The sequence below is a fragment of the Mesoplodon mirus genome (assembly GCF_964341445.2).
Source record: "Mesoplodon mirus genome assembly, chromosome: 18".
In the NCBI taxonomy this organism is placed as follows: domain Eukaryota; kingdom Metazoa; phylum Chordata; class Mammalia; order Artiodactyla; family Ziphiidae; genus Mesoplodon; species Mesoplodon mirus.
This window is the reverse complement of record NC_138994.1, coordinates 15328192-15450087: the sequence shown is the minus strand read 5'-3', so window position 1 is coordinate 15450087 and position 121896 is coordinate 15328192. Positions and strand designations below refer to the sequence as shown.

General features: G+C 56.5%; 5 protein-coding genes across 22 annotated transcripts; 2 read left to right on the top strand and 3 right to left on the bottom strand.

Annotated features, from left to right (window-relative positions):
* Nucleotides 1–214: 214 nt before the first annotated feature.
* On the bottom strand, nucleotides 215–11178 carry LGALS3BP (galectin 3 binding protein). Its single transcript, XM_082603099.1, has 6 exons — nucleotides 11023–11178; nucleotides 9041–9116; nucleotides 7766–7957; nucleotides 7162–7293; nucleotides 4638–4890; nucleotides 215–1865 (listed from the first exon to the last, which is right to left on the bottom strand). The coding sequence occupies exons 2-6, from the start codon at nucleotides 9090–9092 to the stop codon at nucleotides 833–835; spliced, it is 1662 nt and encodes a 553-aa protein (XP_082459225.1). The 5' UTR covers nucleotides 9093–9116; nucleotides 11023–11178; the 3' UTR covers nucleotides 215–832.
* Nucleotides 11179–17081: 5903 nt separating this feature from the next.
* CANT1 (calcium activated nucleotidase 1) lies at nucleotides 17082–30885 on the bottom strand. Of its 3 annotated transcripts, none has more exons than XM_082605508.1 (4): nucleotides 30791–30885; nucleotides 22247–22899; nucleotides 20208–20411; nucleotides 17082–19354 (listed from the first exon to the last, which is right to left on the bottom strand). In XM_082605508.1, exons 2-4 carry the CDS (start codon nucleotides 22875–22877, stop codon nucleotides 18984–18986), a joined length of 1206 nt encoding a protein of 401 aa, XP_082461634.1. In that variant the 5' UTR covers nucleotides 22878–22899; nucleotides 30791–30885; the 3' UTR covers nucleotides 17082–18983. The 3 variants fall into 3 exon arrangements, with proteins under 3 accessions (XP_082461634.1, XP_082461632.1, XP_082461633.1); XM_082605506.1 differs by lacking the exon at nucleotides 30791–30885 and adding an exon at nucleotides 30583–30661; XM_082605507.1 differs by lacking the exon at nucleotides 30791–30885 and adding an exon at nucleotides 29777–29854.
* Nucleotides 30886–37770: 6885 nt separating this feature from the next.
* On the top strand, nucleotides 37771–60620 carry C1QTNF1 (C1q and TNF related 1). 3 transcript variants are annotated; one of them, XM_082602919.1, is made up of 4 exons: nucleotides 38052–38169; nucleotides 55225–55390; nucleotides 57694–57833; nucleotides 58414–60620. In XM_082602919.1, the coding sequence occupies exons 2-4, from the start codon at nucleotides 55242–55244 to the stop codon at nucleotides 58962–58964; spliced, it is 840 nt and encodes a 279-aa protein (XP_082459045.1). In that variant the 5' UTR covers nucleotides 38052–38169; nucleotides 55225–55241; the 3' UTR covers nucleotides 58965–60620. The 3 variants fall into 3 exon arrangements, with proteins under 3 accessions (XP_082459044.1, XP_082459045.1, XP_082459046.1); XM_082602920.1 differs by having other exon boundaries at nucleotides 38062–38169; nucleotides 55228–55390; XM_082602918.1 differs by lacking the exon at nucleotides 55225–55390 and having other exon boundaries at nucleotides 37771–38169.
* Nucleotides 60621–72191: 11571 nt separating this feature from the next.
* On the top strand, nucleotides 72192–83152 carry ENGASE (endo-beta-N-acetylglucosaminidase). 11 transcript variants are annotated; one of them, XM_082604001.1, is made up of 16 exons: nucleotides 72192–72611; nucleotides 73291–73358; nucleotides 73504–73705; nucleotides 74678–74826; nucleotides 75626–75783; nucleotides 76326–76474; nucleotides 76757–76922; nucleotides 77015–77120; nucleotides 77859–77962; nucleotides 78294–78402; nucleotides 78583–78773; nucleotides 79156–79324; nucleotides 79744–79852; nucleotides 80125–80239; nucleotides 80437–80499; nucleotides 80649–83152. In XM_082604001.1, exons 1-16 carry the CDS (start codon nucleotides 72211–72213, stop codon nucleotides 80811–80813), a joined length of 2424 nt encoding a protein of 807 aa, XP_082460127.1. In that variant the 5' UTR covers nucleotides 72192–72210; the 3' UTR covers nucleotides 80814–83152. The 11 variants fall into 11 exon arrangements, 8 of the variants coding, with proteins under 8 accessions (XP_082460127.1, XP_082460122.1, XP_082460121.1 ...); XR_014291923.1 differs by lacking the exon at nucleotides 80649–83152 and having other exon boundaries at nucleotides 79140–79288; nucleotides 79747–79852; XR_014291924.1 differs by lacking the exon at nucleotides 80649–83152 and having other exon boundaries at nucleotides 79140–79288.
* Nucleotides 83153–86527: 3375 nt separating this feature from the next.
* Nucleotides 86528–106724, bottom strand: RBFOX3 (RNA binding fox-1 homolog 3; the record flags this gene model as incomplete). Of its 4 annotated transcripts, none has more annotated exons than XM_082605511.1 (11): nucleotides 86528–87003; nucleotides 88860–88938; nucleotides 89880–89941; nucleotides 90855–91035; nucleotides 91506–91638; nucleotides 91883–91936; nucleotides 95174–95234; nucleotides 96894–96986; nucleotides 97803–97856; nucleotides 99854–99991; nucleotides 106488–106724. In XM_082605511.1, the coding sequence occupies 11 exons, from the start codon at nucleotides 106707–106709 to the stop codon at nucleotides 86959–86961; spliced, it is 1122 nt and encodes a 373-aa protein (XP_082461637.1). In that variant the 3' UTR covers nucleotides 86528–86958. The 4 variants fall into 4 exon arrangements, with proteins under 4 accessions (XP_082461637.1, XP_082461639.1, XP_082461638.1 ...); XM_082605513.1 differs by having other exon boundaries at nucleotides 90855–90894; XM_082605512.1 differs by having other exon boundaries at nucleotides 99854–99988.
* Nucleotides 106725–121896: the final 15172 nt, after the last annotated feature.

Below are 121896 nucleotides of genomic sequence, written 5' to 3'. Positions count from 1 at the left end.
TCTGGTTTCCATCACCCGTTACTCCAGCTTGTATTTACCCCAAGTGTTTTACTTGTGATCGCCTGTCTCACCCACAAGACTGCAGCTTCACACGGAAAGGACTGGGTCTGCTCATTCACTGGACCCCAGGGCCCAGCACACCCAATATCCGAACACCCAGTGGACTCAACAACTCTTTCTGCATGAACAAGAGAACTTAGGAACCACAGTGCAATTTTTTTTCTTTTTTAATAAATTTATTTATTTATTTTTGGCCGTGTTGGGTCTTTGTTGCTGTGTGCAGGCTTTCTCCAGTTGCGGCAAGCGGGGGCTACTCTTTGTTGCGGTGCGCGGGCTTCTCGTCGTGGTGGCTTCTCTTGTTGCGGAGCACAGGCTCTAGGCACGCAGGCTCAGTAGTTGTGGCTCACGTGCTTAGTTGCTCCGTGGCATGTGGGATCCTCCCAGACCAGGGCTTGAACCTGTGTCCCCTGCATTAGCAGGCAGATTCTCAACCACTGCACCACCAGGGAAGCCGTCACAGTGCAATTTTAATGATCTCAGATAAGGGACAGCAGAGGGCGGAGTGAAAGGCAGGGTAGGAGACCCGACAACTCCTCGTTCACATCTTGTTGCTTCCTGACAAACCAGCTGGGCAGTGGGAAGTGGGAGTTCTCGGTTTGTGGACTGCACTAGTTGAAACCTTCCAGTAATTTCTTTAAGTTCGGAGAGATCAACGGAAGCAGGGGGGCCATCTGGTGGCCGGTGGCTGGAGATGGTTGCAGAGAGGAGGTGAAGGATGGGAGGTGCCCAGCCTCCAGGCGCTCCTGCCACCCTGGCTCCCCCAGCCTCGGGTCTAGTCCACACCCGTGGAGTTGGTCAGGTAGAAGGGACGGATGGCGACTTGGAAGCTGCTGAAGGACCCTGCCGGACAGGGGAAGAAGGAAGCCCTCCTGGAGCTGTTGGTGCCCAGGGCGCTGGGGATCAGGGCCTTCCAGCCCTCGAAGTTGGAGACGTCCGCCACGAAGTTCCTCCCACAGAGCATCAGGGCCTTGTTTTCATAACCGATAGTGGGATTGGAGTAGCTAGACTTGGAGAGGGCCAGGACGGGGGGGTCGTCAGAGGAGCACGAGAACCCGTAGTTCCAGCAGCTCTGGATGGTGGGGAGGTAGACTAAAGACCAGGAGACTGAGCTGCCCTGGAAGAGGAAGCTGGGGTGCTGGGGCGTCTGGAAGGACCTGGAGGGGTTGTAAGTGGAACCCCTCACGGAGGCGCTCCAGGTGGGCGAGGTGTAAAGCCGGGGCTGGTAGGTGTCCTCAGTGAGGTTCAGGCCCATGTACTGAGCCAGCAGCTCGAAGGGCACGGTGTGGAACTCCAGGGCCTGCAGCATCTTCTTCTGGAAGAGCGCCTCGTGACTCTGGTACAGGGACAGGTTAAACTGCAGCGTGAAGAGGTCCCTGGGCGGTATCATGGGGAACCGCACCCTCTCCACCAAGCTCTCCACCTCCCCGTGGGAGATGCGCCTCTCCTGGCTCCATTCATCCAAGGCCAGCAGCACGGCCAGCTCGCTGGGAGTGACCAGCTCAGTCCTGGAGAGCAGGTCTCGGAGCAGGGCCGTGGGGACACTCGGCCAGGCCTCGGCCTGCATCAGGGCCCCGAAGTTCCAGGCCATGTACCGCATGCAGATCTCCTCCAGCACAGGGTCCCGGGTGGCCAGGGCATAGGCATAGAGGTCCAGGGGCGTCCGGAAAGAGGGGTCCTGGGGGACGAGGATGGCAAAGAGGTGCCCGCAGTAGCTCTGCAGCTGCTTGGCCCCGAAGGCAGAGGCGAGCTTGTGCAAGCACTTCACTGACGCCAGAGAGACGTCGATCCTCCGGGAGTAGAGGTACCTGCGGGGAGACAAGGGCTGATGCCTGGTGATACTCCTTCCCCGCAGGACAACAGGTGTGACCTGGTGCACGTGTGCTATTGACCGCTGACACCCGCGGTGCTAGCTATTTCAAGGGGCATTCAGAGCCCCCTGATTTATCTCCTGGGTCAACCCACATTCCAAGCTCCCGTTTGCTTAGAGCCAGGTGTGGGCGGATCCCAGGCTCCTTGAGGATGTTGCTTCATCCTCATCTGTGAGAGAGGTGGTCGCACCACCTCCACCACCATCACCATCGTCCTCACGGGCCGGACCCTGGGCGCCAGGGCCTGCCGGCCATCCTGGGCATCAGCATTGCCCTGCCCCTCCCTTCCCACCGTCACGCACCTGGCCAGAACGCTTCGGGCCCCCACTGGGTGCCCGTGGGCGCCCCTCTGACACCAGCACCTGTCTGGTGTTCCCGTGACATGGGCATCGCCGCTGGCCACCTCCTATCTGCCTTCCCCACCAGCCGTGAGCCCCGCGGGCAGCACCCAGTCTGTGCCATCTGCCATGTAACTCGGTGAGCCACCAGGAAGCCCTTTGCTGTGTGAAGACGTGTGCAGAGGGAGCCTGCTGGGAAGGGAAACGATAGGCTGTGGCTGCTGTCTCCTGGGACACGGGGAGTGGGGTCCTGCTTTGGGAAGAGCCAAACTCTCCCCATGGTTTCTCTCGAACGCTGAGCCTTCCAGGGAGCAGCGGACCTGTTGGCTACCCTGTCACCTGTACATGGAGCTGGGGGCGCCCAGAGCAGAGCTGGGGCCCCGCAGTGTCCAGTGCCGGTGGCAGAGGTGGGCCCGCCCTCCTCCCACCCTCTCTGCCCTCGTGCACTCAACACATCACTTGATCCTGCTGATGACCGTGAACTCTGGGGTAAAAAAGGGCATCTGCACCCTCTGGCCCATCTCCCATAGCTGGGTATCTGCCTGGTGGTGGCCTGAGCCCAGGAACCTCCGCCCTGGGCAGCACCCGGACAGCGGACGGGGCACTGCCTCTCTCATAGGCAAGGGGTGCCACCGAGGGCCCCGCAGATGGCCATTGACAAAGGGAGCGAGGAAACCGCAGAATGTTTCTGTCACCACCTCTTAATCCCGCTTTGGGGCCAGAGAGGGATGGTTCCCAGCCACTGGGAGCTGTGCAGCTCCCACCCGGTGACGCCCCAGCCCGGCTGGCTCTCCCCAGTCTGGGCACACTGGCCACCCTCAGCTTCAGGCGGGCACCCGAGTGGCTGGGGACAGGGGGTCGCAATCAGCCCTTCGGCCTTGCCCCACCATCAGGGAAGAAAACATCCTGAAAGGTAGAAAAAAGACCAAAGGCCCTGGGGTGTTAGTGACCCCCAGAGACCCCAGAAACTGGTGAGAAGCTGGATTACTGATAGAAGGCTCTGAACAGCAGGTGCCGCGTGGGGACCACTGGGCAGAGGGAAGGGGAGCGTGCGGGGCAGCCGCAGTGAGCAGGGGTCTTCTGAGGCCTTCGGGGGCCTGGACGGGGCTCACTGCAGCCTCTCTGCCTTAGGGGAGGGAGAGACACAGGGGCAGAGAGAAAGGAAGAGAGAGAGAGGGAGGGAGAGACAGAGACAGAGAGAGACACAGGGAGACAGAGAGACAGAAAGAGACAGGGAGAGACAGGGAGAGAGAGCCGGAGCACATGGCCAGACAGTCCAGAAAATCACTGAACTCTGACCAAGGGCGGTGACTGCAGCTGGGGCCGGGAAGCTGGGGACAGGCTCAAACGCATTACAGATATCAGTCCCGCTAGGAGGGGCACAGGATGGCTGCCAAGTTCTTATATTGTCCTTGGCTGAAAAGAAACCACTTAAGGGCTTCCCTGGTGGCTCAGTGGTTGAGAGTCCACCTGCCGATGCAGGGGACATGGGTTCGTGCCCCGGTCCGGGAAGATCCCACATGCTGTGGAGCGGCTGGGCCCGTGAGCCATGGCCACTGAGCCTGTGCGTCCGGAGCCTGTGCTCCGCCACGGGAGAGGCCACAACAGTGAGAGGCCCGCATACCCCCAACACCCCCCCCCCAAAAAAAAAAGAAACCACTTTAATCTGTTTTAACCGCCATTTGTTGTTTTCTCTTAAACGTCACTTTCAGCTACCTACAGCTTTGGGTCACGAGAGAGAACAGCTTTCATAGACGTGGTTCTTTTTTCAAATCGATGCTCTCAGAACACCAGCCCCCGGGAGGCCCCTCGGGTGGGGACAGAGTGGCCCCCAGCACAGCGGTCTGGGGGGAAGGGGCCGCCCCTCGGGGCCCACTCTCCTCATCTGGGAGACGGGCTCCTGAGCGTGGCCGGCCCGCTGGTTAGACCCGAGGCCTGGGCGGCCCCACCTGAGGGCTTCCCCCCACTTTTCTCCGGCAACAGATTTGGATTCAGGTTTTTAAAAAAATTTTTCGAGTGAGCAGATCAGTCAGGTGAGAAGAGGGAGACCCTTTAATAGTTGTTTTTTGGATACTTACGACACCTGAGAGACAGGGGTGTGCATGTGTGTGTGCGTGTGCGTGTGTGTGTGTGTGTGTGTGTGCCGCCCCATCTCTCACAGCCCCTGCCGAAAGAATGCATAAGAATGTGCGTGTGAATGTGAGGATGCATGGCTGTGAAGGCAAATGTATGAATGTGTGTGTGTGCGCACAAGTGTGAACAAGTGTGTTCACCCAAGCATGGCTGTCGTCGGTGCCATATCCCTTGTCCCTGCGGTTTGCCTGGAGGGGATGCTGCCCAGTCCCCAGCCCCCCGCCCCGAGGACACTCACTTGATAAAGTCTCTGACGACAGGCACACACTCGGTGTCCACCTCCATGGTGATTCTGCTGCTTGGCTCCTTCCACAGGCCGTGTGCCTCGGGGTTGGTGGACAGGATCAGCTTGTGGGCACACATGCCCAGCTCGTCCTCCTCCTTCATCTTCACCCTGATGAACAGGTCACAGCCCTTTTGGCTCTCAAAGATCTGCTCTAGAGCTGCGGGGAGCTCGCTGGACAGGTCCAAGGTGTGGATGTCTCTGGTTTCTAAGAGGTAGAAGGGAACGTGCCGTGTTAGGAGGGGCCCTGGCACTTGCTTCCTTTGTGACCTGAAAACACTTTTGCTCCCTGGAGTCAGTTTCTTCCTTTAAATTGTGGCCCTGGTCCTGCCTTATCTACTCAGAAAGGCTCCTGGGGAGGAAAGGAAAGAACAACCCTGGAAGACAGGGTGCTGTTGCCCTCCGTGGCCCAGAGCCCCCGGTCTGTCAAACACCCCTACTTAGCTCATCTGCCTCCCCCAGATTCAGACAGCACATCCAGGTGGGTGTTTTGGAGGCGCTGACTTCCAGAGCCTGGGGCCCCACCCCAATCAATCACTCAACCAGATATGACCTTCTAAAACCCAAACCTCCTGCCTGGTTTGGTCTGAAGAGGGAGGGTCTCATGGCAACCCTATTTAGAGTTTTGAGGTTCTCAGCAGCCTCCTTCAGGGGACCGAGGCCTAGAGAAGCTACTTGAAGCCCCCAGGGTGGTTTGGGAGTGATGCACCGCCTCTCCTGGCCCCTCCCAAAGCTTAGCAGGGAATTAAATTCCATCTGTTTTTTCTTTGCCACAAACAGGTTTGAATCAATTCTGACAATTAAACCAGGTGGGTTCAGCCCCCCCCCATTCCTCCCTGCACCCCAGACTCTCCTTTACTCTCACCCCGGGGCTCTCCACCAAGCCAGGGATGCTTCCTGACTTGCACCCCAGCCCCACAGCCCAGGTGTGTCTCCTGCACGTGCCCCCACACTCCCTGTGTGAGCCCAGGGAGAAGGACAAGTGGTCACAAGAGACGAGATAAAACTGGGACCCGAGGACTCAAAACTGCGGGGCAGCCTCGGTCCATTTAGAAAGTCTGATGGCGTTGAGGAGAGGACAGGGCTGGGGCTGTTTGCAATCAGGCCTTTCTGCCCCCAAGAAATGTCTAAAGCACGTTCAGCATGCTGTCTAAGCCCGGGTTCGGGGGGTGTGCTGTAATATGTTTTGGAATGAGAACTAGCAGAAGCAAAATGCTGGCGTTTCGAGAGATAAGCCTGCAGTGTGTAGACACGGGGTGCACAGGCACCTCGTTTTAATGTGCTTCACAGATGCCGCGTTTCTCTGAAACTGAAAGTTGTGGCAACTGTGCCTTGAGCTACACCATTTTTTTTTTCCCAACGGCATTTGCTCACTTTGCGTCTCTGTGTCACATTTTGGTAATTCTCAGTCCCCTTTGATGTTACTATTGGAGAAAGATTATGACTTGCTGAAGGCTCAGATGGTGGTTAGCATTTTTTTTAGCAATAAAGTATTGTTTAATTAAGGTATGTACATTATTCTTTTAAAAATTAAGGTGTGTAGAGTGTTTTTTTTTTCATCGATAGCTTTTCTGGTTCACTGATTTTACGCCATCGATCCATTATATTTAGAACTGGCTAGTCTTTAAACTTGTTCTCTACAAAAAAAAAAGAGAGAAAATATGCATATTTATTTTATCTGAAACTCTTCAGCTTCAATCCTCTCTTAATGCGACAAGGTCTTGCCCGTGTACAGCTGAGCACGGGTGTCAGCCTCCCTGCACCTCCCCCCCATCACAGGGAGCTGGGTCAGGAGCCTGCACCCGGTGACAGCTGCTTTCTCTCTTGCAGGAGTGACCTAGAACTCTGGACTAGGATCAGAAAATCTTTATTCCAGTTCTAGCTCTGCTTCCAACTAAGTGTGCTTGCTTATTTATTTAATTGAAGTATAGTTGGTTTACAATATATTAATTTCAGGTGTACAACATAGTGATTCAATATTTTAGTATGTACATTGTTTCTTTAGACATAATACTATTGCACACTCAGTAGACTACGGTATAGTGTAAACATAACTTTTACAGGCACTGGGAAACTCAAAAATTCCTGTGACTCGCTTTACTGTGATACTCGCTTTCAGTGGTTTGGAACCGAACCTGAGATATCTCCGAGGTGTGCCTGTATTTGGAATGTGGCTCATTGCCCGAGAATCGGGTTAAATGGAGCATTTCTGAGCGGTTCCGGTCGGGGGGGTGGTAAGGAAGTGGGGATCTGTTGCTGTGAGGTGGTGGGAACTGGGCCTTTCCTGCCCCTCCTGGAAAGCAGGCACCACCTGCGAACCTTTGCACGGGGAGGTGTGTGATCCGCGTGGAGGGGTGGGGAGCCGGCGTGACCACCGTCCCTGGGATCCAGGGCTCGGGCCTCCATGGCAGCTCTTGGGCGGGGGGACAGGGAGGGCCCTGGGGCTCAGGATGGGGCACGCCCCCCCGCCCCCACTCACCGTTGGTGCAGATCACACCGGCGTCCTCGTCATGTCTACAGTTGCTCTTCATCCAGCCCAGGGATGTGCAGTTGGCCAGCGAGGGCTCTGTCCCTGTGCACTCCACCTCGTCCAGCATGATAGGGCCCCTTCCTGGTGGCACAGCAAGGATGACAGAGCCTGGAGGGGGAGCTGGGGCTCTCGGGGCCCTTGTAACGTCATACCATGAACTAGCCTTGTTCTCACAAGGTCTGTCTTCCTCGTAGATATCAAATTATTATACTGTAATTTATGCGTCTACCCCTGTCTCTGAATATTTGGACGATTTCCCTTTTTTTGTATCACAGGCACTGCACACAGACTTTTCTTTTGGGGGGAAACTGTTTCAAGAAGGTAAATTCCCCTGAGTGGAGCCACTGGGCTGGAGGACATGGCCACCGGCCAAGCCTGAGTGTGCGCCGGGCTGCCTGCACTCAGCCAGCACGGGGGCTTCGGCGTCTTTGAAACCTCTGCCAGCACTGAGCTGGCGGGAATGCCATTTGCCTGCCTTAGGTACGATCCCTTCCTGGGCCTGGTTACTTAGCAGCATGTCCAGCTTTGGAGGACCTGGGGACCCGTAGGTTACCTGGCCCGAAGGTGGCTCTGCCCAGAGCCTCGGTGGCATTCTTGAAGCCCAGGGCTCGGCAGACAACGCTGGCATCTGTCAGGTCCCACAGGTTGTCACACACAGTCCCCCACTGGCCTCTGTAGTAGATCTCCACGCGGCCCTCGTTGGCGGCGTCCCCGTTGGCCAGCCGCATGTCACCGTCTTTCACACCTGCAAGCTCCCGAGGGAGAGCAGGGGTCAGCAAGGTTGAAGGCCGGGTGCTGGGCCTCCATCCCAGGGCAGCAGCATGGCCGCCCCACCCTCCTTGGGGGTCATGTGCTTTCATGGGGGCAGTAAAGTTCTCCCCAGTAGGGGGTGACCCCTGGATCGTTAGCTTTGAAGACCCCATCCATCCTCGAGGGGATCACGCCCCGGGGAGGAGTGGAGAGTACACATAGACCACCCCCCACACACACAGTGAGGGGAGACTCCACCTTTCTTGTCTCTGAGGTCTGAACCCTTCATTGGTAGAGGAGGGGCAGAGGGGGTACCCGGTGCCACCTGAGAGTAGGGTGGCAGGACCCCAAGGAAAGAATGGGGGATGGGGCGGAGGCCCACACTGACTCCACTGAGGGTGTCTGGGGCTTGGGGTGGGGCTTGGGGTGCAGCCCGGGCACCACAGCGAGGACTGCTGGAAGGGCCGTGCGGGAACTCCAGGGGCAAGCAGGCCCAGGGCGCCCCAGGACTCAGGCAGAGCATGCCAGGCAAGGAGAGGAAGCAGGGTCCTGGCCCTACACCTGTTCTTCTGGGACTCAGCCTGCTGACCTCCCCTGCCCAGCCCCACCTCAGCCCACGCTGCAGCCGACAGGGGCAGGCAGGAACTGGGCGCCGTGTCAAAGGGCACTTCTCAGATGCGGGGCAACAGGCCTCTGTGGGGTCACCAGGATGAGGAAAGGCCTCGAAGTGTGAAGGGTGAGGACAGCCGTCCAGGACTCTGGAAGTCTGACTGTGTCCAAAGGGCACTGGCCTCATGTCCCCAGGGTTTGGCCAATCTGTGGGCCCCTCCTGCCGGCTCCCTCTGGTTCCCATCGGATGAAATGGTGACTCCCTTGGCATCCCCCCACCGAAACATACAAGCCATGACTTGGGACGCCCAGGGCTTCAAGCAGGAGAGAAGACCCGGGCTGACTCCCGTCACCCAGGCACCGGGCAGAACATTGCCTTGATTTTCTGCAAAGAGGGGGCTGACCCCACAGGGCAAGGGAGCAGCAGCTTCACAGACGCTGCTTTCCAAATCTCCGGGGCCCCACTCACCTTGAATCCCCACGACCAGCAGCCACATCCACAGGAGCCGCAAGGGGGCCATGGTCTTGCCTGGGAGCCCCTTGTCCTGCAGCGAAAGGAGGCAGCCGAGTGAGACGGTGGAGCTGGACAGCCCTCGGCACCAGGGCCGGTGTGTCCACCCAGCCTTCGGACCCTGCTCACGGAGGGCGGCCAGCGGGTGCAGGGTCTGCACCCTCAGAGCCGGGAGCCTGGGGAGCGCCCGGTGCTCCGGGTGCCTCGGCGGGGGCCCCTTACCTCATCTGAAGGTGGTCCTCCGAGGACGAGGAAGACCTGCCCAGAGGAAGGGGGGTCTCTGGGCAGCGAGGACAGTGGGAACAGGAGCCCATCTCAGAAAGCTAGGCCCTGGGCGTGGCTGCGGGGGGATGGGTGGGGAGGGTGGGGAGGGAGAAGACAGGGGGTGTGGGGCCCAGATTGGGAGGGCCTGGGGAGCCTTGCTCAGGATGGGGCTTTATCTTCAGTCAATGGAGCCCTGAGGGGGTGCCCTGAGGTCTGCGGCAGACGAAGAACATTCTGTGGGTTCTGGACCAAGTGAGCCCAGGAAGGGAGGGGGCGGCAAGAGCAGGGCCGGGGGACGCATCAGGAGGAGGCCCCAGGAATCCGGGCAGGAGTGACAGAGGGACAGCCAGCAGTGAGAGAGCTTGGGCTGGGCGCATCGGGAGGGGAGGACAGGGGTCGGGGCTGAGGCCCAGGCCTCTGACTGTGCAGCCGGGTGTGGGTGGGGAGAGGCTGGGGGGAGGGGCACCGGATGCGAGGACCTCTGAGGTCAGTGTCCCCAAGGAGCAGAGGCTCGAAGAGGCGGGGGACCACCAAGGCCACACAGCCAGCCCTGGGCAGGCAGGCAGGGGGGACCCAGGTCTCCCCACTTTTGCCTGGACTTCGTGGTTCCGTGTAATTGTCACTGCTCACTTTTCCCCTCACCCCCATCCTGCCCCTCACTTGCCTCCCTCCCCTCCTGTCCGCACAAGGGGGTGGTCACTGCAACACCCACACTCACCCCTGGGGCCCAGCGAGCAGGGATGTGGCCTCTCTTGCGGCTGCCCCTCAAGTCAGGGCCTGGTGACCTTGGGGCGGCGCCCCAGGCCTGCGTTAACCAGACCCCCGGGGAATCCCAGGCACGAAGCCCTGTTTACCATCATTGAACGGCATCCCTGGGCCAGCACCGCTCACGCCACCGGCTCGTGGGATCCTGACCACGAGCCTGAGCAGTGCTCCATTGACCCCACCTTACAAGTGAAGGGCTGAAGCCCAGAGGGGTAGCCGGCTGGGCTCACACAGCTGGGGAGCCGTGGGTGGTGTGTGTGTGTGTGGGGGGTGCCCTCTCTTCATTACACTGACCTCAGCAGATGGCCAAGGGGCTAGCATGACCAACCGCCCAGTGCATTGGGGCCTGTCCCGGCTTTAGCATGGGAACTCCTGTGTCCTGGGACATGCCCTCGGTCCCAGGCACACGGGGATGGCTGGTCACCCTCTGCACTCCCCAGACAGTGGCAGCCACCAGCTTTGCTCATCCTGAAACAGGAACTCAAGGCCCCAGACAAATGGCCATTTAGGCACTTGGCACGTTGTATGAAAATGTCACAGTACTTCAGGTGGCCGTGACCACCCGTTTTGGCCTGACTCATTTGGAAAGTGGGACAGAGCTTATGCAGACTGGAAAAAGGTGCTCTTCCTTTGGGCAGGTTTAGCCTGGGCTGAAAAGCACTGATCAGAGAGAGCACCTTGGCTGAATTCCGAGCCTGCTTGCCCCTCGGGCTGGTGTCCTTGTGTGCCAGTGAGCAACCTGCCCAACTGTACACAGAGACCCTTTGGACACGGGAGCAGCAGTGATGGTCCCTGGATTCAGGAGAAGCACCAGATCCCCATCTGGGTACAAGCAGGGAGACTTGGCCCCCATGAGATTACATGGTATAGAGAGAGGGACACCCACCTGAGAGCAAGAGGCACAAGCTTACCTGCCTGAGACAACTGCTGATGGCTGTCCTAAAGCCTCCCACCTGCAGGATCCCTCTGCAGACCAATCTTCAACCCAGAAAACCCTTCCAGTACAGAGCGTGGTCAGGCTGGTCTCAGGAAATGCTTCAGAAAGCTCAGTCTAGTTTCGATTTCTAGAAACCACCTGACACTGTTTTCTTCTGGGGTTGGCTGCCGCCAAGGCTTTCTGCACCACCCCGATCCCCCTCGGTGCTGACTGGGGCGGTGGGGGTGGCAGCGGCCCATGGCGGCAGTGTCTGGCTGATTTTGTAACCAGAGCAAGGCGGCTGACAGCCACATTTGAATTTCAATACTCTTCCGAGCTGGACCAGTGCCAGGCCCCGGCGCTGGGGGAGGGGAAGGAGGAGCAGCAGCGGACAGTGGTCAGATAGAGCAGAGGGTGGGCATGGACAGGCAGGGTGTGCATCCGGGGACTGTGGGCTCTTTCACCGCACACCCTGAACCATTTCCTGGGTCTCACACACTGCCAGCAGAGGCGACACCGCCCAGGGGGCTGCTCACTCTGCTCTAAGCACTTGACAAGCCTGACCTGAATGTTGCACCCTGCTGGGGCGGGGGCGGAACCTCTGGAGTGGACATAAATTGTCCTGCCCGCCTCACGCCCACTCCCTTGCCTTTCCTCTGACAGAGAGCCAGCATCTCGATTTTCCCCTGGGGAGGCACCCCCATCTCACCCTCAGGTTGTGTGACTCCTCTGGGGCTGACCTGGGCCTGGCGGGTGGGAGACAGATGGTGTCAGGGAGGCACCGTGATCCCAGCCGGCCCAGGGAGTCAGCTTCAGGCTCCTGGAACGGGACCCTGCAGGGAGCAGGCGGCCTGGAGATGCTGATGTCCGTGGTGCCCCAGACTGTGCCTTGAGGGAAGCCCAGCTGAGGATGCAGGTGAGGGAAGAGCTGAGAGATGGAGGAACCTCGGTCCTGATGCTACGGCTTGAGCACCTGCGTCCAGCTGGCCTGAAGTCAAGGCCAAGCCCTGGCTTCAAGGTTAAATGAGGCAATCGATCTCTTCTATTTCTGTCACTTGCATCCCAGGTTCTGGACAAGAGTTGTCCCCTTGGAATGTCCCCAGGTCTCTCTAACCCAGTGGCTGTCAACCTGGTCGGCACATGAGAATCACCCAGGAGTTTCACAAACTCCCAAGGCCCAGACCCATTAAATCACAATCTCTGGGGTGGGGACAGGCATTGGCATTAAAGCCTTGCAGGTGGTTCCCATGTGCAGCTGGTGTTGAGAACTACTGGGGGAGACAGAGTTTCCCTGGCAGACCTGCGTCCAAGAGAGTGAGCCCCCAGGTCAACCATTCAATGACTATTTGCCCTAGACGTGAGGTCTGAGGGGGCTACCGGCTCATCTAATCCCCTCCAAAGGAACCGTAAAGATCAGTGGGGAGAGCAGTAGAAACGTAAGTGGCAGAAGAGACAGGGGAGTTTTAACATGCCATCCAGCTGAAGGAGCCTCAGTGCTGGCTGACACAGAAACCCCAGCACTGTCACTTCTAGCGTCCATCGGTACTTGCAGCAATAAGTGGCCAGTCTAGGTCAGGAGTGCATAGGAAGTCCTTTGGGAGGTACTGGTGGCAACGTCGAAAAACCCAAGTTGCCGAATCTTTATTCCCTGAGTCCTTTCCTGCTGGAAAGTCCTTTGTGTGCAGGTGGTAAAATGTCAGACTGAGGCCCAGACGTGGAATCAAAGCACGGGTGTCTGTTCCCCTCCGGCTCTCAGGGTCTCTCCAGCCTTAGGACCACAAAGGGAACGAGAACGGGAACTGAGACCATCTGCTCCAGAGAGGAGTGGCTCAGCTCTGATAAGGAGACCAGCTGAAAGCCCCGACACTGTGGACAATCGGGCCAGTGGTGAGAGTGTTGTAAGCAGGAAGCAGGAAGCCACAGCCGAGACGTGGTGGCGAGAGTGCTGGGGGCTGTCAGAGACCAGAACCCTTACAACGCCTGTAAGACACTCTTTGTGCCTCCTCTCCCGCCCCCCACCGAACACGGAACGCTGCCTGTAACGCTAACCTCGAGGAAGCCGGCACTGCTGTCAGCTTTTGACAGGACCCATTCAATACTCCCAACCTCCACGGGAAGTAGCTGCTCTTATTAACTCTTTAATAGATGAGAAAACGGAAGTGCACAGAGGGGAAACCCAACCACTTACACAGCTGGGAGCGGGAGAGCTGGGATTCCAACCCACACTTTTCTTTCTTTTTTAAAAAACTGGCTTGAGGGACTTCCCTGTGGGTGCAGTGGTTGGGAGTCCCCCTGCCAACACAGGCAACACGGGTTCATTTGGTCCCTGGTCCGGGAGGATCCTCCATGCCGCGGAGCGGCGGGGCCCATGCGCCACAGCTACTGGGCCTGCACTCTGGAGCCCGTGAGCCACAACTACTGAGCCTGCGTGCTGTGGCTGCTGAAGCCCGCGCGCCTGGAGCCTGTGCTTCGCGGCGAGAGGGGCCGTCGCAATTAGAGGCCCGTGCACCGCAGCGAGGAGTAGCCCCCGCTCGCCGCAACTAGAGAAGCCCGCACGCAGCAACGAAGACCCAACGCAGCCAGAAATAAATAAATAAATTTATAGGAAAAAAAATTGGCTTGAGATCTAATAATTTACACACAATAAAGTGCATCGATTTAATGAGTTTTGCCAAATGTATACAGATGGTAACCATGACAATCATAATATAGAAAACATTCTCATCACCCCCAAATGTTCTCTTATGCCTTTGCTGACAATCCCCTCTGCCAGCCCCCAACCCTGGCAACCGGGGATCTGCTTACTGTCACTGCAGCTCTGCATGTTCTAGAATTTCATATAAATGGAAATACACAATATATAACCTTTAACTTAGCACATGCTTTTGAGATGTCACTGAGAATATCAGTAATTGGTTCTTTTCTCACGAGTAGTAGCCCACTGTGTGGACAGACCTCAACCTGTTTCTGCACTTATGCATTGATGGACATTTGGGTCACTCCCAGTCTTGGACTACACTCACCGCCCCCCCCACACCCCCTTATCCGAGGCTTTGCTTTCTGCAGTTTCAGTTATCCGTGGTAAATACAGTCCAAAAATATTACATGGAAAATTCCAGAAATGAACAATTCGTGAGTTTTAAATTGTGCACTGTTCTGAGTAGCGTGATGAACTCTTGCGCCATCCCACCTGGGACGTGCATCATTCCTTCATCCAGCGTACCCCACCTGTTAGTTAGTAGCCGTTGCCGTTATCAGATCGACCGTCCAGATATCACAGTGCTTGTGTTCAAGCAACTCTTATTTTACTTAATAATGGTCCCAAAGCACAAGAGTAGTATGCTGGCAGCTCGGATATTCTCTTACTGTGCCTAATTTATAAATTAAACTTCATCATAGGTAGGTATGTATAGGAAAAGACAGTATATATGGGGTTTGATACTACCCACAGTTTCAGGCATCCACTGGGATGTCGGAGAGTATCCCCTGTGGATAAAGGCGGGACTCCTGTATTACAAATAAAACTGTTAGGAACATTTGGAGACAAGTCCTTGTGTGAACATAAGTTTTTATTTCTTTTGTGTAGGGATAAGATTACTGGGTCGTATGGTAGGTGTGTGTTTAACTTTTTCAGAAACTGTCAAACTGTTTTCCAATGTGGCTGAACCATTTTGCAACCCTACTGGCAATTTCTATGATGGTTCCAGTAGCTTTAAATCCTCACCACTACTTGGTATTGCCAGTCTTTTCAGTTTTATCCATTCTGGTGGGTGTGTAGTGGAATCTTTCTGTAGTTTGAATGACTCATGATGTGGAGCATCTTTTCACATGCTTATTTGTCAGTTATGCCTCCTCTTTGGTGAGGTGAAGTGTCTATTTAAATCTTAAACACATTTTAAATTGGGTTGTCTTATCACTGAGTCGTATAAATTCTTTATATATTCTGCCTACAAGTCCTTTAGCAGATACACGACTTGCAAATTGTTTGGAATGAAAAATTTGCCTTTTCATTTCCTTAACAGTATCTTCTGAAAAGCAAAGGTTTTGAGTTTGGAAAAAGCTCCATTTTCCATACTTTTGGTGTCACATCTAAGAAATCTTTGCTTAACCTAAACTCACAAAGATTTTCTACTGCATAGAAATGTATAGAATTTTGTAGTTTTAGCTCTTATATTTAGGTCTATTATCTAATGTGAGTTAATTTTGTGTATGGCAGGTTTCAGTCATTTATTTCCATATCGAATAGAGTTGTCCCACCACTACTTATGGAAAGACAATCTTTTTCTCACTGAATTACCCTGGCACCTTTGTCAAAAATCAATTGACCACACACATATGGGTTTATTTCTGGACTCTCTTCTGTCCTCCTGACTTTATATATCTGTTCTTCTTATGGCACTAGTACATTTTGATGACTTACAGCCTTACATTAAGGCTCGAAGTCAGATGGTATCAGTCCTTCAACTTTGTTTCCCTTCCTCAAAATTTGAGTCTTTCCACCCATGAAGACAGCATATTCTTTGATTTATTTGGGTCTTCTTTGATATCTTTCATCAGTGTTTTATAGTTTCAGCATATAGATCTTGCACATATTTTTTTAGATTTATATCTAACTATTTCATGTTTTCCGGTGCTATTATAAATGATGCTGTTTTAAAATTTTTCCATTTCCAACTGTTCACTGCAGCTGCACAGAAACAAAATCAATTTCTGTATTTGAACTGTGTATCCTTCAGCTCTGCTATACTCAGCTGTTAGTTCTTTTTTGAAGAGTCCTTAGGGTTTTCCTATCTAGTTGATCTTGTCCTTGGTGAATAAAGCCTGTTTTACTCTTTCTTTTCCAATCTAAAGACTTTTCTTTTTCTTGCCTAATTGCACTGTCTGGGACCTTGCATAGGACAGCGGGTGAATGAAAGTAATGAGTGCAATGCCAGTTCCCTGGTTTGATCACTGAGCTGTGGTTATGTGAGAGGCTGTCACTGGACAAAACTACATGAAGGGAACACAGCAACACTATTCTAGTTTGGCAACTTCTTTGTGGTTTAAAATGACTTTAAAATAAAAAGTGGTGGGGGAAAAAAGTGGTGAAAGCTGACTTTCTTGCCTTGTTCCCAGCCTTCGACGGAAAGTCTCTCACCATGAAGTATGATGTTAGCTGCAGGTTTTTCACAGATGACATTTACCAGCTTAAAGAAGTTCATTTCTAGTTTGCTAAGGGTTTCTTTGCTTATTTGTGTGTGTTTATGTGTGTGTGTGTGTGTTTGCGGTACGCGGGCCTCTCACTGTTGTGGCCTCTCCCGTTGCGGAGCACAGGCTCCGGACGCGCAGGCTCCGGACGCGCAGGCTCAGTGGCCATGGCTCACGGGCCCAGTCGCTCCACGGCATGTGGGATCTTCCGGGACCGGGGCACGAACCCGTGTCCCCTACATCGGCGGGTGGACTCTCAACCACTGCACCACCAGGGAAGCCCTATATATTGTTTCTTTAGGTAAGAAGTGGATTTATTCAGAAACACACTCCACAGAGTGTGGGCCATTTCAGAAGGCGAGAGTAGGCTCAGAGCCTATATTCTTTTTTTTTTTTTTAGTATTTATTTATTCATTTCTTTGGCTGTGATGGGTCTTAGTTGTGGCACGCGGCATCTTTGTTGCTGCGTGCAGGATCTTAGTTGCATTATGTGGGATCTAGTTCCCTGACCAGGGATCGAACCTGGGCCCCCTGCATTGGGAGCGTAAAGTCTTAAGCACTGGACCACCGGGGAAGTCCCGGAGCCTATATTCCTAACCACTCTGACCAAAAGAGCATATTCAGACTTGGGGAAAAGTTGGACTGGATGATTCAGTTTCCAAAGTCTCCTCGTCTGCAAAGGTCCATGGGTCCCTATCCTGTGAACTCCCACAGCACATCAGCCGTCCTGTGTCAAGAAGGCTTCTGGCTTGTTCCTTGCCAGGAACCCCTCTTCACCCCCACAGGGAGCGCACCCTTCACTGAGCCCCTGTGTGAATCAGCTCTCATATCCCCTGGGGCAGCGCCAAAAGACAACACAGACCAGGAGACAAAGAGAATACATTTTATTGTTTGCAAAACAATGGCTCCAGTAGGAAGGAACACAATCATTATGCTTACAGCAGCAAATACAGGGGGGAAAGGCTAGCTTTAAAATATTTGAAAATCACTGTGTGAAAATGGTGCTTCTGGGCACCTGAGTCTTGGATCTCAACTCAGTGACTGTCTCCAGTCCTCTAATTCCATCTTTGTATTTTTAATATCACACAGCCCTGATGTCATTCATGGATGTTTATCAAGGAGGTGTGTCAGGGAGCCCAGCTAGGCAAAGTCAGAAAAGACTTGGGCCTTCAGACTGTGTCCAGTGGGAGCTGAGTTCCAGAGAAACAAGTCACGTTCAAAGGTTTGTTTTCTGTTCTTTTGGTGTTTGTTTTACAGTGGAAGAAACAGACAACCAGCACAAGAATGAGGGATCCTTCCTGGGTCCCCTCCAAGCATCTGTGTTAAAGTTTCAAAGCGGGAAAAGTCTGTGAGACAGGGGGTCCACACAGTAACAGCCAGAGCCTAAAACACGGCCCTTCCCGGCCATCACGAACCCTACATTCTCCTGAGGGGTGAGGTAGCTTCTGGGCGAGGGGGCACCGTGGGCTGATGGCAACGGCCCTTCTAGGCTCTGGTTCTGGCTGACCTCTGTCCCAAATCCTCCGCCTTTACCCTGGAGCGTGGAGAAGAGGCCACAGGTACTGAGACACACCAAGGTTTCTGTGAAGAGTTTCCAGGAAGAGGAGGCTGAGGAGAAATAAAAGGCTAGGACAGAAACCACAGGGCCAGGCAGGCCTCGTCCACAGCCTCCAGGGTAAGGGAGCCCCAGTGCCTGGGGCAGGGTGTAGGCTCACCAGAACCCAGGGCCCCACTTGACTCAGGAAATACAAATTCAAGTCATTCATGGAAGTCTTTAAAGGAATGGCAATTTCTGATAATTGCTAGAAACAGCAATGTATCCTTATCCTTATCTTTGTATCCTTTGACCAAGGACTTAGAAACGGTTGAAAACTTGACCAACTGTAATTGCTTAATTACCATTTCCTTCACTGCTGGGAATGAATTTGTTAACTACAAGACTTTGTTCTGATAAGATTTGCCAATTCCATTTTATAAGAAAGGAAATTACTTTAATTAATATAAGTTAATAATGAAAACTTCAAAGTGCTACACCGCTGCAGAATTTTCCTGAAGGCAGAAAACGGGGTCGGTCACTTGAATGGAGAAGTTTGATGACGGGGCAGACGGTGGGCCTGCGTCCCCTCTTGCAGCACTTTGGGCACCTGCAGCGTTCCCGGCGGCCTGCCCTCGCTCTCACAGCCCTGTGATGTCCTGTATCGTAACCAGGTTCTTTTCCAGGGGTCTGGAGGGGTGGGTTTAATGCCCGAGGCTCACGAGGAAGGAAAAGGGGATGGCCCAGGAGCACCTAACTGGCAGGCCTGCTTCAGACTCACTGCTGTGTTCCCAGAGGGGGCACAGTGCTTGACACACAGTAGGAGCTCAAGAAATATTTATTGAACAAAAGAAGAAATGGAGAGAAAAGAAAGGTAGGTCAGATGGAAGAAAGGGCTGAATCAGAGGATGGGCCCCAAATTAAGATGCCTGCAATGACTAGCTTACACCACCAGATGGCAGTGCAGGGAAACGTCTGGCCTGCAGTCCCAGGACCCCCAACCCTTCCCCTCTGAGAAGCCACTTCTCAGGCTGGGACTGAGCTCCCAATTCTGGAAATCTCTAAACCAGGCATACACCTCAGAGTTCCGAGGAAAAAAGAAAAAAAAAAAAAAAAAAGCAAAACTAAACATCACAATAAAAGTGCAGTCCTTGGGTTTTTATAAAATTTGAGTCCTGACGTAGCTTAAAACCGTCCACCCCCCAGCCTTGCTCATCATCTTGATTTTTCCCAGTTTAAATGAACTCTATGCCCTCATACTTCACACTCCCGATCTTGGTCTCAGGCAGGAGGAAACGTCCGTCGAGCGTGAAGGCCATGATATAGGTGGCGATCTGGCCGCTGTCCTCCTCGGACTTGAGGGCCACGATGATCTGGTCATCGGTGTTGGGGATGAACTTGAAGGAGGAGAAGCCGTGCGTGGGGACCACCTCCCCCACGTGCCGGACGGAGATGTCGCCGAAGTCCTGGGCGGCACTCAGCAGTAGGTTGGTGCCCCTGCGCTCGTCATCCTTCTCGCTGTAGCGCTCGTGGCTGGCGCGGCGCGGCAGGAAGAACCAGCGCTGCAGCGTGTCGCTCCAGCAGGCAGACTCGTGGATGAGGTAGCCTGGGGACACAGACCGGTCAGCGCCCGCCCTCCCCAGAGCCAGGGCGGCCTCGCCCCTGCACGCAGACCCGCGAGAGGCCCGGCGCCGGAGCAGCATCACCGTCATCTTTTCTTTAGGTTTCCATGTGCTTTTGTCCCCACTTGTCCAGAGTGACTGAGCCCGGGACAGCAGCACGGAGCCCACAGGGCTGCGCTGAGTCTCTGCTGCGCCACTCTCTGCCACCCTTCCTCGCCAGCTTCCCCAGCGCTGCCAAGTAGCCGTGGCTGCGAGGTCTGTCTGTATTTCGCCTCCTTGGTGCTACTCAAGTGGCACAAAGGAGAGCGCCAGGGGAAGAGGCATGAGGAACACGCAGGTCCGATCTGTGAAGATGGATCAGGGCGGGTGGGGAGAGGCTGCCTCGAAGCAGAAAAGTATGGGAAGTGAGCCTATCTGGGCGTGAAGCCATGTCCTCAGTCACATGCCCCAGGCCTAGGGGTGACCAGGCTGCTCTAAGCACCACCATTCCCCACTACAAACCGTTAACTCTTGAAAATGGGGGCAAAGAAGCAAAGCTCTGTGCACCTGCTCCCACCACGTCACATGCGAGGCCTGACCCCAGGGTGGTGGCTGGGAGGACGCTGTAGACGGGGCTGCTGTCTGAGCCTGCCGGGCCGTCTGTCTGGGTGAGTTGGGGTGAGAGAAGAAATGTCTCATTAGCCCCTGAACCCAGTGGCCTGGTGGGAGCAACTGTCAGAGACAGCCGAGTCGTCAAACAAGCAAGAAGCGAAGCCCATGCTCGGCAAGCAACACGTGGAGCCCGCATGCTCGCAGCCACCCATCTGCGCAGCGCCCGCCTGCGGGCCTGGCTCTCACCTGGCGGCCGGATCCCAGCAGCAGCCCGCAGGGCGTTGTAGCTGGACACCCAGTTCTCGTGGTCCACGCTGCCCCTGCAGCCCACCACCTTCACCCACTCCGGGTTCTCGTTCAGCACCTCCCCCGTGGCGGTGGTCCATTCCTTGCCCAGGCCGCCCACATACAGATGCTCGTCCTTCACAGCCAGCCACTCGGCTTTGAAGCCTGGGGACAGGGAGACAGGGGGCGGGCCTGAGGCGACGGCCAGCCTTCTGCTGGCCTGGCTCCGTGTGTCTGGTCAGGCAAGAGCAGAGAGCCCTCTGGGTCCGCAGCCTTGGGTGTCAGAGGTCCCTCGGGGCGGCGACAAGAGAGCAGAGGCCAGGCCAGCCTGCTGGGAGCTCCACCCCAGAGGGCAGGCGGTTGGGATCCTCTCCTTAGCGCTGACCCCACGGCGTCCACGGGGCGCAGACAGGCGCCACCTCTGCCTGCTGCCTCCCCCTTCTCTCTCCTGGCCCTCTGGAGCCCCCGCATCTTCCTCCCAAACTCACCCCAGAAACCCCGCTGGGACCACCCGCCTCACAATGCACGGGAACCCTCCTGCGCCGTGCACAGCCAGAAAGGCCCACCCTCCACTCACAAATCTCCGCGGACCCCAAGCTCCCTGTTTCTCGAGCTGTCAGCCCCGACTCAGACTACGCCCGATCCTAGGAAAGTGTAGGGAAGTCTCAGTCACACGTGCCTCAGAACGTGCCTGCAGTCCTTGAGGCCACACCTGACATATCCCTGAGTCAACTATGTGCCAGTGTCCAGAGCTAAGTGGGGCTTGGCGTGGGGGCTCACGGTAGCCACGCCAAACAGTGTGTGTTTTCTTAGACAGATTTACTTACTATGAGCTTAGTTTTGAAGGCTGTGTGGGTGCTTTGTTCTTCTAGCATATTCTCACCTGTTCCTACACCGTGCTCTAAATTGTGCTTGCTTCCCAAATGTTTTGCAAATTTCCTGCCAGCCCGAGGAGCTGGGGCTGCAACCCTCTCCGCAAGATGCTTCTCTGCAGGTGGCTCTGGATGACGGACCACAGGGCAACCCTGAGCTCCCTTTATCCTGTTTTCCTCCCGATCCAAGAGGCAAACAGAACTACTGGATGGTGCCCTACACGCCCTGACAGCCTGAGGCAGGAAGCGGACAACCAATGTTTTCAATAAAACGGTGGCTGAGATAGTCCTGCCAACCTGCCCAGCCTTGGGCAAACTCGGGAGAGATTTTTATCACCAGGAGAGGGGGAGGAAGAGGGGCAGGGGGAGGGCCTGGCAGCGGGCCCAGTGAGTTAATACGATTCCTCCTTTGACCTCAGGCGCCTGCCGTGGAGTTTGGCTTTCTAGAAGGTGCGGACCCACCCGAGGGCACAGGCACGCGCAGAAGTTGGTGTCAACTCTCCTGCTGCCCTGTCCGAAGGCTCTGGGCATGCAGGCTCCCTCTCACAGCTCTCCTATCCACCTGCTGGCAAACAGCAGAGCAGTGGGGCACAGCCCATGCCAGAGGTCAGATTCCACTCAAGGGGTGGGGGGCGGCCACTGCTGCTCACACAGACCTTCCTTCTGCTGGGTTTTCAGAAAGGAGACGTTTGCTTTTTAATAAAGTCTTGGTTCAAAATGAGAAAATCTGATGCCCCGGCTTTAAAGGTGAGGCATGTGGAGGGTGCAGTCCCAGCGTGCTCTCAAGATGCCGTTTAGGACACAGAAAGGGGCTGGTTGCTGGGGGCCGTGAGAGCAGCAGCGGCGGAGCCCAGCCCTCCTCCTGGAGAGGCCCCGCCTCCCCCGCAGGCCCCCAGCAGAAGCTCGCACTCCTGGACACAGCTTTGGTCTGAGGTCTCGGAGGCTTCTGCTCACGCTCTGGGGGCTGCAGGTCAGAGGCAGGGAGGAGACTCGATCTCCCTGACGTCCCCTCCCTCTGGACCCATGACTGCTTCACCGCACAGGTGTGCAAACCAAGCCAGCTGAGGGTGACCCAGGACCTGTCCTCTAGCACCACAACGAGCCCAGGGGACAGACGGCCCGACTGACCTTTCCCCACGGTTCCGTCGCCGTCGGGCAGGATCACCCAGGGCACCGCCTTGGAGCCTTCGATCTGGTAGACGACGCCTGTCCGGTCATCCACGGAGTAGAGCTTCCCATTGAAGACAATCAGATCCGACAGCTCCATGCCCCGCCCCTTTTCCGCCAGGTGGGACTCCAGGACCTCACGGCCTTGGTCCCACTCCACGGCCACCCTGTCCCCACTGTCTGACAGGGTCAGATAGCCCTTCTTCAGGTAACTGACCCAGGTGTTCTCCTCTTGGGCCCTTGACTCCGTGTCCAGGTCGGCGATGACAGCGATTCTGTACCGAGTCCCGCCCGGTGTCCTCTGGGGGGCTGATAGCGGGTAGGTGTCATTGTACCGGTCAGCGGATGCCTGGCTGAGCCTCCAGTTGTGGGCATTGGGCACGGGGGGCCGGCCAGGAGGAGGGCGGTGGGCGTAGAGCAGCCAGAGGACGGCGGCACCCACGAAGGACGGCAGGATCACCTTCCAGCGGGGGCGGAAGCGGGGGTCTGCGGCCTTGGTCATGGACGCCAGCACGGGAAGGCCCCCCACACTGATCCGGAGGGAGTGCATAGACTCATTCCATTCCAGGGGGTCGGAGGGCTGGACGGGCATCAGACTGAAGGGCAGGCGGGACCTGCAACCCAGGGGGAAAGGAGAGAGGTCAGCGACCTGCCAGGCACAGCGCTTCCCACTTATGTGAGGGCACACGGTCTGAGGCCGCCTCAACCAGGGTAAACAGCACTGCCGCGACTCTGTGCCATTACTACTTCCTTGGCTTAAGTAAACCCCGACTTTTGCAGTATCTGTGTTTACTCTTATTCAGCAAGAAGAAAAGTCTTCCTAAAGCAATGTTATTCCATCTCCTCTATCCCAGCTGGCAAGACAGAAAGCTAGGTGAGAGAAGGTTCCGGTAGAAGGTTCTGTGCTTTGCAATCTTGCGGGAGGGGCAGCACGTGCTGGGGGGTGGGGTGGGAGTCAGTCAGGACAGGGGAACAGAGAGAGTACAGGTCTGTATTTTAATCCAAGGTCACCTCAGCCGAGAAGCCCTCCCTGACGGCTCTGCTCCCGGCGGCACCCTCCATCCCCTTCCTTGGCATCTGTCACCACCTGACATCATGTTATAGTTACCAGTTTGTTCACCTGTGTCTCCAACTCCTAGAACAGTGCACAGTGCAGACGCGCGCTCACTGAGTGAGTGAGCTTTTACTTCCTCCTGGGTTAGGTTTCTGTAATATTCAAATGTAAGTATAAAACACATTCAATCCAAACAAAAATAGTTCTGGTTTTGGCAACCTCCGTCCCCTGGCGTCTTTCTGTCATGCAAATGGCTGAGAGACCAGAGCCTGATGGGCCCTCACCACCTGGAGCCCAGCGTGTCAGCTCCAAGGACAGCGTGGCTCGCCACGGCCCATTCCCTGGGCGCAGCTCGAGGCACAGCTCGAGAGCTGATTGTAGCGGCCAGAACAGCAGCTCTTGTCCCCAGCACAGACCACGCAGCTCAGCGAGGCCACAGTGGCACCAGGCCGGCGCTGTCTCCAGGGCAGAATCAGCCGAACGCCAGCCCTCGGCCGCTCTCAGTCTCGGCCTCCAGCTGTAACTCAGTAGGTCTCAGCCTGAGAAACTTCCCTCGGGCCATGGAACATTTCTGCCTTGGCCCCCAAAACAACCAACGGTGTGACTTTCCGTGCAGATGCTCCTCCCTCCACCAGGCGGCAGCTGGGAAGGGTGTGGGGACTCACGGGGATCTGGAGGCTCTGTGCCACCCCCCACCCTTTGCCCCCCAAATGCAGAGCATGCGGCCCCGCTCCTAGGATGGAAAATCACGGCCACGGGTCCACATGGAAACCAGGCCTTCCCCTTCCCTTGCTTTCTGGACATTCTTAGGTTTCAGCCACAGGGTCAAGTGCAGAAAAGTGACCTCTAAGGAGGAAGCAAGACGCGTGGGGCCCTGCAGAACGGCCTCAGAGCCTTCCTCTCCTTCCCTGGGCACTGGCTCCCAGCTCCCTTCCTGGAAGAGGGCTCCCTCCTCCCCCAGGAAGCAGCCCCCCAAGTTGCCATGGAGCCGCAAGCTGGTTGCTGAGGACTCCGCGGGAGAAACAGGAGTCCCAGCCCCTCCTCTGGTCTCGCCAAACCGAGGCTTCAAAAACACAGCCAGGCCAAAGCTGCCCTGTGTCCACGTCCAGCCCAGTGTCACCACTGAGCTCTCAATTCCTGCACCTCACCTCCTAGTCAGAATTCTGCCTGGATTTCTAACATGCATTCGCTCACAAATCCTCCCCCCAAGGAATAGAGGTGGTGATGGAGGACGGCCATAATTGCAGTTGCCCTGGTCAAAACTTTCATCGAAACCTTGGGAGATGGAACTTTCCACCTGAACGTACTTCAACAGTAAGTTATGAACCACCGCCACCTCGAAAAGCCTAGGCACAGCCTTGGTTCCCCTCCTCCGCAGCACCTGCTCCGCCAGCAGGCCCTAGCAATCCGGCCACCCGTCTCCTCCCCATCTGCTCTCATGGCCCCTTCTCACCGCAACCACACAGGCCGCCCTCCAGCCCCTGCTGCCACTGCCCTCCCTGACAGCCACTGGTGCCCTGCAGCCAGCGACATCTGCTATTCAAGCCAGTCCCTCTGGCCACGTCATTCCCTGCTTCGTGAGCAAACCCTCGCTACTTACACGACCCCTGCCAGCCTTCAACCCTCCCCAGTGACAGGCCACGCCAGCCTCCCTTCTGTCCCGACATCCCAGCCGGCCCTCGTCCCCCCGACAGGGCTTGCCGTCCTCCCGCCCCGGCTCCTGGATCCTCGCTGTCTCGCTTTCACCTCCTCAGAAGGACTTCCCTGCCCACCCTGTGCCCGCCCACCCTCTACCCCACAGCATCCAGTGCTGAAGGAGTGAAAAATACACCCACTTCCTGAGCAGCCCCTCAGCGTCTTGCCCCTGAGCCCCACCTTAGTTACACCCAAGCCCACGGCCCTGATCAGTCCCTGATGGTCGAGCTGCCCCCTGGTCACAGAGCTGCAGGTGCAGTGCACAGTGTCTGCCAGTGAAGATGCGTCACAAGACTGTGATGTGGCGTCCTCACTGCCTCCGGTCAACTCTCTCCCCATTCCTGAGTCACTATCCTATCACCAGTGATCTTGTCCCATCTCCTGCCCGCTCGCTCCCAGCAGAGAATCTGAGGCCACCATCAGCAGCCAGGGGCCAGTGGAGCCCGCCGGCCACCCAGCCCTGGTCCGGGCAGAGCGCTTCCTGCTGCTGCTCAGGCTCAGTTCAGCCACGCCTGCTCTTCGGGTTCCTTCCCGCTGTCTGTACTTGTCCAAATCTCCTATCCGAGTCACTGCTCCATCTCCAGATTACACTCAGGTACACTGAAAGCGCTCAGTATGTTAATGGATGAACGGTGAATCCATGAATCTACAAATGAATGGAGAGCCCGCCCCGACCCTGTGACACCTCTGTTCCTCCCCACCTCACCATTCTGGAACAGCATTCACTCTCCCGTCCATGCCAGGGTCTGCCCCCTGCCCCCGCAGATGACCCACCGACAGGCCTGCTCTTGGGGGCCGGGCTGACCCTTATCCCCCTGCCCACGCGCCTCCAAACACTAAGCAGTTTAAATGTCAGCTTTAGTGTAACAAGAAGTTTGTCAGTCCCACCACATGCAGCATAATGGGCTGATTTTATATAACCCGGGAAACTGGAACCAAGTTGCTGCAGTAAAAAGTCACAGGCTCTTTGACCAGCCAGGCTCGCCTGTTCAGGGGCCCTGCAGCCAAGTCCTCTCCTGCTCAGAAACCCCAGGGCACTGCACCCCTGCTGGCTTCCTTCTCCATTGCCAGCCCCACTGCAACATCCACAGAAAGAAGTCGCTGGTTGTCAAGGGGCAACAACCATCCAGGAGGCTCGAGTCCGAATTTCCTTCCCGGTCCCCTCTCTTTAGGGTGGGTATCAAGAACGGCTCACTGACACTCATGCTTTTCCGGTTTCTGTCGAACCAAACCTTCTTTAGAAAACAGGCCTGAAACAGCCAGGTGTGGCATTGGGGTGTGTCCACTTGCCAGTGGGTTCCCAGGCCCAAGGAAGGCGGTACGACCTCTTCCTGCATGTCTGTCCAGGGTGACGCCATCTCCCCACCCCAGAAGCAGGAGCCCCTCCGAGGTCTGGTTACGGTTAAGAGTGAGGACAGGCTCCGACACCCCTACCTCCACGGGCCATCCTCGGGCCTTTCGCCACTGGACTTAGCAGGGCTTAGACAAAAGCAGGCGGCAACTCTGGACACAGCTGAGGGCCTCTTTCTGTAGCTTCCTTTAGGAACACGGGTGTGACAGGTGGCACGGCAAACAGGTTTAACACAGCTGCCAGGGCAAAACTCCTCCTCTTCAGGATCTAGGGAGGCAGGAAGCGACAGGAGGCCCCTCCCAGCTCCCTGTCGCCCAGAGTGGCGGCCACTCTCCTCCCAGCCTCTCACTCCTGCAGAGCAGCTGCCTTCCCTCCCCTGCCTCGGTCTCTGATCTGAATGGTCCCCGAGAGTGAGAGCGCAGCGGCATCCAGACAGCAGACGGGCCTCAGAGTTCCCGCTCTGCTCACTGCCCAAGGGCACTTCCTGGTTAGAAAGTCAAGAGCTAATCCCGTCGACATCACTGACTTCAGGGCTGCAAAGACAGAGGCCAAGGGCTTCAAAGCTGCAGGGAGACAGCATCTCAAAGGATGCGGATGATGTGTCTCAGCTCCTTGAGAATGTGACCTGATTCATGGCATTCTTCTGTTCTGGACTCGCCAAGGCTTACTATTTTGTACTTGAAAAGTCCATTTCAAATTTGGACAGGGTGGGCAGCAGAAGGAAACCAGGGAGGAAGGAAAAGGTCCCAGTAGTCCAATATGTCCTTTAGGGACTCCTGAGGTCAGGGCTGACTCTGGGTGCTACCTAACTCTGCACTTTCCCTGACTCCTTTCTCTGCAAACAGGCATTCACAACTGCTTACTGAATCCAGTTAAATACACTTTGAGATAACTTAGTTTTCAGCCCTCTGTCTTGTTTTGAAGTCGCTACCCAAGAGGAGTGAATTCGTTTTCTGCTGCTGCTGTAACAAATCACCGCAGACTCAGCAGCTTCAACACCACAAATTATTTTACAGTCTCGCAGGACAGAAGTCTGACGTGGGTCTCACTAAAATCAAGGGCTGTGTCCCTGCCTGAGGGGCTGGTGGAGAAATCTGCTTCCTGGCCTTTTCCAGCTTCTCATGGCCCCTCCTCCACCTTCAAAGCTGGCAGTATTGCATCTCTCTAGCCTTCCTGCCATCATTTCCCTCTGAAGTTCTCCTGTCTCCCTCTTCCACTTTTAAAGACCTTGTGATTACACTGGGACCACCTGAATAATCCAGGATGATTTCCCTATTTAAAGGTTGCCGGTTAACAAGCTTAATTCTATCTGCTACCTTAATCTCCCTTCGTCACGTGATATATTTGTAGATTCTGGGGGGTCAGGATGTGGACACCTTGGGGGGGCATTATTCTGCCAACCACAAGGAGGGAGACAGGGAAAGAACCTCCAGCTTCTCCCAAGGGGCAGGGCCATTCACACACGGCTCTGTCTCTGGGGCAGGCGGCACAGTGTCAGGATCATCCACAGTTTGCAGTTATCCCATCACAGTAGGGATCACAGTAGCGTGAGCTTCAGTTGTATCGTTAATGTTATACTTGGAGGATTTTTAGCTAAAAGTTATCTGCCCAGTTGGAAGTGAGGTCCCAAACAAAACCACACATCACTGGGGTTGCTTCCCAGAGAGCCCACAAATATGGGGACACCATCACCCCACGATCGACCTGAATCAGGGCTTGCTCCCACAGTGGAGGTGCACCTGCAAGAACCCATCTTCTCCCCCACTTTTCTCAGTGGCCAGCATCACTGGGACTCATTCAACCCTTGGGACCCCCTGGAGCCCTTCTGGGTGGGCTCCAACCTCACCCTCACTCTCACACCGCCAGTAACCGTAGCTGTATCTGGTCTGGCCCCGTCTGCACACTGCCGTCTGGAGCCCTACTCCGGCCTCATTCCCCATGACCCATTCTGCCGGCTGAGCACGAATGGAAGTTGGGCTCTGCTTCAGAACCTGGAGCTGTGAGTTCCACTTAATGACTGGACTTACTACCGAGAAACAAGTAGGATTCAAAAAAAAAAAAAGTGTAGAAAAAGAGAAAACCAAACATCTTCCCAGATTTCTCTATTATCAGGATTATTTTTTCCTAATGATCACCTTGGTCTAATGAAAAGGGAAATCAACAAAAAAGTCCTTAAAGATCAACATGAAAGTTTTAGATTCCCCTAATGTTGGCATTTAATAAGATCTTTCCAGGAATCTCCACAGTCCAGAGTGTGACTGGAGGGAAAAGAATAATCACTGTCTTTTTTTTTTTTTTTTTTCAGTGTCCTAGGTACCATTCCACAAACATCTGAACAATAGAGAAATAACTTCCTTATCATAGTGCAGAGCCATTTCAGGACTCTGGACCACATTCCCAGAGCTGAGATACTCTTGTTTTTGAAGGAGAAAACACTAGGGCATTTATCCACCTACCCCCCACACAGCTGCCATGAGGATGGCCACATTGCTGCCTGGGAAGTCCTGAGACTCAGATGAAAGGGGAGTGTGTCTGCGGCAGCCTGCAAGTGCTCACCTCAAAGGCCACATTCAGGGAGTGGGGTGGACACAGCCACTCCTCCTGCACCGATTTCCTCCTCCCTGCCTCTGTGGCTCGGGAATGCCTGGCACACGCACAGGGTGCCGTCAGACTGGCATGTAAAAAATTCCTCAAGTACCAACGGCTTAAAGTCTATGACGCTGCGGTGGGCTATGAAAAAAAGGTGTGAACTACATTCGGTGAACATCTTTAGGGGGAAGATAGGAGACTTTCAGCTAACAGAAGGTATCAAACGATCAGATCATATGGTGGCACAAAGTATACTTGAACACACGGGATTTCCTCCACCACCCTGTGACGTCACAGTGCCTTCAGTGAGCAGATGAGAAATTTGGATGAGAAAAAGAGTGAGAAGACAGAGAATCCTATCCCCAGACCACTACAGTGGCCTCGTGACAGCTCCTGAACAAATCTACACTTCTGAGTCCTCTCCCGAAGACACTCTCAGGACGCAGCCCCTACCAAGTGCAGAGGGAGGGGCTGGCCAGTCAGTGTGCCTTCAGGCCGAACAGAGGGCTCATTGAGGCCGGCAGGGAGGGGTCCCCTGGGGAGGCGGCTGGTTGCTCTGGGAGGTGCCCCACCATGCCCACAGGCTCAGGCTGGGCTGTTCCACTGAGAGGCCTGTGGGGTGGGGCTGGGGGCTGGAGGAGGGCCCACAGCCTAATCCAGGAAGATCTTTCTCAATCAAGCTCCTCAAAGGGAGAGGAGGGAGAGGCTGCAGAGACCCCCTGGCTCCTGAAGGACTGCAGCACTGACTTCCTTTTCATGGACCCCCTGTGACCCCACGCTTTTGTCAAGTTTTGGTCCTTACACTGAAGAGCCAGCAAGATTCAGTCGACACCAGGAGATGCGCGCTCCCAAACCTACAATCTGTTGAGAACGTGGTAGGAAAAGATGTCAAGCACATACCCCGAGACAGGCAGGCAAAATGCAGCAAGAGTGCTAAGGGACACTGGTCTCCTGGGGGACACTCAGGTGCCTGGGAAAAGATGTGCCTGGCAGACAGATGGGTGAGCGCAGGTATAGGTGCCTGCCAAGCCTAGGGACATGAGGGCAAGGGAAAGGCACCGAGCGACAAGGATGGGCAAGAGGTGCCTGTCCCAGGGATGATGCCCATCCAGGCCAGATGGAGGCTGGGAGGAGGGGAGAGGGAGGATGCACAGTTTGTGTGCAAAAGGAAGAAAAGTGCTGAAGGGAAGGAGAGGAAGGCCTGCTGGGGTGGGGAAGGCTGGCCTGCTGCAGGTATGACAAAGTGCCAGTCAGAGAGCGGAGGGCTCCCTAACTGGTTAGGAGAGGCCCTGCATAGGTCAGAGGAGCAGCCATGAAATCACAGGGGGCAGGAGAGGGTTGTTCTCAAGGATAGTTAAGCGTCAGAAAGGGAATGCATCCTTCAGGGTCAGAGGGGGTGATGTCCCACCCTAGTCAGAGCGGGGAGGTGTCCACAAGTCGGGGGTTGGGGCGGGGGGGAGTCTTGCAAGTCTGAGAGGAAGGAGTCCTGCAGTCAGAGAGAGCAGGAGTCCCCCAGGTGAGAAGGGGTTGGAATGCCGCCGTCAGACGGGGTAGGTATCTCATAAGTCAGAGAGGTGTCCCGCAAGTCAGAGGAAGTAAGAGTCTTACAAGTCAGAGGGAGGAGGTGTCCGCCACAAGTCGGGAGAAGAGGACAGTTTCTCAGAGTCAGAGGGAGGCGTCCCACCCCAGTCGGCGAGTCAGGGGGCAGGGGCCCCGCTCAGTCAGATGGGGAGGGAGCCTGCGGGGCCGGGGTCGGGACGCGGCGGGGTCGGAGGCGGCGGCAGGCGCCGGCGGCCGCGGGCAGGCCGTCACTCACCCGGTGCGGGCTGGCTCCGGGGCCCGCGGGCGGCGGGGCCTCGCTGCGGGCAGTGCTGGGACCTGGCGAGCGGCCGACTTCCGCCCGGCGTGCTCGCCCCGCCTCCGGGCAACACGCTCCCGGCAGCCTCTGCTCTGCGGCTGCGCGCCGGGCGCCGAACTGGCTGCTGGGAGTTGTAGTTTTTGCTGCTCAGCGAGCGGGTCCTGGAGGAGGAGCCGACGGCCAGGGGATAGACCGGAGGGAGGGGCGCTGGGCGCTACCCACCCGCAGGCCATCTCCGCCACGTTATTCCGGAACGTTGGCCAAGGCAAAATGGGACGGGGCTAGACTGAAGGCTATGAGGAAGGGGTTAGCATTCCTCGAGCTGAGATTATAGGACCCCTCGCCTGGAGGCAGAGAAGCGTGGGCCCCTTTCTGCCACCCTCATTCTCAGAGAGCCCCTCTCCTTGGCTTTTCTAATCGGCCACATCGGAATGTTGATCCGTTTCCAAAGCAAAGATCAGATCTACAGGCTGTACTGTCCTGGGAGGTGGAGGGTCCTGGGGATGGGGTGGAGGTTTCGCTGCCACTGGTTGGCAATCAACGAATCCTTTCCCAAATCAGGGTCTCTGATTCATCTCGTTTTGCCAGTCTCCTCCCCAGCCCCCGAGCTGTTTTAATGGACGTGTGTTAAAAGGTATCCTGGCCCTTCACCCCACAAGTCCTGCAGTGTGCCTATTTCAGAAATCCTGAAAAAACCTGGTAGCAGTGGCGCGTCACCCAAGAGCTTGGCTAGGAGAGTGCCTCAGTGCTCTGCAGGTCTGCACCTGATTCAGCCTTTCGGTGCCTGCAAACAGCCTCGTGTCTCCCGAGAGCTTACAGATGCACAAGGGAAAAATTCAAATTATATAAATGGTGCACAGTGAAAAATAACCCCCGGTCCCGTTCTGCATTCCCTGCCCAGAGGCAATCACTATTACTAGTTTCTTGTGGTTATTCCTAGAGGTATTTTATGACAAACTAATCATAAACACATATATTAAATTACCTTATTAAAAAAATGGAAATGTGCTGAACATGGTTCTGCATTTTTTTTGGGGGGGAACCGTCTTGAATTCATTTGTTCCATACACCATATATACTGTTATTATTGTAAATTCTTCAAATCTTTTATTTATTAAGATATCTAAATCTATATATGCCTCCCAGCTTAAGAAATAAAACCTTAGCCCTGTTATCCTGAAAGCTCTTTTGGTACACCTCCCTCTTCCCAGTTCCCTCCCACCCCAAGAGGTAACCACAATCTTGAATGTTGTGTTAATAATCATTCTCCTGCTTTATTTTATAATTTTAGCAAATAGGTATGTATCCCTAAACAACATATATACCTATTATAACTTTTACAACAATGAAATAAAACTCTATGCAGTGGATGAAAGATCAGGTCGCTCCAGAGGTATTATCAGGTGTATTAATTTTGCCCACTGATGGCATTAAATGTCTTTTCATTGCCTGATTACTGAGAGTTTGTGTTTCTTTCTTATATTTTTTGGTCATTTCTATTTCTTCTTCTGGAGATGCCCCAATATCTCTGTGCTCTTTTTAGAAAATAATCCATCTTCCCCCATTGATGTGTATGCAATGCCAGTTTTGTCATAGATCAAGTTTCCTTATACACATGGGTCTGTCTGGGGGCTTTCTGTTGTACTGGTATAATTTCTCATAGTAGCTCCAATATCACTGTCCTCATCATTACCTCTTTATAATATGCCTTCATATGTTGCAGGACAATTCCCCACTCCCTCCCACTATATCCCACCCACCCCAGCCTTTTAGGATTTTGAATGGGATTGCTTTGAACCTGTAGATTAATTGGGAGAGAACTGAGATTTTTATGGTGATGAGTCTTCTACCCACGAGCATGGTTTGCCTTTCCATTTACCGAGGTCTTCTTTAATGTCTTTCAATAAGGTTTGTAATTTTTCACTTCACGTTAATGCTTGTTCCATATCATTATATGGAGAGCTGCTTCATTCTCTAGAGAGCCACGTGGTATTCCACTGTGTGGATGTCCTGTAATTTCTTTTAACAGGCCCCTAATGATGTCCTTTTAGGCTATCTATGATCTTTCTACATTAAAGTGATGCTTCCGGGCATATCCCAGAACTTACTTATTTGAGCACAGTTATAAGTATATCTGTAGGATAAATTCCTAGAAGAAAAATGGTTAGATCAAAGGGGCCTTGCATCGTCTGGTGAATAGACACTGCCTTCCCGGGAGGCTGTGGCATGGAATTGCCTTCCTCCCAGTCTACAATCATGTACAACCAGGTTTTCCTTCTGATTTTCATTGTCCTTGTCTTCTTTGCATCCTAGGAGACTTCACCGTGACCTTCTCTTGGAAATTCTCTCCTCCTTTTGTTTCTGTGGCTCTGCATAAAAAACTGAAAATTCTTCACTTTAATTGTTCATCATGTGTCTACTTATTCATTCACTCATTCATTTCAGAGTGAAATGCCTAGAATTGTGCAGTCCACCAGGGGGCCCTCCTATTTTGTACATCAAGTAAAGTAGTATTACTTAACCGGTCCGTCTGGGACTATCTCTGTGTAACTGAAAGGAATTCCCAAAATAGGGGAGTAAATGTTGAGAGATGGAGAAACAGAGGCATGGGGCATTTAATGGCTTGATTAGAGTCGGAAAGCATATAAAGGGCAAAAGTAAGACAGTGAGTGTATTTTCCTCTCCCCGACCTCCCATCTTGGCATGGAGTCCAGAGGGCAGTCCTTCTCATAGTGAGAGTGTCTTCTCCAGGTGTGAGGATCACAGCAGATTAGCCTGTTGCATCCTTGCAGTTGCCAGTCTGATTCCCACCTGCCCCCAACCCTTCCAGAACACCAGCAGCGCCATCCAGGAGCAACGAGAGTGGGCCAGCGGCCAGGGAGGCTGGGTCTGGCTGCCAAGTTTCCATCTCAGCTCCTTTCCCAACTCTCCACGGAGGCTGTCCCACCCCCATCCCTTGGCAGTGGGACGCCACCATCCGAGCCTGCCTGTAGCTACCCTTTGGAAGGGAATTCAAAAGTTTGCAATACCAGTCTCTGCCCTTGAGAGTGGGATGGCTGGGCAGCCTGGCCCAAAATAGCTGGGAGAGGCAGAATGTTAGGGCCCCAGGGGGAAAAATCACAGCGCCGCTAATGACAGGCTGTGCTTATCTGGAACCGAGCGCCTTGCCGACGTTAACCGAGGTCACGTAGTTTTTTCCGAGGATGAGAAAACAAGCAGAGCACAGTGACATGCCCAGGGAGAGAGAAGGAATTGCCAAACCAGGGAGTGTACAGAATGTGCTGCGTCTGGGCGGGGATTCCAGGGAATATGCCCCCCTCCCAGCACCGTGAGCCGCTGGGTTTTACATCCCATGAGCTGCCCTTGTCTGAGAATGTGGAGCCACTTGGGAATGAATGTTCAGGAAGACTTTAGGAGTTTGGCTCAGACATCCTTGTGCAGGAGGTGTGGGATCCTAGGGAATTCCAGGATGGGTGTGGCCTACAGCTCTTCTGGGAACTTAAGAGACCTCTTTGGGGTGGGAGGGCTCATCATTCTGGTTGGCCTTGGCCTCTGACCCATCACAGGGCTGATGAAATCTCCCCTAGTCACTGCTGCTGGCTTTGGGTTCTAATTCGTTAATTTTGGTTTTTCACCATGACTCTTGTCCTAGAGCTGGCCCAGACTGCCTGACGGGAAGATATTTGCTGAACTGAGAACATTCCGCCCTGGTTGCTGGGGGCGGGTGGCTTTGGCCACAATGGAGAGAATCAAGCATTGCCAAAACTTTCCTACTTACCACTTTTTTTTTTTTTTTTTTGCGATACGCGGGCCTCTCACTGTTGTGGCCTCTCCCGTGGCGGAGCACACGCTCCGGACGCGCAGGCTCAGCGGCCATGGCTCATGGGCCCAGCCGCTCCGCGGCATGTGGGATCTTCCCGGACCGGGGCACGAACCCGTGTCCCCTGCATTGGCAGGCGGACTCTTAACCACTGCGTCACCAGGGAAGCCCCTTATTACCACTTTAAAGCAGTAAGGAAGTACCTGACAAAGGGCATCAGGGCCCTGGCCAGCTCCATTTGCGTGACGTAATATTTCTTTTATTGAGAGCTGACTTTGCTTTCTTTGGGAGCCTAGCCTTGCGAATCTTTGCCCAGTTGCCTGTTGGCTTGAGTTGTGGGCCCTGGTGGCACTACCCAACATGTACTCAGACTTCAGTTCCCATTCTCTGGAACTTCCCTCACCTCTGAGACTTCTCTTTCTCATGAATATCTTGGGAAACCCTAGGCTCTTGTTGTCACATTTAATATCAACACCCCCTAACCCCCAGTTTCTGCCTCAAAAAAATGAGTAATCTCTTCCTAACTCTTGGGAGATGTGGGGACTCAACCCAAGAGGAGAGAGGGAAGAAGATTATACCTGTAATAACACTGATAATTATAACGAACATTCTCATGCTTTACCCCAAATCCCCCAGTACAAAAAACTCTGAAAACTTAGCGTTCCCCTAAATGTGGCACAAAACAAATTTCACAGAACAGTGTGACTTGAACTGTTGGGAGACTGTGCATGCCCTTTATTTGTCTCACTTAGGACTGTGTACGTGTCTGATGAAGGGGCCTTGCCCAAAGCCTACTGGGTAAGATGCTCTAGTGATAGTTGCGGCCTATTCTAGGCACATCTGTCCTCACGGGTTCCAGTAAGACACCCTGGACCTGGTTCTGCTTTACAGGCAAGGGGACTAAGGCTTGCCAAGGTAGGGCAGCATCCCCTGGCTGAGGACTTAAAGACTCCTGTTAGAACAAGCCAGCTGCTGCAGGAAGAGATGGTCACTGTCTGGCTGTATTTCTAGAGCTCTCTCTATATTGGGCCTCTGAGTTCATGTCTTGGAAGGATCTTAAAGGTAACTATCTTTTAGTTTTTCAACACCAAAGCCGTCTTGCATGGGGGGCAAGAGGGGGACAAATCTTCCAACTTTGCATCTCTTTCTCTTCCAAGCTGCGTGCCCAACTTTGCGTGCATTGAATTCTGGTATTGGTCCAGGACTTTCCCAGGTCTGAGTCTCCTGGGTAGGGCAACAGGGAGTTTTCCCATTGCACTCAGGGGGTTCCCAGTTCCTAGGAGTTCTGAGAAAGACCCAAATCCTCTAACGTCCCGGACGAAGGTCGCACAGAGGCTGCATGAAGATGTCGCCTACTTGCCTCTTCTTCCGTGTTGCTATCACCCTTCTGCGAAGGTTATTTGAGGACAGAGAGACTAGAGGAAGGTCAGTGGGTGTGCTGGGCCCGGGTCTTGTTTACCAGGACACGTCCTTGGGTTATGCGTGGGAATGAAGATGAGCTTATCTCTGGGTTTTCCTGTGTGGATAAGCAACCAGGGATGTAGGGTTTGCCAAGTCTCAGACACACGCCAAAGATCATGAGCAGTTCTGAGTCTTTTTTTTTTTTTTTTTTTTGCAGTACGCGGGCCTCTCACTGTTGTGGCCTCTCCTGTTGCGGAACACAGGCTCCGGACACGCAGGCACAGAGGCCATGGCTCACGGGCCCAGCCGCTCTGCGGCATGTGGGATCTTCCCGGACTGGGACACGAACCCGTGTCCCCTGCATCGGCAGGCGGACTCTCAACCACTGCGCCACCAGGGAAGTCCTCTGAGTCTTTTAATGCCAGCTGAAATGAAACCACATCTCCAGGGGAGATGCATGTACTTAATCTTGCTACGGTGTCCTTGAAGTTCTCCAGGGTCACGGAGCATCAGGACCACTTGTCCTTCTGCTCCCACAGGAGCAGGTTGGTGGCCAGGGTCTTTTCCGTGCCTGGAGCCCTCCGTCTTCTTTCATCTCCATCATTCTCAGCTTGCCCTGGTGAGAAGGTGTGCCAGGTGGATGTTAGAAATTCACACCCCCTCCTCCTCCTGTTTTGATTTCTTAGCCTTCCAGGCAGACACATGGGGAGAAGAGGTGGAGAAGAAATTCCAAGGCAAGGAAGAGTGAGACTCAAGTCTGCTTTGCCCCGAGCATCCCAATCCGGCATCCCTGCTTCTACATCTCCTGTCCAGGTGTAGCCAGAGGGAGAGGCCCTGGGAGGAGTGATGACAAAACAAAAAGTGCAGGGAGGACATCCAAACATATTGGAGAGACCATGGGAGAGGGGGAGAAACAAAAAAGAAAGAAAACCATTATCATTACAGCAGAGTTGTGTTCCTCAGGCCAGATCCTTCCTCTTCTTTTGATTTGATAAGATTCTAGAACTATCCAGACTCAGACTTTGGGGATGGAGACCAGCCTGACCAGGGGCAGCTCTCGAGAAGCCTAGGGCAGCTTATCACGATGTGAGGAGGGGCCAAGGAAGTTGTATAAGGTGGAGAAAATGTCTGTTTTTCATATCAAGGAATGAAAGGCCTGATGGAGACTGAGAAATGCTGACTTTCCAGCTGGCCTCGCCCACCCTGCCCTGGCTCACACGTCCCCTGGAAAGTCTGCACCCCTAGCCAGGGTTCTTAACCTTTGGATCACAGACTCCTCAAAGAATCTGATCAAAGCATTAGACCATCAGCGTCCAACAACGCACATGTGTGTACACACACGGGCACACACGCAAGTTTGTGTTCTGTTTCGGGGGTTCAGAGATTCCCCCAGACCTGTCCATGGTCCCCGGACCCCAGGTGGATGTCTCACGTCTGCCACCGTCTGGGGACAGATTCCAGGGGCTTGGCTGCAAGCGCGCCAGGAGCTCCTTGGAGCCCATCCTCCTGCCACCCAGCAACTCGGAGTTCCCAACCTTCCTTGTTCTGGACCCCCGGCCACTCCCGCACCTGGAGGGACTTCCGGACTCTCAGAGCCCCGCCCCCAGTCTCCGGCCCCCGCCAACTCCCAGGGTAGCCAGGAGGAGGGCTGCGCTGGGCTCCCCTCCCCCCACCCCGGGCTCCCCTCCCCCCTACCCCCCCCTCCCCGGGCACACACACAGTTAATCCTCGGCGGCTGCTGTTTGGATAAAATGCGCTGGGAGCGTTCGAGGCTCCGCGGCCACTCACATCTGGCCCGGGTTTGCTCTTTACGCGTCTGTCCCGCTTTCTTCGGTTCTTCCTCTACTTTCGAGAAACCGCGTTTCCGCTTCTGGCCAAAGAGACCTTGTAGCCGAGGAGATCCAGGTGCCGGGGAGCGGCCGGCTGTCCTGCACCCCGACAACTTTCTGCGCCGTCTTCCCGGAGGACTTTTTCCTTCCTGCCTGCTCTCTCCTTCGACAAGTCTGGTCTTCCCCCGACCTGGCGGGGAGGGGGCTCCGCCGCTGGGAGATGCTCTAAGAGAGGCCGCGGGGAGGACGCGGGCGCCCCGCTCGCTCCCGGACGCTGGTGGCTGGAGGTAGGTGGCCTGGCGGACGGGACGTGGCCCTGGCGGGGGTGGGGGGAAGGGGGGGGTCCAGTGCTCCTTTTCCTGGCTTCAGCCCGGTCGCGGAGCAGACAGACACCTACATGGGGCGAGGAGCGGGGTGGGAGGGGCCGGAGGGCACTTGCGGCAAAGGGGCAGAAAGACCAGGAGTTGGCGGAGAAGGGCCCGGTGCCGGTTCCTGATATTCCCTTCGGAGCCGAGGTGCCGTGGAGAGCCGTGGCCGTGGTTTCCCTCTGTTCACCAGGGAGCAGGGGGCTTCTGTGGCAGACAGATGCTGTCAGGAATGATTGTTACCTCCCCCGATTTTTGTGGCGTGTTTATCTTGCTTCACTCTTCCCTGGGTGTGAAAGGGAAAGGAGTGATACCCAAGTCACCTCTGCACCTGGTGGGGAGACCCTACCCCAATAGTGCCTGGACTGTCTGAGAGCCAGCCCTGCCTGTGGGCAACTTGGACCCTACACAGAACAGGGAATGCTGGCTTTGGCCCCTGCATCTAATGGCTTTGGTGTTCCTGGAGGGGATCCATCCTGGACAGGAAAAAATAATGTCCCTCTCGGGGGACCCTCTGGTCTGCCCACACCACTGAATGTGGCCCTGGTCTGGGCCCGAGTCACTGAGATGCCCTTGAGCCTCTGGACTGTGCATGCCTCTCTGTGCACTACCAAGTACCAAGCATCTCCACGGCACAGGTGTGATCCCCGCCTGTCCTGGGCACCCATGTTGTGTTAGCCTGGGCCCCACCGTGCCGATTCCTGGACAGCTGCTGTGTCTTCCGTGGGACCCCAACGTGCTTTAGGTGCTCACGGGCCCTCCTGATCCACTTGGGAGGAAGGGAGGAAGCTGCTTCTCTCTGTGACTTGATCCCGTCTCCTCTGTCTCACTTGGTTTCTAAGAATGGAGGCAGTTCGGCACACTTGGAGCTTCCTCTTTCCGAGCTTTGAAAATGGGGAGTGTCCTGAGAAACTGAATTTTCTCAACCACTAGCTACATCCTGGGTCCCTGGGGGAGGATGTGAGGTCCTCAGAGACGCTGGGCCTTTGCTTTTTATAGTTCAGGAAAGCAGGCGGACAGCCCCACGTGCAAGTTCACAAGTCGAGGCACTTGCCTGTGCGTACTGCAGGGAGAGGCCTGCTGTGGGAAATACGTTCTCCAGGAGGCCCGCTCACTGTCCTTGCCAACTAGAGAGGCAGGAAACATACAGGTGAAGGGAAGGTGGGGGCTGCAGAGGGTTGAGCTGCCCTTTCCGGTCCCCCTTCTCCACTCTCCCTCTTGACCTGAGAGCTGAGGCGGGGCTTAGAGATGACCCAACAACAGTGGCAATATAAATAATGGCAGCCATAGATGTGTGTGTGTGTGTGTGTGTGTGTGTTTCCCACACAGCAAGCAGTGAGCAAATGCTGATTCTCAACAATTCTATCAATGGCACTCTCACCCCTGAAAAGCTCAGAGAGGCTGTGACTTGCCCAGAGGCAGTAGATGGAGGACCTGAGGCCTACATCTCTGTGCCCAGAGAAGGCGTGTGACTTGCTCAAGGATGCACAACTTTCCAAGCCGAAGCTGGAACCCAAGCTTCTTGAGTTTCCAAATTTCCACTTCCCAGCTGCCCACAGAGAAAGTTCCCTGGGGCCAGAAGGACAGCCAGGGTCTGCTTCCCAGGGACTCTAGCCCTAGTCTCTGGCTCTCTCTGTTTTCCTTCTCCCATCTTGAGTCTCTTGGGATGCCAAGGAACATGCTGCTGGTGAGAAGCAGGTCAGGGCCACAGACAAATGTAGGTGCCAGAGGCCTTGGATGGGCCCTCTTCCTGCCAGAGGACACCGCTGCCTGTCTGGGGCAGGGGCAGCCATCCAGTGAGGGACACGCGCACAGGTGGGGGCCGAGAAGGCCGACATGGCCCCAGGAAGGGTGCAGGCAACTCCCTCCTCATTGCTGGGACGTAACCTCCCTATTTAGGGCAACCAGCACAGCATAATTTTTTTGGAACATGCTTCTTTCTGTTATTCTTCCTGGTGCCTCCCGCCCTACCCACCCCCCCGCCCCCCCCAGCTGTAATTAGCGTGACTCATAAACCAAATATTCTGGCATTGAACTTCACCCATCAAAACAAAGATGAAAAGAATTTTGTAGATACAGTCGTGCTGCTGGGCGACCTCACCAGACATGAGCTTGCCATTGCGTTTTTGTCTTCAGGGGCCGGATCTTTGCATGAGTCCCTGTTCCTGGATCTCGGGTGGCTGAGGCTCCAGGGCCCTAGGGGAGAGGTGGTGGTGATAGCATGCAAAGGAAAGGAAGAATAAGAAGTTTCCTTTTTGTTATGGTCCCCACACTCTGCTGACTGCTTAAGGTAACTCTGCCTGCCCCATCCACTGGAGAGAGATGTGAGTGTTTTGGAAGCAGCCTTGTCTCCCTGCCCTGAGAGTCCAGAGATCTTAAGTGGGGGTGATAGTCTCCTGGGGCACTTCATCTTGGTGGTGTAACTACCGTGTGGGCAGAGGTTTATTATTTTCTTCCTATTTTTACCTGCTGAAATCTGCCTTCTCGTAAAGTCAAATGAGACAAGGCAGCTCCCTGGACTGGACCCCAGACACCTCCCTGACCCCTCACACAGTACGAGGGAACATCTGCCCACTTGGAGAAGGATTTGGAAAAGGACCATCAAAGCCTGAACAGGTGCTTCCTTCCGTGCTCTAGGGGCAGCCCAGTGAGCCGGTCCCACCGGGCCCAGGATTCAGGATTCTTGGGGCCCCGCCCAGGCATCCTCAGCCTGGCAGGACCAGTTCTGCTCTTAACCACGGACATGCAGAAGCGCAGAAGCGAGCACACTGGCTCTTTTCCTCCTCCCCAAGCCCCGCAGTGAAACTTCTGCCACTGCAGCCTGTGACCTCTGACCCTTGTCTTCCTGCCTCTCGGGGAGGGGCTCGATGCTGTGAGCAGGAGTGGGAGCTCTTGAGCTCATTGGGGGCAGCTTTAGCTCTGGGTCCTCCCTCGTCAAGGTTGCAGCTGAGAGGGGCCTGAGCAGCTGGAGGTGGAAGTGGCGCTCGGACACCGGGAAGCCGCTCATCCTTGCCCACGCTTGCTTCCCAGAATTGGGCTCAAAGCAGGATGGGTGTGGGCAGAAGCGCCAGAGGCCCCCCACTGCCTACCGGGGTGTCCCTGGCCTGCCCAGAGGCCTTTGGAGTCAAACACTGTCCAGCTGTGGGCAGCACTGGCACAGTCCTACTGGGGCATACTGTCCCATCCTGCGCCTCCGTGTCCGACCACCTCCCTGCCCGACCACCTCCCTGGCTCCTGTAGGAAGTTTCCTTGAAATGAGATGGGGCAGAGCAGGAGACTGCGGGCAGGAGGCAGGATGGGAAGGGAGCCCGGGAGAAGAGGCGGACAGGCGGGAAAGAGGCAGGCAGGCGGGGCGGGCAGTGGGGGAGGCGGGGAGCACGCGGACGCCAGGTGCTTGGTGCCTTGTGCTGGGTCAGACGTTGCTGCCAGCCGCTGGTGAATCCACACTTGGGGGGAGGCTCCAAACCTTTCGCCTCCGTTGCACGCCGTCCCCAAGTGGGGACATCTGGTTACCAGCCGCCCTCTGCCCTGGGGACCAGCGAAGGAAAAGGACCTCTCCTGAGAAGGCTGCCAGCCCTGGTGGAGCTGCGGCCGGATGCAGGCCAGACATCGGCTGGGCTGGGCCCTTCAGCTCTGCTCTGCAGGTTCTGAGGCTGGTGGTCAGGGTGGGGGACTGGGGTGCGCTTGGAAACACTTGGGCCCTTTCTGCTTGTGAAGAGTCTAAAGTGAGTTCTGGTGAGAGATGGGTGGATCTGGGTGGGGTTTGGGGTGGCCATGGCACTCAGGTCTTCCAGCATTCAGGACATCTACCCCCCACCCCTTAAGGTATAGCTATGAGAGCAAGACCCGTGGTTCTGTAAACTGGCCTGACCTACAAGGAGGAGACCCTGAGAATGGGCCCTGCAGAACAAGCAGAACCAGGCCCGGGCAGCTGGGGCGCTGGGCTGGAGTCTGATGCCTGCCCTTCCCCCTTCTGTTCCATTCTGCTCCTGGTTCCCTCTCTGCAGGGATCTCTCCTGTGGGGCCCCTCCCACACCTGACCCCTGGCAGCCCCCAGGGATGGGCAGACACAGGGCACGCTCACTGCACCCCCTGCAAAGAATGTCACTTCTTTACATCGTTCCCTCCTGCCAGCTGCACTCGGCCTCAGTCCCCTTTGCTTCTGAGCATCAGAGGGCATGGGGGTCAGGGTGGAACCGTTCACCATCCCTGTGAGATGTAGGCTTTCCCCTCCCCTCCCCTGCAGAGCTCACCTATGAACTGTTTTCTCTCTACCCTGCAAAAGCAGTGTCTTCAAAATGCACATTCAGTGGGCCACAACCCCCATGCCCCTTCCATTCTGAGGTGTGAGGGAGGTTCCTGGTGATTCTGTGCCTAAACCCAAAGGAACTGAGCTCCAGTGGTGGATGTTAAGATGCTGGCACCGGGAGATCTTAGCACACTGCTTTGATGAGGACGGTTATCACGGATCCCTGGTGCCCCGCATGGTGCCAGGCATGGAGCAGGCCCTCAGCAATCTGCTGAAGGGATGAATGCAAGGTCTCACCTGGGGGATAAGTTCCTCAGGGCCCGGGGCTGCTGCCGCTGTTCCCACCGTAACCGAGTGAGCTTAGCAGATGGACACCCGCCTGGCAGGCGGGAGTGCCCTCAGGACGGTGGTTTGTCAGGATCAGCCTGTCCTACCTAGCCGGCATCTTTCTGGAGGCCCCCTCGAGGCGAAGTGGCAAGAGCTCTGCTGTCAGACACACCTGGGTCTCACCTGAGCTGCAGCCCCCTGCCACGGCAGGGCCTGGGGTGAGTGACTCCCTCCCTCTGAGCCCATTTGTTCTGCTGAGAAATCGAGGTGACTGTAGGGGACAAGTTCAGTAGCCTCCATAAAGCATGTGCCCAGAGCCCAGCAGGCAGCAGGTGCTTAACCAGAGCTTTGTTAGAAGGAATCTCTGATAAATGACGGGGCTGCTCCTGGGCCCATTAACTCACCTGGCTGTTGAGCAGAAGTCCTGATGATGGCCTCAAAGATTTGGCTCCATTTTCTCCTGTTTTGTGGCTTTAGGCAGCTTCCTTCAGTGGCAAGTACACCAGTGACTGGTGTGTCAAAGGCAGGACAAATCCCCTGCTTCTACAAAACGTGTTCTCCCTGGCTGGCCTGATTCTAGCCCCACTTGGGTGCCTTTCCCGGCGTAATCAGTACCCACGGTAACTCCAGGGTTCAGCTGCCCCAGGGGAGGGCCTTATCTTCCTCTTGTTCCACCGTGTCCCTAGAACCCAGCCCTCTTCCCAGTGCGCAGTGGACACTCAACAAACACTTGCGAAAGAACGTAGGACTTCTGGGCTTCCCTGGTGGCGCAGTGGTTAAAAATCTGCCTGCCAACGCAGGGGACACGGGTTCGAGCCCTGGTCCGGGAAGATCCCACATGCCGCAGAGCAACTAAGCCCGTGCACCACAACTACTGAGCCTGCACACCTAGAGCCCGAGAGCCACAGCTACTGAGCCCGCGTGCCGCAACTACTGAAGCCTGTGCGCCTAGAGCCCGTGCTCCGCAACAAGAGAAGCCACCACAATGAGAAGCCCGCGCACCACAATGAAGAGTAGCCCCCGCTCACCGAAATGAGAGAAAGCCTGCACGCAGTGACGAAGACCCAATGCAGCCAAAAATAAATACATAAAAAATTCTCTAAAAAAAAAAAAAAAAAGCACGTGGGACTTCAGCACGAGGGCAGTTTATATCCCCCACAGTCCCGCCTGAGCCACAAACTTGCCACACCATCCTCAAGCCTCGCCCCTGTTCTCCTTTTCTAGGCAGAGACTCAAATTCCCCCGAATAAACAAAATGCTCTCTTAGTTCCGAGGGTGGGGCTTACTTATCATTAGTCTAAGTGGAAAATAATGTGTACTTAATGTGAAAAAATATGTGACGGTTATAGGGGAAAACCCCAGAGACCCCAAAATAAGAAAATGGCAAACATCCGTATTTTCATCACCCAGAGATAATTGCTGTTAGCAGCCAGGTGGGTGGCCTTCAAATCTCTAGGCTAGTGTACGTGCATGTGTGGATATGTTTTTATGTATATATGTTTTCAACCTGCATTTTCACTCACCAGCATTTTACGAACATCTTTCCATGCCAGTAAATATTCGTCTGTTTACAGAGGTCAGTCCTTGGTGCTACCAGCTGAAGTTGCCTCTCCCCCTCCCAGCATCATTTATTTATTTATTTAAATGCCTTTAAACAGAGCGTGTGCTTCTGGGTTCGGAGCAATCTCCACCCCTCCCTGTCACATTACACCCAGCCCATGGCCAATGGCTGAAGGCATTTGAGTTTGCCAGCCTGACCAACCACCTCGTCTTTAGTTTTCCATTGTGTGGCTGCACCATCATTTGTTTGATTAGACTGCTTTTGCAGGACATTGAGGTGTTTTGTAACTTTGGCTGATGGAGGCAATGGGTGGTAAATCTTTTTTTTTAATTAATTAATTATTTTGCATCTCACTCTATTTATTTTTTAACATCTTTTTTTTTTTTTTTTTTTGCGGTACGCGGGCCTCTCACTATTGTGGCCTCTCCCGTTGCGGGGCACAGGCTCCGGAATCGCAGGCTCAGCGGCCATGGCTCACGGGCCCAGCCGCTCCACGGCATGTGGGATCTTCCCGGACCGGGGCACGAACCCGTATCCCCTACATCGGCAGGCGGACTCTCAACCACTGCGCCATTTTTTAACATCTTTATTGGAGTATAATTGCTTTACAATGGTGTGTTAGTTTCTGCTGTATAACAAAGTGAATCAGCTATACATATACATACATCCCCATATCTCCTCCCTCTTGCGTCTCCCTCCCACCCTCCCTATCCCACCCCTCTAGGTGGTCACAAAGCACTGAGCTGATCTCCCTGTGCAATGCAGCTGCTTCCCACTAGCTATCTATTTTACATTTGGTAGTGTATACATGTCCATGCCACTCTCTCACTTTGTCCCAGCTTACCCTTCCCCCTCCCCATGTCCTCAAGTCCATTCTCAACGTCTAAAAATATGGAACGCCTCATGAATTTGCATGTCATCCTTGCTCAGGGGCCATGCTAATCTTCTCTGTATCGTTCCAGTTTTAGTATATGTGCTGCCGAAGCGAGCGCTTGTAACTCTTTTTGAAGCAGGAGGCTTTCTGAGTGCTGATAAGAGGAGCATTTGAGAAAAAGATGGCTACCTGGTCACATGGGGATACAGCGTTCTGATGACACTTAATGGTGTGACCTGGGAATTCCCTGGCGGTCCAGTGGTTAAGACTTCGCGCTTGCACTGCAGGGGGCATGGGTTCGATCCCTGGTTGGGGAACTAAGATGCTGCATGCTGTGTGGTGTGGCCAAAAATAAATAAATAAATAAAAACAATAGGGTGCCCTGGGTCACTCTCACCACCTCCCTTCTCCCCCCCACCCCAAACCACCCCCAACCTGAATTAGAGATTTGAACACACTGGCTTGAGTCCTCTTTGGACGATGGCTCTGCTACTTGGGAAGGGCTGAAAGGGACTGTGGAATTCGGTCAATACTGAAAGTCAGACCCCAGGCACTGGAGACACGTGTGAACTGAGACACATCTCCTGTGTATGAGGACCTCCTGGTCTGTGGGGGGACCAGACAAGGAAGCCAGTCTGTGCTAGATACTGGGGGAGGAAACTTCCTGGAGGAGGTGGCATCAGGCCGGGCTCTGAAGGACACAGCGACGAGGAAGGTGGCCGGAGAAAGAGACAGAGGACAAGACCGTGGTGTGACTTGGGACTTCCGGTGGCTCCAGTTGGCTGGAGTGAAGGATGCACATGCAGGGGTGGGGACAAGGGGTCCAGAGATGAGGCAGGAGGCAGATGGTGAGGCGCAGCGCTTAAATGTTTCCTTTATTTTCATGGAAGCCTTTTGAGCCAAGGGAGGCATTCAGATCTGCAGGTTTGAAAGCTGCCTCTGGCCAGCAGTTTGGAAGGTAGAGGAGAGACGGTGAGACCAGCGCAGGGTGGAGAAAGAAGCAGTGACAGCGCCCGAAGGGAGGGAGAGGAGAGACTTCCAGGGGGCCTGGTTACGGTGCAAGAGAGGCCGAAGTCTGCAGAGCTCGGAGATGCGGGCCGGGGGCCCTGTGTGAACAGCTGTAAGCGCTGAGGAGGAGCAGGGATGGCGGAGGCTGGGGAAGAAGACAGGGAACTAACTGGGGGCTTGAGCATCTTACGACAGAGCGAAGAGGACATGATCTGGAGACAGCTGGCCATCTGGGTCTGGACCAGCGCTGTGCACTAGGACTTTGTGATGATGGAAGTGTCCTCCCAGCTGTGCCGTCCAAGAGGGTAACCGTTTAAAATGTGCTCGAGTGGCCGAGAATGGAATTTTTCACTATGTTTAGTTGTAAAGAATTTAACTGGCCCCAGAGGCCAGAGGCCAATGATCTGGAGAGCGCAGGCCTACAGCTTGGTGGCCGGGGACGCCTGCCGGGGACAAGGATCAAGGTTCTGTCCACTGAAGCTATCACACAGGAAACGATGGGCGGAAAGTGTTTGGAGTGAGAGGGGCTGAGGGCTGAGGACACGTCTGGAAAACACCTGTCGCTAAGGGGGAGGTTATGGAGGGTAAACACAGGGAGACAGCGTGGGCCGGATTGGGGACCGGGAGGTGGGCGGTCATCGCCGGCAGGCGCCCTGCAGCCTGCACCGGAGCTGGACATCAGCGATCTCAACCAGAGCAGTCTGGGCTGCAGCAGGCAGTGGCAGGACTGACTGGATGCTGAGCTAAATTGTACTCTTGACTTAGAAGCCGTTAGACGTGGGACAAAGTTCTACCTTTTGCCAAGCTTTCCCCGGAGATGGCTGTAAAATGCGGCAGTGATTTCTAGGCCCTGGAAAACGAAAAACGGTGTGGTGCTTGTAAAAGGGATGGTGCGGTCGGGCCACAGGCCGTGGAATTCCCAGCTTTTTTCCTCCCGCCGTCTTGGGAATGGTCAGCCCCCGAGGGTGTCACCTCTGCGGGGCAGTGGGACGTGGGCCAGGCCACCTGCAACGCGGGCTCACGGCAAGGCACGAGCTGTCAGTAGCTCTTCTCTCTCACACGGTTCTCAAAGCGGGGACCAAGCCTGCCGCCCGAGGCCTCACAGCTGGGAGGTGATCTAAGGACAGGGCTCTAGTCAAGGAAATCTTTGTTTGCACTGGGGAGGCTGGGCTGGCCAGGTGCCCCCGAAGGCCCACCGCCTGCAGCCCACGTGGTCTCCTTGTTTGCAGGGCCTGGGCAGAAATTTAGGCAGTGTCTTCTCTCAGGTCCAGGTAAGCCTCTCCTGGTCTAGGTGCAGTGAATTGCCTCAGGAGAGGATGGAGATGTTGCAGGATGGGAGGATGCCTGGCCTCTCTTTCCTTCACTGTTTTATCCCAAGTCAGCACAAACGAAGCCCTCGTTTATTAATTAGCAAGTAGCCCTGGAAGACTCCATCTCTATCGCTGGCCTTGGGCTTTGGAGGTAACCAAATAAACCCCCAAACCTTAAAAAAAATAAACCCTCGGGGACTTCCCTGGTAGCGCAGTGGTTGGGAGTCCGCCTGCTGACGCAGGGGGCGCGGGTTTGTGCCCCTGTCTGGGAGGATCCCGTGTGCTGCGGAGCGGCTGGGCCTGTGAGCCATGGCTGCTGGGCCTGCGCATCCGGAGCCTGTGCTCTGCAGCGGGAGAGGCCGCAGCAGTGAGAGGCCCGCGTACCGCAAAAAACAAAACAAAACAAAACAAAAGAAATAAACCCTCTTCCTCTAAGCCAGAGGACAGCTCCTTGGAAAAAGGGAAAGAGGGAGATTCAGCAAGTGAGCTGGGCGCCAGGATGCCCTCATTTTTTGGGAAAGGCACAGCTCACCTCCAGTTGACCAGAGCTCCTCTAATAAAGGATGCACAGCCCCCACTGCTGCTTCCTCTAAGGTTGGGAGGAAGCGGGAGAGGGTCCGAGACTGGCTGGGGCTGCCCCATTACAGAAGGGAAAATTAGATATGAAATGGCTTCCTGGGATTGGTGAACAAATGTCATTTATCAAGTGGAAGCCACTCTACCTCCCTCCTGCCCATCACCAGAGGAGTCTGGTAAGTGGAAAATGAGTGTGATGAATGGCTTCCGGGGAAGGAAAGCAGACGTCACATGTTAGACAGTCCTCATGGTCATCAGGGCCAGAGGGACACCCCAACATGGGGCTTTCTCTTTTTTTTTTTTTTTTTTTTTGCGGTATGCGGGCCTCTCACTGTTGTGGCCTCTCCCGCTGCGGAGCACAGGCTCCGGACGCGCAGGCTCAGCGGCCATGGCTCACGGGCCCAGCTGCTCCATGGCATGTGGGACCCTCCCAGACCAGGGCACGAACCCGTGTCCCCTGCATCGGCAGGCGGACTCCCAACCACCGCGCCACCAGGGAAGCCCGGCTTTCTCTTTTCTGTGCACCCCAGGATCTGAGTCCAGGGAACCTTCTGCAGCAACTGGAGAGCTCTGAGTGTCTCAACGGGAGAATTTCCGCCAGATGTCGAAGCAGAGAGGGGCAGCCCCAGGGCTTCCTTTCTGGTAGAGAAGACACCAGGGAGGGGAGGGTGGCAGGAGCACATGTGCGGAAGGATTGCTGGTGGCTGAGGGATGGTTGATGCTGTGTTGAAACAGGGACTGATTGGATGCTGATCCGCGTCGCCTTCTTGACCTAGAAGACCTTAGGTATGGGAGACAGTCCTATCTTATGCCAAGCTTCCTTGGGAGAAGCATGTAAAATTTGGGGGTGGTGTCCAGGCGCCAGACAAAGATACTTATTTTGGGTGAATTGAGGTCTGGGACACAGCCAGAGCTCCTGGAAAGCATCAAATGGCACAGAGGAGCAGAGACCTTCAGGAGGTATTAAAGAGGCTTGATGACTGACTCGATGTGGCAGATATGTGAGAGGAAGGCGTCTAAATGACTCCCAGATTTCTGGCCCGCTGTTTGTTCATAGTTCCTACTCCCCCACCCCCCAACTTCATCTTAATAGAACAGAGCTGCCCAACAGAGCTTTCTGCAGTGATTGAAATGTTCTGTGCAGTCCAGTAAGGTAGCTCCCACCTCCCTGTAGCCATTGAGCCCCTGGAATGTGGCTATTGTGACTGAGGAATGGAATTTAGAATGGTCTTTAATTTATTTTAATTTAATTAATTTATTTTTTTGGCCATGCTGTGCAGCATGCGGGATCTCACTTCCCCGACCAGGAATCTAATCCGTGCCCCCTGCAGTGGAAGTATGGAGTCTTAACCACTGGACCACCAAGGAAGTCCCTAGAATGTTCTTTAATTTTAATTGGTTAAAAATGAAATAGCCACAGGTGGCTAGCGGCCACTGCAGTGGACAGCACAGGCCTAGAATGTCACATTTTGAGTCAACATCTGCTGCTCTGCCTTGAGCTGTGATTGTGTACATATCTGTCTCCTTCACTAGACAGTAATCTTTTTTTTTTTGTGGTACGCGGGCCTCTCACTGTTGTGGCCTCTCCCGTTGCGGAGGACAGGCTCCGGATGCGCAGGCTCCAGACGCGCAGGCTCAGCGGCCATGGCTCACGGGCCCAGCTGCTCCGCAGCATGTGGGATCTTCCCAGACCAGGGCACGAACCCGTGTCCCCTGCATCGGCAGGCGGACTCTCAACCACTGCGCCACCAGGGAAGCCCTCTTTTTTTGTTTTTAATACTTATTTATTTTTATCTATTTGGCTGCGTCGGATCTTAGTTTTGGCACTCGAGATCTTTGTTGCGGCACATGGGCTTCTCTCTAGTCGCAGTGCGCGGGCTTAGTTGTCCTGTGGGCTTAGTTGTCCTGTGGCATGTGGGATCTTAGTTCCCCGACCAGGGATCGAACCAGCGTCCCCTGCATTGGGAAGTGGATCCTTAACCACTGGACCACCAGGGAAGTCCCCATGGATGGTAATCTTGAGGTCAGGGAGTATATTTAATGTGCGGTGGAATCACTGTTTCCCAAGCTCTTACCCGATGCTGTGCAAATCACGGGCATCCAGTAAACCATGCCTGTGTTCAATTTTCTGCTGAGAGGGAATTCCTGAGCTCCATGGGCATTTCGACTTGTCTTCTAAACTCCTTCTAATCCAGGGAGATCCTAGGCTTCTCGCCTCTCAGAACAGCTGGTTACCCGATGAGGATTAAGGAAGAGGGAAAACTAGGTTTATAAAATGCTTTTGTCAAAGGGCACTGGGCGGGGTTGGCAACAAGACAAAAGGCAAACGTGGAGCTTGAGGGCTAGGAGTTCACTGTCAGAACACAGGCATGACACCGTGGAGGTGGGCGGGCCCCGCAGAATGACAGGACCGATTTTAAACGGATATGAGGAAACTTGCACTTGTGTATGAATATCGTCTCCTTAGAGGATTCACCACAGATCCATTTGAGGGCTGGGAGGATAAAAATGATTAACCAGGAAGTGTTCTCAGACTTCCTGCCTTCCTCCGGACCCTGTCATTGACCCAATTCCTCCTTTTCCCCTCCCACCTACTGTAGAGGGGGATTCTTCCTTGCTGGGGGAGGTTAAGATGCAGGGAGATGGGGAGGGTTGACAAGAGGGGAGGGGAGGAGCTGCATGTCCTGAAGGGAGTGGGTGGGAGATAAAGAGGTTCATGGAATTGCTATGGAATTTGGAACATGAATGTCTTCGCAGGATTTGGGGTAGGCAAGTCCAGTTCTGAGTCATGTTGGAATTAACCTCAGATGTCTTGACCGCAAGGCAGCCAGGAGACTGGACCACTCGGGTCCAGATTCACAAGGGTTACACACCACTGGCCAAGGAGTCCTGGGGGCTGCTCCCCGGACCTGCCTCACTGAGCACAGCACGTTCTTTGAGTCACCTTTCTGGGGGCATACCTCCCCCCTTGCAGGGCACTTCGTTTCACTGGAAATTGCTAAAGAGGGCTGGAACCAAGTTTGGTTAGATGGTTGGCCAATACTGTTTTTGCCCAAAAGTGAGTAAAATGATCATAATGTCATGATGTTGACTTTGCTGTGGGACTTAGGAAAAGGGTTCTGAAGATAGCTTTGAAGAGGGAAAGCTTTCAATCTGGGTTTGCTTTGACCCCAAAGAGGAGGTCCTTGAGGAGAACCACCAGCCTCTGCTGCCCTCACACAGTCCTCCTGGCACCTCCGACTCTTTGCTGGGTCATCACGCCCCCTCACCTCAGGGATATCATCACCCCTGCACCGGCTGCATCCTGGTCCCCATCTCTTCTATCTAGGTACAGAAAATCCCTTTCCCAGACTTAGAAAGAAACGTACCAACGTGCAAAAGTGTACTTCCATTGAGGGTAGAGGGCTGATTCTCAGCTGGGAGGATTTCTGCCTCTCAGGGGATATGTGGCAAAGTCTGGAGATGTTTTTGATTTTCACAACTGGGGGTGGGGCTGTGCTGATGGAATCTAGTGGGTGGAGTCCAGAGATGCTGCTAAACATCCTACAATGCACAGGACAGCCTCCCACGACAAAGGCTGATCCAGCCCAAATGTCAATGGTGCCGAGGCTGAGGAACCCTGGGGACAAAAGAGTCCAAGATAGCTCTGTACTTTTTTTTGCTGTTATTTTCCAGCTTTTCCCAAATGAATATATATTACTTTCGATTCAGGAAAAAAATATGTTTGAAGAAAGGAAAACCTCTTTTCCTTTCAAGTGATGCAAGCTTGGCATTGAAAAGGAAAAAGAGAGTAATTATCAAGGCGCCAAGGAGAAACAGAGGAAATACAGAAATAGGGCAATAAACAAATTTGGAGAATTCAATCTGACAAATATTTGTTGAGTTCAGGGTGCTGCAGGATGCTTGGTGGGTCCAAGATGAACAAGACCGTATCCCAAGCCCAGAGGAGGTCACAGGTCTGCTGTGCAGAATCTTCTAGGCCAAGAAAAACTCTGCAGAATGAGACAATATGAGAAATGCAAGCAAAAAAGAGCAGGGAGAGTTTGTTCCAGTTGAGGGTCTGGGAGGCCTTCAGAAGGAATATGAAGCACCTGAGTTGGGTCTTGGGTAGGATTTTTTTTTTTTTTTTTGGCTGCGTTGGGTCTTTGTTGCTGCGTGCGGGCTTTCTCTAGTTGAGGAGAGCAGGGGCTACTCTTGTTGCGGTGGCTTCTTTTGTTGTGGAGCACACGCCCTAGAGTGGGCGGGCTTCAGTAGTTGTGGTGCATGGGCTTAGTTGCTCCGTGGCATGTGGGATCTTCCTGGACCAGGGATTGAACCCGTGTCCCCTGCACTGGCAGGCGGATTCTTAACCACTGCGCTACCAGGGAGGTCCCTTGGGTAGGATTTTGGTGTGATCTGAGGGCAGCCTGTTGAATTCAAATCCAGCCCCCATGGCTTAAAAAGTGGGCAGCCTTAGGCTAATCGACTTCTCATCACGGTTTCTTCATTAGTGAATTCAGTATAATAATGAATGAATATTGTCTCCTTAAAAGATTCACCGCAGGTCCATACAAGACCTGTGATGGGGTAAAAACGATTAATGAGGAAGTGTTCTCGGAAGGAACCCTAACCTTTAGGGTTGTAAGGATGAGTGGAAATGATGCAGGGATGCCCAGCACTGGGCCTGGGGCAGTTGTCAGTCCTGTTAGCCTGGTTATTAGCAGAAGAGAAGAGGACAAAAGGTGCTCCTGGCCAGGGGAGAAGGATGGGGGCAGGTGGGCAGGTGCCACCTGGGGGTGTGGCTGGAACCTGGTGCTCAAACTGTGGTGCCTTGGCAACACCTGGGGGCTTTTGGAAAATGTCTGTCCCAGATCTGCCAAATCAGAATCTGCATTTTCACAAGGTTTCCCAGGTGATGTGTACGTATGTTGCAGTACATGAAGCAGGGAGCTTGAACACGGGATGAGGGGTGCTGGGCAATGCAGGCGAAGTGTGGGAGCTGACTGGGGATGGTGGTGCCCACCCTGGCAAGGAGCCTGGAGAAATGATAGATGGGTAGAGGGGGCGAGGAGAGAGGGAGAGATTCTTTTAATATGTATTTTATAAATTACATTTACATGTACAAATTTTCTTTGCCAAGTGGAGGGGAGGTAGTGGACATTTTGAGGAGGGGGGCTGGTCCAAGCAGTCTCTCTGTCATTTGGAAGGTCTCTGGGTCCTGACCCTTGGCAGGTAGAGAATGTGGAGGTGGGGGCCCAGCTAATCCACTGCAGGGGATGGGGGTTGTGCAGAGAATTGAAGAGCGGGCAGAAGTGTGGGTTCAGGGGGTGGGCGGATTCCTGGGGAGGCCAGGCTTCCTGGCTCTAAGTCTCATAGCACATCTCTGAGGATCCATCGGGAGAGCCTCGGCTCTGGTTCCTGGTCCTCGGCCTCCCCCGGGTTCTCCTGACTTGGCACGGGGCTCCAGCAGCGAGGGCGGCCAGAGCATTCTGCCTTCAGAGCTAAAACAGCGAGCCTACTAACACGCAGAATAAAGAATAAAGCCAAAGAGTCGGCCCCGCGGAGAGGGTCGTGCCCTCACTGGCTGCGAGGCCTCTGAGCCATGGAGTTGAAGGAGGTCCATGGTGGCCCGAGATGTGTGAAAGGAGCATTCATCTGGGTAGACGATTACCGACAAAAACAGAAATCCGTCTCAGTATTTTAGTTTTCCTTAGACATGAAAGAGGAATTAAAGACAAATCAGACAGGACCTTCTGAGGCTGTTCCCTTGCTTTGATGCTTTGCCCCTCCCCATGATGCCTGGTTCCCGGCCCCAGCCCAGCTGCAGGGTGGAGGCGTTCTTACTCCCCTGGCCTCAGTTCTTTCACTGTGCAGGCCAGGGGGTCCAATTAGGTGTCCTTGTCAGCCCCTTTGGTGTTAAAATTGTAGGATTCAGTGAACAAAATGGGCTGGGATTGACCACCGTTGCCCCCTCCGTGATGGGGAGGTTTCCCAGCCACCAGAAACAGTCGAGGCACGTGTGACTTCTGAATCCACACACCAGAAACGGCTGAGGCACGCGCGTAAATCCCACAGCTGGGGTTAGCCAGGGTGATACCTCTGACGGTGAGAAACCGGTGGGATGTTTTGTCTGTTTTAAGCCCAAGCACTGCCCCCTAGTGGGCTCACTGGGAACCCCCAGTGGACAGCTCTTTCTGGAAGGACTATCTCAATCCTGGACAAAGAGGATCCGGTCTAGAGCTTTTTGGAGAGACATGGGGCTGGCTTCGATGACAATAAATGCCCTCTGCGGCTGGGCGCCCCCCGCCCAACATCAGATGCTCGAGGACACGCTCTTGCGCCCCCTGGTGGCCAGAGAGCGACGTGTCAGCACCTGCCTGCCCACCGGGCCCCACAGTGCAGGCTGGGGCAAAGTCCCTGGACAGTGGACCCCCCAGATTCATTCGGGATTTTGCTCATTGTCCTAACAGGGCCGAGACACGATCATCTGCAGAGCTCAGGGTTGAGGGGCCTCCGTCCTGGGAGGCGTGGGGGGCCAGGCAGAGCCATGCTCAGCGGCAGCATGTGGCCTGGTGCTCCAACGCCAGCCTGGCCCCAGGGTGCGTGCGTGAGGGTGTGCAAGTCTGTGCGTATAAGTCTGTGAGTGTGCTGAGAGTGTGAATGCCTGGTGTGGGCATGCATGTGTGCATGTGAGTGTATGTACATGCACGTGAGTGCACCAGAGTACATGTGAGTGTGTTGAGTGTGCAAGTGTAAACACAAGAGAGTGTGGGTCTGAGTGTGTAAGTGTACTGAGTGTCTTGAGTGTGTACAGAGTGTATTTGTGTATGAGTGTGTATTGAGTGTGTGAGAATGGGTGTGAGTATGTGAGGGCACGTGTATATGTGTATGAATGTGCACCGGGGTTTGTGAGTATGTATGTTGAGCTTGTGTGAGTGTGTGTGTGTGTGTGAGCGTGAGTGTGTGATCGCCGTCCCAGGAAGAGCGGCAGCTGAAGCACTTAGTGGGTCAGCTTAGTGGGTCGGGCAAGCACTGCAGGCTTGTTTCCCTGCAGGGCCCTTCCAACCCATGTCCTCCCCGTGTGTCTCCCCAGCAGGGCTCAGCGGGAAGATGGGCCCCCGTGGGCTGGGACTCACGCTGGCGTGCTGCCTGCTGCTGGCCTTCGCCTGTGGCCCGGTGCTGGGCCGCGTGCCCCGTGGGCAGCACGAACAGCAGCAGCAGCAGGGGACCAGGGAGCCACCGCTGGACCACGCTGAGAGGTGAGGCTGTGCGGTGTGGATGCAGGAGCGCTGGCTCAGCGGCGGGGATGAGCCTGGGGTTCAGGTGCCCCAGGGGGCTCGTTGGCAGCTAGAGGGGAAGGAGCAGAGGCCAAGGCTGAGGAGCCGGTGCTGGGGGACAGAGGCGCCATTTCTCCTGTCAGTGACCCGGGCTTGTTATCTGAAACTGCGGACAGTAACCCAGCCTCATTCCAACCCCAGAGGAATGTGGGTCTGCGTGAGGTTCTGCAGCCACATCCTTAAAAGAAGAACACACCAAAACCCCAACCCCCAGCTCTCGGTTTCTTTGCATCCTTGCCTGTCCTTTGAGAATACCTTCTAGGGTTCTAAGTATCGCCTGGAAGTAGGAGACAGGGATGATGCTGGGCTGAGAGCTGATCTCCATCACCCTGAGGTCTGATCACATTGCAAGATGGGGGATGGTGGCTGAAGACTGGCACAAGAAGTGGGCTTTCCTTGAAAAGTTATGAATTTCTTCCAAATGGCACTGTCTTCATATATATGACCTTCGATGATATATAGACTCCAGGCTATTTGGGATATTTTGTAGGGATACATAAAATGCTTAGGATTACTCATGAAAATGTCATTCATCAAATGTGAGGTCCTAGACACCTGATGCTGACTTTGAGTTTCTTTATCACTTTGAGCTTTGGGCTGACTTGATACCTGAGGCTTCGGGCTATCTCGGAGTACAATGGAATTGCATAGGATTTGGGGCAAAGTAACATCATTCTTCTTCTTTGTCTTTTCTTCTCCTTCTCCTCTTCTTCCTCCTTCTTTTCATTCAACAAACATTGATTGAGGGCCGTTATTGATCTGGCCATCCTCTAGGCACTGGGGACACACATGTGAATGACACAGTCACTGGCCTCCAGGAACTCCAAGGCTATGGGGGGACAGACACACACGATCCAGTTCAGTGTGTCCACAGTGTGGACGTGCGGGGTGGGGGAGGGGGTGGGGGAAGGCTAGGAGGAGGAGCGACTGGTTCTTGAAGGACACCTGAGGAGCATCCCAGGCGCGGGAGGGGAAAGCTGCCTGGCAGCCAGGATGGCACATGTGAAGTGTGGCCATTCCAGTGTCTGGCAGTGTAAGGGCTGGTAGGTCGTTTGGGTAGGGAGGTTGGATGCCGGAGGGTGGAGGATGGGAGGGAAGATGAGCCTGGTGGGAAAGGGTCTCTCTGGAACTTCATCTATAGGGGAGTCATGGAGAGGTTTAAATTTCATGGTGTCCTAGAAAGAACGCTGGAGGGTAGCAGAACAGAGGATGAATTGGCAAGGGAGAGATGAAGTCCAGGAGGACATTCAGAACAGCAGTGATCCCTAGAGGTGAGGGGAGCCAAGGGCCCAGCCCCTGGAGGTACTCTGATGGTGGGCTGGGCTGACTCCTCAGGACTCCATGATCCTCAGAATGGATTGGTGAGGCCAGAGAAGCATCTGCAGTGAGGCTGAGGGTTCCATGCTGGGCGACTGGTGATGCTGCTGCTGTGAACAGGGTTTGGAAAGAGAAGATTCTAGGGATGAGCAGCAGTGATGGGCCATCAGTTTGGGACACGTCTCATGTGGGGCTTGTTGAATCTCTAAATGGAGACTTCTGGTGAGAGGTGGGCGGGGGTCCATCTGGGAGACTAGGGCTTGTAGGTGGCTGTGTTTAGGGTGTATAGATCCATTTCCTGGATTGTCTGTGGTCTGAATATGGGAGCAGAGTGAGACAAAGAGCTGGCCCTTCAAGAGGGACTGCGCCACCTCCAAGATGGTCGTGTCACAGCCAAAGAGCTGCAAGCAGGTAGCGCGGTGCAGTGCAGTGTGACGCCTTGGGGTAGCAGCATGGCGCTGTCGCTGCCCCTGCCCCCGCCCCCCAGGAGCAGATCTGGTTGAGCCCTCTCATTTGCAAACGAGTCAGCTTAACATAGCATCTTCTGGAATCCTAGATACATGAAGGGGATGTCCAGTCACTCCACTGGCACGTCACGTGCCAGGTTTCTCCCACGTAGCCTCTATCTTGCGAAGCTTCTCAAATTATTGCCGTTTTTGTTATCGTTGTTTCCACGACTGTCATTGCTGTCAACAGAGGGCAGGGGGCTCTTTCTGAACCTTCACTAAAAGCCTCAGAATTTGCCAAGAGCCAACGCAGTCTCTGTGGAGGGAAAATTAACACAGCCTCACACATCCAGGTGAGAGAAGGCGAGACAGGTACCCTGGGCCCTCTGGTGGCAGAAGAGAGAAGAGTTCTTGGCTCTGAGAGCTCTTGGCTTTCACGGTGATGTCTTTACTCTCCCTTAGGGAGGAAGAAAAGCATGAAAAATACAGCTCCAGCCCGGAAGAGGAGCCTCCCGCATCCGGGTGCTTTCGCTGCTGTGACCCTGGTACTCCCATGTACCAGGCCATGCCGGTGCCACAGATCAACATCACCATCCTGAAAGGTCAGGCACAGAGACCAGCAGGGGGGACCGTCCCCTGGGGAGGGGGCACTGCTCTGTCCTGATTGGAGGGCAGGGCAGAAGACGGAGTTAGGGAGGAGTGGGCAGGAGCAGAATGGCTCCCTCAGGGCACCGAGCAGAGGCATGCTGTCATCTAGGGGGGAGAAGGAAATGCCGTTCCTGAGGCTCTGGCCCCTTTCCAAGAGGAGGGGTTGGGGAGGGATCCACAGGGGAAGGAGCCTCAGGGCCGCTTGGGGTCTCACCCCACCTGCCTTTGCGCCGCAAGCCTCAGATTCACGGTCCCGTGAGCAGCAGATAATCTTGCACGGTCTGGGACGGTTGAATCGGGAAGCCAAGCGGCCCGGGTCCCAGATCCTCAGGCCCGGCCCCTGCGTCTGTAGGTCATTTGTTTGGAGGGCGCCGTGGGCCCAGCTGCTGCTCCTGTTGCTTTTGGATAAAGCCATACGTTCCCTTTTCTTCGCCAGGACTTTCAAGAAGGAAAAAAAAAAAAAGATTGCTTCCGGATGAAAATAGAATAATCCTTGAGGTTGCTTGACGCCACGTGTTTTCCTGTCCCATTTAGGTGAGAAGGGCGACCGAGGAGATCGGGGCGTGCAAGGCAAATATGGCAAAACAGGCTCCATGGGTGCCAGGGGCCATGCGGGACCCAAAGGGCAGAAAGGGTCCATGGGGGCCCCCGGGGACCGGTGCAAAAACCACTACGCTGCCTTTTCGGTGGGCCGGAAGAAGCCCCTGCACAGCAACGACTACTACCAGACGGTGATTTTCGACACGGAGTTCGTGAACCTCTATGGCCACTTCAACATGTTCACGGGAAAATTCTACTGCTATGTGCCCGGCATCTACTTCTTCAGCCTCAATGTGCACACCTGGAACCAGAAGGAAACATACCTGCACATCATGAAGAACGGGGAGGAGGTGGTGATCCTGTACGCCCAGGTGAGCGACCGCAGCATCATGCAGAGCCAGAGCCTGATGCTGGAGCTTCAGGACCAAGACGAGGTGTGGGTGCGCCTCTTCAAGGGCGAGCGCGAGAACGCCATCTTCAGCGATGAATTTGACACCTACATCACCTTCAGTGGCTACCTGGTCAAGCCCGCCACCGAGCCCTAGCCGCCCGCTAGGGCTAACCTCCATCGCCACAGGCTAACCTCCTGTTGTCCCCGTGCCCCGCCCTGCTCCACCAGACCCCGTCCCCAACCCGGGTTTCCCCGGCCCACACCTCCCCAGCTTTGGCATTCGACATGACGCCCCTCGTGGGAGTGGGAAGCAACATCGGCTGTGTGGTCCCAGGCCTTGCCGTGTCCGCACATGAAATCACCAGGCGGGTGCCTGCGAGAGCTCCCCTCTGTGTGCACGTCCTTGAGTGACCCCTGCACGCGTGCCACGACGCACCAGGGTGTCCCAGAGTAAGCCACCCTTGCTCCCATTGCTGGGAATAATTAAGCCAATTCTAAAGGTTGTGAAAGGAGCAAAGTAAACCATGGAAAAGAAAGGGAGGCATTATTATTTTTGCCTTTCTGCCAGCCTCGCTGGCTCCAGGCAGGAGGGCTGTCTCCCCTCGAGGCTGCCGGAGACTTCCTGTAAGAGAAGATCTAAAGTGGATGCCAAGGGTGACAGGGGAAGGGGGTGGGGGGCGTGGGGACCAGAAAACCATGTCTGGCTTAATATTTTAGGCCACGTAGGAACCTTCTTGGGGGACAGCTGGACTGACATCCACATCCCGTGGACATTCCTGTGGCCTTGCCCGAGGGCTCAGCTGGTCTTTCTGAGCCACAACGGCGAGGGGGTTCGAACTGGGCAGCAAGGGTCAGCTCCTCAGAGGGACAGCCAAGCCCTCAGCTGTGGCCTCTGCGTCGGTGAGCAGCCTGCTTGCCGGAACCCGCAGGCTCCTGGCGGCAGATGGCCCCTGGCAGCCCAGCTCAGTACAACCCAGCAGAGCCGTGCATCCTGGTATGGCTCTGCCCGCTCCCCCGCCCCACCCTTGCGTCCTGGACGGGGCCCCCACGCCTGTCACACTGGCATTGGCTTTCTGTCCCTCCTCTCCAACGGGTTAGCTGTGGAAGGACCCAGGGCCTTTGATTTTGCAGCAGCTGTCATGGCTACACAACCTGTTCAATAGACCCTCCTCACCCACCGTCTCAGAGTCCTGCTTCCCAGAGATTTCACCATTCAGCGCCCCAGCACCCTCCCCTGGGGCCTCTTTGACCAGCAGCCTAAGACCAATGCAGGAGGGGGCTTTCCTGGGCCCCAGAGCAGGGGAGAGCTGGAAGGGACTGGAAAGCTCCCCCCTCCTGTCTCAGGAGCTCCTGCATGGCTCAGCGTCTGAGAGGGGAGAGAGGGCACGTCCCAACCACCGGGGTCAGAACCTCTGCTCTGAGGGGGGTTGGGGGGATGCCTACAGTGGGGCGCTGCCTGGATTGGTGCTCCGGCCCGTGGCTGACTTTGGCCCGGCAGCCCTTCCCCACTTCTCTACATCAACGCCCAGGGCCAGGGTCACCCTGCCTGCTTGGGCCCTAAGCCCCTACAGGAGCCTTCCTTCCCACTGCCTGCCTGCTAAGCCCTGATCTTGACCGATCCCTCTGCCCTCCCTGAGCCTGGCCATTGGGTCTGGGGTCTACACATCCTTCCCTCTGAAGGACTTCTGCTGGTCAGACTTTAAAAACTGTGTATTTGTGTGGGTGAGCTGGGGAGCAGGGCGCCCGCCTCCTGCTTTGTGCTGCCCCAGTGCTCTTCCAGGAAACATTAAACTTGGAATTGTGTGTTTCAGCATCGTGGCCTCCTCAGTTTGGGTGTTGAACCAAATCCTCCTCCTTTCTATCCACCCCACCCCACTGCCGGAACCCCGCCTACTGCCTGTTGGAGGCCTGGGGGCCCTCAGCTTGGTACCTGGGGACATTGGTACCCAGCAGGCACAGGCTGGGCCTTGAACTGCCTCATTCGTCACAGGAATGCATTTCACAGTTGGACATGGCCCCTTTGGACGCCCTGTCCAAAGGAGAGGAGCCTTCCTTGCTTCTTCTGGCTTCCGATGGCCCCAGGTGTTCCATGGCTTGTGGCTGCATTACTCTAATCCCTGCCTATCTCTGTCTTCATGTGGCCTTCTTTCCTGGATCTCTTAAATCTCCCCCTCCCTTCTTTCCCAGTTGTTGGAATTAGGGCCCGCCCCAAATCCAGGATGATCTCCTCTCAGGATCCTTGACTTTATCACATCTGCAAAGACCCTATTTCCAAGTAAGGTTACATTCACGGTTAGCAGAGGTCAGGACCTGGACCAATCTTTTGGCCCATGGATGGACACAATTCAACCCACTACAGCAACTTGCAGGCTTGAATACACCCACCAACAGCCCCCTTTATGACCAAGCGGTGAAGAGCAGATGTTTCTTCTTGTCTCCATCGTTGGCCAACTGGGTTAGTGGCCAGGGCCCTTATCAGACTGCCAGCAGGCAGTGCAGAAGCTGCCTTGGTCCAGCAGGCTGACAAACAGCTGCTGTCCTCCCTTTGCCTGGTTCTGGGGTGAGCCGGTGCGGCTGTGCTCGGCCTTGCGCTGGGGCCAGACCGGAGCAGGAGGACACTGCAATCCCGCTCCCTGCAGGACAAAGATTGGGCCTCACCATCCTGCAGCTGAGGCCACCGGGCAGAGGATGCAGCTGGGAGCAGGGGCTGAGTGCATTTCCCAAAGGTGCATGGAAAGAATGAATCAGCTTCATCCAGGTGCCCACTGCGCGCCCTCTCTCCAGGGACAGTCACGTGGCGTGGAGCGTGTATCACCTGTCCCACTGCCGGCCAAGCCAGCATGCAAGAGGAGGCAGCCTTTGCTCTGGAGCCCACCCAGTCCCCTTTCAGGGTCCCTCACTCTTTAATCTCTTCCACACCCAATCTTCCACTCCCTTCCTGCTGACATTTCCACTCTGCTCTTTCTTGCTCCTGCTTTGTGCTAGCCCACGTGCTAGGTGCTGGGGGCACAATGACAAATAAGACATGGTACTTGCCATGTCTAGAGGACTTTTCTAGGACTTTAACTGCAGTGTGACATGGATGCCACCTTCTCAGGAGAACAGCACGTGTGGCCCCTAGTTATCTGCTCCACCTGACCCCTGGCCAAAGCAGTCTACCTTGCATTGGCTCCTTTCCCCATGTCCTGACCCTGGCTATTGAGGAATTGGCTAACCATCCCAGGAAAAGTTCTGATAAACTCAGCTGCAATACAAATATTTGTGTTTTAGCAAAAGGACTTAGAAATGGCTGATGACTCAGGCAAAGGAAAGAACTGCTTATGTTAGAGCTTTCAGGAGTCTTTGTAGCCAGGGGCAGGAGCAGTGAGGAGGGCACGCCCAATCCCATGGGGTGTGTGTGTGTGTGCGCGCGCGCGCGCACGCACGCGCATGCTCAAAGATAATTTTCTGTGGGGCTCACTACAGGAACACAATGGCATGGTGGCAAAGCTAGTTTTATTGGGCCACAGTAATGAGACGGATAAAATGAGAATTTCTTGCCCAAATCATGAAAAAACCAGAAGGTTACAGAAAATGATAAATAAAACAAGATGCCTCCATATGCAAAAGAGTAGTCTCTCTACCTCATACCATATACAAACATTAACTCAAAATGGATCAATGACCTAAATAGAAGAGCTAAAGTAATAGCCTTAGGAGAAGAAAGCTTAGGTGTAAAACATCATGACCTTGTATTAGGCAATAGTTTCCTACATATGACACCAGAAACACAAGTAACACAAGGAAATTGGACATCATAAAAATTTAAAATTTTCTTCATTAGGGACTTCCCTGGCTGTGCAATGGTTAAGACTCCACGCTTCCACTGCCGGGGGCATGGGTTTGGTTCCTGGTCGGGGAACTAGGATCCCATATGCCACACAGCGTTCCAAAAAAATAATAAAATAAAATAAAAATAAAAAAAAATAAAAATGTTGCATCAAAGGACACTGTTAAGAACGTGAAAAAACAACACAGAATGGAAGAAAATATTTGCAAATTGTATCTGATAAAGGACTTGTATCTAGAATATATAAAGAACTCTTGCAAACAAATAATAAATGACAAATAACCCAGTTAAAAATGGCAAAGTGTCTCAATAAACATTTCTCTAAAGAAGATAAACAAATGACCAGGAAGCACATGAAAAGATGCTCAACATCATTAGCTCCCAGGGAAATTCAAGTCAAAACCACAGGGAGCTACAACCTCACAACCAATAGGATGGTTGTAATCAAAATGACAAAAGTTGGCAAGAATGTAAGGAAATTGGGACCCTTGTACACTGCTGGCAGGAATGTAAAATGGTGCAGCTGCTTTGGAAAATGGTCTGGCACTTCCTCAAACTGTTAAACATAGAGTTACAGATAACCCAGCCATTCCACTCCTGCATATGTAACCCAAAAAAATGAAAATATATGTCTACACACAAACTTGTGGATGAATGTTCTTAGCAGCATTACTTGTAACAAACAAAAAAGCGGAAACAACCCAAATGTCCATCAGTGGATGAATGGATGCATAAAATGTGGCATATCCATTCAATGGAATATTACTCAGCCATAAAGAGGACTAAAGCACTGAAACAGGCTACACCATGGATGAACCTCAGAAACATTATGCTGAGTGAAAGAAGCCAGTCATGAAAGACCACATATTGTATGATTCCATTTATATGAAATTCCAGAAGAGGCAACTCCATAGAGAGAGAAAGTAGGTTAGCGGTTTCCAGGGGCTGGCGGGGGGTAGGGGGAGTGACTGCTGACTGGTACGAAGTTTCCTTCTGTAGTGATGAAACTGTCCTAACGTGGATAGCAGCTGTGGCTGCACAACTCTGACTATACTAAACACCAGTGAGTTGCACAATTCAAACGGGCGAATTGAATGGTATATAAATCATATTTTCAATAAAGTAGTTATAAAAAGCAAACAAAACACACACACAGAGCTTCCCTGGTGGCGCAGTGGTTGGGAGTCCGCCTGCCGATTCAGGGGACGCGGGTTCGTGCCCCGGTCCGGGAAGATCCCACGTGCCGCGGAGCGGCTGGGCCCGTGAGCCATGGCCGCTGAGCCTGCGCGTCCGGAGCCTGTGCTCCGCAACGGGAGAGGCTACAACAGTGAGAGGCCCACGTACCACAAAAAAAAAACCCACATAAAACAAACACACACACACACACACACACACACACACACACACACACACCAGAATGCCTTGCCCTCTTCTGTTGAGCTGCAGAGCCAGTCTCATTACCCCAGGCTTGACTTAGCATGGGGCTAGGGTCCAGGGTCCAATGAGGTGGGATGGGAGGGTCAGGGTTAGTTCTTCCAAGAGCATTAATGAACAAACATTTTGGAATCAAATGATGGATGAGATCACGCAAACACAGGAGGCTGACTCAGGTGCCAAGTGAAGCATTCCAGAAGGAACAGCTAATTGAGGACCATGGCTTTCTCTCTGAAGTCCCCACACAGCTGGAGTAGGGACTAGAAAGGCAAAGTGACCTCAAATGCCCCTACCTCAACTGGCCCTGGTAACTAGCTCCTCCCAGGGCACAGCCCTTTTCTCCTTAGGTAGATGGCCAGGCGAGGACAAGAAATTTCTACCTTAGAGATTTTCACAAGTAAGATTAGAAGTCCACACACTCTAGGTAATTTGAAAACATCCCTGCCTAAAGACAGAGAAACTGTTCCAGCTGTTCAATTGAGATAGCCACTAAGTTAGTTGTCTATTCAGTTGAGAGCCTACCTACTAAAAATATCCAACAAGTATGTATTAAATACTTACCATGTGGGGGAAAAACTCACAGCAGAATTATCACAATCAAAAATTAAAATAATGATGCTGCTACATTTGAGGAGATAAAAGACAAGATTGAGAACTGTGGCAAAGAACTTGAAACTAATGAGAAAAAGAGCCACATGGAAACTCTAGAAGTGGAAAATAAAACGAGTGAAATGAAGAACTCAGTGGATGAGTATGCCAGCATATTATACAGAGCTGAAGAGAAAAATCAGTGAATTAGAAGATAAACCTGAAGAAAATATCCAGTAAGAAGCATGGAGAGACAAAAGAAGCAAAGGACAGAATAAAGGCGATATCAGGAGACACTGAGAAAGACCTCCTTGACATCTAGGCTCAGAAGTCACACCACAGCCACTTTGACCATATTCCAGTGGTCAGCCCAGAGAAGGGATGGGTAGAAGGCTCTATCTTTGGTTGGGAGGAGACAAAAAGAATTTGCAGCCATGTCTAATCCATCAGAGATGCCACTTACAAAATGTCATTTGCCTCGGAGTAAATCTAACAGTAGATGTGTAAGACCTCTACATAGAGAACAAAATATTATTAAGAAAAAAAAATCTAAATCTATGGACGGTATGTTGGTTCTTGCCCTCTCAGAGGCAGATGCCAAGACAGGATTGGAGATACACGAGATTTGTAATTATAAAAGGATATAACTCAGGAACAGCCAGATGGGAGAGAGGCATAGGGGAAAGTATGTGGGGAGGGCCTGGGAGCTTCCATGCTCTTTTGGGAGGGTGCTACCCTCCCAGCACCTCCATGGGTTCACCAAGTCAGAAACTCCCCAAACCCTATAGTTCAGGGGGTTTTAAAGGAGGCTTCAGTACATTGATTGGCCATCGGTGATTAATCCAACCTCCAGTCCCTCTCCCCTCCCCGGAGGTGGAGGTGTGCATACTGAAAGTGCCAACTCTCTAAGCAAGGTTGGTTCCCTAGCAACCAGCCTCCATCACGTGGTGGTGGGGCTCCCCAAAAGTCACCTCATTAACATGAACTCTGTTGTGGCTGAAAAGGGCTTGTTATAACTCACAAAAGACACCTTTACGGTTCTTATCATTTAGGAAATTCCAAGGGTTTTAGGAGTTCTGTGCCAGAAATGAAGACCAAACATATATGTCTTATTATAAATTACAATATCACAGAGCCCAAAATAGACTCAAGCATGTGTGGGCACTTGATTTTCCAGAAAGGAACAGTGCAAAGCATGGGGTAAAGGACGGTCTTTCCAAAAATCATGAATGACTGAGGGTTCATATGATAAAAAATAAAACATAGATAAAAAATAAAACATATATACAGAATAGACAAACAACAAGGTTCTACTGTATAGCACAGGGAACTATATTCAATATCTTGTAGTAACCTATAATGGAAAAGAATCTGAAAAAGAAATAAAGGGCTTCCCTGGTGGCGCAGTGGTTGAGAGTCTGCCTGCCGATGCAGGGTACACGGGTTCGTGCCCCAGTCCAGGAGGATCCCACATGCCGCGGAGCGGCTGGGCCCGTGAGCCATGGCCGCTGGGCCTGCGCGTCCGGAGCCTGTGTTCCGCAACGGGAGAGGCCACAGCAGTGAGAGGCCCGCATACCGCAAAAAAAAAAAAAAAAAAAAAAGAAATATATATATATATTTAACTGAATCACTTTGCTGTTCACCTGAAACTAACACAACATTGTACATCAACTATACTTCAATTAATAAATAAAATAAAATAAAATGTGAACTCCTCCCTCACCTTATAAACAAAAATAATTCCAGGTGGCCTGTAGACCAGAAGGGGGAGGGCAAAACAATAAAGCTTCTAGAAAATAACAGAGGATGGAGTATTCCATATTCTCATGAGTTGGGGGTAGGGAAATACATTTTGGAAAAGACACAGAAGTACTAATTGTAACAGAAGAGTCTGATGAATTCTACTGCAACAAAATTAAGGATTGTTTTGGATGAGTTAGCAGGGCACTAACAGAAATTACAAAGCATCTAGAACTTACTGAAAGTGAAAGCTGTTGCTATCAAAACCTGTGGGATACAGTGAAAGTCATTCTCAGAGGGAAATGTATTCCCTCAACTGCATTTATAGGAAAACAAGAAAGATTTCAAAGTAAGTGAACCACACTGTCTACTTTTGAAACCAGAAAAAGAACAACAAAATAAATCCAAAGAAAATAACAGGAAAGAAAATAAAAGCGGAAATGAGTGAAATAGAAAACAAACAAAAAATAGAACAAAATGAAGAGCTTGTGTTTTGAAAGGACTGATAAAATAGACAGTCCTTCAAAAAAAAAAAAGCATCAGGAAAAAAAGAAAGAATACTCAAATAAACAACACTGGAAATTAAAGAGAGGGCATAACCAAGAGATCAAAACATATGATTAGAACTGACTTAATACCCTACATTTGAAAACCTCAATGAAATGGGCCCTTTTATAAGAAAACACTTATTAGCGTAAAATTGGCCCAGGAAGAAAGAGAAAAATCTGAATAAGTCAGTAACCAGAAAGGAAGATGAAATATTAAAGACCTATCCTCAAAAGGTAACTGGAAGTTGTAGACATAAAAAACAAAGAACTAAACTTCACAATTATTAACTAAAAATTCAGGAAAACATCTTCATGACCTTAAGTCGGGACAGCACTCCTAAATAGAAGAAAACAGCAAAGCCAGAAAGGACAGCATTAATAAACTTGACCACATGGGAATCCAAAAGACCTATAGTACAAGATAAGCAGACATATATTTGTTCCATTTATGTATGTAAGAGGCAAAATATTAGTATTTAGAATACATGCAACACCTACACATCAGGAATGAAAGACAACACAGTAGTAATGGGCACAAACCACCCCCCAACAGGTATGACACAGAAGAAAACTCATTTCCAAATGGCTGACCAACACAAAAAGCTGCAACTTCAATTTAAAACAACAGCCAGACACCTACGGGCACCCAACCGGTGAGCAAAAATCTTCAAGTTCTATAACATCAGTGTTTGAGAGGTTGTGGAATAACCTGTATTTACCCCGCACTGGGGAGGATGTTGGTGACGGAGTACTCGGATGGCAGTTTGTTCGTGACTTAAAACTGAAAACGTGCGCGCTGTCACTCTCAGCAACTCTAATCCTGTTTTACCTGAAAAAGAAAAAAACATACGTATACCTCAAACGGTCTATACAAATATGCTCATTTTAACATGTAAAAAATAATAGCAAACAAATGTTTACTATTTAAATGTCCACCGATGGGTAGATAGGTAAGTAGACTGATGTGTCAAAATGATAGCAGAGTAAACAATAGTCAAAACAAACAAATTAGAGCTATTTCAATCAATGTGGCTTGATTTCAAAAATATTACTGAGTGAAAAAAAACAAGATACAGAATAATGTGTACAATATGATACCATTTTTTTGATACCATTTTTATGAAACACAAACAATGTTATATGGTCCCAGATATATACAGGTGTGTAAAAGTACTTAAAGACATCTAGAAGGATACAGGTCAAACCAATAGAATTGAGGGAATATTGAGGGGTCTCAGGAGGACAGAGGAGGCAAGGAAATCAAGAGGGAGGTGGATTAAAGGGAACATTCATTTCATCTGCAGTGCTTTAAATTTTTAAAAGGAGAAAATGAATGTAACTGTTGTGCAGGTATAATGATACAGGGACCCGGCAAGGGCAGGCACCGCAGGTTTGCCATGATTGTGTGCTCACAGATGGAGGTGCACAGGCAGACGTGAACCAGGAGGGGCTCAATATTTGTTGTGCAGGATGTTCAAGCAGGTGCCTGGGCACAGCCTCGAGTGGGTGTAAAGGTGAGGCGGGTGGCTAGAGCCAGGAGCTGGGACCAGCATCCTTTCATTCCTTAAGTCTTTGCTGAACACCTAGGAGAACTCTGTAAAAGGAAGCGTGTTGAGCTGCACCATGCAGGCCTGCAAGCCCCATGCTGGCCCAGCTTCAAGACCAAAGAGCCTGGAGTCAGTGACAGACACATCAATGGTTTAATGAATGGGGGAGCTTACATGTCGGAAGCAAGGTCCTGGAGTGACAACCCACCATTTTGTGTGCAGTCCACGGTGGGCAGGACGTGGCGGTGTCTTTGCTCCCAGGGGGAGGGGGTGGTTACCAGTTATAGGGGGAACTGACATCAGGTGGGCTCATCAGTTACCAGGGGAACAAGCAGAGGGGCACACTCCTCACTGCCCCTTTGATAAGCTATCGTGTTGATGTTCAGATCTAAAGCTAGAACAATCTAGCCTGGGCCAGGGACAAGTATGTAGGAAGGTCAGTCAGGTGAGTAGGGTGCAGGTGGAATAGGCACTGATGGAGCAGGGGATATGAGAGAGCAGAGAACAGCCACCTTGAGGGGCCTGACCATACAGAACGATAGTTCAGAAGTAGTCTTTTTTTTTTTTGCGGTACGTGGGCCTCTCACTCTTGTGGCCTCTCCCGTTGCGGAGCACAGGCTCCGGACGCACAGGCGCAGGGGCCATGGCTCACGGGCCCAGCTGCTCTGCGGCATGTGGGATCTTCCTGGACTGGGGCACGAACCCATGTCCCCTGCATCGGCAAGCGGACTCTGAACCACTGCGCCACCAGGGAAGCCCCCAGAAGTAGTCTTTAATGTGATTTTTGCTCTCACCCCAGCTGGTCTGAGGTAGCGCTCTGTGTGAAGGGAAAGTGGGATTTACTGCAGAAGGAATGCACTGAGGAACAATAATAAGATAATAAGATTTTGAAGAAAAAGCCCCCCCAAAACAAAAACCAACCAAACAAAAACCGATAACAGCCTTGCAAGGCAGGCTATTATTTTGAGAGGTTTTTCTAAATTCCTGTGTTCTCCCCCTGTGTCGTAGTTAGATTCAGCTACCAAAATACTATCGGCTTAAATCAGATCATAGTTTATTTTCCTTACATAGGAATTCAAACACCAGCAGTCCAGGGAAATACTGTGGTCCGTGCCACTGGGGGAGCCAGGCCCCTTCTCTCTGGTTGCTCCATGCCCTCCCAATGTGGCTTCTGTCTTACAGTCTCAGATGGCTGCTGCAGTGCCTACCATCACATCTCACACCCACCTGGCCGCCAGCCGAAAGCAGGGAAGAAAAAGTGGGGGGCGTGTTCCTTTGTTTTGCAGGCACAGCCAGAATTGCGAGTGTGACTTCCATTCTCGTCTGGAAACCAGAACGTGCTCGCCAGGCCCCTCTAAACTGCTGGGGATGTTGTCTTCATCTGGGCAGCCAGCAGCCAGCTGCCAGCTAAAACATGGGCTTCTCTCCCTAAAGTACAAGGGGAGGAGGGATATTGGGGACAATTTGTTGCTGCCACACCCTTCAGCACATGAACAACGAAGCCTGTGGAGCAGGTGACGTCCACTCACCTGGTTCTCGCTCCTGGCCCTGGGAAATTGTGGAGGCCGGAAGGGAGAGAGTGGAGGGAGGCAAAGCAAGCAGATGTGAGTCCAGGTCTCAGGTTCCCGAGCCAACCTGGCTTCCTGTGCTGGCATGGACAGAGCCAGGAGGTGTCAGTGGGGCCCCCATGGCGGGGCAAGGGGGCTCTGCAGCAAGGCTGCAGCGAAGATTCACAGCTAGGGCTGCCAGATTCAGCAAACTCAGGATCCCAGTTCACTTTGAATTTCAGATAAATGAGAAAGAATTGCATAGTATAATCATGTCCCGTTTCCATTCGTTGTTTATCTGGAAATCAAATTTAATTGGGTGTCCTGTACTTTATCTGGAAACGCTACAAGGTGAGGGTTTTAGGGGGCCTAGCCAGGCTTTGGAGGGGTATGGAGCCCCAGTGGGACCAGCGTGAGCTCAAGGCAAACGTGGGGACCTCCAGGCTCGCCCTGATCCAGGACAAGGATCTTGAGACCAGGAGCCAAAGGGACCTGCAGGGCAGGCGGCAAAGCAGGGGCCAATTTAGAGGCCACAGACCAGAGTCTTCCCTGCTCTGAGGAGGGTGTGCAGGGTGACTTAAACTTCCCTACTCCCCCAGACCAGAGGGCAACACTGCCAAGAGGAGAGAAGGGAGGCCCGAGTATTTTTTTCCCCCAGAGACTGAGCATTACCCCAAATAATCTCTAAGAACTATGTTTTAGTTCTGAGGACGGAAAGTTTATTTTTACCACTAAGCTGCAGGTAAGTGGCTTAAATCCAGATCAAATGCAGACTCCACATCTTCTGCGCTCCCCTGAGCACCGCCAGAGGGGGCTCTTGACCCTGCTCCCCCTTCTCAAGGCAGACTTCCCGGGGCTTTGCAGTCTCCGTCCTCCCTGTGGTCACTGCCGTCTGCTCCCGAGGGCCCTGTCTTCCCTTGCAGCATGGCCGGGATACATATTCCACAGTCTAGTCATTTTCCCCACTCTCAGGGTTTATGGAAGCTTGGGGCCTCATAAAGTTCGAAGTCTGCAGTGATAATAAAGAGGCCCACTCAACTTGGCTTGGGCAGCAGGACACTACCAGCTGTACGAAGGGGTGTTGGGGGCTGGGTGAGGGGTGCCTTGGGTGGGCCGAAACTCAGCCCTGTGGGGCCCAGCCTTGAGTCCAGGTGCTTCTCCTCACACTCCACACACTGGGAACCCCTCTGTGCCCAAGATGCTGAGGAGGTGCCACCTCTGAGATACCTCCAGGCCCTGTGGGCTTGGGGCCCTGCAGATTTGGGGGTGTAGAAAAAAATTTGTGCTTCAGTGGAAACTATGCATTGTCTACATACTGCACATCCTGCTGTTATCTGATCCTAGCTTTTTAAAAAAGTTGAGGTATAGTTGATGTACAATATTATATAAGTTTCAGTACAACATAGTGATTCACAGTTTTTAAAGGTTATGCTCCATTTATAGTTATTATAAAATATTGGCTATATTCCCTGTGTTGTACACTATATCTTTGCAGCTTATTTACTTTATACATACACAGTAGTGTGTACCACTTAATCTGATTCTAGCTTTTTTTTTTTTTTTTTTTTTGCGGTACGCGGGCCTCTTACTGCTGTGGCCTCTCCCACTACGGAGCACAGGCTCCAGAGGCGCAGGCTCAGCGGCTGTGGCTCACGGGCCCAGCCGCTCTGCGGCATGTGGGATCCTCCCGGACCGGGGCACGAACCCGTGTCCCCTGCATCGGCAGGCAGACTCCCAACCACTGCGCCACCAGGAAAGCCCTGATTCTAGCTTTTTATCATCTTCTTTACAACGTGTAAATTGTCTTGTCCAGACGTTCAGTGATCTTGCCCACCCCCCACTCCTGTGGAAAAACTCATTCTGCCTCTATTAACGTTCGCATTTCAATATTCCTGATCTATAAAAGGCTCTCTTTTTAAATTCGCTTTTGAACTGGTTATAATACCTGTCTGGTTCCTTCGCTGATTAACGAATAGGACAGTCTTTAACATTTGTCTATATTTATACCTGAATGAGAATTATTATTTCACCTTTTTCTGAAAATTATCTTTGAATAGGGATTAGACGAATTGAGTTCAGATATCGCTTCTACAATTTACTGACTTTGTGACCTCGGGAGATCGCTCATCTGAAAAAGCAGGCTGGCGAGGCCAGAACTGGTACAAAGATGTTTTCCGGAGTCCTGGGCTCAGACCCCGCCCCCTCCCCGCCCCTCGTCTCGGCCCCGCCCCGCCACGGGCCCCGCCCCCAGACCTTCCTCCGCTACAAAGGCCCTGCGGCAGGTGAGCCAGCCCGTAGCGCGAGCCGGGAGTCCGTCCAGAGCCCAGTCGGGGCGGGGCAGCAGCGCCGAGAAGTCCCCATTGGCCGGCTGGCGGTGTCAGGGGCGGGTTCCAGCCTGCGATTGGCCGATAGCCGGGCTGCCGGGCGGCGTGGGCGGGGCAACGTCATGGAGGCCGCGGGCGCCCGGGCCCGGGCGGCTGCGCGGCGGCGGGCGCGGCGGCTGCGGGCGCCGGCGACCGTGAAGGAGCAGCGGGATCCCCAGCCAGGCGTGCGGCTGCCGCAGAGGAGGTGGGTAAGAGACCGGTGGGCGAATCCTGCGGCCCGGTCCCGCGGCCGGGCAGTGGGGCCAGAGTCGATGGGCGCCCGGCCCAGGCCCCGGGAGGCGCGCTGGGAGCTCCGGACGCAGGACAGCAATCTTCGGCCCCCAAGCCCCCTGTCCGCGGCGGGTCCTGCCCGCCGCCCCAGCCCGCACAGCAGCAGGCACGGACAGAGTCTCGGAACCGGGATGCGACCTCAGCAGCGGGCCAGGCTGGGAATCCTGGCGCCCTGGCGGGAAGCTTCGACATCCTCATCTGCGAAATGCGTTGATAGTGCCTCCCACCCTTGGCGGTGGATCTGCGCAGAGGATCCGAGCGTGGCATTTTTAATTGCTCAGGGCAGGCCAGCGTGTGTAATTAGGATTATTCGTGCCCATGCTGGGCAGGAAAGGGGTTGGTGCCTGGAGCGGGGACATCTGAACTGGTCTTTGAGGAGGTGGAGGATTTCAGTAGGTGGAGAATGGACAGAAGGGTGTTCCAGTTTGAGGGAACAGAATGGGCAAAAGCACGTTTCCATAGTTTGCATTAAAAAATGTAAGCCAGAGGACATCTCCCCCTGCATGTCTAAGTGAGGGCTGGTCTGTTGGTTTCAAAGTGCTCTTTTTCTTTACCATTTTATTTTAAAAAAATTTAACTCTTTCTTTGCTTAGAATTGAAGAGGCTCAAGAAGAAGCAGTCTTTCGAGAAGTGGTCAGTTTTACCCCAGACCCTTTGCCAGGTGAGAAGGACCGAGGCTCTGAACACTTGTGTCCGTGTTCACTCTTGGAGCTTCTGGACAGGGCTGTCCCCTCCCCATCTCAAGTTTTCTGTTATTAATCCCATAATTTCCACTGATTCCTCGCTGTTTCCCTCCTCTGAACCAGTTCGATATTATGACAAGGACACCACCAAACCCATCAGCTTTTACTTGTCTTCCCTGGAGGAACTCTTGGCGTGGACGCCCGACGTAGAGGATGGCTTTAACGTGGCCTTAGGGCCCCCCGAGTGTCGGCAGCCCCCTCTGAGCAGCAGGAGGCCCCGGACTTTGGTGTGCCATGACATGATGGGCGGGTACCTGGATGACAAGTGAGGACACTTCGATGGCATCGCCTGGCGGGAGGGGATGGAGGGGAGGGAGCGTGCCATGTGGCAGAAGGAGCACCGGATGGGGAGTCAGGAGGTGGGGCATCAGCCCACACCGCCATCACTTGGGAGAGGAACTCAGGCCTCCTTGTTTTGTCTGTAAGAAGAGGGCACTGGATTAGGCAATAGCTGATGCCTCTTTCAGCTCTGAAACTGTTTGATTCTGGGGACTACCTGCACCTGAAGTCCGGGAGGCTGGAGAGGGCACCACAGCCGGGACCCTCTTCAGATGGCCTGGCCCAGAAACTTGGTTCTTCAGCCTCACTCGAGCTCCCTTCCATCTTGGCCCACTGGCTCTGGAGTCGTTCCACTCCCTCCCCCCGCAGCCGGGGGCACTTCCTCCAGGTTGCTGCGGGGTCAGCTTAGAGATCTTAAACGTCCATAAAACAATCTTGGACATGACGATTGTTGGGGAAGGCTTGAGTCAGAGCTGGCCATCAAGGTACAGACAGAGGCGGGTGATGTAACCTCGGGTGTAGCTCACGTGGTTGTCAACCCCAACCTTACCTGCAGGCAGGCTGTTTCCTGGGGAACTGCTGACCTCAGAATAGAGTGGGACCCCAGGCACGGGAGCTCTGCACGAGCCCCTCCCCATCTCTTTCCTTCTGTCCTGTGTTTGTCTGCTTGTTGAGGCTAAACACGCTCAGTCCATCGGGTCCCATGGTGGGTACCTGCACGGCCTGGTGAAAACGTTTCCCTCACGACCGATCCTCTCAACATCCGGGCTGTGGCCTGATGCTGCTTCTCAGCCCAGTCATTAGGCAGGGCCTGGCTCACAGCAAGCTTGCCGTTAGTGCCGACCGGATGGAACTGAAGAGAATCTTCACTCACTCACCATTGCCCTCTCTTTTCACCGTGGGGTCGTCGTGTCCTTGTCTGTTTCTGGGTCCTGACTTTGTTCTCTTTCTTCACTAGGTTTATTCAGGGCTCAGCCACGCAGAGCCCCTATTCCTTCTACCACTGGCAGTACATTGACGTCTTTGTGTACTTCAGCCATCACACGGTCACTATCCCCCCGGTAGGCTGGACCAACGCTGCCCACAGGCATGGGGTCTGTGTGCTGGGTAAGAGCCTCCAACCCTGCCAGACTCGTTGGCACACCTGCCAGGTGACCCAGTGATGAAAGGGCTTGGGCTGGGCTTCCCTGGTGGCGCAGTGGTTGAGAGTCTGCCTGCCGATGCAGGGGACACGGATTCATGCCCCAGTCCGGGAAGATCCCATATGCCGCAGAGAGGCTGGGCCCGTGAGCCATGGCCGCTGAGCCTGCGCGTCCAGAGCCTGTGCTCCGCAACGGGAGAGGCCACGGCAGTGAGAAGCCCGCGTACCGCAAAAAAAAAAAAAAAAAAAAAAAGAAAGGGCTTGGGCTTCGGCTGCTGCTTAGTGGGTAGGGCTCCTTACCTGCCTTGATGGGTTAGGACAGGCAAAGCCAAACTTTTTCTGGAAAGGACCAGATAGTAAATATTTTCAGCTTTCCAGGCCACTGGGTCACTATTGGAACTGCCAGAGAGACAATAGCCCCCACAGACAATAGACAAACAAATGGGCTGGGCTGTGAGCCAGTAAAACCGTTTTTACAAGAAGAGGTGGGGGGCTGGATACAGGCTGTAGGTGGTCTACCCCTGGGGAGAGCAGTGCTCCTCAAGCTTTCTCCTGCATCCAAATCATTTATTGGCTTGTCTAACACTGATTTTGGGGCCCTGCCTCCAGGGTATCCGATTCATTTGATATCTGGGGACGCTGGGAATTTGAAATTCTAATAAGTTTGCAGGCGACAGTGCTGGTGCAGGAACCACACCTTGGGAACTGCTGGGTCAGAGGGGAAATGATCCCCGGGCCCGACCTTGTTTCTCTCCCGTCCCACAGGGACTTTCATCACTGAATGGAAAGAAGGGGAGCGGCTCTGTGAGGCCTTCCTGGCTGGGGACGAGCGCTCATACCGGGCGGTGGCCCGGCAGCTGGTCCTGATTGCCCAGTTTTTCCGATTCGATGGCTGGCTGATCAACATCGAGAACTCTCTGAGTGTGAGCACGCCTGCCCCCGGCGCCTGGCCCGCCAGCCCCTGTGCCCCGCGGGGACCCTCCATTGCACTCCTCGGCCTCACCAGGCTGGTCCCTGCTGCGGCAGCACTTCCTCCGTCTCAGTTAAAGCCGGCTCCTACACCTCTGCCACTTCACAGGGAGATAGATGTTCTCCAGCGCAGTGTCCAGAAACCTTGCCCGCTGAGCTTTGCTTCTCTGGCTCCTTCAAGGCGGCCCTTTATTCCTCCTCGGTCTCTGCTTTGCTTGGGCCGCATGTGTGGCTTCCTCTTCACGCTGCCCTCCGCTTTCATTGCGTTTTATCTTCTCCTGATTGCTGAGTCCATGTCCTTCCTGCTTCAGAAAGAATGGAGAGTCGGACCTCTGGCTGGACCCTCTGCTCGGCAGCCGTGGGGCTGAGGGGCTTCTGGGACCAGGACCCGTTTGCTCCTGGGGTTAAGTGTCCTCCTGTTTGTCCTGTGCCAGGCGCTTCTCACGACAGACCTCTCTGGGCCTCACGGAAGGTCTGTCTCCTTCCCTGTCTCCAGCTGGCCGCCGTAGGGAACGTGCCCCACTTCCTCCGGTACCTGACCACTGAGCTGCATCAACAGGTCCCCAGGGGCCTGGTGCTCTGGTATGACAGCGTGGTGAGCAGCGGGCAACTCACATGGCAGGATGAGCTCAACGAGCACAACAGGTGAGCCTGCAGGAGGGCGGCCTGGGCCCCTGGACAGGGGCAGGAGCTCCCTCTGCCTTCCGGCATGGCTGCCTTGGGGAAAATGAGGGACGGGCAGAGTTGTCTGGTACCCCGAGCACCACCAGAGAGAAGGAGCGCCTGGTCAGCCCGGCTGTGCCCAGCTTTACGGGCCACAGTCTGTGGGCTGGGTCCCGGAGGCAGCCCGCAGTCTGTGGGCTGAGCGGATGCAGGTGCTTGAGGGGAGAAGGCCCGGGCTTTACGGCCCACCCTTGCCGCCCCCAGGGTCTTCTTCGATTCCTGCGATGGCTTCTTCACCAACTATAACTGGCGAGAGGAACATCTGGAGCGGATGCTGGGGCAGGCTGGGGAGCGCCTGGCCGACGTGTACGTGGGAGTGGATGTGTTCGCCCGGGGCAGTGTCGTCGGGGGCCGGTTCCACACGGACAAGGTGGGTGGTGGCCTTTGAGGCCGGGGAGGTGGTGGCAGTGGCCCGGGTGCCTGCTGTTCTTGTGGACCTTTCATGGCCATCTGCACCTCAAGGGAAAGAGAGGCAGCAGTGATCCTCCCCAGAGTGGGGAAACTGAGGCACCAAGAAGCAAGCTCTGCCCTAAAATCCTACCTTCCAGCCCATTTCTACAGTCAGACGGTACCATTTTTACCTAGGTGTTAATGTCCAAAGCACCTCTTCCGACTGCTGGTCTCATCTGTAGCTTTACTTCCTTTTGGACTACGTGCTTTGCAGGGCACTGAGCTAGCATTGTAAAGCAAGAACGTGGACTCAGAGGAAAGCCGGGGGGTATATTTTGGTGTTTCCTTAGCCGAGGGCGAAGGACTGAGGTGAAACACCCACAGTTGCGGGAACTGCTGGTTTGATAACTAGTGAGGCTTTTCTGGCGAGGCAGGCGGTGTCTGCAGTGAGAAAAGAGAAGAGGGGCCCGCGGGGGCTGCTGCACCTGGTGTGGGATAAGTGGGGAATCAGCCTGTCCCGGGGCTGTCAATCCTGCCCTTCCCGGGCGCCGTGGGGATGTTCTCAACTCATTAATTAAGCTTTAAGTGAATAAATTTAATCCAATAACTGAAGATTCTCTCCGCCCCCTGTGAGGCTGATAATACAGTGTGAAGTGTAGTGAGAGAGAGAGACGTGTATCCTGTGGGCACCCCGCGTGCTGGCCCCTGCCCCTCGGACATTCCCCTCTGCGCCTCCCCGCCACCTGCGCCCTCTTCTGGGAGGCTGCAGAACTGCAGGGATGAGCCCCAAACGCCCGGAGTGGCGCTGGGGCTCCTGCCTCCCTTTCCAGGCTCCCTGCTTCCCCAAACCCCACGTCGCCACGCGTGGACGCTGGTTGCTGGGACGGGGGCGTCTCCCTGACTGCTGTCTCCCTAGTCACTGGAGCTGATCCGGAAGCACGGGTTCTCGGTGGCTCTGTTCGCACCTGGCTGGGTGTACGAGTGTTTGGAGAAGGGGGATTTCTTCCAGAACCAGGACAAGTGAGTCCTGCGCGTCCTGGGGCCTGAGTGTGGCCCATGGCAGGGAGGGTCTCAGGTGATTTCGCCAGCTTTTGGCCTTGCTCGCCTGGGGGTGGGGGTTAAGGCAGGGCAAGGGGTTCAGCTGCCCTGGCTGCTCCTGGGGGTCGTGGAGGCCAGTTAGTTATGCAGGAAAGACAAAGGTTGGGGACCCAGAGGGACCACTTCCTGCAGACTTGCAGTGGGGGGCTGCGGTCACTCGGGAAGGGGTGCCGGAAAGACTGGAGTCACAAGAGTGAGTTCAGGGCGTCACGGAGCCCTCTGTGGACCTGAGCCTCCATGCGTTTCTCCGCAGGTTCTGGAGTTTGCTGGAACGCTATCTGCCCACGCACAGCATCTGCTCCTTGCCCTTTGTCACTTCCTTCTGCCTGGGCATGGGGACTCGAAGAGTCTGCTATGGCCAGGTGCGTGGGTCCCGTGCTGGGTGGCCGGGGGCGAGGGGCTTCCCAGATGTGCCGCATCTTGGCGAAGAGGCTGCCTTCTCTCTCATCTTTGGTCCTCACCTGGGACCGGTGGGAGGGGGCCTCGGGTGTGATGGCTCCGTCTGCCCCCTGCCCTTCCTCCACTTCTGTCTCTTTCTTCAGGAGGAGGCCGTGGGGCCCTGGTACCACCTGAGCGCCCAGGAAATCCAGCCCCTGTTTGGAGAGCACAGGCTGGAAGGGGAGGGACGGGGCTGGGTGAAGATGCACTGCTGCCTGGCAGACGCCTGGAACGGGGGCAGCTCTCTGCTTATCCGGGGGCTGATTCCGCCCGAGGTTGGAAACGTGGCTGTGAGGTAGGTGAGTGAGTGGGGCTGAGACGTAGGGCCTGTCAGCTTCCGCCATCATCCATGTCAGTCGCCTAACTGGGCAGGTGGACAGCAGAGGCCAGAGTGAGGACAGAGCCAGGATTTTGTTTTATTGTGTGAAGAACATGCAATATACAGTTACCATCTTCACTGCTTCTGAGTGTCCAGGAGAGTAGCGTCAGCTACCTGCACACTCTTGTGTGCATTTTCCTTTCACAGATCTGAGGCTGGCCTCGCGGGCAGCCCACTCCCCATCCCTGTCCTGGAGGGAGAAGTTGACAGACGGGACCCGGAACAGTCCCGCTTCCCAGCGGTTTCCCTGTGGCCTCTCATCACAGGACCTTCCTCCTCCAGGTTATTCTCCCTGCAGGTCCCAGTGCCGCCCAAGATTTTCCTGTCCATGGTGTACAAGCTAGAAGGGCCTTCGGCCGTGGGGGTGGCTTTGGAGCTCACCACGGGGGACACAGGCAGCTGTCACGTGGGAGGCATCGCGGCGCCGAGCGGTGAGGGGACGCGGTTGGCTCCTTCCTTCCTTACAGGTCTCTGCCTTCTCAGGGGACGTCTCGGGGAGGAGGAAGCTAGAGAGCTGCACAGGGTGCAGGGGCAGCTGGGGTTGGGGGCACTACTGTGGTCCAGGCCTGGACAGGGAGGTTCGCCTTTCAGCTGGAACTTCTGGGTTGTGGCCCTGCGGTGCGGGGTTGGAGGTGTGCTCCTATGGGGGGGTCTCCTGCCAGCTGCGCCCTGAGAGGGAGGATGTCCACGGGCCAGTCCTGGTCATCCATCCCTGAGTTTTCCTCTTCTCCTCCCTGTTCTCCTCCTGAGGCCTCAGTCCATCAGGCCGAGAGCACCTGGGGCCACCAGGGAGTCTTGCTGGGCCCCCGGCTCCCGATTCAGTGACACCTCCCAGTGCGGTTTCCTTTGGACTCTCCTTGTTAAAGTCTTGTGTCTCCTGCCTCAGCAGAAACGAGCTCAAGGCGCAGTCCCCGACCCCTCCGGGTGCCCCCGACAAAGCTGGCCAAATGGGTGGGCCGCTGCGGCCAGCAGCTCAGCGGGGGCTGGGTCCAGCGGTGAGTCCCTCCCCTTCCTGTTGAATCCCCGGCCAGGGATGGCCACGCTGGGGTGGGGATTGAAGAGTGAGGGACCGTCCACTGAGAAACCCCAGAACTGGCGGGAATGGAGGGGCCCTGGGCCGACTCCTCGGATTTCAGGCAGCTCAGTGACACAAGACCACAGGGTCCACTTTGGGATGGAGCTCCCTGTGGCTCGGGGCCTCTGAGCAGCCAGTCTGAAGGTGCCGAGCTGAGGCCCCTTGGGACCGGCCTCTGTTTGCCTCTCCCAGCTGCTACGAAGTGAATCTGCGGGGCTGCCTCCTGCAGGCCCTCTTCGTTAATTTCTCCCGGCCTCCGGGCAGCCAGAAGGAGGAGAACTTCGTCTGTCGCCTTGGAGAGATCCAGGTGAGGTATCTCAGGGAGCCGGTTGGGGCTTGGCTAGGGCATCTGTCCGGCTGCAGATGAGGCCGAGCGCCCCCCTGCTGCCTCCGCTGGCCCAGGGGGATTGGGGCAGAGGTGCGGGGGGTGGACCTTGCAGGGCCAGGCGCCCTCCAACCAGCCCTGGGCTCTCGGGCCGTGCTGAGCCTTCTCTCTTCTGGCAGGTGGTGGATGCCAATAGCCTGCTGACCCCTCTGCCTCAGGTGCAGGCTGTGACTGTCTCGCAGGTGCGCTGGCAGCCGGCCGCCTCCGAGGGGGAGGGCGGCCCCACTGGGCTCCGGCTCAGCTGTACTCTGCACTGGGCCCACCTCCTCCCTCACGTCCGATGCTTCCGGATCCACTGCTGCCGAGGGTCAGGAGGTGACTCTCCTTGCAGGGGGCCGTCGGAGCCAGAGAGGCCCACGCTCCTGGGCCTGGCTTTTGTCAACCGGTATCGGATAGTGGACCTGGCAGTGGCAGCCACAGAGCCTGGCCGGGATGGCCGTGTGGAGTTCCTGGTGGAGCCCATCCCCAAGGAGGGGTTTCTGGTGCCGCGGGCTGAGTGGGGCAGGGCGGCCATGCTGTACTCCACGCCCCGCACATGAGCGACCATTAAAGCACAGAGTCTCCCACCTCAAGGATAAGGCTTCTTCCGCACTGGGGCCTCACCTGTGTGCGGGGAAGGCCTGAGTCCCGAGGGCTGGGCCAGGTCACGGGCCCCGGAAGGCTGTGGGCTGTGGCTCTTCGTTGGGGCATTGGGATAGGAAAACTGAGAAGTCAGTTTGCTGAGTTGATAATTCCAGCAGTGAGCGGACCCCCCCTTTTTGTCTAATCCTTCTCCGTAGTATACAGTTTTCGGGTACCAGTGAAAAGATTTGGGAAAATTTAGTCTAGAAAATTCCATAAAGGGTATTGCCTAATAGGCTGAAAAACGCTTATGCTGACAATGGTGACCTTTTATTCCTGCAGTTGGGACAATTAGGAACGAGCTTAATTGTGGCGAGAGGGCCTCGGAGTAGGGCCTTGAGACGCTTCCAAGGGTGGGAATGAGATAGAGGGGCCCCAATGGGGGAGGAGAGCAGCGGGGTGGGTGGGGCCAGTAGCTCAGGAACAGTGGCCCCTGCCAGTGCTGAGAGGGTGTCCCCAGGGGACCTCCTCCCCAGGAATGGGAGCCCCAGGCTAGGCTGCGCCAGGTCACGCCAGCCCCAGGCAGGGCAGGCACCCGGGCCAGACCACCTCGTGTCCTGGCTTTCCCGGTTTACCGTCCGCCTGAGCCAGAGCCACTTCCAAGCATTCCCATCGGCCCTGTGTCCTGCTTCGTCTCTTCTGGGTCGTAGGTGCAAGCTTTTGAGCCCAGTGAGCTCGGGCAGCAGGAGGCCGGGCAGGGCCCGGGAAGGCCCTCAGGGGACACCCAGCAGCCCTCCAGCCCTGGATGCGGGCTCCGGGCCGCCTCTGTCGGCGCCCTCCAGCTCCGCCGCTCCCTCGAACAGGTGTTAGTCCGGAGCATCAAGGCATCGGGACAGCGGCCCTCCCCACTGTGGCCCCTTCCTCCTGCTTCCTTCTTTCTCCCCGCACCTCCCTCCTTCCTCTGCCCAGCGCTCTGCACGGGGAGGAGGGGGGTAGGCGAGCCAGAGATGGCTTCTCCAGCCACACAGCTCCCCTGTTGACACCTGGGCCGCTGCGGTGGCTTCCCGGGAGGGGTCTCTTGACCCCGCAGCCTTGGGTAACCCTGCTCCCCTGCGCTCCCCAGGCCTGAGTGGGCTGTGCCCTGACCCTTTGACGAAGGCCGTCAGCCCCCCGTTCTTGGGGTCTATCACCCCCAGGCCTCACAGGCCAACGATGGGGGTTACTTTCCTGTTCCTCTTGTCCTCCCCCTGTGCTACTTGACGTGGACGATGCCAAGGGCCAGGACCCTTTGGGGTGACCTCCCAGCTGGAGGGTTGGCCCCCTGTGCCACACAGGGTCAGCAGACTTGATTTTATACCGCAGTGAAGGAAGTGGCCGCCAGGTGGCAGTGCAGCCACACAGCATCCATCCTGGTCCTCGGAATTCGGAGAGGACCGTAGGACACGGAGGGGTTCTCCTTCCGGGGGCCGACGTTTGCCTCCGTCTCCACCTGCCCTGCTTCCCGGGTGCCCACGTGCCCCTTTCTCAGCCCGATGCAGGACCTCTGGTTCTACGTCTTTCCTAATTGGGAACGTTTTACTCTTCATGCCCCACACGTGTGGCCCAGCTCAGCCCCAGGACGGGAATAGGTTTGTCTAAGAGGGGGGAAGAGGGTTCCTGCGGGCCAGGAAGACACCTCCACTGGCTGACCCTGAACAGGTCTCCCAGCACCGATTCTCCCTGTGAATCGGGAGCGTCAGGAGACTGTCGGGGTTGGGGAACCGCTCCCTGGACTCCCCCTGGAATGCTTTGAGCTCCCCGCCAATTTTGAATTTGGGGGAACTGGGGTGGGGGCTCCTGGCGCCCCCCACCCCAGTTCCCAGAGGTGGCGGGCGGGCTGGGGACAGGACCGGGCACCCGGAAGTGGGCAGCACAGCTGCTCTTATTTCAGGAGTCTTTTTTTAAGTGCTGGTTTCCCGAATATTTTATGCAGAGAAGGAGGGAAAATTTATAGTGGCAATTATTTTCTCACAGTCTGGTGAGCAAGCAATTAGAAAAAAGGGGGTTTAGCAGAGCATGGCATGCTGTGGGATCGCACAGCCCCAGCTTCCCAAGAGCACGGTCCCCAGTCCCACCGACGGTAAAGGCTCGTATGCAGGAAAATACTATGTCGGCGTTTAAGCCTGTGCCCCTCTGGTGTGTGTAATCACTCCGAAATAAATGATCCGACGCTGTGAAAAATGAAGAACGCAGGTCTTGGTGAGACGTGGGGTGGACAGCGTGTCTCGGGTTTGGAACCCGCCCCCATCGCAGCCACCAGCCCAAGGCTTTCAAGCTCTGGGTTTGGATTCTGCTGCTTCCCTTCCCAGCTCTCCCTCCTCTTCTGGCTGGGGGTTGAGGATGGCGGCCACTCTCCTCCACCCCACTGCACCGGGGCTGGGGACTCACACCGGGGTGGAGCAGTGGGCTTACCTTCAGGCAGCTCCTTTCCTTGGGACCACGGCTGGGCCCCGGCGCACAGGCAGAGCCAGTGGTGTGGGCAAGATCCCTGAGGGCACCAGCCTCAACTGCCCAGCAGGCCCTCCTGTATTCAGATGTCTGCCCCACCGGTCATCAGGCACACGTGTGGAGCAGCCACCACTCAGCAGCCGGTGGGGCCGGGGGGCCCTTCTGCCCCAGACTCTGCCGGTAACATCACAGACCTTGCTCGCAGGGTAGATGGCAAGGCTGCGGGGAGCACGTGTGAGCCCTGCCTCCAGACTCCTGGGATGGGATGGGGAGACGGCAGTCTGGAGGAGACCATGGGGGGGCTCTAGACTCTCCCAGAGGGTCTTCTGACTCCCCTCTGGCCATCTGGCATCCTGGGGCCACCCACAGTGGGCGTCCTGGTCCTCTGTGCCCTCTACCCTCTGTGCCCGGGAGCTGGCAAATCAAAAAGAGTTGTCCTGGTTTGAAGAAAAATCTTTATTAATAATCTTAATAATAATAATGCGGTTGATTTGAATGGTCACACCTTGGAAGCATACAGAATGGTAAGAAAGGAAGCCTGGGGCCTGGCTGCAGTCCCGGGGTTGAGGGGTGGGAGGGCGCAGGGCCGGGGGTGGAGCTGCTGCAAGAAAAGGGTCCAGAACAGCAGAGGGTGGAGGGGCCTGTACAGGGGACGAAGCCGGAGGCAGGGCGGGGCTATGTACAACGGGAATAGAAAAGGAGCCTCATCTCAGTAGCTTCAGGAGCTGATGCTGAATATAAAGTGAGGTGTATTTTTTTTCCTTTTTAAGTTTCGTGAGACAGTGGAGCCATGTTGGGAGCCTACATCTTTTGTTGTCTTTTGCTGCTCCCCCGACTCCAGCTCTCCCTGCCTGGCCAGCGGCTCCTCCCTGCTGCCTGCCGTCTGCTGCCCCCGCGACTCTAGGACCTGAGCCGGGAGCAGGGGAGGGGGCTGCGGACCGCCCAGGCCTTCCCCCACCCCTGGCTCTCCCTGCTTGGACGTGCCGTCCAGACCCATAGCACCGTGACCCGAACCCTCGCCATGCAGCCAGGTGCTGGCCCGTCCCTCTGTTCCTTCCTGCAGGACTGGGCCCTGCAGGGCAGGGGCCAGAGGGCTCGACCCAGCTGCAGCGTGAGGCTGGCCTTCCCTCTCCTGGACCAGGCCCAGGGCCTCCTCCAGAAAGGGAACCAGAAATGACCAGTCGGAACAAGACCTCGGCCTCAAGGCCCTCACCCGTGGCTGGGCAGCCAGAGCCCCCTCATGTGGAGGGAGGGGGCCTGGGTGCCCTGTAGTTCTGGAAACATATCAGCCCTTGGTGTTGAGGTCGGACCCCAGGGCTGCTGGTTGGACAGCCTCCAGTGGCTGCAAACTCCTCCCCAGGTTCGCAGGACACAGGTGTTGGCGGCGCGGCAGGAGGGGTAGCCGGGGCCCAGAGCGCAAGACACAGGGTGACTGGGCACAGCCGAAGCCCCGAGATGAAAAGCAGCCCCCGTCCCCACGCCCGCCCAGCCGTCCCTCCGCTGGCATAGTTGGCAGCCAAGGTCGAGTCCTGCTGGCCACTCTTCCTGCTTGGGCTTGCAGCCGCTCGCCACTGGCCCACGCTGCCTCGAGTGGGGCCCGGAAGGAAGACTTGGTAGAAAACGGAGTCCCTCCCCTCCCGCCTCCCTCCTGCCAGCGCGCTTCCGGCGGCCGGGGGCCGCGGACCTGCTCCCTCGCTGCGGTGCGATGGCTCGCGGGCTCGCGGACTCGGACGTGGTGGATGCTTCTCGGTTTGGTTGGCTGTTTTGTTGCTTGGATCTGAACATCTTTTTTTGTTTTGTTTTTTGTTTTGTGATTTTTTTGTGTTTTTTTGTTTTTGCCCTTCATGGTCCAAGAAGGAAACGGTGGAAGCTTTCACTACAACAGAAACAGAAAGGCGCGACTTGCAGTTCACAGGAGCACCGGCCAGGCGTGCTGCCGGGGCAGCGGGACCCGGGACCCTGGGTGCCAGGAGGGCAAGAGAGGAGGTGCCCCCAAACCGGCCCCACTCCCAGCTTCAGGAGCCCCCTCATCTTGCGTAAGGAAATTTAATGCAGACCTCCGGCCTCCAGGGCAGAGAAGGCACGGCCAGTGGTGGGGGAAGAACAGGGCAGCGGGGCTGAGTGCAGCTGGCAGACGCAGCTGGTGGACTCTGCTAAGACCTGGGTGGGCAGGGTCTGGCTGCTCGGCGCAGATGAGGGCAGAGGTCAGGGCGTGGTGGGTGGATGACGCTGCATGGGCCACGTGGGGGTCTGGAATGAGGCAGCTGAGAAGGTGCTCTGGGCAGTGGTGCTGAGCTGGCTGGGCACCCTGCGTGTGACCTGCCCACTCCATCAGCCAAGACAGATGTGCAGGCGGGAACCCGCACCCTCTAGCTGGCCGTCCACGCCCCTGGAAGCCCAGCTCTGGCACATAGGAGACCTGGGCCTCCTTGGTCCTTGCCACTTTTTCCTGTCGCAGAGGTACCAGGGCCGCATATGAAACTTCCAAAAGCTCCCGCGGCTGTCTCAGCGTCACCTGCAGGCCCCAGAGCCCTGCAGCAAAGTCCCAGGCCTCTCGGGACGGCAGGTGGACGCTGAACACTGTTCCGCCAGGGAGTCCGGAGGACGGGCACCACCCTCCCCTGCTCTCTCACTCAGACTCCCCCTCTGGAAGTGTACCTGGATAAGAATGTTTCAGGTTGGGGAAGGGGAGGTGGTGCTGCACTCTGGCGCTGCACAGACCCAGGTGCCAGGCGGGCAGGGACTGCATCTCCAGACTGTGGCTGGAGAGGACAGACTGTGGGCGGTGAGGCAGACGGGCTGAGCGGAGGGCCCTCGGGCGCTGCATGGCTGGACCGCTTTGGGGCTCTGGGGCAGGGAAATTTCTCCCTACGCTCTCCCTTCTTATAACAGAGGCTAAGGAACCCCTGAGGCTGGTGGGACTTCCGCACGACTTGTGACAACTTCAGCAGGAAACATCAATAAAATTTAATCAGAAATGTTAGTTTAGCTGGATGGAGACAAGGAGGGCAGAGACACTCCTGTGATTAGCTGGGTGATGCTGGGGAGGGAGGAGTACTGTCGAGGCTAGGAACCCAGTGACTGGGGCAGACAGATGGGAGCCCCTTGCTTCCTGAACCCCAGGGGAGGGGCCGGGGCTCTGGCCCAGACTGGTTGGGGTAGCTTCCTGGGGAGGCCGGGCTGGCACGTTCCGTGGCTCTGTAGCCCGGGGGAATGGGGAGTGGGCATGGCCCTCTCGGGCTCTATTGCTAGTTCTCGGGGAGGGGTCTTCTGCCAGCCTAGCCCCTCCCACTGTGTGCATACTGTACCTGAAATGGCTTGGGGGGGGGCACAACGTCAACAGAGTCAAAATAGGAACCAAGGTTTCAGACATACAGGGGTGACCAGGGTCAAAGACACACACGCCATCGTGGGGGGGAGACCAGTTGGCCGGAGGTAAAACCTATGGACTTAAGAGTCGCAGAGGTCAGCGGCGCGTGTCGCTGACCGGGAGGGGCGCACTGTCCTCCTGGTGGCTGTGCCTGGTTTTGGACTGCTGGGTTTGGTGTGTACTAGGCAGTCAGTGTGAATGCTGTTAGGGGCTGGGCCTCTTGCTAGTAGGGGGTGAAGCGGCTGTACCCTCCTCGGCAGAGGCTAGCCTGCAACATCAAAGATGAAAAACAGCCAATCAGTACCGCCTTTTGGGAGAGGGGGAAAAAGCAAAAAGAAAAAAAAAATAAGGAAAAACAAAAAGAGAAATAGCTAAATCCCGTTTTCTGCCCCCCTTATGGTCTGCCTTGGGGAGAATGGGCACTGGTTGTCATGGCAGCAGGAGGGGCCCTGGGCCTATGTCCGACGTGGTGGTCTTGGGGTCAGGGAGGTGCTGGGGTCACCAGCCACAGTGCTTCTGGATAACGAGGCTTGAGATGTCTTTTGGCCACTCTCTTGGCTCAGGCCTGGCCCTTTCCTGCCCGCTTTATCTGTCATCTGTAATCTGGGGGGCAGGTCTGAGCAAGAGCCCCACCTCCTCAGCACCCAGCGGGGCTGCCGGGGGCAGGACCCAGCCCCTCCAGGCATGGGAGGGTGGAGGGACCTCTTGTCAGGGTTCCCAGGGCCTTGGCTCTACCAGGAGGGGCTGCATCTGCTCACCCAGCTCCGTGGGGCCTTCTGGGGTCCCTGCACCTCCTCCATCCTGCTGGGAGGACAGGCCTTTGGCACTCTTGCTCTCCGGTGCCCCTGGGCTCCCCTGGGTCAGGGAGGCCGGCACAGGAACCTCCTGCCCTACCCACCAGTTTCCCCAGAAAAAGGAAAAAAATGGCAAGTGCCAGAGAAGAAAAGTTGGGGGAAAAACCAGAAAATCTTTAAAAAAATCAATAAAAGAAAACATAAGAGGGAACCCTCTGTGAATTACCTAATACTTTTAGCTAGCAGCTTTGCAAAGGGCTGGGCGATCCTGGAGCCAAGGGGCCTGCAAGCCACGGTTTTGGGGCCTCCATCCAAGAGTGGGTGTGGACCCCCCACCCAGAGGCCTGGGCCCCATGGCTGCCAGCAATCACTTCAGGCTGCTTGGGATGTCTGAGGCTCGTTAAACATCAAAAAAGACAAAATAAAAATTGGGAGGGAGTAATCAAAAACAAGGGAGATGAAAAAAATCCATCTTGTCTCTGAACCTCCTCCCTCTTTACCCCTGCAAAAATGTTTTCATCTTTGATGCTGGATGCCAAGCTAGCTAAAAACCGACATTAACACCCACTGGGGTTGGGGGTGGGATGGGCCTGGGAGGTAGCTGTCCACTGCAAGCAGATTGGGGGTACAGAGTGAGCTGGGCTGTATGTGTCAACAGCTGGCCATACATACACACACACACACACAGACACATTGGCCCACACACCTCCGGCCTCAGCAAGCCCATCAGGAGCGCGCCCCTTCTGTCCCGCCCCAGGCCCGCGGTCAGAGGCCCCATCTCCCCAGGAGAGGGCCTGCAGGCTCAGCCGGAGCCACGGAGGGGCCACGGAGCAGGGCCTTGGGTGAGAAGCAGCAGGTAGCCCTTGTTCCCCACCTCGATGTGAGAAAAGGTACAGCAAGGGGGTGACAGAACACAGAGGGACCATGGCACAGACACACCCACATGAGGGGAAGTGGAGGCCCTGCCTGCCTCTGGAGCCTCTGCCGGAGAGTTTTGTTTGGTTTTCCTGGTGAGGGGAATGGAAGGGCCGGATGGGACTTTCGTTACAGGGCTCAGAAAACCGGGCCACACCAGAATGCTTCCCAGACAACCAGACATCGTTACTGGGCAGCCGACTGTCTGGGCAGACCTGCCTCCCTCTAATTCCACGAGGGCACAAAGGGGCAAGTCCTCCCCCAACTCAAATCCAGACCTCTGTCTTCCAGGCACCAGGCCGAGGGCTGGGTCATTCCCCTAAGGGCCTGCCCACTCACCCCCACCCCCTGCCACCCGGCTGCAGCGCGAGCCATCTTGTCACAGCTCCGGGCAGCCGGGCCCCAGCCTCCTTACCATGGTTCCAATGCTGTAGGTTGCCGCGGGGCCGATGGTGTGATGGTAGGGGTCAGCAGCCGCGTAGACTCTGCCATAACTGGGGAGGTGAGCACAGGGGGTGGGGTGTGGGCAACGGGGCAGGTTGGGGGGGGCAGCAGGTCTCCTGCCTCCTCCCAGACGGCGCCCCAAGGCCCCTCCCTCCCCTGCACGCCCCCTTCTTCTTCCTGCCTGTTTGGAGGGAACACAGCCGGTCACCCTCTGAACACGTCCAGCGAGTGCTGACCCTGAGCGCTGGCCTGCTGCGCCCCTGACAAGACCCACAGGCTGAGACGCGGTGTGAGGCTGCGAGGAAGGTATGGGTCCAAGGGTGCCGCCTGCCCCCGAGAGGGAGGGCTGGGCAGTTCCTAGGCCAGAGCTGGCACGCAATGGCTGCCCTCCACGAAGCGTCCACTGCCTGGCCGGTACTGGAGCCCACACGCTTCCCCAACCTGCAGCTCTGCAGCCAACAGGCCGAGTGCCCACAGGGAAAGGTGACAGGCCAGACCCCCCCCGCCCAAGACCTGCCCCCCCTTGGGCCTCTGGGTGTGCTCGCAGGTGGGCAGGGGCCTCTGCTCCCAGGGTGCACACACTCTGCCTTTCTTTCTCGGGGCTGAAGGGTTTCAGGCCTGGGAGCGCTGAGAAGCGTCAGAGGCGTGCCTGAGCAGAAGCAAAGGCTCCAAATTACCTTTCTCACTCGGGCCTCCAGAGCCTGGGGAGGGGGGTTAGGCCTCCAGGGCTGGGCATCAGAGGGGCTGTCCGCTACCTGAGAACCTGGGGGTCCCAAGGCTCCCCTCTTGTGCAGGCAGGAAGTGATTACAGAAGTTTGGGGCTTGCTGGCTTGGGGTCTCCAAGCTCACGTGGACCTGCTCTCCTTTGTCCAGACCCTGTGTCCACCAAGGGGAGGCACCCCCAGGCCCTGAGTGTTGTGGGTGAGGGTTCCTGTCTGGCCCAGCCCGACGACCCATCCATCTTCTCCCCGCCCCCGCCCACTGCGGGTACCTGTCGCTGTAGGCGGCCGCGGCTGCTGCGGGCTGAGCGTATCTGTAGGCGGCATAGCCTCCCTGCAGGGTAAGGGGAGGACACGGCACACGGGCTTAGTGGGCTGGACACAGCATTTCAACCTTCATCTTGGCCAGGTGAGGGGTAGCTGGTGCAGGCCTGGGGGCACCTGGCTTCTGGTTTCGTGGCATGGTTCAAGGTGGGGTTTCTGTTCACCTCATTCATTCATTCATTGATGCATCCATTTGTGCGTTCAACACACACGGGTGAGCATCAATGATATGTCTGGCTGTGTTCAAAGCTTTGGCACACGGTAGGTGCTCACAGAGTTGCCACCAGGCCAGCGTACCCCTGACTTTGATGCTGATGGGTATGGAGACTCGGTGCTATCCTGGACACTGGGATGGGACAAGGGCAAAGGGCATTCATTAACTCAGACCACGTCTTAGCCTTGACCAATGGACTGCTGAATTACAGGTGACAACCTAGGATGGAAATGAGGTCTTGTGTGGGGTGGGGGTGGGGGTCGTCAGCAAGGGCTCCGAGCTAGAGGAAGCAGTAAGTGCAGCCCCATGAAAGAAGAGAGGAGACAGGACCCCATCAAGGGGTCTTCCCTGGAGCCTCTACCTCCTGGTCTCTCTCTGGCCTCTGCAATGGACACAGGGTGCCTATGGGGGCTCACTCAGTGACCCCAATGCTGTTAGGGATATGGGAGATTCACCCACTGCCCCCATCATACAACTGACACCTTGTGAAACGGAGAAGACATGCCTGGCTCATCGGGCTGCTGGGGGATCCATTGCTACTCGCACCCTGAGCACAGATAACCCAGGTTTACCTGTGCTGAGGTCGGCCCCTGGGCTCCCAGGACGGGAGGGGGTGGGGGGAGTGGGGCAGGGAGTGGGAGACACTGACTGTTCACTGAGACATACGAAACGCCAGATTCCACCCTCCCTCCCCCGGGGCTGCACTTACATAAATCTCAGCACCATAAAAGCCATCCTGATACACGACCCTGGAAGCAAACGGACAAGAAAGTGGTGGGAACGCTGGAGAGGTGGGGTAGGCCGGCTCCGGTGTCTGCTGAGGAGGGAGGGGGCAGGGTGCCAGCCCTGCCCATGGGACTGGCATTTTAACAAGCGTTTGCTCCAGTGCCCTGTTTTGGTATAACAATAGAGTAACACCCTTGCTGGTCAGCTCCTTTCTCCCACAAACCCAGGGGCCCGTTGGCCCACCTTGCTTACCCTTCCCCTACTCCACCCCAGGCAGCTGTATCCCCCCCATTAGGGTCGGAGGGCCCCGGGCCCCGGGGAACGGACCAGGGAGGGCTTAGAGAAGGCCCACTGAGCTCCAGGGCCGACCACCACCCATTAAAGCATTGGGCAGGGTGCTGGGGCTCTAAACGTCCCTCACATGCCAGCGACCCTGGGATCCGGTGGCAGGGCGTAGGTGGGTGTACTGATACGGAAGCGACTGCAGTGTGAAGTTTAGGGTTCCCACCGCCCCCCACCCCCGCGCCACAGTGCTGGAAAGGCTGCCTAGCCCCTCTGGCTGCACCACGCCCCCCTCCCCACGCCCCCGGGGCCGTTCTCCAAGCCTCCCTCCCTGTGCGCCCCAGGTACTCACGCTCCGTAAGTCGGGATGGGGGGCGGGGGCGGCGCAGCCCGAAACGTATTGTACACAGCCCGGCCCCGGCCCCGTAGGTGCGCGCCCCTGTACGCAACGGCTGTGCCGGTTGTGGGGTAGGGGAACCCCGTCACTGCAGGAAAGGGCGTCGGAGAGGAGACAGTGTGAGAGGGAAGGCTAAGGGAGGGAGGGGAGGCAGGAGGGCTGGAGCCTGACCACACATCCCGCCTGGCCACACCCACATGGCCACGCCCCCCGAAAACGTCCCCGCCTAGCCACGCCCCTGGCCACGTCCTCCCACCCAGGACGACTGGCCAATGACCGCCCAATACCCGGCCAGGCCCGCCCCAGCCCCGCGCCGCAGCTCCAGCCTTTACCCGCATAGAATTCAGGTCCGTAGACTGCCCCTACCACCGGGTTTAGCTTCCAGCCTAGAAGAGAAGCAAAGAAACCCAATCACTGTCTTCCCCATCGTCTCCCCACCTCACCCTATGCTTGGGAACCCCAAAGACTCCAGGATGAGCCCCACTGGGACATTCCGAGGCCGTGGCCACTGCAGAGGACGGGCGGGACCCCTCCCCTGCAGTCCGGGTCGATGGATGAGGCGGGAGCACAGTCCCTGGGCCCCTCTTGGGACGCTGCAGCCTCGCTGGCTGAGTGCCTTCTGCTCCCTGACAGAGACCCAGTCACTGCTGACGATCCGCCTGGTGTCTTGATTCTTTTCACATTTCGGCCTTCCCCAGCCTGCCCCAGGCCCTCCCTGTCCTGGGGCACTGGCCCCAGCAGCTTGGGGTCTGCAGTGTCGGCAGAAGAGCATTAGGAAGGAAAGTGGAACGCGTTCTTATGCAACGTCTGTAGGCCCCCAGCTGGGATGGGGGCTGCTGGTGGGCTGGGTACTTTAGTGCCTGACAGCCCAATCTCATGGGAACTGTCTCATGTGGGCACCTGGCTGCCTTCCAGGAGGGTCAGAGGCTGCCGTAAAGGTGGTTGGCCTCAGCCACGGCGACCTCCTTCACCTCCTGCCGTTCTCTGTCCTGGGTCGGGGCTCCGTTTCTCAGTGCTGAGTCCTGCTTTTGCTATCCTGTGTCTGTTTTCCCCCAAAGCAGCCAGTGGGAGGGCTGCTGGGGGAGGAGGTGGGGAGGAGGGGCCTTGGGATTAGGGATAATGAGAAGGACAGCTAGCATCCTCTGACCACTTTACCATATGCCACGCTGTCCTAGACCCATCCAACGAGGAAGGTGTCACGACCTCCCATCTTACAGATGAGCAAATGGAGGCGCGGCAGCCTTGAATCACAGGGCTGGAGAGTGGCAGAGCCAGACCAGCTGTGGGATGCCAGACTCATGCTCCTGGCCACTCCCTGGCCCCCAGCCTCTCCCGCTCTGCAGGTGGGCAGGCTGGTCATCCTCTCCCACTAGAGACCCAGGTGCACGGGTGAAGGCCTGCTCCCACCTGAGGCTCTGGGGGTAGAAACCAGCCAGCTGAGCCTGTACCAGCTCCAGGTGGTCAGGAAGTGAGGGTGGGGTCAGCTCACCTGGCCAGGCCCAGCCCCTGGCCCCTCAGCTTATCGGGGTCTTATCTTTGCAGCACACCCCCAGCCCATCTCCATGTCTCAAGCCCAGATTCTAATAGCCCCACTGCTGGGTTGGCCGGGAGGTGTCCAGGACAGAGTTTCTGGGGCCTTGTTCCTCCTGGGGGCCCATTCTCCACACTCTTCATGAGACTGTGGGTCGCCTTCCTTCCCTGGTCCACCATCACACGACCAGCACAGATGTTTGTGTCTGAACGTTACTGCTAGGCCTCTGGAATCTTCTATAAATACCAGGTCAGGAGGGAAGAAACGCTTCATCTTCTGGGAAGACCTCCAGTCCCAAGAACTGAGTCTTCTTAGTAAAAATCCACGATGGAGCAGTCCTGAGCCAGTGACCCAAGCCCACCTCCCTTAGGTCCCATCTGGCAGCTCTTCTGGGTGCAGTCAGAGAGGCTGCACTTCTGCTTCGGATGGCCCTGGCACCTCCCTCTGCCAATTCTGGAATCCTGGGTGCCTCCACCTGTTGCTCTGGCCCCAATTCATTGTCTGAGACCCCAGATGACAGAGGCAGTCTGAGACCCACCTGGGTGGATCCTTTATTTCTTCAGCAAATAGTAACACCTGGTCAAACCTTGTGAGTCTATTTCCTGAAGTGGAAATTTCTGCCCCTCTGACTGACTGATGAATTTGAGTCCTCTGAAGAGTTAAGCAGAGTCAAGCCTCAGTCAACAGAGCCCATGAACTGGGCTTCACTGCCACCTGCAGGGAACCCAGGGCCGGCCCACTGCAGCCCTTGTCACTCTTGCCCAGGCCAACTAAGATGTTTAAATGAAACCATGTTTGCCACCGAAGTGGGCAGAGGTTTCTCCCTCTCTCCACTCCCCGTCGTTCAACTGGCCTCGGTTCTGTGCCCATTCCGAGCCAAGGGTGCAGTTGTTCAGGGATGGATTCTCTTGCGAATCCCATGTTCCTCAACATCCTCAGGTCTGCCCAGAAAGCAGGGGCGTGTGGCTCTCGGGAGAGGCTGCGCAGCCCCCTAGATCACCCTGGCCCTGTAAAAACGTCTACCTCTTCTCTTCCTGTGCTGAGCACCAGGTCACTGAAGTCATACACAGCGTGTGCTCAGGACAGGCGCAAAGCAGGGGAGCCCCCAGATTTTTAGAAAGAATTTGAGCTTTGATAGTCCTCAAAAAAGCAGGATGGGAGCAACAATAATCTAGTCTAAATGGGGTCTGGCCAGTGCCCCAGCCCTGCCCGAGGAGGACAGATTGGGGGGCCCAACTGGCGAGTCAGGCGGCAGATCCGCCCACTGTCCTGCCCTAGGTTTTCCATGCTGGCCGGTCCCCTGACTCCATGTATATCTGATCAGACCGGGACAAGAGAGTCTGGGGGTGGCTCAGTCCAGTCTTCCCTGCTAGCGGGGGTGGGAAGCAAAGCCCACGCCCTGCCAGGAGACTTGTGCTGATGGAGCAGGGCTGCTGCTTCCTGGCTAGAGGAACAAAATCAAAAAGGCCCCAACGAGTTCCCAGCTACACTCAAACCAGTCCCGCACCAATCCTTGCCTGGTGGAGTTAAGTCACACAGCGGCTGAGAGCCGTCCCTCCACTCCTCCCTGCAGCAGCATTTAGCATCAGCAGTTTTGTTTCAGAGAAGACTAGCCACCTCTGCTTACAGTCGGGTCCAGGTGCACACGGGCACACTGCTCAGCTGACGCACACTATGGCCAGCGGGGCCTCAACCTTTCCGTGTTTCCAAGGCCCAGGGGTGGGCGGTGGGGGGCTGTCCTCTAACTGTCATCATACTCATTAAATACTGAGCGCCTCTAGCCTCGGCACTTAGAAAATAAGGAATGATCCAGGAAGCAGCCACTTTCCCCTTGCGCCTGAAGCCTGCCCTCGGCCTCTGGGTGCGGCCACACTCGGGAAAGCACGGGGGTCTCACCAGATGTGTGGGTGGAGGCGGGTGGCCCCAGCTCTCCTCCTGCCTCGCTGACCCACCCACTTCTGACCGCGGCAGAGCCAGGACATGAGGGGGTGCTCAGCATCCCAGGAGGCCGGCCTCCAGCAGCCTGCGCTCCTCCTGGGCCCTGTCCCCACTGCTGGCCCCTGCAGCCTCCCTGGGGTCTTGGGCCGCTTACCGTTGGTATAGGGGTTGGCAGTCTTCTTGTTGGTCATGACTCGGGCCGTGGCATTATTGACCTGCCCAGAGAGAGGGAGGGAGAGGCTGAGGGGGACATTAGCCTGTAGGCCACTGGCCGCCTGGTCCTGCTCTGAACTTCTCCTCCGAGGCCGCCTCGGAGGGGGCTGGGAGCTGGGGAGGAGGCCCTGGGACACCCAGGCAAGGCACAGGACCGCCTCCACTGCTCGCCTGGCCCCCCACCATGGCCTGCCCTCCTCTCTCCGAGTGCTGCCCGCCCCCTCACCCCCCAGCTGAGAACCTGGGCCATCACTGTTCCCAGCACTGGCTGGTGCCCAGCCTGGCCCAGGCCCCAGGCCCTCGGCTTAAGCACTGTGTCCAGTCCCACTGGCTCTTGCCGTTCACAGGACTGTTCCCACAAACCGAGCCCAGCCTCTCTCTGGCAACCCAAGGCCACTGGAGCAGCTGGTTGGTGGACTCCCCCCAAAGTGCTCTCAGCGCAGCTAACAGAATGGCCCCCAAGACCTCTCTGCCGTGGGTGGCTGCTGAGGAACAGAATGGCCCCCAAAACTTCTCTGCCGTGGGTGCCTGCTGAGGCCCTCCTGGTTGTGGGCACCAGGGTGGTCACCCCTCCCCGTGGGGGCAGCATCCCTTTCCCTTGAGGCCAGCAGAGAGCTTTCTGTGGGGGCGGGGGGCACATGTGCCCGTGGTGGTGGGGCAAGGCCAATGGGGGAGGAGCAGGTAGGTACCAAGGGAGCGGCTCCTACTGTGCAGACACCTAAGGCCGTGGTCAGGCTGCCCAGAGGACTGGGCTGGGCTGTAGGAAGGAGGAGGGCCTCTGCGGAGGGAGCAGAAAGCAGGGTAGGTGTGGAACTCGAGGGAGAGGTCTGGGCCATACTGCCTCCCCTGCCACCACCGTCAGTGTGAGCCCCTGGGGCCTGGGGCCGCAGCCTGTGCTGCTGGATGCTGGGCTGGAGCCTGGCTGAGGTTGGTGCCTCTGGCACTCCTTCTGCTTCTGGAAACCCTCCCCCAGATCCTTCCAGCGCTCTTCCAGTGGCTCCGCACTAGCCGTTGAGCCCTCCCTCCCTGGCCACCCTTGCTGCCTGCCCTGCTCAGGAAGCCCAGCTCCCAGACACCAGAGCCTCAGCACTGAGCAGGGCACACGCAGCCCCCCGGGAAGGGGTGGTAGAGGGGGGAGTGTCGGGGGACCCCTCGCCTTCTCTCCCCTCTGCGCCTCTGGGCTGGATCCCTTTCTAGGCTCTGGCTGTGTACTGCTGCCCACCCTCTGGGGGATAAAGGCAAGGGGCAGACTGCAGGGTGGGGCAGCATGGGGAGGGGGGAACGGGGCAGCTGCCGCTCCTTGGTGGGATTAATGATCTCCTCCCAACCACGGGCCGACTGGGCTGGTTGAGGTCCTTGGAGCCGCCAAGCCTCGGAGACGAGACTTCTGGGGCTCCTCCCAGTGTCTGGCTGAGCCCCACAGCTGGGGACCTTTTCCAGGAATGAGAGGGAGGGGGCAGGGTGGGGGGCCCTTGGGTGAGCCTGAGGTCTAGACCCAAAAGGCGTGGCAGGTGGTGGGCTCGGTTCCGGTCTCAGCTTGGCCCTGCCATGGGGCCCTGGCCCGGCTCTCTGCATGGCAGCAGCGGGGCTGGGTCGGGGGCCCCGGGTGACCGGAGGCGGCTCTCAAGGGCGTCCCTGCCGCAGCACACTTATCTGAGCACCTCAATTTTCCGTCCCTCTACGATCGTCCCATTCAGCTTCTCCCGGGCTCGGTCAGCATCTGAGCTAGTTTCAAAAGTTACAAACCCAAAACCCTGTGAGCGGAGAAGGACAGACATGGAGAGAAAGACATAGGATGAGAAAAAGGAAAACAAAGGAGGCGTGGGGAGTGGGGGGGGCAGGGCAATGGGGGGCGGGGAGAGAGAGAGAGAGAGAGAGGGGTTGAGTCAGGTGAGTTGAAGGAGAGACTCGGGCAGCCCAGAGGTCTGTCCTGGTGCCACTGGCAGGACGCCCGGGAGATGTACGGCCCCGGGGGTGGGGCAGCTGCTGGCCTGGCCTGAGCCTGACCTGAGCTGACCGCCTGGCACTTGAGGGGACAGGCCAAAGCTATAAGAGAGATGCTGACCTGACCAGGGGCCAGGACTGTTGCCCTCACCCCACCTGGGGGGCCAAGGCTGGGCTTCTGGACCCAGAGTAGGGGCAGCCTCACCCATCGTCACCCCAGGAGCCCCAACAGGGGCGGGGGGGGGTCTTCCCGTCCAGGAGCGGGCACCCTCCCGCCTGTCCCCTGCAGGCCCTCCACTGAGTCTCCGGGCAGCTCCAGGAAGACCGGTGGCCCCGGGGGAGCGGCTCGAAGGCTGGGGACCCAGGCCCAGGGGCTGGGGCTCCAAGTGCAAACAGAGAGGTCCTGGCGACTTAGAGAGAAGGAAGCCTCAGCAGCAGCAGCGACAACAGAGACAGCGGGGTGGGGAGGGTGGGGCGGGCGGAGGAGCGGGGAGTACAAGCACCCGTGTCGCTCCGGGGTCCTCAGGCTCGGAGCTCTCCAGGAAGGAAACGCACATTTCACACGTTAGCCTGGCGGGACCTACAGCCGGGCGCTGTAATGGTGGCGGCCTCTGGGCGGCACCCACCTTGGAGCCCCGCTCGTTAAAAATGATCTCCACGTCTAAAATTTTTCCGAATTGCTGCAGAGACAGAGATGGGGTGGGGGAGACAGGGGAGGGTGCGTTAAGACTGCTGGCCCGGCTCGCCTGCTCCCCAGGGGACCCTTGCCCCCTGCCTGTGTCAGGTCCTCTGCCCCCGGCCCCCTTTCCGCCTCCTGCAGGGACATGAAGGTGCTCTTGGGTAGCCTGGTGGCGGGGGGGGGGGGGCATCCCTCCCCACCTTCCCGTGCAGAGAGCTTTTCCTGCCAGGACCCTGGTCCCATCTGCGGTGTCATCAGCATTCCTCTCCTCTCCCTGCTGGGACTTTGCCACAAGTTGCTGACAGCCAGCCCTAATTCACACACATGGGCTCTGGGTAAGTCCTTCCCAAAAGGTGGGGTGCTGGTGGGGAGAGGAGCCCCTGGAAGAGACAAAGTGCTAGGGAGGGACCCTGCACTGCCTGCTGCCTGTGCTGTTTGGGGCTGGGCTGTGGGGGGGGCAGGGTGCAGTGACCCCAGGCCCCTCTGCCTGACCAGGACATACCAGCCAGCTGGGCCCAGACGCTCTGGCTGCCCCTTTCCTGCCCCATCGCTGGCCTGGAACTCCCAAGGGGCAGCCTTGTCTCCCTCACTGGCACGTGAGACCAGGAACCTGTGAACCACGTCCCCTAAAATCCCAGTTGAGGTCCCGAGGGGCCTGTCCTGAGGTCTCCAGTGCATACAATTGATGAGCTTCCCCTTCACCCTGTAACATTTGGGAGGTGGGTGTCACGTAGGCAGGGAGGGACATGGAACCAGACAGTGAGGCAATGCCAACCCTGCCAAGTACTGGAGAGGGAGGATGGTGCTGCTGTGCTGCAGGGGCGAGTGAACTCATGGGCATCCTGCTGGGACCATGGGTGCCCCTGGGCGGCCTGTAGGGACTGAGTGTGCTGAGGCCCGTGATGTAGGGACTGGAAGGGCTTCCAAGTGAACTGACCTAGTAACATCGTAATACCAGCTGCTCTGAGTGGGGGCCCCGGGCTCAGAGAGGTTTGGCAGCTGCCCAGGCCCAGGGCCAAGAGGGGGCAGAATTCTCATCTTCCGATGATTCTAAATCCTGCCTGCACCCTACTGGGTCTAACCCCAAATCCAATGGGGCCTGGCCCCCAGGAAGAGAAGTGGATATCCGGGGCAAGGGCAGGTGTGGGTGCTGAGTCCATCCCGAGGCCACCTCCTGTTTGCCTGACAAATCCCATCTGGGGTGGTGGGTGGCATGAGGGGTGGGCTGGGGTTCAGGGCCCAGAGCCTGCCTGACTTGCGGCAGAAGTGGGGAGTGGGCACAGGGCAGGCGGGGGGAGGAGAGTTTGGGGTGGGAGAGGGAAGAAAGGGAGGGAACACGGGCCAGCACATGTGTCCTCTGTGGCCGGGGCTGAAGCCTGGCTGCTGCCCCCTCACCTGCCCACGGGGCAGCCCTGACACCCCGTGGGTGTCAGCACCTGCTAGGTGTTCAAATCAAATGACAGAATAAAGTCACCACGGGACTTAGGGGCCTCCCTGCAGGATCTCACAGTAACTCTGCAACTGGCTGAAATCCTACAGAGCAAAGTCTAGGAACAGACAGGGAGAATCCAGGAACGGAACACCCACTTGCTTCCCATCGTGTGCCCTCCTGTCACCCCACCCCTGGGGCCTGGAGAATGCCCAGAGAGGTTGAGTGCCTGGGCGACAGGCAGGGCTGCTGGGTGTGAGGCCAGGAGGCTGGGCTGCCGCTCTGGGGGCACAGGGGCCCCTGAAGCCCTCATTAGAAGGAGGGGCCAGCGGAGTGATAACCTGACTGGCACTGGCCTGGGCCTGAGGGGCAGGTGGTGGAGGTGGCAGCCACACAGGTCTCTCTACCCCGAGCCTGCATCCCTCCTCCTCCCTCCTACCCCACAGGCTCGGGTCAGAGCAGGGCTGGACCCAGAGGGCAACGGGAGGCAGGAAACCCATGGGGCCTCTCTGACACCTGGGCTGTGCGCTGGGGGTGGGAGCGCAGATGGAGGGGCCACACACACTCACCCCGAACATTTGCCGCAGGTCGGGGTCCCTGAACCGGAAGGGGATGTTGGAGACGTGTAGCCGCTTGGGCTGCTGCTTCTCTGTGGGGTCGGAGGGATGGAGCGGCTGGCTGTCCGTCTGTGCCGCGTCGTCTGTCTGCTGCGGGAAGAGGACCCGGGCTGGGAGGTGCCCCCTTCAGCTCCCATCCCACAGCAGGGGACCATCTAAGCGCCAGGTCTTCCCCAGGCCCCTTGGACGTCCCCATCCTGGGACCCGCAGGAGACGCAGCACAGCAGCACCTCAGCCTCAGGTCCCACTTCCAGGCCTTTCCCCGGGCTGTGTCTGCAACACCATTGCAGGGCCAGGCCTCCCTGGCCCAGTGCGTCCTCCCACCGTGGCTCGGCCTGTCCACTGAGGTCTGACCTCAGCGGTCCCTTGGCTATCACGGTCCTTGAGGTCATGAGCGCACTGCTCCCCTGACAGCCGAGTTCTGGGACCACGGGCGCCATTTGGGGTTTCAAGCCTGATGAGAAAGTGGAGAGGTTTCAGAAGCCACCGCGGCACACATATCTGTGGCGGTGCTGCCCCCCAGGGAGGCCCCCCGGGGCTGCCTGCCTCTTCTTCTAACCCTGCTCTGGGGCTCTGCAACTTCCAAGGCTCAGGGGTGGCCACGTCCAGTGCTTCAGAGCTGGTCCTCAGTTTGGACCCAAATGTTGGTCAAAGAGGGACTTTGAAAGACTCAGGTCTCAGGGAACAAAGCTGCCACAAAGCAAGGACCCCCCCCTCCCACCAGCTCCCCAAGAGGTCAAGGCCGTGAAGAGGCCCTGAGGCGGTGCAGTGCAACAAGCAGGTTGGGCTGGTGGCGTGCGCGTGAGGTTCCTCCCTGGGGACTTCAACAGGGACGGGCCATCAGCTCACAGCCAGGCCACCCTTCAGCCTGGTTGGTCCCTGCTGAGTCCCCGGAGCCAAAGGCAGGCTGGGCGTGGTGAGTGCGGGAGGACTGACTGAGGGGCCCGGCTGGCTCATCGTGACCCGGGGGCTGGCACGCATGGCCTTCTGCGTGCTGCCCAGCATTGGTATCCAGGAGCGGAGCTGGTGACAGATGGGGTGGTGGACAGACGCCGGCTCCCTCCCGTGGGGCTCCTCCGCCCCCTCATGCCTCTGCCCCTTGTGGGCATAACGGGCCGAGAAACACCTTTTATTGCTTCTTTCCTCTTCCCGTCTCAAGTCCCGGCTCTCCTCCGGGTCTTCTGGGATCACCAGCCCAATACACTGCTTGAATTTGAACCTTTGTCTGGGGGTCTGCTTCCGGGACAGGACTCCAGACGACGGCCTGGGGGCCTACAGAGAGTGAAGTGGGGAGGGCAGGGTCCTCAAGGCCTGGGTTAGACTTTGCACAAATGGAAGTCCCAGTGGCTGTGGTCTCCCACGTGGCTGGAGGAGCAGAGGCAGCTGGCCGGCGGCGAGAGGCTGGGCCGCAGAGACACGCTACGAGGACAGCTGAGAGGAGAGGTGCCGGAGAGCACTTTCCACGGGTCCCCAGGAACTGCCCGTTTGCTTCTGGTGGGTTCTGTCCACCAGAGGAGTGCTGACCTGTACCACAAGCCTCCTGGAGCCAGGACAGTGAGAAGGGCGAGGTCACTGTGACCGAGGCCTCGTGCTGTGGCTGAGGAATGGACCCCGAGGGGCAGAGCCTCACCAAGGCCAGTGGCTGGAGATGTCTCTGGACTCCTGAGTGCCTGCCCTCGATGGCCATCCTCGTCATCCTTTCTGGAAGGAAAGGGCCGCTCCCCCAACTCCTGCACTCAGCGGATGCCATAGGGGAGGGGAGGGGAGGGGATGTCACTAGCTCCTGGGCACACTTCCAGGTGGTGAGCTGGGGGCCTGGAGGGCTGCAGGGGTGAGGGAGCATCTTGTTCAAAGGCCCCTTAGACTCAACTCTGTGTTCCTGTGTTGAGAGGAAGCCCAGGGTGTCAGAGCCCATTTGTGGGTTTGAAGCTACCATTGTCTCGTGTGCGTGGGGACACCCGTGACCTGGGGCTCAGCAGGTTGGCCATCCCATGCATGGCAGGCCCAGTTCTGATGAGCATGTGTTCTCTGAGCCCAAGTGTGGGTCCTGCGCCTGTTCCTGGGGGTTTACCAACAAGTGCCGACACCCCCGCTCCCAGGAGCCCACCTTTAGCAGGGAGGCGTCTAAGGAGGAACAGCTGGTGGGGTGGGAGTGAGGTAGCAAGTCTCTGAGAATCCTGATCTGGCCTGTACATGCCCTCATTCCTGATGGGCAACACGGGGCAGCTGCCTTTGGGCTTTTCGGAGACACTTGTGGGCTCCTACCCCCAAGCCCAGGACCTGGAGATGCCCAACAGCTCAGCCCCCTCCCCAGCTGTCCTGCTGTCCTCCTCCTCCCTTGGTCCCACTCTTCCTTGCAGAAAATAAGCCTGTGCTTCACCTTCAGAGGGCCCATCTGTGCCCCTGAATCAAGGCAGAACTGACAGTGCATCTGCTGATTCTTCGTAAGTCTGAGCCCCACCCTCTGGCTACAACAAGCTGTGGCTCTTCCATGCAGTGGTAAGGGTGGGCCCAGTGCCCCTGTCACCCCCCTCCACCCCGTGCCTCCCACAGACCTGTGCCCTCAGCTGCTCCTGGGTACAGGTGACTAATGGACTCACCCCAGACTTGGAAAACTAGTGGGAGAGGGGCATGCAATGCTGAAGCTGGGCCAGCAGAGGGCAGCAGGCAGCGCGATCTAGCGGCCAGGACCACAGGAAAGGCCCAGCTTGCGCTCAGAGGAGATGGGGAGCCCTGGGCGGGGCAGGGGTTGGGGGGGGGCACCACGGGAGGGTGCTGACGAAGCTGGGGCATCTGGGGCTGGGCTGGGCTGTCCTTTCGGTCCCGCCTTGGGCCCTTCCTAATAGCAGAACTGAGCCCACTGTGTGTCGCCAAGATCCAGGGTCCTCCTGCCTCTGCATCCCACCCCAAAGGCCCTTAGGGGAGCAGCTGAGGGTCAGGTGGGAGAAATGGGGTGATGGGGGCAGGACACAAGTAAGAAAAGAGCCCCCCTTGCCCCCAAGCGCAGCTGTAGACAGAGGCAGATAAATGGGTTCAATGACTGTGAAATTGTAAGATGTGCAGAGAAACCCCAGAGTGCAACAGCACACTGGCTGCCCCAAGGCGAGACGGAAGCCTTCCCACCATTTATCACAGCGGTCCAGGCAGCCTGTACCGCCTTCCAAGGGACTTTACTTCCTTTTTCTTTCTTTTTTTTTTTTTTTTTTGCGGTACGCGGGCCTCTCACTGTTGTGGCCTCTCCCGTTGCAGAGCACAGGCTCAGCGGCCATGACTCACGGGCCCAGCTGCTCCGCGGCATGTGGGATCCTCCCGGACCGGGGCCCGAACCCGTGTCCCCTGCATCAGCAGGCGGACTCAACCACTGCGCCACCAGAGAAGCCCTTCCTTTTTCTTTTTTAAAGCAATCTTTGCCTTTGATTCTCAAATGCAGGGAAAAGAGAAACAGCAGCAGCAGCTCTCCCTTCCCTCCCACAACTGCTCTCAGCCGCTTTGCTTCTGCGTCCTCCCCATTCCTGTGTCACCTTGGCCGTCATGGGTCCCCCTCCACCTTTCAAGGCAGCAGCCGGCCCCTCTGGGTGGGACAGCATATCTCCCACCCTCGCACCCTCCGAGGAGCCTGCAGCTCTCTTCACCAGGGCCTCCCCAAGCCCAGCACAGGGAGAGGCCAAGAGGGCCCTGGGCAGGGGTCATTAGGTCTGGCAGGGCCACAGGCAGCAGGCCAGGACCTGGTGGCCGTCACTGGGATGGGGTCAAGGCTTGCGGATGCCGCACAGGAGACTCCTGGAAATGCCCTTTCTCTATGGCCCCATCTCTCCTCATCTTCCCTGCTTCTAACGTCAGGCTGCCTGGGGAAGGCCAAGAGGAGAGTCAGAGAAGTGATGGAGGCCTGACACAGGAGGGACATAAGACAGCTGAGCAGCAGGGCTGGGAGTGCGAGGAGTTACTTTAGTAGAAGTGGCTCCTGGAATCTTAGAGCAGGACGGACGGCGGCCACCCTCCCCAGCTGCTCCCAAGGTGGGAAGCCCCTGCTTGAAGAAACACTCCCAGTCAGAGCACTCACGCCAAAATCTTTGCCAGGCAGCTCTGGGTGTCTTCGAGGTCACCTACTAATCCAGTAACTTTCAACCGTGGGGCCTCCGTCTCCAGATCCCAACGGAAGACCAGCAGACTCTGACTCCCTTGCAGGACCCGAAGAGCCTCAGGTAAAGAGAGGAAGGTCGAGGCTGCCCGTTCACGGGCTCAGTGGCTCTCTGGCCCCGGCACTTTCCTGGGGAGGCGCTCAGCTGAGCAGGGAGACTCTCATGTCTTAGTTGGCTTCTCTCCGAGACTCCTGGGTCCTTTCCGGGGCCGTGGATTCTCACAGGCACGGAGGTCAACACTGGCCCCCTTCCACTTTATGTCCCTGATTGGTGGGAAGCAACGGCTCCCGCGGGGCAGGGTCGGTCATTTCTCCCGTGTGTCCCCAGTGCTGGCTCAGCACCTGGCACAAGCAGGTCCCCGCAAATGTCTGCCGAAGGAAGACGACTTTTTTTAAATTAATTAATTTATTTTTGGCTGTGTTGGATCTTTGTTTCTGTGCGCGGGCTTCCCCTAGTTGCGGCGAGCGGGGGCTACTCTTTGTTGCAGTGCGTGGGCTTCTCATTGTGGTGGCTTCTCTTATTGCGGAGCACAGGCTCTAGGCATGCAGGCTTCAGTAGTTGTGGCACGTGGGCTCAGTAGTTGCGGTGCAAGGGCTTAGTTGCTCCGCGGCATGTGGGATCTTCCCAGACCAGGGCTCAAACCCATATGCCCTGCGTTGGCAGGCAGATTCTTTTTTTTTTTTTTTTTTTTTGCAGTACGTGGGCCTCTCACTGTTGTGGCCTCTCCCATTGTGGAGCTCAGGCTCCAGATGTGCAGGCTCAGCGGCCATGGCTCACGGGCCCAGCCGCTCCGTGGCATGTGGGATCTTCCCAGACCGGGGCACGAACCCGTGTCCCCTGCATTGGCAGGCGGACTCTCAACCACTGCGCCACCAGGGAAGCCCGGCAGGCAGATTCTTAACCACTGCGCCACCAGGGAAGCCCCGAAGGAAGACGATTTTGAATTTGTCGTGGTGAGGCTGTGTCAGGGGGCCCAGGAGGCCTCTGTTTGTGCTGTCGAGGTGTTAGAGGGTGTTAGCTGTCGGTCTCGGCCCCCTCTGTGTCAGCTGCAAGTCTGATCCTCTTGTCTCCCAGGTTTGCTTCCAGGGCAAACCTCTGGGGGTCAGTATTTGTTCACGAGGAGGTTGTGAGAGATTTTTCCAGATACACCCCATCTGCTGTTGTCCGTCAGAAAGAGACCAGTTGGCCGGCCGTGACCTGTTCACAGGGAGCCCCTCTGGCTCCCGTGCTCACCTCTCTTTTCCGAGGTGGAAAAGCTAAACCAGGGAAGTATGGTTTGCCTCCCCATTCTGAGGCCCGTGGGCACTGCCCTTCTCATCCGTGGGACCCTGGGGGCATCTATGGCAGACACCCTGTACCAGGGACACTGGGATAATGGAAAAGCCTGGTGGCTTTGGTGCTGACTCAGGCTGGGCAGTGCTTCGAGCAGGCAGGAAGGGCACTGGCTGGGGTCTGGTCCAGCCCGGGGGGCAGCTTGGGGGGGCTGTCTCCCCAGAACTTGGATGATGCTGCTTGCACAGGGAGGGTAGGTGATATCTGGATCCAGGGGAACACCGTGGGAGCCAGGTTGGGTTAGGGGGCGGAGGGAGCACACAGAGGGGGCCACCCATCAGATGGGTGGTGCCACGCCCAGTCAGCACAGGGCATGCTGGCCTCCTGCCAGGCCCCGCTAGCCAGCCATGGGACAGAGTCAGCAGGGCCAACTGGACGAACGCAAAGCCCCAGAGCTTGGCGGGGCGTGGGCGCACGGAGAATGCAGCGGAGGAGGTCAGGGAGGGGGATGTGGCAGCCTGGTCTACAGAGGGGCTACCTTCACAGGGCGCCCACCCTAGGTTGGCCAGGGGTGGCGGCCACTCCTGGATGTGACCCCAGCTATCAGGAAATCTCCGAGAGGTGCTGGGCTCAGCACTTTCTCCTTGGGGCTGCATTACAACCACATAATTGAAGCTATCTGATTGGAGGGCAGCCAAGCAGGTAGATTACAAGTGATTAGCAATGGTAGGAGTGCCTGCAACCCGAGACAGCTCTGAGGGGCCCTGGGCCTCTCCTTGCTGCCGCCAGCCCACCCCCGCCCCCCTGCTTGCCCCCGTGATGCCGCTGGGCCAGGCGAGCCCAGGCCACCGGCCTCGCCCATTTCTCTCACTTCCCATTAACAGGTCACTGACCGCTGAGGACACGCTCCATCTCCCAGATGAGGTGAGAGTGCCTGAAGTTGTGGCTTGGGGAGACCGGGGTGGGGGGCAGCTAGAGGCGGTGGGCCTGGCTGCCCCTCCGTGGCACCTGCCCACCAGAAAGATCCTTGGGGTCGGATGGCGATGAGCTTGGAGGCTAGGAGCTCCTTCCTGGGGGCGGGGACCCCTGCTATGGGGCTGCCTCTCCATACACAGGCCCCCAGGCCCCTTTCCCACAGGCACTCCCCCGAAGTTCTGAAGTTGGGGGGCCCTTACCGGCACTGTCTGGGCCCCTGCCATGGGCTGTGTGCTGGTCTCACTGCTCGGCTGCTCCGGGTGGGTCTGTGCTGGTGTGTACAGGGTCATGCCATGCTCCGGGGGGACCGGGGTCTGGCCTGAGTAGTCCGGCGTGGGGTGCGGTGGCGGCGGGGCGTACTCGGCGGGGATGCCGTTCTGTGGCGGAGGGGGGTACTGGGCCGGGGGGTAGGGCTGGGCCATCGCTTCAGGCGGAGCCGTGGCGTCCTGATTGCCCTGGGGAAGGAGAGAGCGAGGCTGGTTAGAACTCCGTGCGGCCTGGACACTGCCCCCTTTCACTGCCCCCTCTCCAGAAGGCTCTGTGGTCTCCACCTGTACTTTCAGCAGCATTTTCCATGCCCCCTAGGAGGGGGGCTCCCTCAGCATGGGGCACCAGCTCAGAGCCGGGCTGCAGGGGGAATTCTGGGGAGCCCATGTCTGGGGTGAGACACCTCTGTGTTTGAGGCCACTTGTGCAAACTCGTCAGGCCTGAGTACACTGAAGATTTTTTTGTTTTTAATCCACCTAATTTAAAAAGAATTAAATATTTTGAGATAACTGTAGACACAACAGTTGTAAGAAATATCTCAGCATGATCCCGTGCACCCTCTACCCAGTGTTCTCCAGTGGTGACATCTTGTGAAACCTTCCCCACCAGGAGAGTGACATAGGTCCAGTCAAGATACAAAACAAGATACATCCCAGCAGCACCAGAATCCCTCTTGTGGCCCTTGATAGCCACACCCTCTCCCTCCTGCCTTAGAAAGGCTTTTAAGCCTCGGTGTTCTCATCAGTAAAGCAGGAGTGAGGGAAAACGATTCACAGCCTGCAGGGAAGGGGACTGGAGTTGATCGTGCAGACATGGAGCCTGGTACAGCTCGGCCTCACGGTGGCCACCGGGTGAGGTGCTATCAGGGGGGCAAGTAGGGTCCCCGCCTCTGTCTTGAGGATCCCGGAGACGTCCCAAAGCTCCCTCCCACCCTCTTGAAGGCCTGCTGTCCCAAGAGGGAAAGTGCTCCCTCGAGGCTGATCCCAGCCACGTGGGGGCTCTTAGAAGCCCTGACCCTTAGCAGGGCCCGGAAACACCCCAGGGCAGTGGTTCTCCAAAGGGGGTGCCAGTACCTGCAGCATCGGCATCACCTGGGAGCAGGTAGCAAGGCAGATTCTTGGCCCCGCCCCAGACCTCCTCCTGCAATCTGGGGGCTTGTGAGAACCACTGACATCAGGCATAAACAGCAGCCCTGGTGGAAGGTCCCTCAGCCCCAGAGAAGGGACGACTGGGGTCCTTCGTGGTGCCAGGGGAGGCAGGGGTGGAGCAGGGGTCCGGCTGTCCCTTGCTGTGGACACACACTGGGGAGCAGGGGAGGCGGCCCCTGGCCTTCTGAGGGTGTCTCCAGGGAAGAGGGTGCCTCACCACCTGGAAGGACAGGGGCCACCTCTCACTGGAGTAGCCTCCCAGCGTGGAAGGACCCTTGCACACACAGGGACGGCTGACCCTTGTGACTGCTTTCCCGATGCCCTGGGACCTTGTGTGTGCTCCCGCGCTCCCCCATCAACCTCTGCGTGTTTTTTGTGTGTGTGTGGTACGCGGGCCTCCCACTGTTGTGGCTTCTCTCGTTGCGGAGCACAGTCTCCGGACACGCAGGCCCAGCGGCCATGGCTCACGGGCCCAGCCACTCCGCAGCATGTGGGATCTACCCGGACCGGGGCACGAACCCGCGTCCCCTGCATCGGCAGGTGGACTCTCAACCACTGCGCCACCAGGGAAGCCCTCCTCTGCATGTTTTGACCTCAGTTTTAGCGTCTGTCTCCTTGTCCATCTCCCCCGCGAGACAGGTGCTTCTTCCAGTGAGCAGGCCAGCTTGCTCGATGCTGTTCCTTCAATTGGTAACTATTTATTCACCCAAAACTGTTTAGTGGGCAGCTGGGGGTGCCAGGCTTGTGGCTCTGGTGGGGACCAGGATGGGCAGCCCCTGCCCTGGTAGGGTCTGCTATCCAGTGGGGGAGTAAATCCAACTACCCAGATGTTGAATCAATTGTTAGGGTGGGAGGTGGCCTGAGCGCAAGGGAGACTGAGCACAAGACCTGGTGTTCTGCCTTCAGGCTAGAGCCCTGCCCCTCCACTGTCTGCCTGCTCACCTCCCTTCTAGCCGGAGGCCTGAGGCCCCCAACTCTCTGCCTGGGGCCCGGCCCTGCCCTGCTCCCCAGGCCCCAGTGCCAGCCTTCACTGCCTCTCAGCCGACACCCCTCACTTCTGGGGTGACCCGACGCCTAATGAGAAGTCCTGTCCTCTTCTGCCTCCTTGGTGAAGCCCCCAGGTCCCTCCCCTCTCTCTGCAGAAACTGGGGCAGAGATCACGACCCTTACAAGTGGAGGGAAACACGCGTGTACACACGTGCACACGCTCATGAGGGCCCGCTCCTCGCTGGAGGGTCCCGCCTCATTGATCCCAAGTAGCTGAAAAGCCCCATTACCCAGTCGGCCAACGTGCTGGCAACGTCCCCGGCTCCCGGCCCGAGGCAGAAGGGGTGGGGGCTCAGGATGAGGGAGGAGGGGGCCAGCAAGGCGGGAGGGAGGCTGGCAGAGGTGGAGCACCCAGGCTCCAGGATGGCGAGGACCGGGAGGGAGGGAGGCGAGGGCAAGGGGCCGAGGGAAGCGGGAGGGCGGAGAGCCAGTTGAGGAGTGTGGACAGGCCCGGGTGAGGGAGAGGGTGCTGTCAGCAGCCTCCGGATATCAATTAACTGATAAATATTTGATTAGAAGCTTCTCTAACTTACATCTTCCCAGTGCCCCCTCTTCCCCACCTCCTCCAAGGCTCCAGGAAAGGGGGGCTCCTCTCCCGTCTGCTTCCTTACCACCCCACCCATAACTCTCCCCATTGCCCTCTTCCCCGGGTCCCGTTCTGGCAGAGGGGCAGCCGCCGATCACTCCCACTGCATGGTTCCTGGGCAGGAGCCCGGAGCCCAGACTGTCAGGGGAAGCTTCGACCCAGTGGGGATGCTGGGAGGTGTGTTTGGAGTCCTGAGTGCCAGGGTCTGGAGGGGTCTGGAGTGGGTAGGAAGCAGCTGTGGGACGGGGACATCGAGGGACATCTGTGACATAATGAAGTCAGCACATCTGAGCACATGGTGCTCCCTGCTCTGCGGACATGAACTCATCGAATTCCCTCCAACCTACAAGGTAGACATCACCTCCCCATTTCACAGCTAATAAAGCTGAGGTACGGGGCGAAGTGACTTGGCAGTGGCCACCGGCTCCCAAACCTGGCCCTCTGTTCCTCGTGCAGGGGGGTGGGGGGGGACTGGAGGGAGGTGAGATTCCACAGCCTAGTGACAGTCTAGACGCTCAAAAGCACGGGGAGGGCTCCAAACCCCCCTCTTGGCCACCGAGTGGCCCCAGGTCACTGTTTATCCTCTCTGTTTCCCCGTCTGCAGTGGTCATCTCTGGCATGATTCGGTGGGTCCTGGCCAATTCTCGACACCCCCGCCCTGGGTGTCCTCCACGCCCATGCATGGTGGCTGTCGTCCATGAGTGGCCTTCACCTTGGCTGCACACGCATGGCTGGGCCCCACCAAAGGGCAGCCAAACTTTACAACCAAACTCCCATGAGGTTCTGAAGTGTAGCCTGGGCTGAGAGCCGCCAGACCAGACTAGGATGGAAAAGCAGTGAGGAATCAGGTTCCTCCTGAGAGGCTGTCTAGCTGCCCGGCACACAGAGGGTTGCAAAAGTGAGTGTTTGTCACTTTCCTTTTCTTCCTTCTTCCCTGGTCTGTTGGGGCCACAATGAGGGAGGGGTTGGGCTTGGCGGCATGAGTTGAGCAGAGTCCTCCTGCCAGGCCATGGGGCTCATCTCAGATAGCCTCATGGTTTCAGATGATCTCAGAGCAGTTTGTGAACTTGTCTGGCTCCCCAGGGGTTCGTGAATTCCCAGAGAATGGGGGCCACTCACTCACCCTCCATCCCCACATCCCTGTACTCAGCACAACACTGCTGTACTCAGAAGAGTTTCAGTGCACACTGGATGGGTGGATGGATGGAAGGATGAGTGGGTGGATGGATGAATGGAATGACGGACGGACAGAGGGGTGGATGGGTGGATAGATGGATGGATAAAAAGATGAAGAGTGAATGGATGAAAGGTGAATGGATGAGTAGATGGACAGACGGGTTAAAGCGTAAAGACTATGGTCAGGTCACGAATCCCCACTCCCTCTGCAAATCTGTTCCTCTCTCCTGTCAGCACATTGGCCTGGCAAACCAGTAAGATCCCCTCTGCCCACTCCACTCCGTGGCCCACAACTGGAAAAAAGCACCAAATCACGCTGATTTCCTTAGATCACTTCCCTCTGCCGGGCACTGCCCCTCACTCTCAATGACCGTTTCACTCTCCCTCCTCAACCCTCCAACCCTGCTCCACTAGTCTCACTCTCAGTGATGACCGTGCTTCTTATTTCCTGGGGCAAATGGAAGACGACGTCCATGCCCACCTGCTCACCTCCCCGCCTGTGGTCCTACCCTCGGCCTTCCCTCCCCTCCCCGCTCCTGTCTATGACCAATCACTTCAGTGCACACTGGTATCCAGCCCTTCTCACCAGCATGTGCCCACAGCTCTGGCAATTCGTTGATTCTCTGCCACGATAGGAAAAGAAAACCCTCCTTGACCCCGCGGCTCTGTCAGCTACAAAGCCCGTGCACTGCTTCCGTTGGAAGGCAGTAAGTTCTAGAGAGATCAAAGTTTTTTCATCTGGCAAAGGGGAACTGAGGGCAACGGACCCAGAGGGTGGACCGATTCGGGAGGAAGGAAGATGTCGGGGGAGGGTGTGTGGTTGGCCATGAGGGTCAGGCTAGGGCTCCGTCCTCTGGCTTCCAGAGCAGGGGAGTGAGTCTGGGGTATTCATTCCCCTGCTCTCTCCTTGGGAGCCCGTCTCTGTCCCAGACCAAGGGGGACCTAGACCCCCCTCTCGAGGGGCTGCTCCAGGACCCTCCCTCCTTCTCAGTCCCAGTTGCTGCTTCCTCCTCTGACCGTTAGGCCTGGGGTGGTAACAGGTCTGTCACCACCAGCTCTGGGGTCCTGCGCCGTTCCTGGTGGCGCCCCTCTGCCCATCCTCCAGACACCTCTGCAGAGTCTCCTTGTAAATAAACTCAGGTTATCCTAGAGCCAGTGAGCCACCTGCTCCCTGCTGGATCCTGATGACACGGCGACGTGGGATGGGAGGGCCTGTCTAGCCCAAGGGACGGGTAGGGAGGGGCTCTGACCACGGAGGGCCCGGCCAGCCTCTCAGGGAGGCCCTGTGGCTAACAGGCCTTGTCTCTGCTACTGCATCCAGGGTGGGACTGCCTTTGGTACCAGACCCTGAGCACAGACTCAATGCATCCACTTCTAGGTGGCCCTGGGCACAGCCCAACCTCTTAGTCTGTGGGAAGGGGACAGTGACTCGTCTGCCTAGAGGCAGGGGCTGGGCGGGAGGACCTTCTATCTTCAAGATCTAGAGGTAAGACCCTCCCAGGTGTCTCTGCCCAAATCACTTGCCCAGTGGAAATTCCTACACTCAGGCCTCGGCCAGTGAGCTCCCATCTTTCGGGGTGAGGGTCCCCTGTGTGTGTGGTGTGCTGGGCGGGATGCTCAGGGAGCAGGGTGCTGGGGGGAAGGGAAGAGCGGAAGTGGCAGCAGACAGAGCCCCTCCCAGCCCCTCGCTGTGCAGTCCCCTGGGGACCCCTCTGCTCACAGCCCCGCCACGACAATTAGGCTAATTGCTTCCCAGACTCCTCATCCGAGGAGGGAGGGCACCGTCGGCCCCTGGTCCGCAGGCCAGGCTGCAGAGGGAAGGGAGGCTGGCAGCAAAGGCTGGGCACCAAGCCGTTTCTCCACCACCTCTGGGCCAAGCCGGCTTCTAGACGGGGCGGAGGAGGGGAGCACAGCACAACCACAGTCCCGAGGACCAAGCTGTTAGGTGTGTGATCTGCCCGTTTCGCTCTGGACAAGGCTCACCTGCCCTGAGAGGAGAGCAGACCTCCACCCTCACAGCCACGCCCCCAAATACTGAGCTCTACCCAAGTCACTGGCATCTGTTGAGCCTCTGCTACCTGGCACCGGGGACACACAGGAGGTGAACAGGCTGGATTTACACAGTGCCCGTGTGAGCAGGGACTGCCATCGGTACTCTGTGAACTTGGCCATTTAATCCTCCGGGTGACTTGAAGAGGCAGGTGTCACGAGCTGCATTTCACGGAGGGGGTACGGAGGCCATGGCCAGGTGGGGAGTGAGCAGGAAAGCCGCCCCCAGGGTATTCCTGACCACACTCCGCTGTGTTCACAGCACGGACAGGGTCCTTACACAGGCATGGTGGAGGGCTGTGGGGAGGAGGGACCTGGGACTGGGTCTTGGAGGTGCACCGCCCATGCTCCCAGGACAGGAGGGACAGATATCAACTTCCTAAGGCCGGAGGTGACAATTCACAGGACTAGGAGAATGGGCGGGTCAGTTTCCAGAAGAGGCGGGTTCAGAGGGCCCTCTGTGAGCATCCCTGGCCTGGCCTCTAGGCCTCCCCTGTTCCGTGCCGATCAGTGTCGGAAGGGGAGGCGGCTGACCTAGGGGCTGACGGCTGGCTGGCAGGACGTGTGGGTTCAAGTCCCCAGTGACGGCTGAGCCAGGGGACCTCACAGCTCTGACCTCTCAGCCTGGAAGCAGGATGGTCCTCCCTTCCCCATCCCAGGGCATGCACGAGTGAGGCCTTGCCCCAAATCTCTGAACACTGGGGAATCTGCAACCCAAGCAAACCCGAGCCTCCTTTAATCCCCGAGTCTCAGATAGGAGGTGACTGCAGGTGACACCAGACCCGGCCTGCCAGACAAAGTGACTTTCATCTCTGTGCTCTCACCGGCATCCCGCCTGGCTCTGCTTGAGCGAGCCTAGCGATGCACGTTCGCTACCAGTATGGAGGCTCCTTCCCTCTCAGAGCAGCTCTGCTGGGAAGCTCTTCCACACGCAGAGCTGAAATCTGCCTTCTGGAAACTTCCACCCCATGCCTGCACTACTGCAGTCTGTGGACTGTCCTCCACTCGCTGACCCTCTGAGGGCACGAAGAATCCACAACACTGTACCCGTCTTGGTTGTTCCTTGGTGCAGCTCCAGGAATACGTGGGATGGTTGTTCCCATCTTACAGGTGAGGAAACGCAGGTCCACGGCTCCGTGTGAATCCGAATCCAGGCTGCGTCCCGCTTGTCCTCGCGACCACCGCACCTTTTCTTTCCCAGGGGCTGAGGGCCTGGGCGACACCCACCTGCTCAGAGGGAGGCTCCCTCTGGCTGTGGCTGCCCAGGGAGGTTGGTTCAGGAGCAGAGGGACGGAGTTTTCACGGAGCAAGAGGGCCACCAGCGATAACGTGATGGTAACGGAGGGGAGGATGGATGCTCACAGAGGGGAAAGGGGAAAGGACCGGGGGGAGGGGGAGAATACAAGGAACAGGAGAGAAGGGGAGTCACGAGACTAACGCACTTGGTTGTTTGCTTGGAGGTGATATTCCTATTTTGTTAATGTGCTGATCACAGGAAAGTGAAGTTTTGGGGAAAAGATGATGAGATTATCAAAAAGGAATGAAGATGAAGCTGGGACACACGACGCTATCAAGGGAAGGGGCCTGAGACCCCTGGACGCTTGTCCGTGCTGGCCCACACATCAGGGCCTGCTCACATTCCTGCTGACACGTGTGGGTGAGTTTGGTTGGTTTGGGTAATATGTCCCGCTGTGACTCAAGGCGCACGAGCAGGAATAGCATGGGTCCTTTTTCTCCAAGGACGGTGGATCCTGGCGCTGCCCAAGGAGACCCAGGACAACCGGGATCCAGAGAGGGACCCCCGAGACCGAGAACGTTCTGTCCACTCAGTTGAGGAGGAATCAGCACCCTGGGAGGCTGATTCGTCCAGGGTCCCCTGCAGCTGAGTGCAGGCAGGGCTGGTGTTCCCACATCCGCACCAGCAGGAGTTGGGAACAATGGTGTGTGTGAACTCGCTCGCTGAATACACACCAGGCACGCACTAGGCCAGGTTCTAGGTGCTGGGGTGTGCCCTGCCTCTGGGAGTGGACACCCCGGGGAGGCCCCGTGAGCATCAGCTAAATCTGAAATGTACGACGTGACTTTCGGGGGACAATTAACCTCGCCACTGTGTTGGGCTCACGCTAACATTCCAATTTCCTGGACTGACAGCCGGGGCCTGGCAGAAGCGTGCGCGGGCTGGGCACCTCCATTGCCTCTGAGTGTTTCCTGTGTAACTCATGGAGGGGAGGGGGCTCGTTTTCCCGGGAGCACCGATATGGAAATAAACAGTTACAACTGAGATTTCCAGGACCTGCCAAGACCCAGAGCGAAAGCAAGGGCGGATCCAGGATTCAGCTGGGGCTGGCCCGGGAGAGATGTCACACGTGGGAGGGCAGCAGGGGGGCCGGGGCAGCCACAGCACACGGCCTGGCCACAGCCTTCTCCCTCACCAGGTTCTTTCTTGCCTCGGACTCAGTTGCTTCCTCAGGCCAGAAACAGGCCACCTCCATGGCTCACGGGCTCCTGCCCGCAAATTTCGTGGAAGAGTGGCCCTGCCAGACAGGAACAGAGGCCCCAAACAGCCCAGGCACCCGAAGAAAGCCAGGTCCTAGCCTGCGGAGGGTGAGTGTCCCGGAGGCCCAGTGCCCATCTCCATTCGAGACCCCTCCTCCCCCTTCCAGCCCACCATCCCAGATGCACGGCAGGAATATCCCCCTCCTGGAATCTCACACCTCCCTTCCTAGAGTTCTTTAAGATGTCGTTCCAGAGGCATGCAGGGTGGGTGGATCCCTGCAGGCCAGTACTTCAAGGCAGAGACTTTGGGGCATGGTCTTTGCAAGCCAGGGCGCTGGTACAAATGCCTCAGGGCAGAGCAGGGCTGCCATCAGGGTGCAGGGAACTTGAGTGGGAAGGGCAATGCCTTAGCACCGGAGCCCACCCGAACATTTCAGAACCTCAAGAGTGGAGGGTGGAGACCCCCGGGGGCAAGGGCTCACCACTGAGTCCCCAACACCTGACACAGCCCAGGGATCTAGCGGGTGCTCAGTATATGCTGAATAATGCTGACTGCAGGAGTGAAAGCCATTGGTTGAGGGCTTTTCAGAGCCCACCACCGTGTTAAGCAATAAAAAGGTGTTAGTTCATGTAATCGTCAAACAACCCGTGAACTGGCATTCTCTGTGTGAGGAGAGAAACTCAGAGCCAGAATTCACTTGCCCATGAGCACACAGCTGGCACGTGGCAGTCCTGGGACGTGAACCCAAACTTGTCTGACTCTGGAACCAGCGGATGCTGCATGACGGCTATGGACTCTTGTCCAAATGGGAGCAGAAGAGGGTGGGCCTCCACCCACGGCCCCAGGGGGAGGGTCAGTGGCAGCCCAACGCCCTCACTCCCCTTCCCAAAGATCCCGGGGCCCTGCTGAGCAGGCTTTCCCGGCTTCACAGAATTCCTTCTAACCCACCTCTGGGCCTGACGCTCTCCTCCAGTGTTCAGAAGACAGGCTGACCTGGGCTCCCCTCCCCTCCCCACCAGAGGGGGAGGGAGTTAAATATCTGACAAGGGTTCTGTTGAGGGAAAGTCCTGCCTTGTGGTGGCTGCAGATTTCCGTGGTGTAAATACTCCCACTCCGCTGATTTCAAGCTACCAGCTCGGAGTCACTGAACGTGGAGCTGGGAAGGGATGCACACAATCCAGGGCTCATATGAAGGACTCCAGCACACCCCTGGGGAGAGGGGGCGCCGGCCCCAGCCGGGTTCCAATTCACCTTTCCTCATCCAGGCAACTGGAGGTCAGGGAAGGACAGCAATGCCGGTGGTAGGTGTGAGGGGGCTCTGGGGGAGGCTGGGGTAGGGCTGCACGGGGATGGAGGGGAGACCAGCGACCCCCAGAAGACAGCCGGGAGGGCTTGCTGGGAGGGAGATGCAGAGGCTCCAAGGCTGGGGATGAGAATCCACCTGAGCGATTGCTCCTGCCCCATCCAGTCCATTCTGTCCCCTGGCAGCCAGTTTAATATCTTTTATTAATTAGGGCTGTGGGAAGGCCCGTCACACCCCGTACTGCTTCATTCAGGACCCACTGGGTTGTGTATTCTGCAGCCGCCGGCTCCCTCCCTCCCTCCTTCTCCGGGCGGGGTGATGGGGGAGAGTCTGGCAGACCTGATACTCCAGAGAGCACAGGGCGCCTTGCGTGTCTGCTCCCACCCCTGAGACCTACAGGGACTTCAGGGGAAATCCAAGCAGAGCCCCTAGAGGTAAGCCCCTAGGACCCTGCATCGCTCGGCAAGTTTATAATCTGACGCCGCGGCCCCGTGTTCTGCTGTTCCTGGCAGCAATGGCAAAGATGGGCGGGCCCGGGTTGGGTTCCCACTGCCCCTGCCAGCTTCCCTCCAGAATCCTGGGTCTTTCCCACTTTATGTCTCCTTTTTCTTTGGTCCAAAGACCCTCATTTTCCAGTAGGGCCTCATGCCCCTCCTGGTGGCTGCCGGGTGGGTAACGGGCCGGGTCATCCTGGCAAACAGTGAGTCCTGATGGTGGAGCCCCTCCACACGGAGCACACGTGGGGCTTGAGCCTGGGCTCCCACTTAGCCCCCAGCACTGGGGCCAGTCTCCTGACACGGCTCTCTGGGGTGCCCTGGTCACCCAGCCCTCCACCCAGACTTGGCACAAGGGTGGGGGAGCCCTGCCACACTCACTCTCGAGTGTCCCTGCCGGTGGGCCTGGTTTCTACCATCTGCACCACGAAGGCCGACAGTGCCGACCCAGAGCCACTGTGGCTCCAGAACAAAATGCACCGACTTGGCCCAGGGCCTGGAAGCAGCGTGGTCGTGCTCTACGTGTGCTCTGTGTACTTCGTGTGTGCTTCTGTGCTATTTGGGGAAAGAACTCAGGGCACCTGTGGTCCTGGACAGAAAAACACCCTACATCTCCATCTTATCATCCTCCAACTGAAATGTCAGCACCCATGAATGTGGCCGCAAACCCAGGGCGTGAGCACCACCTGAGATCCCGTCACCAACACAAACTGCAGGTCCTTCCTACCGTGCTGTGCTTTACACTCACCCCAACTCCAAAACTAGGGTGTGAGCAGACCCGACCCCGTGCCTGGCTCTTTCACACGTTTGTAAAGAAGCCACAGCTTACGATTTTAAATGTTCTCTCTCTTTCGGAAAGTGTATTTAAATAAAATGGTTTCTTTTGTAATCCTATGTATTTTATGCATTGAAGACCTTTTTTTTTTTTTTTTTTTTTGTGGTACGCGGGCCTCTCACTGTTGTGGCCTCTCCCGTTGTGGAGCACAGGCTCCGGACACGCAGGCTCAGCAGCCATGGCTCACGGGCCCAGCCGCTCCGCGGCACGTGGGATCTTCCAGGACCAGGGCACGAACCCATGTCCCTTGCATTGGCAGGCGGACTCTCAACCACTGTGCCACCAGGGAAGCCCCTGAAGACCATTTTTGGAGAAGGGGTCCATGTGCTTCAACAGATGCTAAGGGAGTTCAAGGCACAAGAAAGGGTAAGAACCTCCACCCAATGGACCCCAGGGCCCCTCCCGCTCTACTGACTGAGATGTCACCCCCATCCCCCAGAATGGAGCCCAGCCATCCGCCAGAGCCCACGCTGGTCCCTCAGCCCAGACTCATCCTCTTCCTGCATCAAGCTGGGCCCAGATCTCAGCTGAAAAGCCTCAGGGGAGGGGACGGATTTTTGCAAGATTAAGCCATAATTCCCTCCAAGCTCAATGCATACAAATCATAAACAACATGGCCCCATAAATCTCCTTCTCCCATCAGCTTCACCTCCACCCCGCCGTCCATCCTGCCTGGGGAAATCAGCAAGGAGCCGGCAGCTGCCATCTGGCAGATGTGGGTCTAGGAAAGCAGGAGTGGGGTGAGAGTGCTGTCAGTCAAGACCCCCAACAGGTCCCGACTCCTGGGGGCCCTGCCGAGCTTGAGGCTGCTGGGCCAGGCAGGGACCCCCGGGGCCGTGTCTCTGCAGGAGGGCAGGAGGTAGGGGGACAAGCACGGCGCTGGGTGTCACAGGGGAGCTGGGGCCGGTCGCTGCCCCTCAATGAGTAGGGTCCTCACCCCACTTCACAAACCCCCTTGGGTGATGCCCGGCCCTGAATCTGTAGCCCTGTGTGTGTGTACGTGTGTGTCCACACATGTGTGTGCAAGCACCATGAAGAACCAGCAACAGGTCCTGGGCTGCTCCCCTCTGGGGACAGGTGGGGCCGTGGTTAACAGGAAACGGTGGCTGTCCAGGGATGTGGGAGCCAGTGGGGTCAGAACTGGGGGGTGGGACGCTGTCTGTCACCTGATGGGCCCCTTTGCAGAGTCTGGAGGCCACATCCTCTTCTCCCTGCTCCCCGCTGGAGCAGTGGGTGGGGGGAGTCAGGTGGCTGCCCAGTTGCCCCAAAGCGTCTCTCAACTGCTGCTTGCAGGCCTCCCGACCAGGGAAGTCAGGATCGTTGGGAGGAGACATCCTCAGCTCCGAGAGGCAAGGGAGGTGCTTGGGAAAAGCAAACCCCTTCTGGACCCTCTTCAAACCAGGCGGGAAGTGAGAGCAAGAAGGGCTGGGAGGCAGCGTGCTGGCCCCTCGGAGGTGCTGTGTCCGGGGACAAGCCCATCCACCTGCTTCCCCCACCTCACAGATGAGTACAGTGAAGCTCCTGGGGGTCGAGCACCTTGCCTGAGGCCTCGTAGGAAGGGCTCTGACCCCAGCGTGGGCAACCCAAGGCCCCCTTCTCACCCTCGGAGCCCGTCTGCCTCTGGGAAGAGGAGGAGCTCATGGTGGTCTTGTACCCCTGCCCACAGGAGCCCTGGGCTCAACCAGAAGGAAGCTCGGGACAGCTGTGCCATCTGCCCGGGCCCTGGGGGCTGGGGAGCAAAGGTTCTGAGACGCTTGTAGGCTACCAAGAGCAAGGTTGGAGGGAGAAGCTAGAGGACACTGTTGGGGAAGCCTTAGGGAGGAGGGAGAAGGCAAGAGGGTAGGGTCCCTGAGGAGGGCCCCAGCCCAGCCTGCCAACCACAGTCGCTTGCCAACTCCTGGCAGCGCCCACTGCAGCTCCCACACAGCTTGTTCTGACCCGTACCTTCACTGCCCCACTCACTCAGTCAATAACTGTTTGCTGAGCACCTCCTATGTCTGGAGATGCCAAAGTGAAAAACACCACCCCAGTGCTGTGCTCATGGACAGGCTTTGTGCAAAGATTCTCTGCTGTGACCCAGGCCTCTTCCCTCCTCCAACCTTATCCCTGCCCTGGAAATGTCCAAACACCTCCTCCGGGAAGCCTTCCAGGTTATTCCCACCCCCTGTGACCTCTATTTTGCTCAGTCTCTCCTCTAACCTTCCCTGAGATGCTTGCTGAGATGCTGCTGTGAATTGATAAGTGGGCGAGCACATGGGGCATCTTTGTGTACACTTGAGAGTGGACCAGGAGACACCAGGCTCCTACTCAAGTGGGATGGAGAGGAAGCTCCCTCCCAGGGCCTCGTGAGAACAAAGCTACAGGACAGCGTCAAGGTGATTCCACAAGGAGGAGTGCCACACAGAACCCACTCATTCCGACCACAAATATTAGAGAGCAGCGTGCAGGCCACTCTCCCCCAAGGGTCCGGGGAAGCTGCCTCTGCATCCCCAGGATGAGCCCCCTTGCATTCACACTGGCAAGCTTGTATGTGTTTCCTGCATATTCATTAAGAAATATTAGCATGACATGACCGTGGGCAGGTGGGGGTGGGAATGGCGGGCGGGGGGTGGGCTGGACCCACCCTTGGGTGCAGCCCGACGTCTGCGCCCAGCAGCCTCAGGTCCCAGATGTCCTCACCGCCGCCACCACCACGGTGCCCTTCTCCTTGTTACTGCGAGCCCTGGGAAGGCAGACTCAAATGAAAATTCGCGAAATGTAATTAGGAAGGTAAATTTCCTGGCAACAAAGATTACATAATGCGCCCCACAGTCAAACACCTGCCGGGAGATCTGGGTTGAGAACTGTTAATTAATTCGTCGGTTGGGTGGCCCTTCTTTTGTGGGGACATTTGTGAGCTGGGGGCAGTGTCTCCAGGAGATTCCCCCCACTCTCCCTGGTGGGGAGCCGTCTTGGCACAGCGGGGGAGTCCACTGCACCCCTGCACTGGGAGGGGCTGGAGGGAGGAGGAGGGAGGAGGGGAGGGGAGCCCCCGGCTGGCAGACCTCTCGGTCAGTGGGGCACGACCTGCACCGAGGAGACGGGTCCACCCTGTGCCACCGTAACCGAACTTTCCAGGCACTCAGGCCTCCGCCTCTCACTCAAGCTCTGTCCACTGGGGCAGCCGGGCAGAGCACTGCCCGGGCAGCAGAAGGCAGGGAAGGTGCCGGGCAGCCTGGTGGACCCCGCAGTGCCGTGGCCTGAGAGCGGCACCCCCAGCCGGGCCCTGCACGTGCAGTCAGGACCACGGGTGTGGGGCGGTGGCCCACGCGACGGGTGTGCCCTCAGGCAGCCTGTCCTGGGCGGGGGCCATTCTCCTCACAGCCTTAAACCCCACACGGACAATTCTCTAAACACACATAAAAGCGGTGTCCTCCCAGGGGCCCAGGGATGGCACACACAGCAACAGGCCTCTGAGCTCGCCTGTCGGGCCTCCTCTAACGGGGTCTAACGGGGCCGCAGTCTCGCCACACCTCACCAGCGGTGCTCTGTGTTCTGCTCTCAACGCCCAGCGGTCAGCCCACGGGGAGGCACCCTGACACACGCCCATGGTCACACACACACTCCACGTGCACACAGGCTGACGCACATGCATTCCCCATGCACACAAGCTCCCTTGTGCACACACACACTTTATTCACGTGCCACGCACTCACCCCATCCCCCAGGAGCGTTCACACACACCGCTTGGAGCAGGTGTCTCAGCCCCGGCACTACCGACGTTTGGGGCGGCTCGTTCTCCCATGGGGCCGTCCTGGGTGTCGTAGGCTGTGCGGCAGCATCCCTGTGCCCTGCCCACTAGATGCCAACAGCACCACCCTCCCCAGGTGTGACAACGAGCAATGTCTCCTGACACTGCCACGTGTCCCCAGGCGGGGACAGAATCAGCCTCAGTCGAGCACCTTTGACCCAGATGCCCCTACCCTGCCTGGTCACCAGAACGTGCATCCACGTGGCCTCGCACGGCTGGCCCGGCAGCACCGCCTCTCCCTGCCGGGGCCCTGGCGCCTGGCCTGGCTGCACGGGCAGGCCGGCTCCGGGCCCCGGTCGGCGCCTGGCTCCTGGAAGAGGCAAGTGTGGATCTAATCTTCAGCTGAGTAAATGTCCCTCATTAATGAGTTTCTTTAATTAATGGAGTTTTGGGGTCTGCTCCACTTGCTTTATTCCA

Bases quoted from the DNA above. Each gene is read 5' to 3' on its own strand.
- CANT1 (XM_082605508.1), bottom strand. From the start codon at position 22,877: ATGCCCGTCCAGCCCTCCGACCCCCTGGAATGGAATGAGTCTATGCAC. The intron at 20,412-22,246 runs GTCAGTCGGGCC...CCCTGTCCCCAG, and splicing joins CGACGGAACCGTGGGGAAAG to GCTTCAAAGCCGAGTGGCTG. The intron at 19,355-20,207 runs GTGAGAGCCAGG...CTGTGTCCCCAG, and splicing joins TGCTGGGATCCGGCCGCCAG to GCTACCTCATCCACGAGTCT.
- ENGASE (XM_082603995.1), top strand. From the start codon at position 72,211: ATGTTTTCCGGAGTCCTGGGCTCAGACCCCGCCCCCTCCCCGCCCCTC. The intron at 75,784-76,325 runs GTGAGCACGCCT...CCCTGTCTCCAG, and splicing joins ACATCGAGAACTCTCTGAGT to CTGGCCGCCGTAGGGAACGT. The intron at 79,853-80,124 runs GTGAGTCCCTCC...TGCCTCTCCCAG, and splicing joins AGCGGGGGCTGGGTCCAGCG to CTGCTACGAAGTGAATCTGC.
- LGALS3BP (XM_082603099.1), bottom strand. From the start codon at position 9,092: ATGGCCCCCTTGCGGCTCCTGTGGATGTGGCTGCTGGTCGTGGGGATT. The intron at 7,958-9,040 runs GTGAGTGGGGCC...GGGAGCTTGCAG, and splicing joins GCTGGTCGTGGGGATTCAAG to GTGTGAAAGACGGTGACATG. The intron at 7,294-7,765 runs GTAACCTACGGG...CTGTGCCACCAG, and splicing joins CAGAGCCACCTTCGGGCCAG to GAAGGGGCCCTATCATGCTG.
- C1QTNF1 (XM_082602918.1), top strand. From the start codon at position 37,805: ATGCGCTGGGAGCGTTCGAGGCTCCGCGGCCACTCACATCTGGCCCGG. The intron at 38,170-57,693 runs GTAGGTGGCCTG...ACTCTCCCTTAG, and splicing joins CCGGACGCTGGTGGCTGGAG to GGAGGAAGAAAAGCATGAAA. The intron at 57,834-58,413 runs GTCAGGCACAGA...TGTCCCATTTAG, and splicing joins CAACATCACCATCCTGAAAG to GTGAGAAGGGCGACCGAGGA.